Source organism: Rhinichthys klamathensis, unplaced genomic scaffold (genome assembly GCF_029890125.1).
Source record: "Rhinichthys klamathensis goyatoka isolate OS25496 unplaced genomic scaffold, OSU_Roscu_1.1 h1tg000191l_1, whole genome shotgun sequence".
Lineage (NCBI taxonomy): Eukaryota > Metazoa > Chordata > Actinopteri > Cypriniformes > Leuciscidae > Rhinichthys > Rhinichthys klamathensis.
In genome coordinates, this window is record NW_026606717.1 from 3,092,006 (window position 1) to 3,216,228 (window position 124,223).

Here is a 124,223-nt window from a genome sequence, read left to right on the forward strand (position 1 = left end):
TTTGGAATCGCTGGTGTTTCTGACGTCACAACCTACCTTGTAACCAATCACGTCAACGTGTGATCGTCAACGAGTGGATCTCTGAGCTGGTGTGAGTGAGTGGAGGCGGGGCTAATTTGCATATTTATAGAACCGCATTATACTAAATAAAGCAAGGGTTAAGAGTTACATTCAAGCTATTTTAAGGCATGAAGAATTTTTTTAAGGAAAAAACTTTTAAATATGTTATTTTTGTGATAAAATGATCGACAGGGGGACTTTAAATAAAATATCTCCCTTTGGAGTGGAATTTGAGCTTTGTAACCTTGCAGATCTTTTATACACTCAAACAGCAACATTACACACAAACTAAAGTGGAAAAAGTGGAAAAGCATAATAGGTACTGTTAAAGTACTGTTTTTTTAAAGTGCGAGGCTGAATTGTATATTTTACATACATTTTATTTAAAGATAAATATATATATATATATATATATTAACAATTATATTAACAATTAAGCTATTTTATAAACAATATTGTTTGTACATAAATGCATGTTTGAAAAAAAATCTATTTTGCCATTATGCTTGCAATTGCAAAGCATTTATTTATTTGAACTTGTATATGTGAAATGACTTCTTCAAATATTAAGTAAACAACCAATTAATTAGCATACATATTAACCTACTGTTAAATAAATCTGAAGAGCCTTTGTGCTCAGATTTCTTAATAAACATGACACAGAAGGGCATTTAGGTGTAACATGAACTGGAAAGGCTGGTTTATGAGCAACTGTGCAGATATATTTTAGCACGTGTTACCTGTTTATTACGTGCAGAATCGCGACCTGCTGTGAGATCCTTTGAGAAGATGACCTTTGTCATTCTCCCTCAGCATTGGCAGCATGTTTAACGAGAGCAGGGGTTACTAAAGATGTTTTGCTCTCAGGCGACACGGTACCTTTATCGACCTTCTGTTCGTGACTGCTGCATCATCTCCCTGTCTCTTTAATAAATGAAGCGTGCAGCATGTGATCTGGCATCAAAAGGCTTTGATCGAGCTGGCAAGCCAAACATAACTCAACCTCCTTTGATATTTTGCTAGTTATATTTGAAAAACATTTTTTTTTAACTGTTGAATGAGTAATTTTCTGTGTCTCCTGGCTATCTAGACAGCATTTTGGAACGTATATGGTGCACATAACATAATGTTTTGAGACATTATATTAGACAATCATTTTCATGTACAGGTGTCACCCGCCCTGGTTTTCTTAACACAGCTGAGAATGTAAATCTTCTCTGTAACCTAGTAGCCTATTATTTTTGTGGTACTACTCCAACTCCAAAGATCATAATAAAATATTCAAGATAAATAAAGTCCCCATGGAATCAAAATTGAAGTTTTTTGGCTTTTAGCATGAATATTTTAGCCTTACTGTTATCTATAAGATAGTTTGCTCCAAAACAATGACAAAATTTGCATTTAGAAGATAATAAGCATTCAAAACGTCAGAAACTGCATACTCTCTTGAGTAGGTACTTATTTTGAAGAAGTCATTTCTTCACGACCGCTAAAAAAAGTACTGTGAATTCGGACATACTTCTTTTGTCACATGTTTTCCATCTACTATATAGTAGGGAAGTATGCGATTTCGGATGCAACCACCATCTCTCACTTCCGCCAATGTGGATCAATGATTTTTTTTACATCACTCTGCACTTCAGCTTCAAATCAGATTTTGTGTCCAATCAAATGCTCTAGAATCTAAAGCGTCCCGCCGGCGCCCATTTCATTATAAATAGACGCTGAAGCTGCGGCTAAAATTGGTCACTTGTTCACACATTTACTATTTTGTGGTGAATGGCACTACATGGATGTAGGGAACGATTCATTAGACAGTGTAAATATGTTTTCCATGGGGGCGAATGAAGTCTGGTTTCGTTAGTGTTAGTTGTCTTTTTTACGAAACTTACCCGCATTCAAGTGCTGATATTAAAACTTTTTTTTCTTTCTTTGTTTGTTTAAAAACAGATGTTCTGTTTTCTTTCTTTTGCTATATTGCATGTTCAGATATTCATGTAACAAAATATTCTGGGGGCCATGAAATTTTTGTGCAAATTATCAAAAATGCTGGCGGTGGCTGGCAACTTAAAAAGAAAAGAAAAACCTGGCTGGACATAAGTTATTAATAATAATGTCATTTTGTCAAAGACAAAACGTTTTCAGAGTCGTAAATTGAAAAGGTTTTGTCTTTGTTTTTGGCCTCTAAACAAAGTTTTTTTGTATACGAAATATTCTACGATTATGTGTGCGAGCCGAGCTCCTCTCCTTGTTGAACTTTAAGTACATGATTTTTAACATTAAAATTAATTTGATTAGCACAAAAATGTGAATATAGTTCCACTATTTAGAATAAAAATGGAAATTTTGCAAAATAGGCAGTATGAAAGTGAGAATATTGCGGTTATTAAAGGATTAGTTCACTTAAGAATTAAAATTTCCTGATAATTTGTTCACCCCCACGTCATCCAAGATGTTCCTGTCTTTCTTTCTTCAGTCGAAAAGAAATTAAGGTTTTTGAGGAAAACATTCCAGGACTTTTCTGCATATAGTGGACTTCAACGGACGGTTATCAACGGTTCGAAGGTCCAAATTTTCAATGCAGGTTCAAAGGACTCTACACGATCTCAGCCGAAGAATAAGGCTCTTATCTATCGAAAGGACCAGTCATTAAAAAAAAAAAAAAAAATATATATATATATATATATATATATATATATTATATATACTTTTTAACAACAAATGCTAGCTTGTACTAGCTCTGCGATGCGCCACACATTACGTAATACACATAATGAACACGTAACATACTTTTTTTTTTGAAGAATGCAACTTTAATAATGAGTAATGAACAGAACTAATAATAATGCTCAGCTTTTACTTTCTTACTGACACTATTTAGACTGAAGGTAAAGAACAGGACCTGCAGTTGCATATCCCAGTGGTCATTTGTGTCCATTAACTCCATTGCTGACTCCAGAATGTCTCAGAGATGTTGGTGCCAGTTCATAATGGAGTCAAACCATCTTCTTAATGCAATACAAGAAAATGTGCCCCACTTTGTTGAACATTTGAAGGTTGGCACAGTTGATTTAATAATCTAATTTTAACCTACAAATATACAAAATATCGAATTCTTTGTGTTGCAAACCACTGATAACACGTCCTAAAAGAGATGTAAAGTGATTTGGTAATGGAATTTCAAAGCTAGCGTGATACTCAAGCTGTAAAATTACACAACGGCATGTTACTTCACATAACACCGAAAGCAATTTGCCCTAAAAAAACCTCCATTAGTTTGCCAGTTGTATTCAGGGATCGTTTTAAGTAACTCTTACACAATGCAGTTATATAAAACGCCACCAAGCAGAAGTGTGCGTTGGTTGAAGAGAGAGGCCTCAAGGTTCCAAAGGATTTTTTTATTCGCAACTCTGTTGAATTATTCAGGATTTTTTAAGACAAAGTCAACTTCACCAGAGCAGTGGAGTGACCATTAAAGTTTCAGTGCTGCTCTCTGTGGTATGAAATAAAGCCATGAAATATTGATTGGATGACATGAATGGATTTGTTTGTTGTAAATGTTCTGTACATACTGTATGGGAGAAGGAAGGACGACAGAACATTCCTGTTGATGTTCTATGCAGATAAGAAGGATACATACAAAATGATTTAGCAAGCTACAATTTAAAATTACATCAATAGCATGCTCTCTGCTGTTTTCATTATTCACAGTCATATTGACAACTGGTTATGATCCAAAAAGTTCAATTCAAAAAGAAACTGTAGTGATTTTAACCTCAAATTGTTTTTTTTAAACTATTAAAATGCCATTTAAATATATATGAAATATATATAGGCCTACTTATATGATACTTTATGATATTTTCGTATATTGCCAGAACTGGTTTTAAGCCAAATGTACACATATTTGTACATAAAACATGAATAAATACAAAAAAGTATGTTATCTGATACATTGATTGGTGTAAACACTGCAAGTTGTTCGCTCCTGATGGCGGTTTGTTTTGATTCGTTTCATTGTTAGTGTTCCGACATGTGTTTTTCCTGAAGTCAAAATGATCCCAAACAGAAACAAAGTTACTAGAATAGTCTATTTTGTGGTGAAACGGTGCTAAAACTTCAATAATATTGGTCCAATGGGTTTTGATAAGGTCGGAGGAACATTAAAAGAATTTGAGGGGAAAACAAGATGTTAATTTTGAATTTGCAATAAAAAAATTCTAAAGTATAATTGATGTAAACATCAAGCCAATCATTAATAGAAAACCTACAAGTTGTATGTGCTATGGCTTAAATAGAATATAAGTAGTCGGCTATCTCTGGCTGATAACAGAATACTTCCTGAATGTAACATTGAAATACGCATTTTCTGTGAAGCTATCTCGAAACAGTTTGATTAAAAAAAAACTTGAATTGAAATAGTACCATCTCCAGTCAAAAGGAAATAAATGTTAGTTTTTCCAGTTCAGTTTAGTTTTTGTTATGAGACCACAATTGTATGCACATAAGGTTTATTTTTGTCCTGTTTGTGTTTCCACCATAGATAAGTCATCTGATACAAAAGCCATGAGGAAGTTGACATATAAACATGTGCCACTGGGCAGCTAAAGTTTTTAAGATATTATGTCATGTTATTATGACTACTAAAAATACACTAAATTAGTCATAATTACAATGTTGGCTACATTATGATTATAAAATTAGACATATTCCAGTGTTTAACTGCCTAGCAGTTTTAAATGAAATTTTAGCTATTTTTGTGATAATTATAGTGTATGTTACATATTTTACATAATATTAATTATTAAAGCATGTTTCTAATGTATCATAATAAACTTAAATAGCCAGCAGCATTGAAACTTTGAGTAGCATAGTTGATTTTTTTTTTTTTTTGCAGCAATAGGCAAGCAAGCAAATTTTTGTCAGGTCTTCATTTAATTTGTCTAATAGTAATAACACAAGGTTGCTTCAATGTGAAAACATGCAACTGTGAGACCTTGACCGCCCAACAGTAGGAAAACAAAACGTAATAAAAGCACATTGCCACTAAACTGCCACCTGCTGTCTGTATACAATATAGCGACTGAGAGACTCAAAGTAAAAACTGTCGTTTTCCATCCTTAAATAAACTCTGTATGTGTGATTAGCAGTTTAAGTGTGTAGACAGAGACAAATAATTCCAGGAATGAGAAATTGAGAGACATAAAGAAGACTACTCACGTCAGTTCCAGGAAAACTGATAAAGATAGAAGCACTGCCATCTTGTGGCCATTAGTTGGTATCGCCTGCCTAAAGGGTTAGTTAACCCAAAAATGAAAATTCTGTCATTAAAATACTCACCCTCATGTCGTTCCAAACCCATAAAACTTTCGTTCATCTTTAGAACACAAATGAAGATATTTTTAATGAAATCTGAGACCTTTTGTTCCTTCATTGACAGCTATACGCAACGACCTCTTTCAAGCCCCAGAAAGGTAGCCTAGTAAAGGCAGAATTAAAAATCCACGAAAGTCTATAGTGGTTTAACCTAAATTTTATTAAGTGAAGCAAGTGCTTTGTTTGCGGGAAAAAAACCCCATTATTTACCGCTTTATTTAAATTAAAGCTACAATCTGTATTTTTTTTCGCCGCTAGAGGTCGCTAACCTCTTACAATAACAAAGGCGTAGATTGATGACGCAGTAAATGAGCGTGGAATCATGGAACTTGTCGTCATATTTTTTTTTACAGTCTATGGTCATAGACATAATAAATACATAGACGCCCTATTGGCCACTTTGGAACGTTGCTGCGATACGTCAACGGGTCCGCCATTTTGCGGAGGGCAAGACTGCACTGTAATCAAATGTAAGTAAACGGGTGAGCTGCGTTTTTTCTGAATAAAAACAAACTGTTTTTACATTTATCAACCGATTTCAGTGGTTTGTATGTGGTGTACAAAAAGTTCCATCTTATCTCTAGTTATTTAAAATCTCGATAGTTAGACTTCTAAAATATGTTTTTTTAATAAAGAATGGTCAAAGCTCAGGCTTGTCATGTATTTGGCTTTTTATTCTTGGATAAGAATGGTGAAGACCCCCATACTGAGATATAATTTAAGTTTTCTTATTGTGGAAAAAGCATTTTCTGTGATTGACCAGATTTTAGTAATAACAAAGATAACTGATGGATCCTGTATGATAATATGTTACTGTACAACTATAGTGCAATGCAAATAGTAAATATAACATAGTGAGAAGTAATAGTAAATAGTTTAGTCAATAAAATAAACAAATAGTATACAGCAAATAAAATAGTAATGAATAGTATAATTATATAATATCATAAGTACAATAATACAATCATAAAAATATTGATAATAGCATATAGTTTATTAATAATACTATAATAATAGCAATAGAATAAGAAAAATCAATTAAGAATATATACAATAAAAAATAAGTTAAATAGTGACTTTAATATTTAACTCTTTTTGTTAAATTTCAGTTTTATTTATCAGTAATAGCCATTATAACAGAAGTAGCTTCAGTCAAACATACAGCAGGATACAACGTTAAAATAGCCTAAATATAAAGTTATGAAACTTCACTTTGCCCTCAGCCAAAACGATTTACCAGGGAACCATTTATAGATTAATGAGACCAAAGATCGCCCGTTAGATATAGACAAGACGAATTATATCTCATGTTTAACCACTAGACTACAGACATCCAAAGCCAGCGGCAAAACTTCAGAAGCACTGACCGAGGTACGGCTGTTCCAGGCGGGGTAGACGAGCGCTGAGCCCCGGTGATAGCATCTTCAACTCCGAAAACGTCAGATCAAATTTTTAAACAGGCGCTATCTTTATAAACAAACCACATATTTGAGCTTTAAACAACTACATTGTTGACTGAAAAAATATTAAAACTACATTTCGTGACACAATAACAGTAGTATTTTTAAATGTAACCTCTGAACGTTACTATTACTAATTAAATCATGACCAAATACAGTCTTGCTTGTGAAAGGTAATTCCTCGAAAGCTGTTTTCAATTGTGTGGCGATGTGTACAGCCCCAAACAGCGCACAAAACAGGCATTTTTCTCAATTCCCGGTATGAGAGGTATGGGAAAGTTGCCATCCCCAATATGGCGGCGCCGTTGACATACGCTCCAGCGGCCAATAGGGCGTCTATGTCTATGGAACTACCCACAAGCTGAATTACTACTCAAACTGGTCAGTTTATTAGACGAATTTAACTTGTGAGGTAACGGAGCGCTGTTTCATTTGGTCTAACGTTATACTATCATACTAAAATGCATTTGAGTGAGTTGAAAGTTATAATGTTATTCTGTGTTAGTTTGTTGTTGGCTGTATGAGACTAGCAGTAAGCTAGATCAACATTAGAATAGCATACTGATCATATTCTAACATTTCATCATGTTGAGCTATAACATTAATTCGTTTAATGTACATTTGCTCACCAGTTTGTTGCGGACTCGGAGCTCTCGGCATCTCGAAAACGCCATGCCGATATTGATCCTCGTTTTATTTATCCTTTTGTCCCAAAGTCTGCTTGCCATGGTCCATAATGTTTGAACGAAACAACAACAGCGTGCCGCTAGACATTACCCAGTTGTCCACTTTTGTGGCCATATGGCAGTACAAGTGGAAAGCAGGGATAATGCGGATATTACGTCATTGACAGGTGACAAGGGACGGGCACTATTTAAAATTGTGAATTTCTCTGAATTTACAAATTCTTGGAAACATTTAGGATAATGTAAGTACACAATTGAAAGAAATTATATAACACTGTGCAAGTGGTTTTTGGATATTTTGATACAAAATTCGTACATATTGTACCTTTAATCTCCAATGCACGTTCACAAGAGCACCGTCCACGACACATGCACGTTGTGTTGACTAAAAAGCAGATGTTACGTGAACGCACGGAGATTAATATTTTGCCAATAAAGCGGTAAATTATCTTTAAAAAAACAAAAAACAAAGCACACGTCGCTTCATATAGAGTAGACGGTGTCATCGAACGCACTTGCGTTGCACGGTTACACGCCTGGCCTGAGTAACTTCCAGTCTGTGTTTGTTTATCGGTCTAGCTAGTGGCCAGTAATATGGTGTAGAAAACATTGTAATAGCTAACTCCTTCAAAGCTTGTAGCTAACTCCTTCAAAGCTTGTAGTTTAACTAATTTGAAACCGTAGCTTGACAAACTAAGCTTCCACGCTGATCATGTGTTTGACCTGACCACACAAAATTACACAACACAGAGACAGACGTCAAGGGTAAAAACTGACCACAATCCAGCTGATTCGGCAAAATTATTATTATTATTTTTTTAAATAGGCCTACTTTAAATTAAAATAACACACACACACACAGCACTCAGACTGGATATATGAAGATATATGATGTATAATTGGATCGGCAGTTGACATGGCGCGTTTACATTTGTTCATCAAGTGGTCTCTGTATCCCAGAAGGGGTAAAATCTCTGCGTGGCAGGGGGAGCTGCCACTCGCCCTGTCACTCAACCTGTCACCGCTAGGGCCAGCTGCCACTCGACCCGTCACCGTTATATGGGCCTGCCTCGGGACCCGTCAAGTATATATGCGCCTGCATTTGTGAGAAAATCTGCCTGGACACATTTGTGAGAAAATCGAGCCGAGAGATCTCATAAAAAGCCAAGTGTCTCACAATCATAACAGACAGATGTGCATTTGTATGCACTAGATTTGGTACTTGTTCAAAGGTTACATGCAATTTGTAGGCTGGTTTGTATTTATTTGTGAAATATTATCTAGGCTCATTTAATTATATTTGTAAAACACAATACATATTGTTACTCCACTGCATTTTCGCTCAAATTGACCTTTGTACTTGCAGATTGCTTTCTGTTTGTTTGCGAGTCGAGTTTTCCTTTGCAAAGCAGATCGAGTTTGTTTGCAAAATGCTGGATTTGTTTGTTTAATTATGGCACAAAATTAACTCCATACACATTACACAGTCCTCAAGGGCAGGGCTCGGCATTATGCCTTTTCATGTGCTTGTCCTTCGGACAAGTAAAACGTCATTCACTTGTCCGAGTAAAACATTTGCTTGTCCAGATTTTGTGTGTGTATGTATGTGTGTGTGTTGTAAAAATAATTTGTTCTGAAGCAATATTCTCATCAGTGTTCAGTCAGCTTGATATATTTAAATCAGCATATTTAGGATATTTTAACCTTTATAAAGGGCATTTTTCCCTAATCATTTTATGCTTCATATTTCTTTTTTTCTTTTTTCTTTGATCAATACATTAAATTAGAATAATACGACATATGGCTGTTACCAATCAAGTTAAATAATTTACACTGAAAAATTACATCTGCATTAAATAATGTTATGATATTGTTTTAAATATTATTTTGAATATACAAATAAAAAATGTTGAAAAGAGTGATACTTTTAAAACATGTTTTAAACACGAAACTAAACCACCAGTAGGTGGCGACAGGTGACCGTCATAATGAGTGAGTCACTAACCTCTTACAATATTGTACAATAGTGAGTCAAACTCTAAATCATTCGGGAATGAAAACACGGTTACGTGTTCAGGTGAGATGCGTTATGGTTCTGCTGTAATCTTTGTTTGGAACTATTTTTGCGGCTGAAATAGAACAAAAACAGTCAATATTGTGTCTAAAATTTAAGTGACTTAATATTAACTGAAATCAGTGTCACAATTTCAATTGTGATGGTATTCAGCAATCTTGGTTGTGTGATGTTGCTTAACGGTATCATATGTTATAAATATAAAAACTCAACATTCATTTTTTTTACGCAGTATACTGAGTTTCACTTGTCCCGGACAAGAGTTAATGCCAAGCCCTGCTTAACGGGGACGTTTTCCCCAACTCTACCCTATTGTAGACAGAAATGGGAGATTATAATACAATTTCTGAAACAATAAAAACAGAACATTAAAAATAAAATTCATAGTGTATTCCGATTATTCCTCTGGCAGTAGGCTAGGTCACTGAGCAGCGCACAGCTCTTCATTTAGATCTCTACAGATTTACACCGACATCAATGACCTCATTCATATAATGTTGCACAATTAAAATAAAAGATGATAACGCACAAGAAAGATAACGCACCCTTTATTGTTTTTGATTGCGGTCTATCGGAAGTTAATTTTGGGCTACAAAGATGAGCGTGCAACGTTTGTTTATGTTATGCCGTTGAAACCGTCTAAGTAAAATATTTCCCTTCATAAAATTGATATAGGGCCTATTGTGTTCCAAAGATGAACAATGTCTTACTGGTCTGGAATGAGGCAGGGTGAGTAATTAATGACAGAATTTTCATTTTTGGGTGAACTAACCCTTTAAAAAAAAAAAAACTCCCTGCACACACTGAATGAAATGTGTAGCTGGAATAAGAACAACGCTGTTAGTTCTTTTTGGTTGCTTTATTACATCAAGAATGTGATGAATCAAGAATGTTGACGTCCACTCATACCCTTGAATCAAGTAGACAGTAATAAATGAAGAATGCAGACTTGACGTCCTCTGCATTCTTAAAACACTGATTTCTCAATACAGTGCTCGGACAATGTGGAGGAGATATCATATTGGCTCTTGGATACGTGTAGGATTGTCACTCATGCCGCATGCACAAAAAAAGCTCAAAGTGGTCTGATAAACACAACAGCTCTGTGAAAAAGCACAGATACTTCAATAAATACAAAAATAAAATTCTAGTTCATATTTACAACATTTACGCAGGGATTCAGATCTGTGCATTTATTTAGAGAGAAGCTAGATGGACAAGTTTAGGCAAGAAACAGTCATGTGGTTACAGAATTAATGTTTTCACCCAAAATGTCATAAGATGATCAAGGTTAAAAAAAATCCTTAGCAACCTTTTAAGGGGCCATTCACACTTGTGTCCATCTGTGTTGTTTTCCCCATGTAAACGGTGTGACATATTTGACTACTGCAATGCTTCTCGCTGTTTATTTAGATTCTTGCTCAAGTTAGAAGTAGTTTACATTCCATTTTGCTTCATCTATCTGATTTACATTTAGGGCCTATTCATTTAGAAGGATATAAATATTTTTGAACACACAGGTGACACCAAAGGGCTATGATTTTTCAACATACGGGTCATTGAGGCACGGTCACATTTGTTCAGCAAATTTTCACAGGCAAAAATCATTTCAATTGGAATCAACAAGATCTGGAATGTTGAAAGATTTCCCCAAGCAGATTTTGTAACAGGGTCCAGCTGGTCATATGTATAATAGTCATCAGGATCTACTGTATACAATAATGACAATATATTCAAGAATAATGGAAAAATTACTCAACTGATTGGTTAAACCCCATAGAAGAAGGTCACGTGGATTTTCCACGCTGGACTTCTGAACAACACAAAAAGTTCATAAATGTGACCGCACTTTTGTTCTTGGACAGTTAACTCGTACTGCAATGCAATGGATATTTAAAGCAAGTTGACTTAAAGTTCTGACAAGAGGGACCAGATGTTGAAAAATTGTTCCACAGATAAAAGAAACATTAAACCAGCTTTTTGGCTGGTCTTTAAGCTGGTCTCCTAGCCTGGTCAATGGTGTTAAGCTAGCTAGTCTGCCTGCCTCACCAGCTGACCAAAACTCATCTAAAACCAGCAAATCAGCTCAAGCTGGTTTCATTTTGTTTTAAGCAGAGTCAATAAACCTTTAAAGGTAAGACAATGACTATCAACATGACTTTTCCACCACAGGTTAGAGAAATATGGCACAGTTTGTGAAAAATAAGATTTATGGATATCTTCATTTTAAAATAATGAAATGTGCAACCATTGTTCATTCGAGTACATTCAAACAGCAAAACATCGGAGAAATTTTGCTTTAAATCAGGTTCAAACTGTACGATTTTACCACCCAAGATACATTTTGAGATCATGTCTCTTTTTGTAGCGCAAAATCTGAGGTCTTTGTGTGACACGTGTATTCACTATTGGACAAATACATTTCTACACGATGACACAGCCTCCAATGAAATTGTGGTCACACAGTGTGACCGCTCGTGCAAGCTGTCAAGGGCACCATTGGGACCAAACACTTGGCTACGATGTGTATGTGACTGATGACGTCACAATGTTCCATGACTTTTACCCCGGATCTCATTGGGATCATGTACAAAAACCGTAAAGTACTGGAAAAATCGTACAGTATGTGCCCAGTTTAAATGAAGCTTAAACCACCAGATCTCCACAACAGAAAGCTTCTTACAACCCTGCATTCATCCCATGTGTTTTTAAAGTAGCTAAATGTGCTAAACCTCTGGGTCATCTTCAGAAAAAGCCTTGACTAGGGTCATTTTTCTTCCCGATCAGATGCCTTAAACAGACACAACATGAACGATTGAGATCTGAGGTTATTTCCTGTAAAAATATTGTATATGCCAAAAGAGAATGTAGAGGCCATAAAACCGCTTAAAAAATATACTCACAAAATACCACAGGGATAAAGGAAAGGAAATCTATCAGTCTCCTGGTCTTCGTTTCAGTCTTTGAAGCAGGAAGTCTTGTCGTCTTTTCTCTGCAAGGAGCTCTTGAATTCTTTTATTATGCGTTCTCTCACGGAACGGCACTCGCTTTTTGGGGACAAAGTGGTTGAGTGCGACCTCGTTCGGACTGACAATCCTGTAGGGCACGTCGATGGAGTTGTTCTCCTTCTTGTCTTCTGACCGATGGAGATTAACTATGGCAGGAGGGCTCGTTGTTGCAGTAATGTTTGGCGGTAGAGTTGTCATATCCGTTGTCTGGATGTGTTCATTCTCAGGTGTGCTTGTATACTGCGTAGTGGTTGACCAAGGCTCTGTAGACGATGAGATGAACTCGTGAGTTTCCGATTCCGAGAAGTGCTCAGCTGAGACGTCGGTCCAGGTTTCGTCCTCGTAGAAGGTGGCGCTGGTTTCCTCTTCGTAGTCGAGTGTGCTGGGACGCTTCGTGTCCACAGTGACAGAACCAGTGGTGAAAGTGATTGTGGTTCTTTGTTTTAGGGTCACTGGGTTCAGAGTGGTTGTGTGGCCGGTGCTGATGTTTCTCCATCTGCTGACTGATGGTGTGATTGTTGTGCTGGGCTTCTGTGAGGTCCTGTACAGCTGTGTCATGTGAACGGGAGATATTGCAGTGGGAGTTATGGGTGGGGCAACAGTGGTGTAGATCCAGGGTCTGGTCAGGTTGAATTCAGAGGTGTAGTTGCCTTCGCTGCAGGACTTGCAGCACATCTGCCTGTAGCCAAGGTTGGAGCAGTACTTACTGAGAACCTCCATTCGACAGATCACAGACTTGTCTCCTTTACAGCGGGGCCCTGATAAAATAAGCCAGCGGAAGACTGATGTCAGTACAATAATGAGGGGAAAAGAAAATGTATTAAATATAACGTAACAATATACACTACCAGGCAAAAGTTTTGGATCGGTAAGATTTGTAATGTTTTTAAAAGAAGCCTCTTCTGCTCACCAAGGCTGCATTTATTTGATTTGAAGAAACAGTAATATAGTGAAATATTATTAGAATTAAAACATCTGTTTTCTATGTGAATATATGGTAAAGTGTCATTTATTCCTGTGACCAAAGCTGAATTTTCAGGATTCTTTGATGAATAGAAAGTACGAAAGAACAGAATTGATCTGAAATAGAAAGTTTTTATAACATTAAACACTACCGTTCAAACGTTTGGGTCAGTAAGAACCAGTCAGTTTTTTTTTGGGGGGGGGGGGGGGGGGGGGGGGGGGTAAATAAAAAAATCAATACTTTTATACATCAAGGATGAATTAAATTGTTCAAAAGTAACAGTAAAGACCTTTATAATGTTACAAAAAATTATATTTCAAATAAATGCTGTTCTTATGAACTTTCTATTTATTAAACTGTTTTCAACATTGATAAAAAACATAATGAATGTTTTTTGAGCATCAAATCTGCATATTAGAATGATTTCTGAAGGATCATGTGACACTGAAGACTGGAGTAATGATGATGAAAATTCAGCTTTGATCACAGGAATAAATTACATTTTAAAATATATTAAAATAGAAAACAGTTTTTTAACAATATTACTTTTTTTCTGTATTTTTAATCAAATAAATGCAGCCTTGGTGAGCAGAATAGACTTATTTTAATAACATAAAAAATATTACCGATCCAAAACTTAGTAGTGTGTATATATATATATATATATATATATATAATATTGTCAATACAAGATAAAAAAAAAAAAAAAAAAAAAAATAGCATGAGAAAATCAAACAAATTCAAAATATGTAATATATTAAGAAAATATAATATAAGCATAAACATAATATAATAATAATGTAAACAAATGATGAAATAAGAAGATGAAAGATGCAGAACACCAGTAAATGAGGGGGGAAATTGCAATGCAAATACAGTTAGTCACACTAAGTAAAACAGCAACAAAAAATTATAGAGCAAGAGCACATATTCAGAGGGTTCAAGTATTCAATATATTAGTTGACCCTTTATTCCCATAAACACAGCCGACAAGAAACCACATAGTTACATAGAGACTTCCTGTCAAATATAGAGCGTATACAAGACGACACATACAACTTTTCTAAGTACAATGTAAACTGCTTTGAAATGTCACACCATTCACAGTTTAGTAAACATTTTGGTAAAACATCTCAACACCATCAAATCCATTGAAAAACTGACAATTTTGAGGATTATAGTTATATAAAAAAAAAGGAAAAATGGCACATCCTGAATTACATTTAAACAATCACAAAACGTAACCGCACGTACTGTAATGTTATTTAATGCTACACTGGAATGAAAGAGCCATGACAAATAAGACCTACAGAGGCCAGCATTCAGCAGAGATCTGACTACAGGCCACATGCTGCCTTCAACACACTATCTGATATCACTTTAAACAGTTTTAAATACTTAAAAAATGTGTCCAGATGTGAGGTTGTTTGAATATGTAATTCCAGAAACGTGCTGGAAGAACTGTTGAAAACAAATGCTACCGTTAATGCTTTTTACTGTAAAGCTTGTATCGAAGTCTCGTGTGTTTAAATAAAGGAGGATTTTCAGCCTAGACCCTGTTATATTTCTTCCAGTTTCTCAGAGTACAAGCATTCCCATAAAAAAAACAGGACCACGCACACACACTTTATAATCCTTTAAAATATCATTGTAACTTTAAATACTCTTTTCATTATGATATATACTATATGCATCTCAAATCATTACTTTCCAGGCAAGGAATCGTGGCCTGTAAGGTCAAAATACATAGATAAATACAATATATTACTTTTATTACTGGTGTAAGAGATAACAGTCATTGAATATGTAACGTTACTAAGTATGTTCAACATCATTTAATATATACACATAATCGCTGTTTAGTTTTAAAAAAGGCCTTTAGACATCGTCTGCATCGCTAAAGCTTTGTCTTTCCTCAGACTCATAATAATCATACAGCAGTGAGAGACTGTGATATAACCCAAGATCTGAGGAGCAGCAACACTCCCTTAGCTGTAAACATCCATATTCTTTTCTTTAGCTGCCTCTTTTCGAAATTCAGTGGGCATGCAAACGTAAACTCGTGTCCCTTCAACCTTAAATAAGGCAAAAATGTCTGATGTGAGTGGAAACTAATTACGCAGAAGCATGAGGTATTTTTTATCCTTCAATATGACGTCAATCGCCGGCACGCGACCGATTTATAAAATAAAATGCGAGTGTTAAAGCGTGCACCATCATCATATCGAAAAAATAAAATAAAATTGCTTTTAATGATTCCTTCTATATACTCAGATCTTAAACCATTCTTCAAGAAAATATATACAAAAATACATGACATTTAACAGTCAAAATAAAGGACAATTATGGCTCACAATGCCATTTTAGTGATATATTCTTTATGCTCATTTTGAATAAGTATTGAATTGAAAAATTGACTGAAATGCACCAGTTTCTTTCAGCACTGGACCAACTCCCTCACACAGGAGTTTGTTTCATAGTTCGTTGAATGATTCACCCTGGAAGTCGTCACAACAGTCATATTCATATTACCTGACGTAGCACAACCATCATGGCTTCTCAAAACAAGGCCCCTTCCGCACTTTTAGGCCGTGTTTTGCCCTAAGCCCTGCAGAAGACCACGTACAGAGCGAACAAGGGCAGAGGAAAGAAACAGCCCGCAGAATTCCCTCGAACGAAGGAAATGTTAAGACTCTGAGAGGGACAGAAAAGCGCTCAAGGCAGAGTGTAACAGAGCCATAGTGTAAGAGAGAGAGGCAGGGTCCAGGAAAGAGCGGCCATGCAGCACACAGCAGGCTGAGGACTGGAGACGGGACGTTTACTTGAGGAGATCTTGGGAGCTGGGAACTCGGGGTCAGCTCTGGAGAGCCACTGGATGAGGAAGTTCCCTCTTTCATCTGGGAGTTGGGAGAGAGGATTTAAGAACAGGGTTATTGTGGCTTTAAAGGAGTCTTAAGTGAATTCTGAGGAGCTGTATGGACACTCACTTGAACACGGTGTCAGAAGACATGGTCTGATGTTCTCAGGCTTGGTGTCCATGCAGATGCCGATGGCATTATCAGGGGTGCTGCACATGACCTGCCGCTCCTGACTCCCATTACCACAGGTCACTGAGCACTGTACATACATACACATATAAACATATAGTAGAATGTGACAATAATACTGATTAACTTATAAACAGACTGCATCAATTAAATAAAGGATTTTGAGAATAAAGTCTTGACATTACGAGAATGCTTGTTTTGAGAATAAGGTTGTTACAATACATTAGGATATAAAAGCAATCTATCATATTTTAATAGTAAAATCAAAATTACAAGGAAAAAAAAGTCACAGCATAAAAGTGAAAGTAACCTCAAAAGGGACACCCTTAAAAATATACCCAGAAATGGTCTTTCTTTCTTCTGTGGAACATAATAGACATTTTAAGGAATGTCTCAGTGTTTTTTGTTAACTGTTTCCCTGCCAAAACACAGAATTTTCCGTTATTTGTGAGAAAACGCTTCCCCCAGCAAACACTCAATTTTCAGTGTTTCTGTGTTTTCAGTGTTATATGGTAGGGGGCGCTTTGACATCTTCTGAAAGAGCACTGGATATCCTGATCAAAACACAGGCGAAGAAGATGCAGAAACAAGCGATGTCATATGTAATCATATGCATATGTAAAATAATGCGATCAAGAGTTATTGCAATGGAAGTCAATGGTGACCACTAAACACTAAAAATCTATTTTAAATGCTACAAGTGAATAACTTTGAGCATTAGATGGTGACAAAAAATATGGGAAAAGAGCATGTACAATTAAATATCCAATATGAATCCAGAGTTTTTTTCTATGATAAATGAAAAAACAATCTAACTCGCCTGAGACCAAGGTCCAGTTCTCCACTGTGCGGGGCATAGGTGACGATTGCAGGATCGTCGTCCTTCAGGCCGGTCGTCGTTGCAATATTTGGCGTTGATGGCTTTGTATAAACCGTCCAGTTCAGGTCTCACACAGCGCACAGGTCGAGTCTGAGAACCGGTCTTACCACATGATTTACTGCACTCCTCCCATTCTCCTGTCACCCAGCTGATATACACAATACACATTTAAAAAATGTCCACAAAACCCCATATCCTTACATCATCATCTGTCACGCATTGTGTGTTCAAGTACAATTGTATGATATTGGTTTGAAAACTACCACATGGTGAACCTCATTAGCTTACATTGGTTCTGAGCACTCCTTCTGGTTGCAAGCTCGACTGATGGCACGGGGTTTGGGTATGTTGGCGCAGAGTGTGCGGTGTACCATTTTGCCATCCGACTTCCTCCGGCATCCAAAACGTGTGTATTGTTTCCCTGCAAGCCAGACAAATAGACAAAACGCCACAATACAAGCTGTTGTCTTCTATGGTTGATCCAAGTTTCAATCATAGCTCGTGTCTGTCAGGGTTGTGCCCCGTTCAGAGGTGAACTGAGGATTCAATTATTTGATCAATTTTCCTCAATTTGAATTGAATTTGAAGTGAGGTAACAAACAGAATACAGAATTGTAATTCCAACCTTAATTTAAGGAAGTACAATTAAATAAACAATCAATACCTTTACTTTTCAGTATGAATTACACACAAATATGTTATCATATACGATAATATGTTTATATTGCTACAAAATATTAATGTTACAAATAAATTCTGTTAAAATACTTTATATTGAATCACGGTTTCCACAATAATATTAAGCAGCACATCTGTTTTCAACATTGCTAATAATATAAATGTTTTTTTTGAGCACCAAATCAGCATATTAGAGTGATTTCTGAAGGATCATGTGACACTGAAGACTGGAGAAATGATGCTGAAAATTCAGCTTTGCCATCACAGGAATAAATAAAAATTGTAATAACATAATTAAATAGATTTTTTTTTCAAATTGTAATTATTTTGTACAAATTTTTTTTAATGATTTTTTACATGAGATAATTATTTCAAAAACATAAAAAATCGTACCAACCCCAAACTTTTGAACGGTTTTGTACATAAAACTTTTTAATTTGTTTGAAATGCCACCAATTCAAAAATGTAGTTAATTGTCATTCCTAACTAAATTCTAATCCAAAATAATGTGGGACATTGTCAATTCAATTTAAATTCTAAGTCTATTGAATGTGAATTGAAAATGAGAAATATTCTTCTATATTGCTGTGTACCTCCGCCGCATGGCTTGGAACAGTGCGACCACTTCCTGAGAGCCCACTCAAAGTAAATTGTGTCGTCCTGAGGCAGGGTGTTCTCCATTGATGAGAGCGGGTCTTCAGGCAGGATGTATTTGTATGAAAGCGTGACTTTAGAAATGCTCTGAGACTGAACCTGGAGAAGATGTTTGATATCGGAGAAGTATGTTACTTTTATAAAATACATTCTATTGACAAGCCTTATTGCTATCATGTGATTTAACCTGAATTGTACTTACCAACTAGGGATAGTTAACCCAAATATTTTAATTAATTTCACTTCATTTACTCGCCCTCATGCCATCCTCAATGTAAATTACTTTCTTTCTTCAGATAAACACGAATGAAAATTTGTAGGAAAATAATCAATCTATGTCCATATAATTCCGTTGAATGGGTGCTGCACTGTTGATGCTTAAAAAACACACACACACACACACACACACAGCGATCGTGACGGTAATCCATAAATAACCCCACTGGATGAATTAATTCCAGGTCTTCGGTCATACCAGAGTTCTTGAGAGGGACGTTGTTATACGTGACGTACTGTAAGTGCATCACATATCAAAAAGCTTGTGCAAGAAGTGGTGGTCCTCTGTGCTTCCGTGTTACTTCTAGTGCAATCTGAATTTGTGAAAGGTTTATATATGGTTTATATATTTTTCTCACACACCTATCGTTTCGCTTCAGAAGAAATTGATTCATCCACTGGGGTCATATGGATTGCCGTGTGTGGTTTTTCAAGCATCACATGAGCGGCACCAATTCACTTGCATTATATGGACTCACAGAGTTTCCAAAAATTGTTTGTTTGTGCTTATCTGAACAAAGAAAGTCATATATATTGAGGATGGACATGAGGGTGAGTAAATGATGAATGTAATGTATAATTAAATGAAATTAATTATGAATGTAAATTAAATAAAAAACTGATTTTAATTTTGGGGTGAACTAACGTCCAACTAGTAGTATTTAGAAATGCACTAATAGATCTAGTGCCCTTATTATCCCGAACTGGATTTATAGTTGTCTACTTTGGTCATTTTGAATATAATGCTCATTCTCACCATTATGAGAACTCCATATTTGAGTGGACCGGTGGTCTGGACCGTTTCCATGTCATCATTGTTAGCATACTCCCACGCCACGCCTTTCTCGATTACTGTACGTGACTCAGGAAAATCGCCCTCGTCGTTCAGGAAGAGATGATCTGTGGCCTGGTTCTTCACCGCTAGCAGAGGACAATTTAACATTAGGACAATCTCATCTCCATGCAGTCCAATTTATGCACCCAGTGAGAAAAAACAAGGATCAGTCTTCATCAACATTCCTTGTACCTATAAATCACAATTTTGGAAGGCATTACTTCAAAGTAGTCAAGGTGCTTCACAGCCACTGAGCTGGAGCTCCTAATGTTATCAGTGCCAGGAGGAGTCCAAACCTCTCCATCAATAACAAACAGTGGGAGGCCAGACACTTGCACTATGAGGGCCAGTGTTGGAGTAATTAATCACGCTGCCATTTACTGAGAATGAGCTTCTACCTAGAATATGTGGAGTTCCTTTGAATTCACGGATCTGTATGTGGCGTGCTCCTCTAGGAATCTCCAGGATCTTCAGAAAACCTAAGAATGAAATTCACAAAAGCCAAAATGAGATTCGAAAATGGAAGGATTTCCTGATTATGATGACATTTTAGAATGAATCTGGGTTGAAAACATTGAGTCTGCTGTGAGGGCAGAAGCTCACCTGGTTTCCTTGTGCTGCGGGTGAAGTTTCCTTTGACAATCTTGCAGGTGGAGTTGTCTCCTCCACACACGCCACACTTATCGTCCTCTAGCTCTGAGGCTATAACATTGTCACAGCCCACTTTCTGTGCAGAGAGCAGGGTTTAAAAGAACCAAGAATATATAGAGAGATGTAGGTCCAACTTAGGTGCTGACCTTAGATAAGTTGAGCAGATTCACAGAAATGTTATTTCATAAAACATTTTTTGCAGGAACTTTTTGGAATTCATTCAAGGTGCATTTTTTTCGTTAAAGGCACAATATGTACGATTTTCGGATTAAAATATCCAAAAACCACTAGAACAATGTTATATATTTTGTTGACTTGTGTACTTACATTATCCCAAATGTTTCCAAGAAGGTTTGGTGATTTTATTTTTAGAAACCATGGAAACACCAAATACACTTTAATATATTATGTTTTATAGACCGGTGAGCAACTGTTTGGATACATTCATCAACAGAAAACTAATCAGTGTTATATAGTTTAAATCTAGTTTTCTTGATTTACCGTGAGTACTATGTTTTCCATGTCTAATATCGATCTAGCTCACTGCAGTGTGCAAGAAACGGTCTCATAGTTGCCGCCAAGTGAACGCACAGAGTAACATGATAACATAACTTTCAACACACTAAAATGTATCTAATATGATAAACCAGGGCTGCGTTACCCCACATACGCATGAACGGACGACTCGAAAGCGGTCGTCTGCAGAATAATAGAAGCTCCACTGCTCTCGAGCTGTGTGTCGTGCTTGTCTCTCATTAGCCATCGCTCCAGCGGCCTCGTTCCGCTCCAACGGCTTTCAGCCCCACCCCTCATGTAATGTTAATAAATCTTTAATAAATTAGCTCATTCGTGAATATGATTTCTGCTCGAGTCCCATCAGATTTTTCCACTGCCTGTAGAGGTGAAGACAACAACTCCCATGATTGCGCGAAATCACGGTGTCATCAAGCTATGCCTTTGTTTTGAATAAGCGACCTCTAGTGGCGAAAATTACATATTGTGCCTTTAAAAGGTTTCACTCATGAAGAAATGATCAGTAGTATTATTAAAAATAAAAATGAGTTAACATCACACATTTATTATGTATGGAGTGGGTCAGCCAAATACAAAATTCATCCGTAATAATCATGGGCTACTAATAGGCAAATAAGTACTGCAAAAATAAATTTTAATTAGTATTTTTTCTCAGTAAAAACATCCAAAAAATAAAATGTATATCAATACATAAAGATAATTGCAAAAGACTTGTCTTTAGAGCAATTCTATTTTTCTATATTATATATATATATATATATATATATATATATATATATATATATATATATATATATACCCCTTTCTTCTCCTCAGCACCAAAATCTCGTCCACCTAAAAATCAAGCCTATGTACATTCATTGCCGCATGTCAATAAATGCTGGTTAAATAATTCACTCCGAAAGTTGACATGATTGAAATACACACACACTCACACACAACTTTTCTCTTCTGAAGTATGTTTAAAATGTTTCAATATTTTTACTTGAAAAAAAAAAACTGATTAAGAAAACAATTTCTGCAAAATACTTCTCCAAAATATTTTAATTTGAATCTATAATTGAAACCCTTTGCTTTTGTGTGTGGTGCTGCAACCATTTCAGTAAATGTCCTTTTCAAGGCTAAGACAACATTATGTGTAGATGGTACATGAGCTCTAAACTCTAGCTCTAAATCCTAATTCAAACCAGTACTCCTATTTGCCAATAAAATCAATAAACGTGAATAAAGTTAAAGATGTTCATGTAGGAAACGATCTTGAGCACACAACTGAATGGAAACAATCACAGATCCTCTCTTTCCCTTACTGAGTGCCAGTGCCAGAACAAATTCAAACCCATCCTTTTCCAGACATTCACATCCCTCTCAGATTATAAAGCAATAAATATCGGAATGCACTTTATCTTTTAATTCAAGTAGCAAAACATTGAAATCTAAGCATGTACTTCATCAATCTGGCCTACCCACAAGACATCACAGTCATGTATTCCACCAATAACAGAACAAGCTAAAAACAAACCATTCAAGAAAGTTTTCTGTTCTAGCTCTCACTTTAACTGGCAATGAGAAGTGGAAAGGCCTCAGAAAGCTGATTATAAAAGACCTGATATTATTCATTCTATGGCATTTTGGAGGATGAACTTCAGTGATGGATGGTTTGTGTGTGTGTGTGTGTGTGTGTGTGTGTGTGTGTGTGTGTATGTGTGTGTGTGAATAAGCTTTACCTCACACTCCCCACGCACACACACGCTGTAAGGGTCTTTGTAGGAACAACGTGTGCCGTCATGCACCATTCTCTTCATGGGCACCACGTCTCCGGTCTCTTTTGACTGGCAGTATAGTTGACATCTCTCGTCAGCTGTCCAAAAAAAAAAAAAAAAAAAAAAGCAGACCACAGACAAATTCATACGATTCATTTTTGTAGCTATTTGTATGCGAGGTGCAGTTTTAGCACACATAATGTTTTTTATTTTTGACACTGAAATTAATAATAAGGTGCAGTAACCGATATCTGAGAAAGGCTGTTGATATTTGAAATCACCACAACACGCTCCCTACCCAAAAGGTCCACACCCCTATCTTGATAGCTCCACCCCCAAATCGTGCATACATTTTTGCTTTAAAACATCTGTATATGACAGTATAACTGGGACTGTACAATTTTAATAACAAAAAAATCCTGGTTTCCAAAGAAATATTAAGCTGTATTAAATGGTTTTGAACATTGATAATAATAAGAAATGTTTCTTGAGCAGCATATCAGCATATTAGAATGATTTCTGAAGGATCATGTGAGAATGAAGACTTGTATGATGCTGAAAATTCAGCTTTGCTATCACAGGAATAAATTACACAATTTAATAAGAATACCAGTGATATCGTTGTGGTGTATGTGTCCGAAATCAAGGTGTCTGCTACATGAATAATCATAAATAATGACAAAGTTTTGGCAACCACTGCAACATTGTTCATACTGTGTATAGAAAGCAAGACTGTTTATTCCTCTCAGCAGTAGAAGAGGACACTGGAGTGGTTATTAGCTGGATAGTACCCGCATTCCTTTTACTGTAGCAGTAATTCAGCCCCAGTGGATAACTGGAGATGCCATTGCTGCTTAATCACATTTCCATGAGCCTTTCTTCCAACTGCTGCTGTCCAATGCTTGGCTGATGCCCTTCTCAGTGACTGGGCCAAACCTTTGGCGAATGTATCCAAGCAGCTAAGAGTAACTCTCCAGTTGAGTAACAACCCTATTACTCGTTCTAAATTCTTAATGTTGACATTACCAAATAAATACATAAATAATGAGACCATAATCCTGAAGGAGAGAAAAATCCCAGCCAAAAAAGAAAAAGAAAAAGAGGATTGTTTCCCCAGAAAGGAGTTTTGGTTTCGTCCTTTCCATTAATTTAATTTCCATTCTCTTTGTTGCTGTTCTGCATTGAGGTTTTAATGGCACAGCATAAAAGAAGATATCTCTGTAACACTTTACAATTAGGTCTAATTTGTTAACATTAGTTAATGCATTGACTAACATGAACAAGCAATACATATTTTACAGCATTTAACCTTTGTTAATGTTAGTATACATCAGGGGTGCCCAACCCTGCTCCTGCCGATTGACTGTCCTGCACAGTTTATCTCCAACCCTAATCAAACACACATGAAGCAACCCATTAAGGTCTTCAGGATCGCTTGAAAATTAAAGGCAGGTGTGTTTGATTAGGGTTGGAGATGAAATGTGCAGGACAGTCGATCAGCAGGAGCAGGGTTGGGCACCCCTGGTATACATGTTTGTGCATTAACTAATGTTAACAGATCCAACTTTTGATCTTAAAAAAATGTACTAGTGTAACCAGTCCCACTGACCTGCCCTGAGCGGGAATCAAACCGTGATTTCCGGCGTGGGAGGCGGGCGCTCTAACGAGGAAGCTAAAGACAACAGCCTCCAGCATCAGTCGCTAGAGCGTTTCTTGAGATCAGGGGATTGAGGTTTACATGCACAGCTCTTACTGGCCTACGACAGTTACAGTAGTAAATGTTGATATTAACATTAACATTAACTAAGATCCATTGTTACTTCATGCTAACTAATGTAGTTAACTAATGTTAACACATAAAACCTTACTGTAAAGTGTTACAGATATCTCAAAATGCAGAAGCGTAAAGTTACTAGAATACAAAAAAAGTGGTTCTAAATGCCACATAATAACTTCCTTGAACACAGATTACAGGAGCGAGGGAAAGCATTTACAGAAAACGTAGCTTTGTGCATATTTAAAAAGCACATTCCTTTGAACGAAAGACACATGGCGAACATCAGGAAGCATTAAAATGAAAAGTATAACAGGTGAGTGTGCCAATGTCTTTTTCACCGCCAACGAAAGTGGAAAATGATTTGGGGGTTAATAACACTAAATAAATAGTTTTGACTCACGCTCCGGGTGCTCGTAGGGCAGCCAATGGTGTTTGGTGTCTTCATGCTCAAAGTGGGGGTTCCACATCTTGCACTGCTCCTCTCTGAAGTCAGCCAGGGCCTTTGCACACTCCTCCATGTTACAGAGCTGGAACTCATAGTTGTTTCCATAACAAGTGCGCCCCCCATTGGCCGGACTAAAACACAGAACAGGTTTGTTCAAGTCAACAGACGAGAAAGATGATGGGACGATCAATCTAAAGACACTCACATTGGGTTGTTACACTCTCGAGTGCGGAACCGCACTCCACCACCACAGGTCCGAGAACAGGAACCAAACTTGGTCCACTGACCCCAATGGCCATCCTGCCTAAGAATATCTGGTGTCAACTTGATACAGTGACCCTTAAAACAGTGCTAGAGAAATAGAGAGAAGAAATAGTAAAAGATAAAAGTGGTATCTGTTATTTTGGTTCTGTGTAACGTACAGTAGAATAGAGGGTCTACAAGTCCAACCTTTCCTGTTGCACACGTGGTCCCGTCGATAGGAGGGCCCTTCTTGGTCTTGCAGAAGAAAGGGTTCTCGGGGTGGCTGCACCACAACTGCTTGCAAGGATCGTAGGTGCTGTACTAAAAGAAACAGTCATGCTCTCATTCATACACGTAGCCTGTGAAAGCTAAAGCTCGTGAGAAGCTCAGATTACATGGCTGTATGGTGCAGGGAAATAGGAAAGTGACAGAGGACTTCTGTTTTTTAAATGTTTTTTTTTAATTTACTTGTTTACAGGTGAATTCCCTGCTTGCACCTGCTTTAACAACGTTACTTCTTAATATAAGATGATAAACATAAGTGGAGTCCAAGAGTCTAGAAATGTTTCTATTTTGAATAATTTTTTGTTACTTTATTACTTTTTGTTATCTTTTTTACTTGTCTCAACAGGAAACCATTAATGACAATGGGAAAAGTGTGCACAAGTCATAGACAGGTAAATGGAAAATACACCTACAAATGAGAAATACATCTACAGCAACCTTGTTAATAATAATAGAGTAGTAAACAGACTCTGATTTAAAGTAAAAAGAAAATGATTAAAAATAAATAAAATTAATGAAACCTTACCCTGTGTAATTTATTACTTTTTTTAATTATAAATTATATACCATATACTCTCAGAAAACAAATTGGAAATCTTGTGCCTTTAGGGGGTACAACAGTTTGTCACTGGGGAAGTAACCTTAAAGGGACAACTTTGTACCTTATTTACCCATAAAAGATCATAGTACTACCATACATATTAAAAAATGGTTAAAAATGGTGTCCCCTCAAGGTCAACTGTTGTACCCCTAAAGGTAAAATGTTTGAAGAAGAAAAAAAGACCCGAAACCTGTAAAATCTGATGATCATGTTCTCCTGCATGTTCTACTTGCATGTTCTGACGTTCAATGATCTGAGAATGATCCAAAGAGCATCGTGTGCTTCAATGGAAGCAAGAACATATAATCATCTGTACAAAGAGTTACATGAGCAATGTCATTTGATTATTCATATTAGAAATAATCTTAAAGGGTTCTGTCATCAATTACTCACCCTCATGTCATTCCAAACCCGTAAGACTTTCGTTCATCTGAAGAACACAAATGAAGTTCTGTTGATGAAATCTATGAGCTGTCTGTCCCTCCATTGACAGCTACGCAACTAACACTTTCAAGCCCCAGGAAGGTAGTTAAGAAATCATTCAATTAATCCATGTGACTCCAGTGGTTAAACCTCAATTTTATGAAGCGACACAAGTGCTGATAAACACAATGTACTACTTTATTTACAAAATATTTATCTACAACTCGCGTTTACGCAACGCCTGCTCTCGCGTCAACACAACACGCATGTGTCATGGTGCTCTCATGAGAGCGCGTTGAAGATTCATATTTTATAAATAAATTATGATGTTTTTTTTTTGCACAAACAAAGCACTTCATAAAATCACATAATCCCATGGATTACATTTATGATGCCTTTACTACCTGTAGCTGTCAATGGAGGAACAGAAATATCTTAGATTTGATCAAAAATATCTTCATTTGTGTTCCGAAGATGAACAAAAGTCTTACGGGTTTGCAACGACATGAGGGTGAGTAATTAATGACAGCATTTTCATTTTTGGGTGAACTAACCCTTTAAATATTCCTTCTTTATTTTATCTCATGGCTTTTCACAGTTTAAAAAAAAAAAGTATTTATTTGATAGTTTAAATGAAAACAAACATCGCACATTTTCACATATCTCTTATTATCTCTTATTAACTTTTTGGACTCCACTGTATACTGCACTGCCAGATTCACTAACTGTAAATCTTACTAGTTTATGTGGTTGGATGTGGAGTCAGATGGCATGTCAGGTTGGTTGGTGTGATAAAGTTTCTGTTTCACTCACCGCAGTGCACATCATGTAGCCCATGCCAAAGTCAAAGCGGCACTGTTCGTTCATAGAGTAATGCAGACCAGGCAGCTGGGGCAGAGTTGGCCACTCATGATCAAAAGGGTCGTCACGAAGACAGTCATATGCACTGCATGAGTAACAGCACTATTTTAGGATTTACAATCAATGAACCGGGTGAATATATTCATATACTACAAATCAGGAAGCTACAAAAACACAGTTACTCACTTGAGGTATCGCCTGAGCTCCTGTTGACTGCATAGGGACCAGTGAAAGCGGTGGAAGGCTGCTTGAACCAGAGGAGCCATGATACTGCCCATGGGAACCTCATCCCCGCACTCATTCGCCTGGCCGTCATGCTCCATCCCCAGTCTGAATACAACAAACGAATATTACTCTCTCAGTCATCTTTTGTACTTAAAGGAAACATGAGTGAGAGAATGTAAATATGTAATACATAATATATTATGTATATTATTATATAATATAATATCTAATTCATTAAAATATTAAGGATGCACCGATACTGTCATGTTTGGTTTAAGTTAAGTTTTATTTTCATGGACTGTTAGTTTGTTTCTCTTCAAGAACCTGTTTCCTGTGCTCCTTTGTTCCGTTTTCCCAGCCAGTCATTAGTTTCTATGGATACTTATTCAATCAGCACATCTGTTCGCCATTGAGCTTATTATCTTTGTATATTTAAGCTCCTCTTTGTTGTGCAGAAGGCTCCACGAAAGGACCATGAAGGTCGTGCCGCCATGGTCTCCTGAGGGGTCCTCTCTGCCGTGGCTGCCCGAGAGGTCTTCACATCCAGGGAAGCCTGAGGGGGCTCCACCCTGGCCACCAACTCTTCCTGCTCCGCCGTGGTCTTCGGCCTATCCTGCTCCGCCCTGGCCAACGACTCTTCCTGCTCCGCCGTGGTCTTCGGTCTATTCCGCTCTGCCTGGCCAACGACTCTTCCTGCTCCGCCGTGGTCTTCGGTCTATTCCGCTCTGCCTGGCCAACGACTCTTCCTGCTCCGCCGTGGTCTTCGGTCTATTCCGCTCTGCCTGGCCAACGACTCTTCTTGCTCCGCCGTGGCCTTCGGTCCATCCTGCTCCGCCCTGGCCACCTGCCCAGTCAGGTCCGCCCACGCTCTGCGGCCCAGGCCCGCCGTGGCTATGTCCTGGTCTCGTTGCCCTGCATGGGCCTGGCCCTCCGGCCCTCCGTCCCTCCCCCAGGATCGCCTTAGCTCTACCCCCCCAGCCCCCCCCCCCCCCCCCCCGCCCCCGCCTGGATCGTCTTTGGAGCGTCTGGAAGCCGCTCCTTAAAGGGGGGGTTACGTGACGGTGATCTGCTGGATTGCCCTCAAGTGCCACGAGAGGGCGCTCCACTTCTGAACGGCCTTTCCTTGGACTGTTTACGCACACACCCTGAACTGATTACGCACACACCTGTTTCCATTGATCACTCTCACACCTGCATCTAGTTCCACACGCAGCTCCACACACATTTATACCTCACTGTCTCTATCGCCCATTGCGTAGTCTTGAATGACTGAATGTCACTGTTGTGTTCAATTCCGAGCGTTTCCTAGTCTGATCTTGTTTCATTGTTATCTAGTCTGTTATCTTTATCCTAGTCTGTTATTCAAGTCTAGTCTGTTCCTGTCTGTGTCTTCGACCCTTGCTGAACCTGTTCCTCGATTGTCTGCTGCCTGCCTTTTGACCCCTTGTCTGTTTCCTGGATTCCGTCTCGTCTGCCGCCTGCCTCAGTTATCCCGCCTGGTTATCGGATCCTGATTATTTCCTTGTCTCCTATGCTGTGTCTGCTGTCTGTGACCATTGCCTATCTGACTTCCCTGTAAATAAACTCACGCTGCGTTTGGATCTACCTGTGTCTGATAATTCATGACAATACCTGTATTTTCAATGCATTTGTATTTTTTTAAAAAAATTTTTAAAAATATGGGTAAGAGAAACCAACAGAATATAAATTATATTAGTTTATTAAATTCGTTTAATAAATATATTTTCTCTTTAGTATTTTTTTTTCAGGCTTAATTATGTCTGTTAGAATGTGTTGTACAAGTTTCTGTTATTTTTACTGTTCATACCATTTATACATGATGTTTACCTGTAATAATGTAGGGAACCACCCATTATCCATAAATCAAGCTCTCACGTCTATACTACTGCGCGAAAATATTGAATTTATGTTTAATATTCTATTAATTAAATACATTTACTTCATAGACATCCATATCCTCTCTGATATCTCCATTCTGCTCCCTGTTTGTTCTGTTGGCTGTTTCTTTGTCAAGACACAAACACTGTATATATGCTGTGTCGTCTTGGTTTTTGGTATCGGAACATTTTAATGAGAACGAGTAAAAGTACTTGAGCGCAGAATCGGCCTGATACAAGTATCAGTAATTGTGGCATTTTCTAGTTTTATTGCTAATTTTTGTGCCATATTAATATTGCTCTGATTAAAAATAATATAGTCTGATATTCAAAGATATTGCCATCCCCCAATAGCTTCAATATAGCCAACTCTTATTTATGGCTTGAATTGTAACATACTACTTAGGGCCAGATTTACTAAACAGGGCAAATTTGCGTTAGAGTGCAATTCCAAAAAAGCGCCAATGGAAGTAGAAAGTTCAATGCGTGATCTAATGAAGACGCGCAAATTAAAGAACGCAAACGCAGCCGGATCATTTTCATAATTACCAATACAATCTACCAATAGCAGCGTAAATTAGCGTCTGTTTTTTTTTCTACTTTAAATTCGGAGTATCTTGAGGCTTAACACTTTCATATTAGCTACTCCAACATTGGTCGGTGGTGGCAAATTATGGTGGAAGTTCTGATCAAGTTTTTCTCACACATGTCCTGTCTCATGGGCCACAACAAAAGCAGAGGAGAAGCCATCCTCGTGGTTCAGAGTGCAGCTTCTCACAGGGTGACACATTCCTGTCACAGGAGCATAACCTGCAAAGAAAGGGAAGATAAAAGTCAGAGTAGAAAAGTATAGAAGTAACGTTATTTGCATAGTCACATAACTCAACAGTCGCATAAACAACAGTCTGTCAAATCGGCAAGTCTTGCTGAAAATAACTTTGTGTAACTCTCCTCGTTACATGAATTTTAGTTGAATTTTACATGCTAGAGTCGGTACTGAAATTTTAAAATGTAACGATTAAAAATGTGACTTCTAGCATTTTGAGCGCTGTTGAAGGGATTCTTAAACACCTCTGAATGGCCATTGTGTTGACGCGCTCAACGCGCTCTTCACCGAGCGCTTACATAGATACACACGGGAGGGTTTAGAAACAGGCATCTATCAGCAGGTATATTAGGGATCCGCTGAGATGCCTGTTTTTAAATGCTCCCGTGTGTATCTATGTAAGCATTCGGTGAAGAGCGTCAAAGATGTCATTGTTGATCACTGTAGCCAATCACAGACATCTATGTTGAGCGCGTCAACACAATGGCCAATAAGAGGTGTTTAAGAATCCCTTCAACAGCGCTCAAAATGCTAGAGGGAAATGCTGGTATCGTCACATTTTTTCAATTTCAGTACCAACTTGGTACCGAAGTCTGTACTTTTGACAACTCTAGTACATGCATCATGTTATGTTTTCATAAAAGTATTACCCTGCATGCCACTGGGCCCAAACTCCTGCCTGGTGAGGAAAATGGCATGATCGTGGTATTCTGCATCATTCTTGTCCTCTTTCTGCTGCAGGAAGGCCCAGCGACAGACGTTCTCCAGACTCTGAGAGGCGTTGCCCAGCTCAATCAAACCCATGGACTGGCAAAACCAACACAAATCACAGGTTCATACACTCCCACTTTGTCAACCAAGGATGTCGCTAGACCCTTTTTACTGGGGCATGAGGGATTTCAATTACCAGATTTCAATTTAGTTTAGAATTTACTTTCTATCTTAGAATACAGGAGACAATTAGAAACAAATCAATCAAAGTCTTTCATAGAGGTCAAAAGTATGCAGTGAACTTCAACACCACTTTGACAACCTAAAATAATTAAATTAAATTTTCACATGCTGATTTTTTTAAGTGTACACAATATTTCTCATTTTAAGCTTTAAAAGATTCTTAGGCATTCAGGCCATTGTTAATGTGTCCAGGCTCCAGACATAAATCCAAAAGTCTAACATTAAAACGATCTTCTTCAGCTACAGTGGTGAGACTTTGCTTTGGATTGCGATAACAGGATATACTTCAAAACAGTCTCTGTTGGACAGTCGAGTACACTAGATTATCATATTTTTCATAGTTAAGATATTTCCATACTTTGAAGTGCTGTTGATACAACCAAAGTCATCCAAAAAAGTTTCAGAAGGAAGCTGGCTGATGCCGTCTTACCTTGGAGGAGCAGAGCATCATGATTCTAACCAGGACAACATTAATATTGGCACCCAGGGAGCTGTCCTGATAAATCTCATTCACCTGTGGAACGATTCATAAGAAAAACATAAAGGATAAACAAGAAGAAAGGTAACACAAACACAGCCTTAATAGAGACAGCCTAGATGTGATGCATGGATGTGTAATTCGTCTGGGCAATAACACGGATACCAAAATTATGTATTATGTAAAAACTGTCACAGAGCCAGAGGCAATTTGAGAAGTTACAGAGTTTAACAAAAAGCAGAGTTTACTGCCTGTGAGCCGAAAAATGCACCGCACTTAGCCTTACAGTCACCTCGAGAAGGTTTTAAAGGCAAACCCTGAACCCTGAGTCATCATTTACTAGTGCCTTGACATGTGTTTAGGTATGTGTAAAGTATATTTATATCGGTAGCGTTATGTCTATTGTACATGTTCATTCAGATTATTCAGGCAGAGATTTTTAAATGAAAAAGATATTTCTAGGTAGAAATTTGTACGTAAAAAAGTATATATAAAAGTGACGTCCTGGGACCCTCAGGGTACCTCAGAGGGGGGGGAAAAGTGTTAAATTTTTTTATAAAAAAGTGAACAAGGAGGGGTACAAGTGTTATCTCAAAGCAAGAGAAAGAAAGACACCCCTGCATATCTGCATCCCTTCATAAAAGAACATATATTCAAGATCCCCAGTTGAATTTCAGCATTACATGGGCCTAAAGAAGAGAGACAGTTTCAGCATACTCACACCTGACTTCTCTCCACTCATTTACACAATGCCCTGGGGGAACCTGGGAAGAAATCTGTAAGGAGGCACTAAGCTCTGGCTAAATGACCAGGGTGTGTAAGAAAGAAACCGAATGAAGCACTAAACCACACACACACACACTCTCATACAAAAAAGACACTGACAGATGGATGACAGCTCGACAAGAGGCTGTTTAAAAATCTGAGCATGATTATGGAGAGCAGACACTCAGCTGGGTATAGTTTCCACTAGAACGCTTCAACCTTTCACCAGAATGCATACAGATACAATTAGATGCCTACTCCTTATAACACCACTTGTTTTTCAATGAAACTAAACTTTAGATGAGTGCGTATTCACATAATCACAGATGGCTGTATGTATATATATATATATATATATATATATACATATATATAATAATAATAATCTTTTGATATTTTAGTCACCATGAAATCAAAATTGACATTTCTTTTTTTTATGGAATATTGCAGTATTTATTATGAATGATTTATGTTCTCTTCTCTGATGACGTGTTTACTGGCGCAAGGACAGGACAACCTGTCACTCACATGACATCACAGCAATAGAAAACCACGACCATCCAATCAATTCCCCAACATTTTTTTCTCGTTTGAAAAGCCATTTCACCTAGCCTGATTAAAACCAGACCATTCTCAGTTGTAACTGAGTTATGGTCTGGCAAAGCGTCATAGACGAATCATTTCCAGAGGGGCGTCACCAACGGACGTCGCGGATAGACCTAAAACCAATCAGAGCGATGAAGGAGATGACGTATGCAGAGCGGCAGAAACATCTCCGAGTGTTGTTCTTTGATCGGTTTTTAACAAAAAGGAAACGTTCAAATCGCTTAAAGGGGTCATATAATGCCATTTTTGTACAAGCTAGTATGATTCTTTAGGGTCTAAATTAAAAGTTTGTAATATACTTTAATTAAAAATTCTCATTAGTATTGTAAGAAAACACTTATTTTACTTGGTCAAAAACAGCTCTGTTTTCAGCACCCCGTTTCAGTGCATATGACTTTAAATGATAATGAGCTTTGCTCACCCCGCCTCTCTGTTCTGTGTACACCGTTTGTAACACAATAACCATAACGCGTTGTTCAGTATAAACGTGGGATTATGAATTATATTGAGAACATCATACATAGAAAACATGCCGTAATGTACCCTGAGTGTAAACCTTAGATGCATTCATTGTGAAGTGTGCAGCTAGCGATTTGCAAAGATTAATATAAATATTAATATAAAGTTTAATAAAACGTTACACTCACTTCAGTTGTTCTAGAGGTTCAGCAGGAACACGAATAGTTGGTACCGATCCTTTTTTCATGAGCAGCTTCTTAGCAAAACCAGCTTTATACTGACCCTCGTTTATAAAGCAGTCTGGTGTGAAATGATTCGCGCAAACATGAAAGCATTGACGTTGCTCGTGGGGAATATTCCCTTCGAAAACAAACTCAGCCACTTCGTCTTCAGCGGTTCGGATTTAGGAACATTAAAATGACTGCTGTGTTCGTTATTACACCCAAGAACAGAACACCACAATCGCTTAGACGCCATTCTGCTCATAGACAGTGCTCCAGCATATCAACAATGACCGGTCCGCGCCGCGCAGACTATGATTGACAGCTCTCACGAGCGAGGGCGGGTCTGTGTTGAAACGATGCTGTCAATCAACAATCGTGGGAGGAGCTTCCGAGCGTGTGAAGTCACAAAATCGAACGGCTCAATTTGAGGCAGGGGAAAACATATAAGGAGATTAAAACAAAAACACTGGATGGATTTTTATCATTTTATGATGGTTGTGTACAAGCACTGCCAACACACATTTCAGTACAATCAACTTGTAAAAGTGCATGTACCATTATATGACCCCTTTAAAACAGACGCGATAGCGTGATTCGAACGAGTGATGTTCGACAGTGGCATCCATCTTTGTAATGTAGGCTACAAAATCTGCTTCAAAATCCCAGCGCTGTCGTCATCGTGTAAAGCCAATTTCGACGGATTGGAAATGAGCTTGAATGACCTCTTTCCAGACTAACTTTCAGAGAAAATCTAAATTTGCCGGAAGTTGTCTGGGTTTTCCCAGGCTACATTTCACCCGGATTTATGTCACAATAGGGAAGAAAAGAATACATCAATTTATTGATAAATTGAAAAACTCCTAGAATGTCACGAATGAATGATGAAAAATAAACGATACAAATACATTTTAGAGCAACCAAACTGTTTTAGGGTACATGTACACAACAACAATGTACTAAAAATGGAAAAGTTTTTCCTTCGCGTTTTTTTTATTTGCATACAAAAGACAATGTGGTGACTAAACAGTGACTAAAAGTGCTGTATTATGCATGCCAGGCCAGTAGTTGGCGATGTCACTTTGTAAAGAAAAACTATAGACTGCCTATAGACTGAACACGTAATACACGTGCTCAACGTCAGCGTTTTCACAAATTTGCGGTTTTGTATTTTACACGGAGTATCGTTTTCAAAAAATTGCACTTTGAAACCTGCTTTCAAAACTTTGCATTTTCAGGCCCCCAAAACACCATTGTCGTGTAAATGACGGTCAAACGGTCGTGTAAATGACGGTTTTTAGGTGAAAGGAAAAAGGAAACCATGGTAAACGACTAGCGCACATGGTAAACGGTTTTGGCTTGCTGTCCACTATAGAGGGGTTCGGAGAGGATATAGCTCCGATTTGCCCACCCCCCCCCCGGACGCGATATTTTTTTTCACAGGATGGTAGGGGAAGACTCATGAATATTCATTAGGGAAATCATCCCTGATTGGTCTGATGACCTACCCCTAACCCCGCCCCTAAACCTACCCGTCACTGGGGGTCTGATGACTTACCCCTAACCCCGCCCCTAAACCTACCCGTCACTGGGGTTAAGACCAATCAGGGATGAGTTCCCTAATGAATATTCATGAGTCTTCCCCTACCATCCTGTGAAAAAAAATATCGCCCCCCCGGACTACTACATATGGCGAAATACGTAAAGGAGGAGAAGGGGAGGAGGAGGGATGCCAAAAGAACTGAAGACAGGGTAAGAAGCTGCTTAATATCCTGCCATTAATTTGAAGATTAGGGCGTACTCCTCCCGAAATTACGTTTAATATCTTCACTTAATATTACATAAAATATAAAATTTTATATTATAAAAAAAATCATTATTATATATTTATAATGAGAGAAATAAGAGATTTTTCCCTGTTGTTAAAGTAACAATTCATTATCATTGTTGCTAAGCATATCAGTCTCTAAGAAACAGTGCCAAGTAACCCTGTTCCCACCGGAAACCATGTGTCTAGGCACTCAGTAATGACAGCTATGTAACCCGGCACATTAATGACTATTATCAGCACATACTCTCTTGTTTGTATTCTCTTCTCTCCCACACACACACCATACTAATCACCTTAGCAGCAAGTCTCTCATTAGTGCTGGCTGTCTCTGGCCCTCTCCAGGACCCTGTCAGGATTTTATTAGTCCAGATCTCAGCTTGTATTTAGCAGGTAGCTAATTGACGTGTAAGAGGCCAAAGTGCCAGAAAATCATTAGGACTTAATTAATAATGCAGCAAGGTATACCATCGGAACTTGTCTTCTGCTTAGCGACGGAACCGCCGTGCAAACAAAAATGAACTATGAACGAGAGAATTATGAGCGTGGAGGAACACTGAAATATAAGTTGCAAGACCTTTGGAACTGGTAGCTACTAGTCACTTTTATCCATAAAACATACTTTACACAAGCACAAAAACGAAAATGTTTATAGCTATGCAAATTCGATTTTGTGTGTTTTTGCGTTTCAAAATGTCAGACCGCAGTTCATAACGCAAAGCAAATATTCAATACATTTTGTACATTGCCACAAGGGGCACTATAACAGACTAGACTAAAGTAAAAAAAATTCTTCTATGGTTAGTTTTATTTAGTTAGCATGTTTATAGCTATCTAAACACTTCTGGTTTATTGTCACGGGCATTTGAAGGTAATTCTGAGGTTTGTTACCACCACAGCAATATAAAAGTTTGTGTTAAGTATCTTCAAATTGATTATGGGACACTGGATCTGGGGTTTTCTTTGCACACTACCATAAAGCCAAAACGAGACTAAAATGAAAAAGAAAAAGGAGGGAAAGACGGCAAGTTCATTGCAAGTCTGGTCTTGTCGAAGATCTAAAGTACATCAATCTTTCAGGTAGGAAACTCTGTCAGGGATGTGGATGTAATTTCTTGACTTAGAGCAGTTGTCAAGGAAAAAGATGGAGGTTTGGCTCAACCTCCGACATCCAAGCATTGTGTACAGTAATGCTAATTTCCCTCTTTAAGTTTGATATTATCATCGTTGGATATAACAATGATACTGTCTGCAAAGTGACATTGTGGGAGATTTTTGGATAAGTGTTGATCTGTTTACACAAGACTCAGAACCTAAAAGTTCCTAAGGTAAATTACTCGTCATTTAGCTGACAAATAATTAAGCAAAAGCCATTTAGCTCACGCCTTTTATACAAAGTAACTTGAAGTAAGAACTCTTTCCCTGAACTCTTAAAGGAATAGTTCACCCAAAACTGAAAATTGTCATCATTATCTCACCCTCAAGTTGTTGACGTTCTTTATTTTGTCACCCTCAATTTCTTTCCTTTGTTGAACATAAAAAGAAAATATTTTGAAGAATGTTGGTAACCGAGCAGTTGATGGACCCCATTGACTTCCATTGTATTTTTTTCCATACTATGGAAGTCAATGGGGCCCATATTCTTCAAAAATATATATTTTGTGTTCAGCAGAAGAAAGAAACTCATACAGATTTGGAAAAACTTAAGGGTGAGTAAATGATGACAGAATAATGTCTTTTGCCTGAACTATATCTTTAATAACAACAGTGAAATAGAAGAACCATTTCGGGATTACCAAAAAAACCTTACTATGAACAGTTCTTAAAAGATTTTTTTTTTCTTAGTGTAAAGAACTTTTTAATAATCTGAAGAACCTTTTTGCTCTGTAAAAAAAAACCTTTTGCGCAATGCAAAGATTCCACATTAAAGGTTCTCCATAGAAGCCAAAAAATAACCTTTATTTTTTTAAGAGTGTGTAGAAAACTGAGGTAATAGGGTAATCTCAGAACCTCTTCAAACTATGTACAAAAGGTGTACAAATGTACACATATTTACATGAAATCAGTGTAAATTCTTTCTAATGGAGTTTGGGAAACTTACGATGTTCATGAGGGTGAGGAGGTACTTCTGGATGTGCTCTCTGCCATGAAACATCACCACAGAACAGTCCACCCCCAACAGAACCTCGATGTTAAAGATCTCATCTTCATACGTCTCTCTACGAGCTCGGGTATTGCTCTTTATTTTCTTCTTAACATGGTGGGGTAAATACTCCATTCCAGCCAGACCACCCAAAGGGGAACCTGCAAAAAAATGCACACAAAATATTCAAGAATATAATTTAAAGAGGTCAAATCATGGGGAATCAAATTTCCCGTGATCTTTTGGGTACAATGACAACATACTGTAACTTTCAGAACCAGAAGTGGAGCACAGAGGGAATTTTTTTTAAATAATAATAATAATAAAGTATGATGACCCTTGGGAAAAAGAAGTACACTTTGGCATACTTTAAAAAAAGAGCAGGTCTACTTATTAAGGAAATAACACTTAGTATATATACAAGAAAATACTTAAGTGCGAAGTGAATGTAATGTTTTCGGATACTTAATTGCATACTTTTCCCAATTAAATGAAAATGTATAATAGTTTAAATTTATATTTAATGCAATTAGTTGAACATCTTTAATTAGTTGAATTAGTTGAAAGAGTGTTTTATTGATCCACATAACCAGGATTTAAGTACATCTTTAGCAGTTTTGTTCTCTGTGCTGCTGCGTTCCTCAATTCTCACCTGAGCTTACGCTACGTCATACGTCCTATGTCATACGTCGGGTCAGAGGTCACCCGCTGGAACTAGCCTCTCTCGTGAACGTTGTCTGATGCCAGTGATTATAGTTTATAAAGTTGTAAATATGAATATTTTTCTTACAAAAACACATCGCTTCGCTTCAGAAGGAAATGACTAAAGGCCTGTTCACACCGGGACGAATTTCGCGCGCGATATTCGCCGACGTTTAACACCTCGTGACTAAACAAAGGGCGCCAATGTGAGTGTGCACACTGACCAGTGTTGCCAGATCTCGCGAGACAAATAAGCAACCAGGCCCGTGAAAACAAGCCCAAAACAAGCGACTTTTTCTCATAGACAGTAAAAGAGCTTTTTCTACGGAGGTTTCTTCTTCTTTTTCTAGGTTCCGGGAAGAGAAAAATAAATAAACTGTGTGCACGGTTTTACAATCCGTGGGGACGGATAGTTTTAAACTGTGGGTACAGATTGTCAATTTACATCCATGGGGACAGATTGGTAAACTGTGCGCAGTTGTGTAAAACTGTGCACAAGGTACAGTTTATTTTTCTTCAGTAATGTAGCTTGGCTGTCCATCTAGTGAAAAATGTTGGTACTGCGCCCAAATAAAATCTCACTAAAAAGCTAATTTTTTGAGATATCAACCTAAAATTTGGAACACAACTTCTTCAGATTTTTGGCTTACATTTTCTTGCAGTTTTAGAGTAAAATATATTTTGTAATATATATATATATTATATAAAATATAAATAATTATATTTTTACATTGTTCATTTTCATAAACTCAAACTTGTATAACTTTTTTTCTGTTTCACTTTCATAATTTCATAATACTTCAACAATAATATGGCAAATGTCTTCTTTAAAATAAGACCAACCATAGGTCTATATTCCAAAGGATTCTTGAATTACAACCATTTAAGTTTGGATAGTGATTTTCATGTCTATCTATGCGAAAAAAGGGGGAGTGACAGTTAAAGGGTTAAACAAATATTAAACTATAATATCTATATCTATAATATCTAAAATATAATTAATCTATAAAAACTCTCCTACAGTCCAGTCACCATCAGTCGCGACGGTCGCGACTCGCATGTATTTTCATTTAAACGTCACTCACTGACGTTTTCCTAACCAGAAAAAAACCGATTGGCCTGCTCTGCCTCTGATTGGCTAGTACTCGTTTCCAGTTGGGTCAGAGCCAATTAGAAGCAGGATGTGGTTGGGAAAAACTCTACTGTCTCCTGTGTGTATGGGGAAAGGGGAGGGACAGAGGGAACAGGCAAGACAAACTCCTACGTTTAAATAACATATAGAAAAGATCTGCTTGACAACGAGCTGGGAACAAGCCCAAATAAGCAACTACACTTTAGAAACAAGCCCCAAAAAACCGCGACCCGCGACTACCAATATTTGTAAGCGACTTTACAGAAAAGCAAGCCCAAAGTCGCTTATAATAAGCGGACTTGGCAACACTGACACTGACACCACAAACGACACGCGCAAAAACGTCATTTTTTAAAAAACGTCTCGGGTTCGTTTTTTGGGTTTGACGCACCGCGTCAAAAACTATCCGACCAATGAGATTGGCGCTTTTACTCACGTGTCTGGAGCTTCTGAAGTTACAGTAAAACACAACTTGGGGGCGCTCAAACACAAAACGGTCTTGCCGAGCACACATACGCAACGGCGAAGAAGATATACGCCAAGTAGCGTCTACACTGCCGAGGAGAAATAAAACGAGGAAGATGCAAGGCAAGATGAATGTAGAGCTGCTGGTCTCGTTGGTGTCGGAACATAAATAACTATATGACAAACGCGACAGCGACTACAACATAGGACTATTTCTGTTTTACATTAAGCGCCATCTAATGTCAGGGAATGAATTGGCATGTTCACTCGGCTCATCTTCAGTGAAAATCGCTTGGGTGTGAACACAAAAAACGCGTTGAAAAATGCTGGCGAATAACGCGCGCCGATATTCGTCCCAGTGTGTACGAGCCTTAAACCACTGGAGCCGTATGGATTACTTTTATGATGGATGGATGCGCTTTTTGGAGCTTCAAAAACTCTATTCAATTCAATGCACTATTCAATGCCATTACAAAGCTGGGAAGAGTCAGGATATTTTTTAATATAACTCTGATTGGGTTCGACTGAAAAAGAAAGTCATATACAACTAGGATGGCTTGAGGGTAAGTAAATGGTGGGATAATTTTCATTTTTGGTTGAACTATTCCTTTAACTGAGCCATGGAAACCAAATTGCCTTTTGTATATTCTTCAGACTGTAGATTAAGATCATTATTCAGCCCATTTCTGAATAAGGAAATAGCTGTTTAATGATAAACAAAATTGTGGAAAACAGTGGCAGTATGTTTCTCATTTGATTCGGCACATTCTCTCTCCTGTCACCTAATACACGGCAAAAACACTCTCTTAACTCAAAGAGCTTTCATGTTCAGATTGGGTGCAACTGAGGCATGTCTCTCGGGCTCTGCCTGTGCCAAAACTGCTCGAGCGAGGGACAGTGTGAATCCAATGACAGGCAGAAAAAGATTACTGTACCAATTCAGTGATATGTTGCCTTTGACTTCCCTTACAAAATAATCACTGTGGTGTACCAATGATTATCATATTCATTTACCATGGTATTTACATGGTACTTTACAACACCATGGTATCATGTCCAAAAACATATTGCTTTTTTGTAAGTCGCTGCTATGTCCTTAGTGACTTCTTCTCAGTGTCTTAAGAGAAATATGATGTTTCTTCCCAAGGTGATAAACCTTATGACTACAGATTTTTATATGCCATTTGATGTTCTAATATAATTTCAGAATTTATTCAGAAGTAATGAGATAATCCTAAAGGAGTGATTCACCAATCAGAGAAGTCACTGTTACTATGGAAACGAGAATCCCAGCAAAATATCTCAGAAGTGACCGCCCACTCCCATCAAGCACAGTGGATGGCATAATCAGTTCTCCAGACACTGTCAAACAACTTGTATATGTTTGAATGTTTTGCAAAACAACTTCGAATGTATGGTATTTTATACTATATTCAATACTATATTTAAATGGCAGAACCCGATTTCTCCAAGTGCAACATGTTCATCTTGCATGTTCAACATCTTTGTTGATCCTGGAACAACATTCCAATCAACCAATCAGATTTGAGGGACAAGTTTACAGTTTATGTCAAGTTTAGGCTTACAACCAGGGTTAGGTGCTTCTATATCAGTGTTATTCACCTGTCATTTCCCTCTGTTTTTAGGGATAACTTATGGCTAGGTTTAGGTTTAGGTTTAGGGGTAGGGATAGGGTTAGGATTAGGACAACATTTTCATTTTCAAAACATGTTAACCCAGGAACGTGTCTAATTCAGCAATTTATCATTGGATGAGTTTTACATAGTTTCTCTTAAAATCAAATGTTTAAATGTTGTGATTCATCTTGGAGATGTTAGTTTTATTCGAGTATTTCTTAATGCCTAAAAATGAGAAAAGCAGCCTTGATTCTTAACCATTATGCTACCAGCCCTTAACTTCTACAGTGATCCAACATTTTTGTGTTTTGTTAAAGGCACAATATGTAAGATTTTTTCGCCACAAGAGGGCGCAGTTTCCAACAATAACAAAGGCGTAGGTTGATGACGCAGTGATGAGCTGAATGATGAGACTTGCTGTCAAGCTGATGAATCAAATAATGTTTATGGATGAGTGCAAACATTCATGTTTTTTAACATTACATTGGGATGAAGCAGGTCGCGATTGCTAAAGAGACAGATATCACACGCGAGTCCCGCGGATATAAAGGAATAAGGACATTTAATTCTACCGAACTACCCGCAAGTGCTGGATTACTCTCACAGGTCAGTTTATTAGACGAATTAAACTTGTAAGGTAACGCAGTGCTGCTTCACTTGGTCTAACGTTACACTATCACACTAAACGGCATTTAAATGTGTGTTGAAAGTTATAATGTTATACTACGTGTTAGTTCGTCTGCTATACGAAACTAGCAGTAAGCTAGATCAACATTAGAATAACATACTGACCATATTCTAACATTTCATCATGTTGAGCTAACGTTATACAACATTGATTTGTTTTATGTACATTTGCTCACCTGTCTAATAAAGCTGTCAAGCCGTGACTCGTGAAGCTCCAAGTTAGTCGCGGACGTGGAGCTCTCGGCATCTCAAAAACGCCACGCTGATATTGATCCACATTTTAGTTCTCCTTGTTTGTCCCAAAGTCTGCTTGCCATGGTCTATGTTTGAAAGAAACAAGAACTGCATGCCGCTAAATGTTACGGCACTAAGCAGTTGTCCACGTCTGTCGCCATGGTTATGTCATGGCTATGGCAGTATGAACGGAAACCGAGGATAGCGCGGATATTCCGTCATTGACAGGCGACATTTTTTTCCGGGACGGCCACTTATTTAAAATTGGAATTTCTCTGAAATAAAAAATCTTTGGAGACTTTTGGGATATTGTAAGTACACAACTGCAGGAAATATATCACACTGTGCAAGTGATTTTGGGATATTTTATTACAAAATTCTTACATATTGTACCTTTAACCCACAAAAAAAAGTCCAACCTTTTTGGGTGAAAACAAATTAAATCTGTGGATCAGCGATTCAGGATTTCAAGATCAATAACCATAGAATTGTAATTCAAACAAATGCTCTTCTTTAGTTCCTGTTAGATTTTATTTCCCCTAGTTTAGAACTTTTAGGGTAATATGTAATTATAAAACGGTTAGTTCCAATCCTTGATTCTGATTGGTCAATAGTTGTGCTTTATTCATGATAAAACACGGCTATGACTGCTTCGCCCAACAGTTCTATTTATCACTGCGCAAAACTGCAGTTCCTATGTTGTTTTTATTTCAGCTTTCATGCATATTACAAATTGGAACGTTGTTGCTGTTCAAGGTCAGGGACAATTTTTTTTCTAGCGGACGGAAGGCTTTTAGTGATTTTACTTCATGAAAGTTGCACTAATACATTTTTTTTTTACTTTAATATTTTTATTGTGTGGTAACTGTTTTATAAAAGCAATAAGGTACTCGAGGCAAGTGCTGTATCGTGAATAAGTTACGGCTGAAGGGGTTGCAGGCACTCCGCTTCGTCTCGTGCCTAACAACGCCCTTCAGCCGTTACTTATTCACGATACAGCATAGCCTCTCGTACCTTATTGCTTACATACAGTCTATGAATATAGATCAGAATGGAGGCAAATGTTTTGGAAGAGGCAAAGCAGTGTACATCGTCTGATAAACTTCTTGTTTATGTTTAATAATAAAATAGAATTTGATAAACTTCTGGCTTATTTTTAACAAGCAACACCCTGATATGTTAACCAAATGGGAAGTCAAACAAATGCACCACAAAAATCAGCAATGTTTACTGCCAAAATTAACATCCATTTATAAGCGCAAATACTGCCAAAAAGAAATTAGCAGAAAAAATAAATGTACAAATCCCCCCCCCCCAAAAAAAATCTAAATAAACTATCATTTAGGTCAATATATCTGCCATCAGACAATGCTATTTACCTTGTTTGACGTGACAAATTATCATAAAAATGGGTCATCAGCTTTGTTCATGCAATAGACATCTGCTTTACTACTTCCAAATAATCAAGCTGTGTATTTATATGCACATTACACAAGAAATAAACTTAAGAGGAAAACCAAAGCTGGTCCATGTCAGTCAAACTGAAGTTTTCTGCATGGAGTCAAATTAGACTTTGGAAAACAAGTACTAATATGTTAGGGTGACCTGTAAATGTGTGCCTTGTGCTGGAACAACACAATGGATAGAGGCAATTACCAGGACATCCACACAAAAGGCCAGTGTCATGGAAAAGGTTAAGTATTGGCTCAGAATAAAAATTATTTTCAAATGAAAATCAGCACAGACCATGGGTTGCTGCAACTAAAAGCAGTGCATAGACTAAAATTCCTGACTGTTTATTAGTTGTTTTTGTTGTATTAAGTATGAATTTACCTGTTCATGTTTTATACTGTCACCCTAACTGAGATTCAATTAAACTCCTTCTCCTTTACTGTGTTTGTACCAGAAATAAAAAACACTGATTAAATAATGAATTATTGGATAGTTGTATTTTATTTACAAAAACACATTGGCCCCTAAGTAACACTAATATAGTTAGCTTTTATAGATAATGTGAGTATTAAAGGACAGTTTACCCCAAAATGAAAATTCTTTCATCATTTCTGTCTCACAATCAAGTTGTTCCAAACCTGTATTCTGTAACCATATTCTTTAAAATATCGTATTTTGTGTTCAGCAGAAGAAGAAGAAATTAATACAGGTTTGGATCAACTTAAAGCTGCAGTCCGTAACTTTTTTGGGTTAAAAATTATCCAAAATAAATTTTTGAGCAAGTACATAACCAGTCAGTGTTGAAAACTATCTGCTTGCCTTAGCTCGATACAAAACGGTAAGCTTGTAATAATGTTTTTAATTCCAGTGGTACTGGTGGATTTCCACGGGAAATTCAAGCATGTCTTTGCGTCATTACGTCACATCTGTACACATAAAGAAGGAGTCTCGGCTAGTAGGCTATATTGCGTGTGAGGATGTTGGAGGTGGAGATTTATAGCCTTTTCTCACAGCACTTGATATAATTAAACATTAATTTGATGGCGGACCCAGAAAGGTTCAAACGACAATCACCAATGACAACTGGAGATTCACCCGCTGTAAAATGCAAGAGAGTTTGGAAAAAGACACTGCAACCGGGCCCATGCAAAATAAAGGATAAAAATCGGAAGGGCATTAAATGTAGTCACGCAATGCTGATGTTGTTAACATTAACAATTTGACAACAAAGTATAATTTAATTTGCATAGTTTGATGTGATATGATAAGCGATCGTTAGATTTAAGCAGTGCGATTTACTGCAATGCTTTTTTCCCCTTAGTTGGTCAGAACAAAAGTGGATGATACTACTTGTTCAGATGACATTTTCCGGTGAAAATTCTTATGTTGGTCATACTTCCAAAAAGTAGAATCTGTGATTCTGAATGCCAGTATCCACACTGCACTGCACACTGTATCCCACTGCACACTGTATCCAGAATGTGATGACTGATAGCCGCACATTCTCCTCAAAACATTGGATTCATCCACGCTGTGCCGTGCCGAGGCACAACCCACGTAAAGTTGATAATTCCGCAAATAACTGCAATTGCAGAGTTCGAACAGAGATGGCGACAAAGAGGAAAAACTGCGGTCTGCAGCTTAAAGGGTGAGTAAATGATGTCACGCTGTGGAAACGCCCCTGCGTGAGTGCGTCATGAAGCACGTATGGAATCAGTCCAATGGCGAGACGGAATGTCATAGGCGGGTGACGTCATCGACCAGGAAACTATAAAGCACCCCGAAATCACAACCACGACAGCTTCTGTGCCTTCAGCAAGTGCTCTGTGTGTGAATTTTGTCCAAGTGTTTTTTGTCTGTCATTTAGTGTCTGCTAGGCAGGAGTTTTCACTATAAAAAACTATATATATATATATTTAAATGGTGAGCAAGCAGCTGTATAGAAAGAGTGTTTGGGAGTGCAGCATGCCCAGTCAGCTCTCGAGGGAGCTGATTGCGAGCATTGCGAGCGTTTTCCGCTAAGAACACTCCGCTCCCGCCGATCACTTTTCAAGGAGAGTGGTTCGGTTCGCGCTCCCCCGGCTCAGGTCCCGCTTCTGACGAGGCAGAGCGGCGGCGCTTGTTGTGGGGAACGCAAATGAATCTGACAGCAGGGTTTGAGACGGGCCCAGCCCTATCTCAGCCTTCACCTGTCAGATCCAGTGCCTCTGTCAAGGGTTTGGAAGCACGCTCTGCGGTTTCTTCCGCCCAGGCTGAGGCACCAGTGCTACAACTATCCAGTTCTGAGGAGCTGGATGTTGTCAGTGTTGAGACAGGGGATACTGAGGACTCGTCACCTCATTCCCCTGAACATGAGGAGCTGATGGAGGTGCTCACTCGTGCTGTTGCTAAATTGAGCATTGAGTGGCCAGCTGTTAGGCAGGAGTCTTTTTCTAAAAGCAAACTGGATGAGAGATTTCTGCCCTCGCATGTTCAACCTCCACGCCGGTGCGTGCCTACCGTTTTTTCCCGACCTCCACACCGAGGTGTCGAAGTCGTGGAAAAAGCTGGCATCATATCGTATTTTTAGCCCCCAGACTTCCACTTACTCTAATAGTTCGGGGGCTAAGTTACATGGTTATGGGGCGATGCCTAAGACAGAGGAAGAGCTCGCTAATCATCTCTCTGCTGAGTCTGCATCGTCTCTTAAGGCACCAGATTTGCCCTCCAAGCCCCTTAGAAATACCTCGGCTTTGGTAGGCAAAGCATATTTGGCGGCAGGTCAGGCCACTGCATGCTTGCATACTATGTCCATCTTGCAGGCATATCAGGCTGATTTATTGAAGGATGTGAGTGAAAGTGAGGAGGTTAGTACTGACGTGGTTTGAGAACTACGTCAGGCTGCTGATTTGTCCCTGCGTGCCACCAAGGAGTCGGCCAAACAGAGAGACATCTTTGGTTGAATCTGTCTGGTATGAAGGAGAAGGCTTTTCTTCTGGACGCTCCGCTGTCTCCCTCTGGTCTGTTTAGTGTCGCTGTTAACACTGTCATAGACAAATTTCAAGAAGAAAAGAAACAAGCTGCAGCGTTTCAAAAGTACCTCCCGCTTAAAATTCACGTCCCAGGGACTGCTGGGCGTGGGCAGTCCCAGCCGTCAACAAGCTCCTCGCACAGGGCGCAACAAAAACAGAGCAGTCTCAGGCGAAGTCTTCTGGTGGTAAAACTGATCTGAGGACAGTTATTATGGCCAAGAAGGCTTCGTCCAAGAAGAAGTCCTGACGCCACTGGCGTCAGGATGCTGAGGGTAGTCCCCACCGTGAGAGAAAGGAGTTCACCGCATCAGACGGTGCCCATTCTCTCTCGGTGCCCTCAGGGGTTCGTTCTGCCAACCCTGCCTTTATGCCGGGGCGTAGACGGTCCCAGCGAGCTTTTTCCCGAGGGACGCTCGCCCCCTCCGAGGAGGGGTCCAGAGCAGTTGAATCAGTCGTTCCCTGCCGGTGCACCATTACAGGGCGCTGCGTTTGCTGCTCAAAATATTCCAGAGGCCACATATGGCGCTTTTCCACTACACAGTACCAGCTCGCCTTGGCTCGGCTCGACTCGACTCGACTCGCCTTTGTTTGGTTTTCCACTGTGTAAAAGTTGTACCTGTACCTGCTTTCGGGTACTTTTTTTCGTACCACCTCCGGCGAGGTTCTAAGCGAGCTAAGGCGATACTAAAATGTGACGTAATACAATGCCGACTGCTGATTGGTCAGAGAGAATCGTCACTATTCACTGCTCGACTCGACTCGCCTTTGTTTGGTTTTCCACTGTGTAAAAGTTGTACCTGTACCTGCTTTCGGGTACTTTTTTTCGTACCACCTCCGGCGAGGTTCTAAGCGAGCTAAGGCGATACTAAAATGTGACGTAATACAATGCCGACTGCTGATTGGTCAGAGAGAATCGTCACTATTCACTGCGTCATCATTGCACGCGGCAGACGGAGTATCCAGAATAACCAGAGAATAACCCCGCCATTTTTAAATAGTTTGCCCAGATATACTAAACTTACTATTATGGCAACTCGGAAGAATACGCCGTGGTCAAACGAGGAGGTGCAGACTTTCCTATGTTTGGTTGCCGAAGAAAGGATCCAGCGAGAGCTTGATGGGGCAACTAGGAACGAAAAAGTGTATCAAGAAATCTCCGAACTGCTGTCCACACATGGCTACAACAGGACTTTCCAGCAATGTAGGGAAAAGTTAAAAAAACTGAAAAGTGACTACAGAGCTGTAAAGGACCACAACGGCCGCAGTGGTTCAAACCGAAAAAGCTGGAAGTGGTACGAACAGATGGACGGTATCTACGGCCATAGACCGGCGAGCAACGGGAGGGAGGGTGGACTTGACTCGGCCACCAGTTTGTTGGAGTCGCTGATGGAGGATGGTAAGTGTTTTAAATTTACATTACATTAATCATGTAGGCGCACTCTGCTTGAGAGTTTTGTTTTCTGTAGGCTGGCTTTTGAAAAGCTGAAGCTCACTTATAACATCGAAGACTGTAAACTTGTGTCGCAGATAACAATTGCTGCTACCGCTAACTATCTGCCATTGCTATTTTCGTATTGTGTTGACTTTTGTATGATCCTTTTCTATCTAGATTCCTTCCCACTGATGCCACGTCGGCACCAGCACCAGCGGCACCATCGACACCAACAAGATCAGCAGCGTCGACACCGAGACCCGCAGCAGCGTCGACACCGGCAACCGGTTAGTATAATTGGAGAAAAAGTCAACTCTTCTAGCCTGTTGTCTGTGAATCTATACACACTTTTTAATATATCATTCATCGTATCAATAACTCATTAATATAACGTAAACGTACTTGCATAACAACAGGAAGCATTCCCAGTTATGGGAATGCAGGATTCATTAATAAACCTGTTCAGTATTTTTATAACTTTCCAGACGTACACCTATACTGTACACATGGTATTTTAAAGTTGACATTTACTAAAATAGTTGGGCTCAGATGTTAAGTCGTTATATACTATATAAGTAATAGTAAGTTGTGGGCTTGTCTTTTTTTATGTAGAAGCTGTAATGATAATACGTGTGAACAATTTACAACACACACAACCTTTGAATGAAACGTGACTTGTCCGTTTTTCTTTATAACTCATTCATTGTAATTATTTTTTGGCCAGGACGGAGTAAACGAAAGAGGGAACAGGAGCATCTGACTGTCCTGAGGGAGATGCAGACATCGGATGTCGAGCAGCTGGAATTGAACCGGGCACAGCGGGAGCGCCATTTACAGATGGCACTCGATGATGCAGCACATGCCCGAGAACTAGAAGCGGCTTTAAGGAGAGAGGAGATGGCTGCAATGTCGTCCTTCAACCAGGCCTTTCTGGGAACCCTGAGCCAGCTTGTCCAGGCACTGAACCGGCGGGATGCTGTTCCACCGCCCCTGGACTGAAACCCCTTTGTTTATTTTAATTTAATGTTTGCACTACATGTAACATATGTATATAGTTGGATGTGTGAATTTATATTAATATTATATTTTTTTCTATTTGTATGCGTGTTTAAATAAAACCTTTTTGAAACTTATTACAAACAGTGTCTTTTTTTGATGGTTTGCTTTTTTACAAGGGTTTAAACAAGTATTTTCAGATTTTATACTGTGATAACCTTTAATGAAAAACAGCAGAGACAACATATTTAATGATAATGTATTTATTTAGCAATTAAAATAACGCATCAGACCCTCCCGTACATCTCTGCCCTCCTCCTCAACACCCTGTGCCACTGGCACCACAGGCTCTGCTGCTGCAGGTGCATCCCAGTCATCGTCATAGTCCTCTCCATGACTCTCACAAAGGTTATGCAAAGCACAGCAAGTAAGAATCATAGATTTCACGATTGTAACGTCGCAGTCATTTCTTTTCATGAGGCAACGCCACCTTCCCTTCAGTCTACCAAAAGCGTTTTCAACCACTACCCGTGCTCGACATATTTTCTTGTTGTAGATCTGCTGTTCTACTGTCAGCCGTCCAGTGTCAGTGAATGGCTTTAGGAGCCAGTTCTGCAGGGGATAGGCAGAATCTCCCAGGATGTAGTAGGCAACATTCACCCCACCAATATTCCTGGTGTAAGCTGGAAAGTGGTTGCCACGGCTGGCCAACTCCCACAATGTGGACAGTCTTAAAACACGAGCATCATGCAAGCTGCCAGGCAGTCCTGCAAACACGTTCCAGAACAGTCCTTTTCCATCTACAACACCTTGAAGGACGATGGAGTGCCAACCTTTACGGTTGAAATAGTCACAGTGGTACTCCTGTGGTGCCAAAATGGGTATGTGTGACCCATCAATAGCACCAACACACTGCGGGAGCCCCCATCTGTTCTCAATGTAGGCAGCCATTTCTTCAAACTTCTCCTGGTCTGGGTAACGGATTTGTTCGGGAACCAACAACGTTTCTGCAGCAGCAGTGAACTCTTGAACACACCGGCAAACAGTTGTTATGCTAACTCCGAAAAGATGGCCGACAGTTCTGTACTCTGAACCGGTCGCAAGCTTCCATAGAGCGATGGCCACTCTCTTCTTTAGAGGAACACACTTGCGGAAGCTTGTGTCTTGTCTCTCCATCACTGGACGCAGTTTGTTGTACAAATATATGAATGTTTCTTCCGACATTCTGAAGTTCTGAACCCACTGCGCGTTTGTGAAACCAGGAACAATAACATCCCACCACTCGGTAGCTCGGTTGAAAGCCCAAACAGACGGTTTGCCGCGGCGACTTTGCAAAGCTAAACAGATCTGAAACACATAAACCATGCACATTTTAGTACGTAATACTGGTAGCTATAAAGTTGATTAAATACTTTGCATATAGTATAGTATTTACACATATGCAAACGTTAGCTATGTTAGCATAACTTACCCTCTTGCGTCGGCTTTGAACAACCGGATTCGTCTCGTAGTCTGAACTCTGTAGTAATTCCCAAACTCTCCTGTTTTTTTCAGCAGTGTTTCGTTTTGCTGCCCTCAGCCTCTCATGAAACAACGTTTGTCTTCTTGCTGTGAGAAACAGCCACATCCCGAGGATCAAAAACAGCATACACTCGATTTCCTCCATTGTCCTGTGTGTGTGTGGGTAGCGGATGTGTGTCGCGTATAAGATTACGTCACGGCAGTTTCCTGCGGCGTCGCTATGACGACCGGGTACTATTTGTGGCGGTACTATCTGCAATGGAAAACGGAGCGAAAAGCGAGCCGAGTCGAGGCGAGCCGAGGCGAGTCGAGCCGAGTCGAGCTGGTACTGGTAATGGAAAAGCGCCATTAGTTCCAGGTACCCTTAGTAGATTTTCTGGCGGAGTGGAAAAGTCTTCCAAGAGTATCTCAGTGGGTCCTGCAGTCGATAGAGAAAGGTTATGCTATCCAGTTCAGATCTCCTCCACCTCGATTCAGCGGGATCCTGCCCACCGTGGTGGGCCCCGAGCAGGCTCTGGTAATGGAACAGAAGGTGAAAATGCTCCTGCAAAAGGAGGCTATAGAACGGGTTCCTCCTCCAAGCAGAGAGTCAGGTTATTACAGCCGATATTTCATCGTTCCAAAGAAGGATGGGGGGTTGCGTCCAATCTTTGATCTGCGCCTCGTTCAGTAGGGAAGCTCAAGTTCAAGATGCTCACTCTCAAGCAGATCGTGTCACAAATCAGATCCGAGGACTGGTTTGTCACGATAGATCTAAAGGACGCGTATTTTCACATCTCCATTCTTCCGCAACACAGGAAGTTCCTGAGGTTCGCTTTCGGGGGCGAAGCATACCAATACCGTGTTCTTCCATTCGGTCTAGCTTTATCTCCCCGCACATTCACGAAGTGCATAGCAGTTAGTCCCGCTGCGACTCCAGGGCATTTGCATCCTAAACTATATCGACGATTGGTTGATCCTAGCTCAATCGGAGCAGCAAGCGGTTCGGCATCGAGATGTCGTCCTCGCTCACATCAAGAGATTGGGGTTGGGGCTGAATGCCAAGAAAAGTGTGCTATCTCCATCACAGAGGACCTCTTTTCTGGGGGTGTTGTGGGATTCGGTAACAATGCGGGCGCGTTTGTCTCCTGCCCGCATCACTTCGATTCTCTCAGCCGTAAAACAGGTGAAGCTAGGCCAGTTGCTCACTGTAAAGCAGTTCCAGAGACTGCTGGGTCTTATGGCGGCAGCGTCCAGTGTTATATCTTGCGGCCTGCTGCACATGAGACCGTTACAGTGGTGGCTCAGGACCAAGGGGTTCTCCCCGAGGGGAAACCTGCTTCGCACAATCAAAGTCACGCGGCGTGGCCTCCGTGCTCTGGTCATGTGGAGGGAGTCTTGGTTTCTGTCCCAAGGACCTGTGTTGGGAGCTCTTTGTCGTTGTGTAACGCTAACGACAGATGCTTCCCTCACAGGTTGGGGGGCGATCATGAGTGGTCGTCCAGCCCAGGGTCTGTGGCAGGATTATCATCTTTCGTGGCACATAAATTGCTTAGAAATTTTGGCGGTGTTTCAGGCTCTGAAACACTTCCTTCCAGACCTGAGAGGCCATCATGTTCTTGTCCGGTCCAACAACACATCGGTGGTCTCCTACATAAACCATCAGGGGGGTCTGCGTTCGCGCCCATTATACAAGCTGGCTCGCCAGATCCTTCTATGGTCCCACGGGAAGCTTCTTTCATTGAGGGCGATTTATCTCCCAGGGTATTTGAATCAGGGGGCGGACATCCTGTTGAGGCAGGGGCCGAGGCACGGGGAATGGAAACTTCACCCCGAGGTGGTAGAGCTCCTTTGGAAGCATTTCGGTCGTGCCGAGGTAGACCTGTTTGCGTCCAGGGAGACATCACACTGTCCACTGTGGTTCTCCCTGAGCCATCCAGCCCCTCTGGGGTTGGACGCTATGGTACAGGCGTGGCCGAGGTCGCGTCTGTATGCTTTTCCCCCGATCGCTCTGCTCCCAGGAGTTCTGGAGAGGGTTCGCCGGGACGGGGTCAGTCTACTGTTGGTAGCCTCGTACTGGCCGGCCCGAGTATGATTTGCGGACCTAGTGTCTCTCCTCGACGGCTCTCCTCTGGAGATTCCGATCAGGAGGGACCTTCTCTCTCAGGCGAGTGGGTTGATCCTTCACCCCCGCCCAAAACTATGGAAACTGTGGGCTTGGCCTCTGAGGGGGCCCAGCTCATAAGTTCAGGTCTGTTGAGACCATCCTTCACTCCAGAGCTCCTTCGACGAGGAAGTTATATGCCTTGAAGAATTGATTTTAACTAGGTGCCCTTTAAATTGTATGTCTGTATCTGCTTATGTAAGTAGGTAAAATGTTTTGTTAGTGTATGTATAGAGATTTGTGGTGTAATATGTAATTTTTGTCCTGTCTTTTATTTATTTTTAATTTTTTTTAAACTTGTTGGCCGCCTGTACTCCCTGTAAGAAGAGTTACTGTAACTCAATGGGACTTTTCCTGGTTAAATAAAGGTAATAAGTGGAAATTATTCACTTCTTGGTGTGGAGAACACCAGCTAGACCCAGTTAACTGCCCAGTGGGTGCAGTGCTGTAGTTCCTGCAGGAACGTTTCTCCACAGGGTTATCCCCCCACACTAAAGGTGTACGTAGCGGCACTAGCTGCTTACCACGTCCCTTTGAGTGGAGTCTCTTTGGGGAGACACCCACTTATAACACGCTTTCTTCGTGGTACTTTGAGGCTGAGGCCAGCACTTCGCACGAGGGCCTGGGATTTGGCCATTGTATTAGAAGGTCTCTCCCTGGCTCCTTCCTGAGAAGTTCATCACTCTTAAAACTATCTTTCTTCTCGCTATCTCGTCTCTTAAGAGAATTGGAGACATTCAAGCACTCTCGGTTGCTCCCTCGTGTCTGGAATTTCCGCCCGGTATGGTGAAGGCCTTCCTCCATCCTAGGCAAGGTTATGTTCCTAAGGTCCTGTAAGAAATTATAGTCTGCTCCGATCCAACTTCCACTCCAATATAGATATATTGAAATGTTCCTTCACTTAAAAGAGCTTATTTATCATAGAATTAATTCCTTACAATCTTAAAAGTATCACAGAGTCACGTTTATTACCTATAGCGTGGGAATGACAGCGGGTATTCAAGAACCATCTTGATTAGGGAGCTTTAAAGAGATGTTATCACCTTAAACATGTGGCCGTTCTTATTTGAAAGAATATCAAAGACATGGACACAGAGGTACCACTTTTAGTTCTCTTCAATTTACATTTAAGATAGAGTTTCAGCTCCACGCTGAGAGAGAAGACGAATTTGTTATTCTCAATTTACATTTAAGAGAGAGCTTCATTTACATGCTGAGGGGAAAGACAGATGTAAGACGGTATAAAATGTTTACGCTGGGATGAGTTCGGGGTTCATTCTGACGCCAGTGAACCCAAGGTGCTTCGTGTCCCTTGCCACTGCTATGCTGTAATAAACTTCATTTTTGAGATCTTCGACATCTACATCATTTTTTCTTACATTGGCGAGCCACCCTTCTAGGAGTTTCCAACAAAAAGTGGGGAAAGGTAAGAAAAAGCTGTTTTCTTTCATTTATGCTGTTTTTTTGTCAGGAAACCCCTCGTTTAAAAAAATCTAGAAAAGGAAAATTTAAGGACAGAAGAGAATTTGGTTTATTCAGTATTAGCAGGAGGAGTTGTTAAGCCTATTCTGTACGATTTTGTTTAAGATTCTAACGGAACTGAATCAGCCCGAAGCAGTGTGGCGGCAGAGTTATATTGGATTTGTTGTTTCTAAAGTAGTTGAAACAAAGTGCTTAAGTGTAAAGTTTCTAAAGTAACTGAAACTTTGTGTTGGTCTCTTATAAATTCTGTTAAAGGTGACCTATAATTCAAAATTGAATTCACCTTGGTATAGTCAAATAACAAGAGTTCAGTGCATGGACATGACATAGAGTGAACCTCAAACTGGACTGTTTTCGCGTTCTCATTTAATTCACGTTTATGAAAAACACCCCTGAAAAACGGTCGGTTCTCCACACAATACCGACTGTGACGCAATAGTCGGGATCATTAATATGTACGCCTCCAAATATTTGCATAATGCCAGCCCTCAATGCCAGGCGGAACTGCGCAGCCGAAGCATGGCAGTTGCTCAGTGTGGATGTACACATGAACACAAAAGTATTTTTTAGTTCCTTCATCTGAGCCTCTGAAGAAACAATGGGTTAATTTTATTTTCTCTGGAAATTTCCAAACATTTCACCGACTGTTTCCTCAACTTGGGCCAATACAGAGCTGGCCTCGGATCGAGCTACCAAGCAACACTTTCTGATGTGTAATTGTTCAAGTTCAGACAGGTAATCTTTCTCTCAAAATCGTTCAATACTGTTTATGCATCAGTAAGTCAAGCCAGTGACTAAAATATCAGCTTCACACCGTTTCTTTTAGTAGGATGAAAATAATCGTATTTAAATTGTGAACAAATTATATACAGAAAGCGATCAAAGAACAATCTTTCCACACAGCGCGAGTTTATCTGGACACTTGCCAAACTCGTTATGAAATCAATGACGCACGTTACTGCACAACGAAGCTCTTACTGTATTTACATCATCGTGTTTGCATTGGGGAAAGCATTAGAGAGTGCAGAAACTGCTTTGCAATGATAAGATCTTCATTCTCGCGATCAACACACTGTCATCTGCTCAATGCTCATCACGGCAACATTTTATGTGATGGGAATAGATCTAAATACTTTAAAAACATCTCACGATTCGTTAATCTCGATAGCTGTTATAGTAAAAACGTATAATAGCAGTAGTAAAAGTATTCGGGAGAGAGTTTCACATGTAATGCGTAGCTATTTCATATGCAAGCATGTCAGCCAATCACAGCAGTGGCCGCGGTTACACTGAATCCCACAGCAGACACGCCCCTTTAAACAGAGTGTTCAAATCAGAGGCTAAAAGCAGGCTAGGAAAAATGCCATTTATTTCTAAATTATGATTATTTTTTATCTAAAAAACATACTAACATTATAAGGGTAACCCAGGAAACATTATAAAAAAAAAAAAAAAAAACATTCTAGGGCACCTTTAAGATCCTAAAGCAGGGGTGCCCAACCCTGCTCCTGCCGATCGACTGTCCTGCACAGTTTATCTCCAACCCTAATTAAACACACCTGCCTTTAATTTTCAAGTGAGCCTGAAGACCTTAATTGGTTGCTTCAGGTGTGTTTGATTAGGGTTGGAGATGAACTGTGCAGGACAGTCGATCGGCAGGAGCAGGGTTGGGCACACCTGTCCTAAAGTAATTGAATCAACCCGAAGTAGTGAGGTGGCAGAATTATATTAGATCAGTTGTTTCTAAAGTAACCGAAACAAAAGTGTATGCAGCCTATTTGAAACCGATTGTGAAAGTTGTAATAATTCTGAGGAAATTCTAAAGTAATTGAATAGACCCGACGCAGTGTGGTCACAGAATTATTTCACAACGATTGTGTTTTATAGTGTAGTAGATTAGTAAATCTAACACTGTGGCTCTGTGAAATTTAAAACAAGAACCCGAAGCAGTGTGGTTTTGCCCGACGTACTATGGCAGTGTTTTAAATTTTATAAATATTGTTTAAGCCCGAAGTACTGTGGATAAGTAAACTGTTTTAAGAAAATAACATAAAACCCGACGTAGTGTGGTTTTGTCCGACGTACTGTGACGTGTTCTTTTTTTTTAAAAACTGTTTTGTGTAGTGAAATTTAAGGTCCAAAGGACTGCGGCCATGGTTAAGTTAAGCCTCGGGTAGTGTGGCTAACGGATATAAACTAACGGATATCTTAAAGGAACTAGATAACGTGTAGTTATTTAAAATCAGACTTTGTGAATAACAATTAGATCACGAGATACTCTAAAGCCCGATAAGACTTTTGAAAATGGAAGAAATTATTCTTAAATACATTGCCAAACATGGTTCTCAGGGAATGTTTGATGGAATAGAGAATATTGTTGATAAACCGTACAAGTGGGCTATCTCTAAGTTTGAAAATGATCCCAAAATGCCTAAGAACAAAAATGGGAAAATTGCTAATGCGCTTCAAGCACTTTTTGCTTCATACAAAGTAACGAGGAGGAGACTAGATGAGTTAGAGGCTGAAAATGAGCGACTCAGTGTTGGGGTAATTTCTACCAAAAATTACCTGGCTAGTGACATGATATGGAAAGAAGAAAAGGTCAAGATGCTGAATGAGATTGCACTTCTGAGAACTAACAATAGTTTGCTTAAATCATCTGTGGAAACATTGTCCAACAATTTGGAGGAAGCTAAGGCAGCTTATCAGTTTATGATAAAGAGTGGCACAACTGAGAAAAACTGTAGTAAGACATTATTAGGTGTCACATTGTGTAACCCAGTTCCAGAAATGCCAGATTTGCAGGAAGACAGAGCTGAGGGTTGGGAAAAAGATACTCAGTCATTTAGTAGCCAATACTCAGACTGTAGAGTCAGATTTCCCATGGCACCAGTCCATACTACTACCGCTATATGTGCTATTGAAGGAAGAGAAGAACCAATAACCTCTACCATAGTCCGAGGATTTAATCCAACTGAACTAGAAACTGTGATCAAGAATATTGGTAGATTTGATCCTGTCAAACAAGATCCACTAGATTTTCTGAAAAACTTGGAGGAATATGCTGAAGTGTACAATTTAACAGATGGTGATGTGTGCGTTTTGTTAAGAATGTGCTTGCCTGACACTTTGTCTGGAGCCTTAACTCAGAAAGTAAAGGACCGAAAGGCTAATAAGTCAGAGAGGAAAAAGGCACTGCTTGAAGTCTTAGGTGTGATGTCAGTTAATTGGGATAAAATATCTGAAATGCACATGAGGAAAGGGGAGCATCCAGCTGGATTTTCAGAACGATTATTGGAGATGTTTAAAACTTTCAGTGGGAATCCTGATATTACTAAGAATGATGTCAGTTTCAAGTCTGCCTTGATTAACAAATGTGACCCACTCACCCGGTCTGCTGTGACAATGCTTGTGACACCACTCTCTGAATATAATGACATTATTGGTAAAATGACACAGTTTTACAACAATAATGCTAATGCAAATAGTCAAATGAAAACTGTCAAATCTAGACATCCAGTTTCTGCCTTTGGCGGGAGAGAATGTTCTACTACATTGTCTAATGGTTTCCATCATAGACCAAGGAGATTTACAAGAATAAATTCAGAAGGTGTTATTCTTTGCTATGCATGTGGAAAAGCCGGTCACATTGCTAGACATTGTCAAGACAATGAGAGACCTCTTCAAAGCTTTGTCTGTCATGCATGTGGAAAGGATGGTCACATTGCAAGGCACTGTTTGGAGAAAAGAAAGGAAGATCAGGAAGTTGTTTGTTTTGCTTGTGGACTGATGGGGCACAAGGCAAGACAGTGTCACTTTTCACACAAAAGAAAGATGGGCTATCGTGGTTTGCTCAAGAAAATAGGCAATTTAGAAACCCAGTTGGAACTGTTGCAAGGAAATAAAGAAGCGATTCACACCTTGTCAAACATATCACCGCATGAGCAACAAGACTGTAGCTCAGTCACAAGCAGATGCTGATGCAAATTAGAATTAGTTTTATGATAGTAACACATTTTAGAAAAGGGTTTACTATCAAAAGGGGGGTGATTCTTTATGATTTATGGAACATGTTTTATTAGCATTGCTATGTAGGTGTAATTTATAACAAATGTTTTGATGGCATTATGTTTAGAAATAATTTTTAAAAAAACATTACAGATGTTTGATGTTTTGAGATTAAACTTCTGTGACTTTGATGTTTGAATGTGAAAAGATGATTGTGGGGGAAAGGGGGGCAACCTCTTCTTTTGATAATTGTTTCAGAAAAGCATCAAGATGTTTTGTCTGAAACGTGTAACCTCCTGGAGAAAGATGGCATGGTCGTTTGAAGGACGAGAAGGAAGTAGAATCAGTGGAGCCAGGGGATTTCCTCAAGAAAAAGAACACAATACAGAGATTTCCAGACCTGCAAGATCCAGAACTCCAGACCTAAAAGACTTAGAAACCCTGAGACCCACCATGGGATGGATGGAACTGATGAAGAGACACAGACTTGAACAACACCAGTGACTGCTTATTCTAGAAGGACTTACAGTATGGTCCATGTGAAAAAGAATGGACAGTGAGAAAAGAAACAAGAAGAGATCAAACCATTTCAGAGACTACGGACAGCAGTCTTGCACATAGATGGAAAACAAGTGGGCAGAAGACATACCCACTCTAAGAAATGCGCAAATACACAGACTTACTGCACATGAAGAGACAAATATATGCATACTCATTCACATTAGATATATTATTGTCTATTGGATGCATACATGTGGATAAAGGATGCCCACACTGAGAAAATGGACACAAAACACATGACAAAATGAAACACACAGTCTATTGATTGTTGATTGTTTGAATTGATCAAAACTAAAACAATATGCTAACATCACTGATACACATTGTGAGCCCAACAAGGCCTTGAAGAAAAAGACAAAGATTTTGGCAAAACAAATGCATGATGGAGATTTAGATATTGCCTTTGCTGGTTTAATTTGGAATGTAACCTTTAAAACAGCTGTATGTGTATGTATGCATTCTTATTATCGGTCAGTACATTATGTTATGCTGTATGTGTTCAATGTTGAAACGTCAGGTTGAAGATAATTCTATGATCAAAATTGGACGCTCCCGTTGGATGTGATGGTTCTTGATTACCTCTCTCAAACCCAAGAAATACTTTTCCAAATAAAAAAAATAAAAATTTCTTAACACCAACTATGATAATTCTGCTCAAGTGAAGTAGAGCTGTAACCAGTGTGCAAGATTCTCCGATGGCCATAGGGGGACAACCTAAGCCAGGATTCCACCGCCACTGGGCACCTGCCCACCAGGGAAGGGAGGTGTTATTTAGGAAAAGGGAGTGGATGTGATGCTACTTTTGGGCCAAGAGCATCAAAGGGGGGTCTGTAAGAAATTATAGTCTGCTCCGATCCAACTTCCACTCCAATATAGATATATTGAAATGTTCCTTCACTTAAAAGAGCTTATTGATCATAGAATTAATTCCTTACAATCTTAAAAGTATCACAGAGTCACGTTTATTACCTATAGCGTGGGAATGACAGCGGGTATTCAAGAACCATCTTGATTAGGGAGCTTTAAAGAGATGTTATCACCTTAAACATGTGGCCGTTCTTATTTGAAAGAATATCAAAGACATGGACACAGAGGTACCACTTTTAGTTCTCTTCAATTTACATTTAAGATAGAGTTTCAGCTCCACGCTGAGAGAGAAGACGAATTTGTTATTCTCAATTTACATTTAAGAGAGAGCTTCATTTACATGCTAAGGGGAAAGACAGATGTAAGACGGTATAAAATGTTTACACTGGGATGAGTTCGGGGTTCATTCTGACGCCAGTGAACCCAAGGTGCTTCGTGTCCCTTGCCACTGCTATGCTGTAATAAACTTCATTTTTGAGATCTTCGACATCTACATCATTTTTTCTTACAGTCCCTACTAACATTGCTAGACCTATAGTACTGCAGGCTTTCTGTCCTCCTCCATTTATGTCGTCAGACCAGGAGAAACTTAACTTACTCTGCCCAGTCAGGGCTTTAGATGCTTATGTCTACAGAGCTGCCCTGTGGAGGAAATCTGAACAGTTGTTCATTTGCTTTGGGTCACCCAGGAAGGGGTGTCCTGCATCTAAACAGAAGATGAGCAAGTGGGTGGTAGAGGCCATCTCACTTGCTTACGAGTCGGCTGGTCAGCCTTCACCTTTGGCTGTTCGAGCTCACTCTACTAGGAGTATGGCTGCTTACAAAGCTCGTTTGTCAGGAGTTTCCCTTCATGATGTTTGTGATGCGGCAGGCTGGTCCTCACCACATACATTCGTCAGGTTTTACGACCTAGACCTCAGCTCCACTCCTGGGGCGCGGGTGCTTTCGTCTGAATGTGCGCTTTGACTTCACACAGGCGGGCACTTGCTCTTATGGCGACGTGGGTATTAGCGTTCCCACAGTGTTTGACGCAGCTCGAGTTCCCTTGAAAGGGAACGTCTTGGTTACGTATGTAACCCTAGTTCCCTGAATAGGGAATGAGACGCTGCGCGTTTCTGCCATACTCCCGGCATGCCCGTGATCGACTTGCTTCAGGCCTATCAGAAGCTGTCGCGGTTGTGATTTCGGGGTGCTTTATAGTTTCCTGGTCGATGACGTCACCCGCCTATAACGTTCCGTCTCGCCATTGGACTGATTCCATACATGTTTCATGATGCACTCACGCAGGGCCGTTTCCACAGCGTTTGACGCAGCGTCTCGTTCCCTATTCAGGGAACTAGGGTTACATACGTAACCGAGACGTTTTGGGGTGAACTATCCCTTTAAGGTAAAACTATGAAGTGACTGTAAAGTCAGCATCATTATACTATACGCTCATTGTTACAGTCAAGCAAGTACCGTATATACCCGAATATAAGACGAGGTTTTTGTGCTAAGAATCGGCTGAAAAATGGGGGGTCGTCTTATATTCAGGGTCATCTTATAGTCGAGTGGAGGAATCGATTGATAGACTTTTTCTCGCGCTTGGAAAAAACGAGCGTGTCGCTTTCATTATGAGCGCGCCTAAATTTGAAATAACGAACTTGAGCGCGCAAAAGACGCGATTTGTGAACAGGGGGGGGGCGGGTCTCTGCTCGCTTGTCTCCGTCCGCTCTGGCATCCTCTGTGAACGGCGCTTTTTCTTGCACGGCTCGAGCAGAGGGAGGGAGAAAGGGAGGGAGAGAGAGCGGGAGCCGGATCGTCGTCGAAAAAGGCCAGACGACCCCGCAGGGTGCTTAAATCCATCCCGTCGCACTCAGGGCAGCCGCAGTCATGGCCAATCAGGAAGCGCATATGTGCCGGTCTCCGCCGACGAGCGGGCCTCTACACGAGGCACAGGTGATGCAAGGCTTTTGGAACAACGCCTCGGAAATTTGCTCTTAAAATTATTTTCTGTTGAAAACCAGATTTTTTCCACAAAAATCTATTTTCCCCCAAAAATAAGTCTGGAAAATGGGGGGGTCGTCTTATATTCAGGGTCGTCTTATATTCGGGTATATGCGGTATCACAATGTCAGATGACACCCAACCGAATCCCACAGTCATCGTATTTCAAGGGTAACAGCCTTGAATGTGCCACTGCGTTCTTTTGCTATTGGCTAAAAATAGAAAGCTACAAACTAGCATCTTATATTCGGGTTGCCATTCTGATAGACCACGTCTGCTCCCAGTTATCCCTTGGCCTGAAGTCATTGGCGTTTTCAACTGTAGCTGGGGTTTCCAACACCGGTCTGCAAGGGACGATGCTGATGTACAGAATATTGATGAAGGCCAGGCAGTTAGTAACTGTAGCCAATTATCATAATTCATTCGAATCAATGAGTGCTGGGCTTGTCAGTTCTGACATATCAGGGTTATTTGTATTCAGGAAACGGGAATCTGCAAGGATAAAATGAAAACTGAATCTTTTAGAAGCTTTCAAGTAGAACCTTTGCTTTGAAAATGAAATCAAAGTCATTCAGATCTGTTAACAACCGGAGAAATCCTCTTTGAATATGGCAGTGGAAGCTCTTTTGACATGCTTTTTTCTGTATAAACATACCTCTGAGACACTGTTTCGTGTTTACATTTCTGATGGTAAAGTTAATTTTGAATCAAATTAGACATGATTATTGCAAAACACATTGCAAAACAAAACAAATTTCCATGCAAAACAAGTATACAGCTTGGTTTTTAAATCAATGCTGACAGATGTAACTGGAAAAATAGTCTGAAAAAATGCGTGCTACGTCAAAGTAAATTAAACTGTAAGATACAGAACTTAAAATGTTCAACAAACAGGTGATGCAATGAAAGTTCATTAAACTCCAATCTGCACTGATTTCAACAAAGACAAGAACAATGACAAAATTGATTGGTTAACTCCCTTGGGTTATGAATGGACCAACTTTACAACAACACAGATTGAAAAATTATGTTGCCTGCAGAATGAATGAAGGTCCGTCTGCTTAGACAAGCAAGAATATCCTCAATGAAGGAGTGACTCAGCACAGAGGAATGTGAGCCTGCACACACACACACACACACACACACCCACGCACACACACACCTGATTTACTATCTTTGTGGGCACTCTCCATAGACGTAATGGTTTTTATACTGGAAAAATAGTAGATTTCAAAAATGGTTACACACAGTTTTTGAAACTATGGCTCCTTTTCTCTAAACTCTACACACAAAACCACAAAACATGCACACAAGATGCAAAACGTCACATATCTCTTGCAAAAGTAAACACTTCATTCAAAACTATTTTAACTCTTCTAAAAATGCTATTTGTGTGTAGTAACTCTACACAAACATAAAATGATTAGCTACATACACACCAAACTACACGCAGATGTGAAACATGTAAAACACTATTCTCTTGTGTATTTTGCTTGTTCAGTGTGCAGTGGAGTGCAGGAGTTACACTCCACTGAGTGTATAGATACACGTATACATGTATGTGAACAAATACACTGTATACAGTATGTGCACAACGGATTTATGAACAGTTATGGAACTGAACTGAATCAATACTAAACTGACTTGAGCTGAATAATAATGACACTTTTGACTTGTTAAAGCTGCTTTACAGCATAATTTTAATTTGTTTCTATTGTAAAGGTGCTTTGAAACAACCTATATTGTATAAAGCGCTTTAGCGCCTATATTGTATAAATTGTTACGTTCCCAATTAGTTTTCTAGGGGCAAAAGGGAAGTAACGTTTTAAAGCAAAAGTTAACAGCAACAAAGAGAAGTTAACTTATCTGAGTCCCAGTACAAAAGTAAGATGTATTATAAATGTATTTACAATAAATAAGTGATAACATTGATATAGTGGAAAAAGAAAACTAAACAAACAACTCCAGAAAAAGAAAAGGGAAATGAAGCATGCTCTTCAGGAGCGGGTAAAGCCAAAACAACAAACAAAAGACCACTACCTGTTTGAAGGAAATCTAATTAACCTACAACAACAAAGCAAACAGCTTTGAGGTGAAGTTAGAGCCCTGTTCAACGTTTGGTTTACCGAAGATCATTCAAACTGATCAGGGCTCTAACTTCACCTCAAAGCTGTTTGCTCAGGTTCTGAGAGAGTTAAAAGTTTCTCACCAAATGTCTAGCGCATATCACCCAGAGTCACAAGGGGCATTAGAACGATTCCACCAGACTCTTAAGTCTATGCTTCGTACATACTGTGTGAGTACTGGTAAAGACTGGGTGGAAGGTTTGCCTTTGCTGCTGTTTGCTGTTAGAGAAACTGTACAAGAGTCATTAGGTTTTAGTCCGTCCGAACTAGTGTTTGGTCACACAGTTCGTGGACCGCTAAAGCTTCTTCGTGAGGAACTCATGTCAAAAACTCCACAGGCTACCAACCTCTTGGATTACGTCAGTAGTTTCCGTGAACGACTGCATAGAGTGTGTGAAATTGCTAAAGCTCATCTCGCGAGTACCCAATCCAAAATGAAGACACGGTTTGATAAGAAGACTACCAAGCGTAGTTTCGAGCCTGGTGATCAAGTGCTTGTCTTACTTCCTGTTCCTTCCTCGGCACTACATGCTAGGTTTGCTGGGCCCTACAGTGTTGAGAAAAAGTTGAGTGAGACTATGTAATTACTACTCCAGATCGTAGGAAAAAGAGTAGAGTTTGCCACATCAACATGGTAAAGTCTTATGTAGGTAAGTGTGGGGCAGTAACTACATCTGACAGGGAAGATGTGCCTGTCAAGCCTGCTGTGGTGTTGCCGGTTGCGTTTTTGCTCTTCTGTTGATGATGCGGATGTGGGTGAATTACCTGTTGAACGTTTTCAAAATTCAACGGTGCTAAGCCAACTTGATGACTACCTTGCATACTTGCCTCAGGATCAAAAAGAAGCTATCAAGCAGTTGTTTAATAAGTACCCCATGCTCTTTTCAGATGTTCCTGGTAGAACCTCTATGGCCGAACATGACATAGATGTATGTAACAGCCCCCCCATAAAGCAGCACCCGTACCGTGTTAATCCAAAGAAACGTGAAGTGATGAGGAAGGAAGTGGAGTATCTTTTAAAACATGGTCTTGCCACACCTAGCCATAGTCCTTGGAGTTCTCCTTGTTTGTTAGTGCCTAAACAAGACTCGACTTTTCGTTTCTGTACCGATTATCGCAAGATAAATAGTGTGACAAAACCAGATTCCTTTCCTCTGCCTAGGATGGAGGACTGTGTTGACCGGATTGGTAGTGCACACTTTGTGACAAAGCTTGACCTACTGAAAGGTTATTGGCAAGTGCCATTAACTGCCCGTGCATCTGAGATCTCTGCCTTTGTGACCCCTGACAACCAGCTGCAATACTCTGTTATGGCCTTCGGGATGCGCAATGCTCCTGCAACATTCCAAAGGTTGATGCATCGAGTGTTGTCAGGAATTCCTGACTGCGAAGTATACTTAGATGATGTTGTAGTTTACTCCCACACTTGGGAAGAACATCTAAGTACCCTTGGTAAAGTTTTCAATGCATTAGCTAGTGCATCTCTGACCCTTAACCTGCTTAAATGTGAGTTTGCCAAAGCAGTTGTTACCTATTTAGGTAAAAAGGTAGGCCAGGGTCAAGTGAAACCAGTGGAAACTAAAGTAGCAGCTATTCTAGACTTTCCTCCTCCCCTCAATAAGAGGGAATTGCGGCGTTTTCTCGGAATGGTAGGATACTATCGGAGCTTCTGTAAGAATTTCGCTACAGTGGTGACTCCTTTGACTGATCTGCTTAGTACTGCCAAGAAGTTTTTTTGGTCCGCCGAATGTGAGTCTGCTTTTGATGCTGCTAAAGATCTTTTGAGTAGTGCTCCTGTACTTTCTGCTCCCTGTTTCACTCTCCCGTTTAAGCTGCAGGTAGATGCTAGTTACTCAGGTGCTGGGGCAGTGTTACTGCAGGAGGATACTTATGGCATTGAGCATCCTGTGAGTTACTTCTCTAAAAAGTTCACCAACACACAGCAACGGTATAGTACTATTGAGAAGGAGGCCCTAGCTTTGGTGTTAGCTTTACAGCACTTCGAAATTTATCTTGGTGGTAGTCCCGTTACTGTCTATACAGACCATAATCCTCTTGTGTTTCTAAATCGAATGCGGAATTCGAATCAACGCCTGATGAGATGGTCACTGGTTATTCAAGAATACAACTTGAATATCCAGTATTGTAAAGGTTCTGAAAATACTGTAGCTGATGCCCTTTCAAGAGTATATCCTCTAGAGTGAAAAAAAATATATATATTTGTGATTTATTTTCAAGACATGGGTTGATGTCTGAAAACTTATGGGTGGGGGTGTTACGTTCAGTGGTTGTGTTATGGCAGTGTTGGGGTTTTGTGTGTGTTTTCTCTTTTCCCCCTCTCTGCAACTCTGCAGCTCTACCAGGTGAGAGAGAGAGAGATGATTGAACGCACCTGCTGCTCGTTATACCGGAGACGCTACACATTGAAAAGAGGCTTCGGAGGACATTCAAACTGAAGCTTGCCTTCCAGAGTGTTGTGACTGTTTCTCACTTGTTGGTCTACTTGCTGTTGTATTGTGTTGTGTTGTACAATCTTAAGACTTCTTGTTGTTCACCAGGCTAAGGCTTATTGTAGCCTACTACCACTTCTTTTTGGTTTGTTGTTGCTGCTTTACTTTCGTATACCAAACGGTCTGGAAGCTGTAGGGAGGTGGGTGCCTATTTTTATTTTTGTAATATCTTTTCTCCTGTTTTTGGCTAGTTAGGGAGTTAGTGTAACTTTCTGTGGTTTATTTGTTTTCTTTTGGCAGACTAAAAAGTTTTATTCCCCAACTAGTCAGAGGGTACTTGTGTTTGTTATTTTGGCCCCCCCCCCCCCCCTCCTGAGGTAATTAGTTTTTTTTCCCTTTTTGTTTAATTTTGTCAATAATACCTATATATATTATGTTAATACATTTTGAGCTACAATTTGATGTGTCTGTCGTACGGGGCTGGGAACGGGCTCAGGCACATTTATTTTATTTTCACTGTCTACTCCCTTTAACCTAGACAAATTTTACATCTGGGACGTAACAAAATAAAATTGATTTCATTCATATATATATATATATATATATATATATTACAGGATTTCAGGTAAAATTGGTTGACCATTCACATCTGCTGGTTCACATCAACAAACCAGCATCCAACATATGCCATTTTCTACAACATTGTCAACTTAAAATGACTAGTTGTGCGTGCAACATTGTCAACTTAAAATGACTAGTTGTACAAGCACAACAAACAAATGAATGTGAATCGTAGATCGATTACCTCGATTTTCCCATCATCTCTCAGGAGTACTTCATCACATTTTTACCTTGGCTATCAATCTTAAACCTATAAACCCTGTAATCTGTAAGTTAATGTCTCATTCACATAAGCACCATCAGTTATCAGAGCATTGTTGAGTTAGCTCATCTCACAAGCCGGAATTTCGAGGCACAGAAAGATCATTCTTCATTAGGTCTCCTTTCTCCTTCTTAAGACATTGCACTGCTTCAAAGGTGGCCCAGCACAAATGGAGATATTTGCAGCACTTGAGGAAGTCGGTGCTCCTCCTTTCTGTAAGACCAAGCCAACATCTATTAGTCAATGGAACAACCGGAATGTTTTTGTTTCAGGGATCGGGAAAACGTTAAATGAAAAACACATGCTGTCACACATTTTCTAAAGCCGTGAACACACACACAACCACACGCACAGGCCTATATGATCTTCGATGGCTATCTGGAGGCATTATGGCATATTTGGTAAGCTGCAGCTTGATATGTGTGGGCTGAAATGTCACAAAAGTGCAGAAACGACACTCTTCTCAAATGCAGTGACAAGTGACAAGGCAAAAAGGCTCAGATTTTTCCACCTTTATATGTAAGGTCATCTTCAATTATATTTGTTATGAGACCTAATTGCTTTCAATAGATAGATTTGCATCCACATTTACCAAACATTTAGCAAACATGAATAAGAAATCAAGAAATGTATCAAATAAAATTTCCAAAATGTTTACACTTACACTTTACACATCTAGTGTACAATTTTTGTTTTTCTTCTGCATATAACAATGATAGAAAAATAAAAGTACTTTATTCTGTAATTTACAGAATAAACATTATGATGTAAAATACGTTATAATGTTGTGATGCCCAAATAAAAAATGTTTGTATTTAGAACAATTGATTCATATCTTAAGTGTTTTATTTTTAAATAGTATAGAATTTTAATATTAGCTTTGCATCCGTGAAAATGAAATCATGGAAATAGGCCTAATTATCGGCTTATTGGTATTAGACAGAATGCCTAATTAAACTTGCAACTTGGATTGAAACATGCTAAATAATTAGCATGTCCGCCATTTAGTTTGAAAAACAGCCGTCCTCAAATGTGAAACGTTCCACAGAGGGAAACTCTAGATTCACCTGTATTATTCTGATACCAAAAGCAATGTTTGTAGAGAAAGCACAAAGTATTGATGATTCAGTATTGTGAAGGCTATCCCTCTTTCTCAGGTTACAGTAACAGGAAGTCCTTTTATGATTGTGTAAGTGAACAGAATAAGAGCTTTCTAGAAAGAGTGCAGCCACAGCTTCTAAAGTCATATAAATGCTTGAGACTGGCAGACACTTCCAAAAAGTACAATAAAATTAGACATTCATACTATCTAGCCACAGCTTCTAAAGTCATATAAATGCTTGAGACTGGCAGACACTTCCAAAAAGTACAATAAAATAAGACATTCATACACTATCTAACCCCCTGTTTGCATGTTAGCATGAGATACATCATTATAGAGTCAATACTAGAAGGCCAAAGACTAAGTCAAGGTCAAATCTGGTCCATACAAGTTCATGGTAATTCACAAAACAAACCCTCTAAAGCAGTTATCTAAACCAAATAAACTATAAAGAAATTATATAAACAGAGCGGAGGAGTTTTTTCAGAATATCTGATTATGAAACTTAAGGAAAAAACCTCTCACCCTTCTCTCCTCCCACCATTTTTGCAGCAATTCTGAATTGTGCACGTCTGCCAAGCCGAACTTAAACTCTCATCAAGCTTTGCCACGTAGACACTGGCTGCCTGAGTCCAGCAAGTCTCTGCTGGAATTCAATGAGAGCAGCAGCTTCTCATACGCACACACGCGCTCCAGCTGATGTCGCCAAAGACCTCCTCGCTCAAGACACAGAGATTCACTTACAGATATATTGTCCTGTTATTTTTAGTACCGGCTTGGGCAAAACCGCACTTCCACAATGCAATTAAACATCAAGCCTACTGCCACACGTGTAACCTTTCCACTCAAGTTAAAGCTGAATAAAGCTGAATCTGATAAACGGACACACCCCTAAAGGTTATTATGACTTTAATTTGATGTGTTCGGAAAAAAAGAAGAAAAGAAAAAACAGAAGTATCAACTGCTGTGTAGAAACAATCGCCTGAAATGTGAGAGAAAACGCTTATAATAGTTGCTGACTTCAGTCTACTGACCATACACATTTCACTTTGAAATTATGTCTTAGAATCTTAATTTTAAACACAATTAAAAAGTAACAAGCTGTCAGTGTCAAGGCAACCAGCATATATCTTGTCAAAAAAACCTATGCAAACCTAGGCAAACTTGAGACTTTGGTCCGTTATGGGTTTATTCATTAATTTGTTCCTCACTATTTTCATTCTTGTATACATTCATTTATCCCGCATTCAAAGAATTTTGGAAACACCGATTGTTGTTATTGCTAGCAAAGTGCACTACCATGCACTTTTGTTTAGCAATGATGCATTAAATTGATCAAAAGTGACATCAGAGACATTAACATATCATTTTACAAATGATTTCTAGTTCAAATAAACGTTCTTTTGAACATTCAAATATTAAGCAGCAACAACTGTTTTAAACATTGATATTAATAAGAAATATTTAGTACTTGCTGCTGAAAATTAAAATTTATTTTAAAATGTATTCAAACAGAAAACAGATGTTTTAAATTGAAATAATTTTTCACAATAATATTTCCTGTACTGTATTTTTGATCACATAAATGCCTCCTAGGTTCAAAAACATTACAATATTGTAACAACCCCACATTTTTGAATAGTAGGGATGAATTCAGGGTGATTGGGACACTTTTTGCCATTGAGATGACTTGGAAAAGGTAAAAAAAAGAAAAAGAAAAGTAAATTGCTTTTTAAAAGTGTTACTTTTAAAAGTAACATACACTGGAAATGATTACAGTGCTAATCCTAAAGTCCTTTAAAAAGGATAAGAAAGAATTTCTGTCAAATGGTCGTTATGCAGCACTGCAGTTAAGCAATTCATGCAGCCCTCTGAAACAACAAGGCTGAGAAGAAAAATGAAAACGCGAAGGGACTGTGACACATGTCGAGCCTCTCCATATCCCCCGGCTGAACTCGACCGCTCAAACTCAAAGTGACATGTGAATCCTTTTTAGAGAAGTTTATGACTTTATCCAGTCACTCTACTGCTCCTCTCCTCACACGGGATGCTGAGCGAGACAAATAAGGGGGTGGAGGGACGTACGAACAGCCTGGGCAATGACTCAGCCCTGAGAACTTTCTTTACTTCATCCACGTACTGTATCCTGATTTAGTAAGGAATAGTTCAACCAAAACGTTACAATATTTACTCACCTGAATTGTCAGTTTTTGAAGAAACTATTTCTTTTACACTACAAGACTTGGCTTTTAGCTTTGATAGACAGTGAAGCTCTGATTGTAAACTAGTTCAAATGGATACAGCCTAAGCAGTATTGCTAAAAGGGTTACATTTAACACGCTTTAAAATGTAATGTGCTTCACAGCAATCATGCCAAATATTTTATCTTACCCCATTCATATATGGGTCAATGTGAGAGGGCCAGTGCAACCATACATACATGTTTATGCCTCAAACTTAAACATTTGTTTTTCTCAGAGATTTAATAGCAAATTCTTGTTTATCACCTTTTTTTTAACTGTTGGTTTATATAGAGGAGGTTTTGTCGAAATTGCAATAAGATTTGAGATTTGAGAATGATTTGAGTCTTGGTAGCATCAGTGAGAATGGATTGAAACTAACAAACCAATCAGTAATGTTTAGCCATGTATGCCATTATTTTAAAGCAAAAGTGTATATAAATGCATGGAATTTCCTAACTGTATAATGTCTATTTACAGTATATAGCCTAGATGTTGTAGATTTGTTTTGTTTTCCAGTGCCTATTCTGGCAGGAATTTGGTTTATTTAAACTAAAACCTCTCAGCAATTGCGGAGGAAGGAGGGGGTCAGTGAGCTGTTAAAGTTGATTAAAATGAATGTACATTAAAATGAATGTATTTCTAATCCTTTTATGGGCACAGAGAAACTGTTGGTAAAGCAAGTAAAAATTTGAACTACTGGGTTGACCAGGCAAGAAGAAAATGCCTTACTGCTGAACCCTGTTAACTTTACTATCAATCCTCCCTTGGCCAACCAGTTTCATCAAAAAGACAAAGCCAAACCGACACCAAACCGCCATAAACCAGCATTGAAATTGAACCTCAGCATCTCTCCCTAGTCATCAGCATGCATGTGAAGGACTCGCTGCAGCGCTCCATGAAGAGCTGGTGTCATAAAGGTGATCTGACCTCTGGGGTGAAAGTCAGCGAGTTGATTGACGGGCGGCTTCTTGATGTCAGAGGAGCGGTAGACGATGTGATGACGCCCGGGTCCTCCTTCCTCCTCTCCTGTCATGTCGCCTCCTCTCTCCAGTGGCTCGATAAAAAACTCCTCTTGACCTGCACGGATCATCCCCGCCTGACAGGTTTGAAAGAGAGAAAGAGAGGTAGAGATTAGGAATTTCAAAGGCAGGTACAGCACAAAGATTGCACAACAAGTCCATTAAGCGAATCAGCTATAAAGGCTATTTCTGTAAGCCTGCTATATCATGTTTTCATCAGCTTTGGAAGAAACCCTCGAGCAACCCGATCTCTGAATCGATCCATCCCTTTTCTGCATCTAACTCGTGTGTTCGGGCCCCGACCATCTCTAAAACTCTGTGACATTGCCTGTCATTAGCAAAAACAAACTCTCGCTAATGTTTCAGAACAATTCGCTGCTTTAAGGGAGCAAACATGAGATCGTCTTGTTTGTGCAGTTAAAGATGACGGTGAGAATAGTCTATGAGGGCAAAGGGGGAAATCCAAACCGCGAGCAAAGATCAATATGAATCTCTCTGCCAGAGTGAACAAACTCACTGACAGATACACTTGACAGCTCATGTTCCGATCTCGCTGTGTCTAGTTGAGATTCGTTGGCTTTGAGCGACGAGCCGCATCCACTGCTAGGGGTGCTGAGAACGTAATGAGAGAGAGAGAGAGAGAGAGAGAGAGAGAGAGAGAGAGAGAGAGAGAGAGAGAGAGAGAGAGAGAGAGAGAGAGAGAGAGAGAGAGAGAGAGAGAGAGAGAGAGAGAGAGAGAGAGAGAGAGAGAGAGAGAGAGAGAGAGAGAGAGAGAGAGAGAGAGAGAGAGAGAGAGTCTACAAGGCTTTAGACACACAGAGCTAATCAATTGTAGGACATGTCGCAGTCCCTACGACTTATTGGCTTTTCCCTGCCAGAGCACAGGGTCTTTTCCCTTTGCTTTGCTTCCATAGCAAATTAGACAGCCCCAATGAGAGCACGAATTGAATAGCAATGTTAGACCTCTTCTCTGATGTGGTGGAATATCAAATGTGAACTTCAAACAGGGCTGTTAAAGTCACGCCGGAGCCCCCTCAAGTCATCACAATACTGAAGCCCGGCAGAGTGCAGGCCGCTGAGCTAGTCGTTTAGCTTGGTCTCCCAGGAAATATTACACAGCGAGTGGTCCCGCCACCTCCCTCACTCCCTCCTGCTTCCCCCGAGGGTTCATTACGAAGGAAATGCCCGTGCGCTGCATAAATCGACACCACTACATGAAGGGCTGCCGTTGCCGTTGGTCTACATTGACTGAAAGTGCTGATGTAAAAACAAAATAGACTCGCATAGACTTTAGTCCTCTCCTAAAATCCACTCAAAACAGTGTGTGTCGTCTCTATTGCAAATGGAAATGACAGTGTCACCGGAGGTTAAAGAAGCAATTAATAGTATAATGCGTGATCTGCATAACATGTCATACACTCTGCAAAGTAAGTATTTTTTCCTTATTTACCAATAAAAATATCAAAACATATGAGATTAGTAATATCAATATCATATCAATATCAATATCAAAATACAATAGCAATTTACTTGAGCAATAATGCACAAGATAGTTTAAGATTGAAGTAAAAAAAATACACACACACACACGCTATCGTTCAAATGTCTGAGGTCGGAAGTTGTCAATGTTTTGAAAGAAGAAAAACTGCAGTTTATTTCTTAAATGTCTATATATATATTTCAAGGGTTTCACCTTTTGGTAAAAAGTAGTAAAATATAAGTTTTATTGTTCATCAAACAGTAGTTTACTAAAATGGTGTTTTTTTCTCTCCAAAATGCTCTTCTCTGCACACAAGTGTTTCAAGTGTTTCCAAAATCATTTTTGTTATCTTTACAGGAATGTAATATGAAGTTTTCAAATGTATCCTCTTGGTAGAGTGTCTTCAAAAAGCTCCATTTTCACAGGATAAAAATGTTTGTGGACGGATAGCCAAAACATAGAAAAAAAGATGCAACAAAGAGAAACAATTTTGTTGGGATCCCTTTCAGAGCATTTTGTTTTAGTCGATGAACAAATGTATCCAAGTTAGTGTAGATGTATCCATAAATTACCCTTACGTCAATCATTCAAGTCAGTCAGATGGACCCTTTCTGTTTAAGTGGGCAGATGTAAAAGAAAAATCTGAGCACCTTTGAAAAATTCTTGTTCAGAGTCTGGGCAAAATGCATTGTTTCCAATAACATTTTACCGAAAACCACATTTTCATAGTTTGTGCAAAAAACTGAGGCTGACCGACTACTTGGAAAAACTAGTCACTATACAATTTTAGAGGACAATCGAACATGTCTGCGTTTCAACCGACTAATTCTTTCCATTTGGACTCCTTTGGGACATCTCCAGATCCTGTAATCTGAAATGGAACCCGTCATCAAAACCAAAGCCCCTCTTTCCTCATGGAGAATCTATGGCTAATGCCTATCTTTTGGCCCTCTCGAGCACACACAGTTAGCCTCTAATGGTTTCAAATGAACAATCTATAGTAAAATGTTATGGTTTGTTACAGTCTAAGCGAAAAAAATACAACACAAAACCTCCAACAGAACAAGCCAGGCCAGCTGCACCATCCAACTTCATCTAAGACCTCCATACCAGCGAAACTGTGGTTGGGTGGACATCAGCCGGTCTGAAGTGTCACTATCTGCCAACATATCCAAGAGAGTTCATGAGAAGATTCAGAAGCATTATCTGTGTTTGTATGTGCATGAATGTGTGGGAACTGGCCACCCTCCCAGTCCAATAAGAAATCCATAACCCTCTGTATGTGTGATTGCTCATAAAGCTGATATTTGTTTGACTCTGACAGCTACAAAACAAAGAGCACTGTAGCTATTCTATTGCCATTACGGCTTCTAGTTTCCTTGGCTCCACCAGGCAATTTTGGCTCTAACATAACTTTTCTTGTTGTCAAATTTAACAGGAATTGATAGCCAAAATATTTCCGCAAGGTATCTCTCAATACCCCACCGCCTAGCAAATTACTGTCTTCACTTCAAAGAGTGAGAAATATTTTTCATTTACACCCAATCTACAGCCAGGAAAAAAATACAATGAGTGTCAATTTAGTTTCCAATTTGAACTGAGGTATCATAGAGGGGAAACAGTTCATCATTCAATCATGACATTTAAGACAAAAGCTCTACTCTAAACTTAGCAAGCTGCCTTGCTCCGCAGTCCATACAACTTGTAAAAAAAGTACACTTTAGCATACTTCTAAAAAAAAAGTACTTACAGAAATATACTTAATTAAATGTATTATAATATGTTATCTATAGTTAAATTTTTTATTAAATTAATGTTTTTGACCCACAACAAAACACCATCGGGTCACTTGATGGAGTTTTTCGGTTCCTTGCCACTGTTGCCTTTGGCTTGCTCAGTTGGGGATATTCAAATTAAATGACCCATCATACCACCGATCAGCTCTACCAAACTTGGATGTCTTTTCCAGTAATAAACAAACACTGTTAAGTTGTTTTGATTGATACTGTGAAGCAGCTTTGATACAATCTGTATTGTGAAAAGCGCTATATAAATATATTTGACTTGACTTGACAAAACACACTGCCCTTCTCATCTGGAAAACAAAGACAGTTATGTTAGAATGCTGTTCATTGATTATAGTTCATCATTCAATACAATGATACCATCAAAGGTCATCAATACCTTGATACCCTTGGTGTGCCATACACCCTCTGTAACTGGGTTCTGAACTTTCTAATGAGCAGACCCCAGACTGTCAGAATTGGGAATTACACATTCAGGACAATAACCATAAACACAGGAATTCCACAGGGCTGTGTCCTGAGAAACCCTTTTCTATAAACACTCTTCACCCATGACTGTGTGGCCTCATGACACGACAGTCATTGGACTGATAACAGGAGGTGATCTTGTATTGACAATGCAAGAGTCAAACCCTCTGTAAAGTCTACTCCAACACATCCCAAAAACTTGAGAACATTTTTGGGATGTGCTGGAGTAGACTTTACAGAGTGTTTGACTCTTGCATTGTCAATACAAGACAGCATACAGGAGGGAAGTGGCAGACCTAGCAAAGTGGTGCCAGGATAACAATCTCTACCTAAACATTAACAAAACAAAGGAGATGATTGTCGATCTACGGAAAAAGAGGGAACAGCACTCAACGTTGTACATTGGTGGAGAGAGTGAGCAGCTTCAGATTCCTGGGAGTTCATGTAACTGAGGATCTCAGCTGGTCTCACAACACCACACTTGCACTTTTTGAGAGGGTTGAGGAAATTTGGCATGTTGAGCCGGATTCTCAGATGCTTCTATAGGCTGGGACACACCGAGCTGACGGTGGGTCGTCGAGGGCTCACGTCGGCAGCAGTTTGCCCGATTCAGCAAGCTGAATCAGTGTCGAGGACTCTGATTGAATGTTCAGTTAAGTGAACGAGTCAGTGCTCGAAAATAAAAGCGAAAGTGATGAGAGCCAGTAAGTCAACACGAATATATTCATAACAACATGAGCTGCTTACAATTAAGATGAACATAACTTATATTCAAAATGGTAAGCAAGCGCTGCTTTGATTACATTTCGTATATCTGTGTATATACAGGCGCAGAACGCACATGGTAGTTTGCAATTGGCTGTAGTCTGTGCTGTGTCGCATCTTTTTGGTCCAGACCATAATTAATGTTTGTGGTTGCAGGAGGATTTGCAGAATAATAATTTTATTTTATGGTGTAATGACTGTTTCCCCGTATATGACAATAAATTATTGAATCGTGAAGTGCACTTTCAATGCAACTATGCACACTTCTTTTTCACAAAGGAACCTACACAGGCAGCCGCCTTTTAAGACAGCATTCACACTCTCTACATTGGCAGACATTAGCATTTTGCTAAGCTAATAGTGCAATAATCTTTTAAGCAATATACATAACACTTTCAAATATTGGGTAAAGACATCACTTTTTTAATTACATAACATTTTGATTTTGATGCTTTTTAGTTCAATATTGAATTAAAGTTTATTTACATTTGACATTTCTCTCACCTCGTCGCCATCTTTATGTTTTCACTTCGTCGCAACTAATTCTTGGATTGATTTCTAAGGATTCATATAACGCTGCCTTAGCAGCATTAGGTGAAAATAGGTATTTTAGGACACAAAGAAATCACGGAACAGTCTTCACATTTCAAAAATGCTGCCTCCGTAGGTTTTGTAACAGAACAAAAGTCTCAATGCTTTAAATTTAAGATGAGAACTAAGAGAGATATAATTAAGACAAAGTGCTTGTGTGTAAGAGAGAAAATAGATGTTCAGGGAAAGAGAGAGAGAGAGAGACAAAGACAAAGTATTACAGTTAGAGCTGAGTCCATGAGACAGTGAGGAAGTGCAGTGCAGTCCTTCTCCGGTATGAGGCCCATAAGAAGCCAGACTCTGACATAACACAGGAGGCTATTAGAAAGCTGTTTATATAGTGTAAAAAAAAGAATTTTACAAATGATGAAAGAGAGGCGTGTGGGTGGTTGGGTGTAATGACACTAATGACGATGGAGAGACAACACTTAACGTATTACTGTCCAATCCATCAATGGGATAATGTCAGAGTGTGGACCATGACAAATGAACAAGATATTAATGGAATAGCTCATTCTAAGGCATAGTCATAATTTAATCACCCTCTGTAATGTTGAATGTCTATCATTCCTGTTCCTGTATTCTCATAAATTGAGCGTCAGCGTCAGTTCTGGCAGGCCAGGTAGTCAAGCAGCTGCTTATGCTATTTGCTATCAACACTGTCCCGTCAGCTGATCTGCTCCAGCTGAGCCGCATTAGCTGGTTAACTCCCCTCGCTGTTCAATGGCCAAAGCTCAAACAAGGCGCCCTATTTAAAGCTCATTCACCCTGCTCATACATGCTTGCTGTTCGCTCTGCTGGCTCGCTGCTCGCTTCTGCTGGCTCGCTGCTCGCTTCTGCTGGCTCGCTGCTCGCTTCTGCTGCAAATATTGACACAGGACTCGACGTGATTCATTCTCCATTCATCTCTGAAAATCTTCACGAAGCTAAGTTCCTTTTTTCATTGCTAAAAGCTATCAGTGTGTTGGCAACATGCTTCTTGTTAATGCTGTCAGTGTGTTGGCAACATGCTTCTTGTTAATGCTATCCGTGTGTGGCATTTGGGCTTATCTAACTAGTCGTTTTCATAAAAATGCTTATGCGATCATATTGGCTACGTGCGTTATCTGTTGTCATTGGCAACTGATCGCGTTGCTCACGCTAGCTTTGAACACTATGCAGCGCAGATTCAAACAGCTTGCTGTGATAGGAATTCACTTCTGCGGACTGCCTCCGGACCGTATACAGCTACGCATTGTGCAACAACTACGGCGGCGACACTCGCTCCGGTTTAACCCTTTAAGCTATGGGGCGGTGGTTTCTGCTGCTTACAAACGATACCTCCGTCCCGATGTTCGGGATATTCTTGACGACCAGAAGCATGAGCTCAAGTCTCTGATTTGTTTCGTTAATAAAACGGCTTGCTGCTCGCTCTGCTGGCTCGCTGCTCGCTTCTGCTGCAAATATTGTCACAGGACTCGACGTGATTCATTCTCCATTCATCTCTGAAAATCTTCACGAAGCTAAGTTCCTTTTTTCATTGCTAAAAGCTATCAGTGTGTTGGCAACATGCTTCTTGTTAATGCTATCAGTGTGTTGGCAACATGCTTCTTGTTAATGCTATCCGTGTGTGGCATTTGGGCTTATCTAACTAGTCGCTTTCATAAAAATGCTTATGCGATCATATTGGCTACGTGCGTTATCTGTTGTCATTGGCAACTGATCACGTTGCTCACGCTAGCTTTGAACACTATGCAGCGCAGATTCAAACAGCTTGCTGTGATAGGAATCAACTTCTGCGGACTGCCTCCGGACCGTATACAGCTCATTCTTACGCATTGTGCAACAACTACGGCGGCGACACTCGCTCCGGTTTAACCCTTTAAGCTATGGGGCGGTGGTTTCTGCTGCTTACGAACGATACCTCCGTCCCGATGTTCGGGATATTCTTGACGCCCAGAAAGCCATGAGCTCAAGTCTCTGATTTGTTTCGTTAATAAAACACATTTGATCATTATTTTGCTCGCGCTCTGCTCAGTTAACGCCCCTGAATGCCCTATCAGCTGTTAATTTATTCATCTAGCTCGTTCTCAGAGGTGGATTAATCATCTATCCTTAGAGCTTACACTGTAGACTGTCAAACAGTAAATACAGATAATCTAGGTAACAGCATGTTTTAGCTATTGCGGTCTTGATTAGTCATTTCAGTAATTAATTAATATTTTTACTATTATAAATCGCTAAATTAGGGCGGCTCAGTCGACACCGTTCGAGACACTCAATTTTGTTTTGGGGGGAATAGCTCATGTGGTCAAATAAATCATCCTCTGTATCACAGAGGATTGCCAGGTGTGGTTTTGTTTGGGGGGATATTCTAGCTCTCACAGTCTAAAACTGTGTGAGCGTTCCCTAATGCTGCTGCTGCTGTCCTCTGACTCTCTGCTATTTCATGGTGCTCATGAAAGGTCAGAGGACTCCCTGAACAGAGCCATACCGCCAAATTTCAATTCAGGAACATCAACCTGTTTGCAATCTATTCAAATAATTCTTAATTATTTTGTCTGTGTGTTCTTGACTTTATGGACCTGACAGAAATTGAGCGTCAGCGTCAGTTCTGGCAGGCCAGGTAGTCAAGCAGCTGCTTATGCTATTTGCTATCAACACTGTCCCGTCAGCTGATCTGCTCCAGCTGAGCCGCATTAGCTGGTTAACTCCCCTCGCTGTTCAATGGCCAAAGCTCAAACAAGGCGCCCTATTTAAAGCTCATTCACCCTGCTCATACATGCTTGCTGTTCGCTCTGCTGGCTCGCTGCTCGCTTCTGCTGGCTCGCTGCTCGCTTCTGCTGCCCGCCACCTCCCCAGCTCCTCCTTATGCATAACGTGGCATTTGCTATGTCATGTTGCTGCTCTGTTCACAGGGGGATATTCTAGCTCTCACAGTCTAAAACTGTGTGAGCGTTCCCTAATGCTGCTGCTGCTGTCCTCTGACTCTCTGCTATTTCATGGTGCTCATGAAAGGTCAGAGGACTCCCTGAACAGAGCCATACCGCCAAATTTCAATTCAGGAACATCAACCTGTTTGCAATCTATTCAAATAATTCTTAATTATTTTGTCTGTGTGTTCTTGACTTTATGGACCTGACAGAAGTATCAGTTAATTAAAGTCTATATAGTGAGTACTCTATCGTTGTGTTAAAAGACCAGCAATTTGTGATCAGAAAAGATTATTCTGGACTTACCAGGTGTCCAACTGCTCTCTAGAGCGGGAGCAACAAAGCCTTTAGGACCACACCAAAAGGCTTTTCATACTTGAAATAGTTAACCTTGGATCATTATAAACCTGGGGTAAACGGAATCCTTGGTTATCTTGCTTCACATTTCACACTGCTCATAATTTACCCGGGGTTAACAATTAATTCTGCATATTTGCGGTGTCAGTGTAATTCATTGGATGAACGCAGCATGCGACCTGTTTATAAAGTGCATAAAATTGCATTGCGCATCCTCATATTACCGACTGTACTAACAAGTTTATACACTCCTGAACAAAATCTTAAGACCGGGGGAAACATTACCAGTATTCGCATTTCGCGCTGGTGGATTGTAACCGGGTTGTAAGTGCTGCTTCAAAATGGCAAAAGAAGAAACAGGAGCAAGAGACAAAAAATAGAGAGTAGGCAATTTATTGAAAACTGCATTTAAACCTAAACAGGCTGTTCATCAGCTGATCAAAAGTTTAAGACCATAGCCTTAAAAAGGTAGCCTGGGAAAACTCAGACAATTTCCGGCAAATTTAGATTTGCTCTGCAACTTAGTCTGGCAAAGAGCTCATTCAAGCCCATTTCTAATCCGTCGAAATCGCGGCAACAATCGGAAAAGTTGGCGCGGACTTTACACGATGACGACAGCACAGCGACAGTGAAGCAGATTTTACATTTACAAAGATGGATGCCGCCGTGGAACTAGGGGTGTGACGGTTATAGTTGAACACCGTCATTAGAACTCTATAACCGCCAAAACCATGTTATTAAAGGGTAACTAAACCCTAAACCAATTTTTTTTAGTTAATGATCTGTAAGAATGGGGCTTTATTAGTGCTGATCATTGATTCGAGTAATTTTTTGACATTTGGGTATAAAGTGTTGGTGTAAAAACGTCTGAGTGCTGCCCTCTTCAGGTTGAACGGTGGCTACTGCAGTTTAATTTTCCTATTGGATGTTTGCGGTGCTTCGTGACGTAAGCGGTGAGAGCTGACGTAAGCAGGTTCCAGCTCACCACGCCCTTGGTACGAGCTACCACACCCTTGGCAGTATAAACCATCTTGTTTCGTCAAAACCGCTGCGAGTCAAGAGTTGGAATTACGAGTATTGAAAGCGATCAGGATAGAGTATTTTAGCATCTATTTAGCATAGCATTTATATAGTTATTTAGATTATTTTATGTAGCCTAGTTAGTTAGTTAGTAGCATAGTACTGCATCAGTTAGGATAGCTTCAGATTTATCTGTATTTAGTACAGTGGTCAGGATGGTAACGCAATAGAGGTGGACATGGGCTTCTCCACACAGCTCGCGCTGAAAAGCGACGCAGTGCCAAACACTGCTCCTCCTGCATGGACTCCACCACCGCAGCGGTGTCTTGATGTGAGTGATCATATATATTTTAATCACAATTTATGGTTACGCTAAAGTTAATCCTCTGGGGTCGACAAACGCGCCGGCGCATTTTGCTGGATTTTTTCACATAGCGGCAAAATATCAATATGAATATATGCCTACAGAGAGCGCGCGCTATTGACATCAACTCAACAAAACTCATCCGATGCCGATCGCGATGCGGGAGTTAAGACCGCAGTTTGAGCCAGCGGCTCGAATTGATATGGCCCTGTGTCCACAGACAATTCACCCTCCTCCACTTCAGGTGAAGGTGGGGGAGAAAAGTCCTCGCCTTCAAATGACCGCTCTGTTGCAAAGCTACTTGCGTCACTCCAGTCACTCTCCATTTTAGAGTCTGACAGCAGCTGTCACTGCAGGTCTCAGGTGCACGCCCCTCAACCCAACCCCCCCGCGCTCAGCCCAGCCCTCGGTTCGTCCCCTCTATCTCTGCTGGGGTCTGCCCATTTTTTCAGCATTTTTCAAATATTGCCAGTGGGTGGAGTCAGGCTCTGACCAGGGGTTTAGTTACCCTTTAAAATATTTTTTTCACAAACATTTTTTTTCATAGAGAATGTTTAAATACTAATATCAGCTTACGAGGGAAACGGAGGCGGAGTTAGTGGTGCTTCGGAGACTGCTACTGCTGGAGATGATTCGGGAGAGGTCTGTGCACCCCCTCACAAGAAGAGAAATCTTAGAGATCTCCTTAATAAACGGAGGTCTGAAATCTCTGCCCCTTTACCGATCAGAGTGCGCACTGACACGGAGTGTTGTTTATACTCGACGCGTCCGCACGAGTGCAAAGGTGCGCGAGGCAAAAATGATGCGTTCGGTGCGCAAGACCGGCAAGACCCCATTTCGCTTGGGTGTGTGCACGACTTTTTTTGTAACAGCGCGCGTGGCGCCGCGTCCGAGGATGACCGACTTCAAGCCGAATCTGCCCGAGCATGTACGTCTCACCGCACCGGCACCCAGTTTGCGCGTCTAAATTGCAAAGTTCATTGCAAAGATTTTTTTGTTAAGGTTTTGTTTACTGTGTGTGATTTATTTAATGGAAAGCACATTCACTTCTAGTTGTCTTGCTGTTAATTTTAAATAAACGTAGAGCAAGTAGCTAATCAGTGTCTGCTCGTTTATTCTATTCAAACTAAGTTGTACTATAACACGAACATCGCTCTGCATACGTCATCTCCTTCATCGCTCTGATTGGTTTTAGGTCTATCCAATTGCGCCCAGAGGCATTTGAGCTACGTCCGTTGGTGACGCCCCTTTGGATATGATTTGTCTATGAAGCTTTGCCAGACCATAACTCAGTTACAACTGAGAATGGTCTGGTTTTAACCAGGCTATTAAAAAGGTCAAATCTGCGCAAAAATGTGGCTTTCATGTCATTGTCCTTCAGGTAGTCACACTGTCATGATCTCCTGTTGGCAAACGTAAAAAGGCTTTCTCTCTTTGAACGTGGCAAGATTGTTGAGCTGCACAAGCAAGGCCTTTTGCAACGCGCCATCGCTGCCGAGGTTGGAAGCAGTAAGACATTTACATTTCTTAAAAGATCCTGAGAGTTATGGGACAAAGAAGTCAAGTGCTAGACCCAAAAAAATGTCACCTGCACTGAGCCGGAGGATCAACCCAAATTAAGGCTCTTATTGATGCTGACTGCAGCCCAATAACCATAAGACGTCATCTGTGAGAGAAGGGCTTGATGAACAAAAAATTTCTTCAAAGGCCATGTCTCCTCCCACGCCACAAACTTGCCTATTTGGAATTTCCAAGGGAGCACCAAATATGGGACATTGAAAGGTGGTAGAAAGTTTTAATCTCTGACTGAGGGCCCTCATCTGTGCACTAATGACTGGGTCTTTCAACAGGAAAACGCTGCAATTCACAACGCCTGCCTGACGAAGGACTTCTTCCAGGAGAATAATGTCACATCCTGCGTGTTCCCCAGATTTAAATCCTATTGAGGACGTTTGGGGATGGATGGCAAGAGAAATTTACAAAAACGGACGTCAGTTCCAGACCGTGGATGGCCTTCGTGAAGCCATCTTCACCACATGGGGCAATATTCCCACCAACCTCCTGGAAACAGTCGCATCAAGCATGCTGAAACGAGTGTTTGAGGTGATCAACAAGAACGGTGGGGCTACTCACTACTAAGTCCTTTTTTGACACTTTTAGTTTAGACACTGTTGGGGGTTTATTTTTGGGCTATGGTCTTAAACTTTTGATCAGCTGATGAACAGCCTTTTTGAGTTTAAATACAGTTTTCAATAAATTGCTTACTCTCTATTTTTTGTCTCTTGCTCCTGTTTCTTCTTTTGGCATTTTAAAGCAGTACTTACTACCCGTTAACGATCCACCAGCGCAAAATGCGAATACTGGTAACGTTTCCCCCAGTCTTAAGATTTCGTTCAGGAGTGTACTGAATGGACATTTCGGACTATAAAAGTAAGAATGAAATGGTCTCTTCTTTACTCAAAATGCAGCGTTCTCTGTCAGCATTTGACATTTTAACTCTCAGACGCTGAATATACTGTTAATATACAATGCACAGTGTTTCCGTGACGCACGCAAATATGTACGTGTTTGGTCTGTTGCTAAACGTCTAGCTGTAACATTCTAACACCGCATCATTTCACACTGTACAAATTTGGCACCACAATGTGAGGTTAACACTGTAAAAGCGGTGCTAACCCTGCTCCGGTGCAAGGTTTCATAACCCAGGGTAAAAAGCAGTGCTAACCCCGCTTCTAAATTACAAGTGTGGGTTACCCGGGGTTAAGTGCAGTATGAAAAGCCCTCAAGGCCTCACGAACTTTCCCGACCGCTCGCTGTGCGTGTTTTTCAGGACCAGCCTGAATGAGCGCATAAAGGCATGCCTGCTTAGTGATGGTCCTCAGGGGGATTTTGCCCCCATCTGCTTTCACCATCTGTCACGGGGAGGACGACGCCAGCCCTACTCCAGACCCAGAGCCCAGCCAGCGACCTCCCCCACTCTGCAAGGAATGAACGTCTGAGCCCACCGCAGACAGAGAGCCTGAGCCTACCGCAATGTAAGCCAGATAGAAGGACTGAGCCAGCCATCTCCCCGGAGCCCGAGCCCCACATTGAGTCTTACCAGGTGTGTGAGTCGGCACCACTGTGCATCCCAGTGGCCGTGCTCGTGGATTACGAGGGCATGAAATGGAGACCCGGCCACACTCCTGATGCTGAGGCTGAGCTGGGAATTATAATGAGGAAATAGAAGAGGTACTTTTCTTGAGCTCCATCTCGGACGCTTGTCGCTGCGGCTTCACCTAGGCCTCCAGAGCCATCGGTGTCGCCTGGTCCCATCGGCTCTTCTGCTCAGCCTGGGTCTCCACCTCCATTGGCTCCATCTCCGTCTGTCGTCCTCCTGGTTAAACCTGCCAAGCTACCACGGTGGCTCCTTTCTTTGTCAACTCCACCGTGGGCCTTTGTACTTGCTGCAGTCTGGGTCCCCGCCTGGCTCCTCCTGCTCCTGGCTCCTCCCACCATCATCGCCGCCTTGGTTTCTCCCTCCATCTCATCCTGTTTGTCGCACATCATCAGAGCCCCCATCCCTCCTTGGTTGTACTTATTATGATGCGCCTTCCGGAAGGGGGTACTATTGTAATGTTGCATGTTAGGTTAGTGTCTATCAATCCTGTTCCTGTATTCTCCTGAGTGTCAGTTAATTTGAGTCTACATATTGATTTCTCTATTGCTGTGTTTACTGACCAGCAATTCGTGACACCCTCATGTAGTTGAACTTTTCCTTGAAAATGTTGCCCTGCAACTTAAAAAATCATGTAATCTTTGCCTGGTTAGCTTCCAGTTTTCCCCTGGTGATAGAACTGCAACAGTAACAGCAGATGTAACAGCAACAATATGCAGACAAAAAGAAGGTTTCTCCAATTGACAGCCATTCAAAAATGTGCACCATTTTTTAATTAAGAAAACTATGTTGTTTTTTCTTTTTTACATAGCAGCATGCCATGAGCAAGTACATGCTAATGAGATGAATGGAAATGCTAAGAGATAGCTTTCTCCAGCTGTATCAGAAATCTTAAAGAAAGTCATAAAGGTTTGGAATGACACGAGGATTAGTAAACGATGACAGAAATTTATTTTGAGGTAAATTATTTATTTTTTCAAAATTAAATAAATGCTATAACAGCATCCAAATACTTGTAGAGAAGCAAATGCTTCTGAGATGAATGGAAATGCTAAGCAATAGCTCTCTCCAGGTATATTAAAACTCTTTTAAAAGAGCGGCATATGATGAACTAGACTGTCAGTTAGGGAATATAGTCAGTGGTGTAGTGCAGGGTATACGCAGGTGTACGGCGTATACCCACTTCTTTTTCAGTCGGCATTGCGTATACCCACTTCTAAATCCCCTCTGATGCGCATCATTTAGTTGCTAATCCAATCTCGTGAATAAAAAAAACAGTCAGGGTCGTACCCCTAATATTAGTCTCGCGTAGCCAGACCTTCAGACTGACGGCTAAAGGGCTGGAATTCATAGCAGCTTTCTTTGGCCAAGGCCCGCCCATAAGGCCGTTTGACCGACATGTCAAACAACCAATTACAGTTCGTTTCGTTCAGCGTCACGTTTCGGGGCGTGGAAATGTCCCCACAACAACAGACCGGCGTGCAACAAGTCAGTCAGCATAGAAAATCAAAGAAGGAGAAGAAAACCGAACACAATACTGAATCGGCCAGCTGCGATGTCAGCGTCTGTTGTTTCATGTTTGCCCGCAAACGCGGCTGATATCCCCTTCGCAGTTAGGTACTTCACTTGATCTTCCATAATAGATAGGAGGGGACACACAACTAGTAAAATTGGATCTGCTGGGAATCCTTCTAAATGCTGACAAGGGGTCGACCAGGCTTGGAAAATAATACTCTTCCCAAATCCCGTCGGCAAACAGGCTAAAATATCTCTTTTTGTCTCCACTAAGTGCCTCAAACAAAACTCCTGGACATCTCTTAAAGAGTCTATGTCGTGAACCTCGCATACTTTTGAGAATCCTACGTTTAGCTGATCTTGATAAATGCTCATTGTCACTCATGTAAACACAACTTTTTCTTCCGCAATCACACGTCTGTGCTTTGTTTCCCGGCGGACCGAAAATAAACGTGACACTCGCGCCCCCCCGGAAATCTGATAAAATTCAACCAATCAGATGACGACTTCGACATTCCTGAAGTGTTTCCAGTTAAGTGTACCATATGCATCAGACGTTTAGCCAACGTTCCGTGGGCGTGACGTCTGAGGCTGAGACTACCCTAATATTAACTCTAATTTGTTGCTGCAATGATTCTCCCATCGCGACGATGACCTTTCTCATCTGATCTGCTTCAGCACTCAAACACCCGCTCGTCAATGTCAAAATGTTTGAGACCAAAGCATGCAGGATTTTTAGTTCACAGAAGCGCGAGCCGAGCGCAAATCCCAACGCAACGCTTCACTTCAGTTAACGATCATACAGTGCGAGTCTGAGAGATAAGATGCAAGTAGCTAAAATATACGGCTGTTTTTCGATAGAAGTTTTAAATGACCGACATGAATAATCAGTTTGATCAGACAGTGGAAATTATAAGCTCAATTTAACAACACAAGCACCCTATTAAATATATTGCCATTATTATTGTATAAATATATTTGTATAACGTTTCCTCGAATGTTTTCGACTTTTCACTGTTTGTATCACTCCGCTTGTCTTTGTTTGCGCAACTTGCATCATTAAGCCAGAAGGCGGTGACAAGTGACTGTCTTTATGAGTGAGCAATTGAACCATTAATTAAATGAACAGATTAGTCCAAAAACATTGATTAATTTAGGAAAGAAAAAGTAGCTGAAACTGGAACTGATTCTCATGTTTAAGAATCTGATCAAATACTTCATGCTTTTAAAGCTACTGTTGTCCATTTTTTGGCCATCAAAACACCTTAAAATGCTCATGTCAAGATCAGGAAAATCTAAATTTTATCGGGGGGCATGCCCCCCAACCCCCCTAGCAATATAATTTATGGGACCTGGGTATTTAGAAAACCCTACGTACGGCCCTGGTATACAAGAATACTAGTGATTCTATATGTTCTATTGTATTCATTATATTCTATATTCTATAGTCTTGCATATTCAATACTAATGTAAGACTAGTCTTACATGTCACTGTTTATAACACAGAGCGTTCATCCTTTGCTGGGATGCTTAAAAAAAATATTGGGGGCATAAATTAAGACTATACCCACTTCTCCAGGCACCACTACATCACTGAATATAGTACATAGAAGACCAGCTTCGTATGCTTTGGATCCTAGATGAGAGCAGTTTTTCCATAGTTCCTGATGACTGTTATTCAATACTAGCCTTGGGAGAAAGAAGAGCAGCTAAGGTTTAGGTTTCAATCAAGATCGGATTTGGACTGTTTCCAAACATGTGTTATAAGAAAATGGGATATTAACCTTGTTTTTAAACATGATTTACTTCATTCAGAACTGTAAGGATATCTGCTGTACAAAAGCAGTGACTTGTGTTTTCATTCACACAGAACATTTGCAGTGTTTTTCATTCATTTCGTTTTAAGCAAAGCCAAGGCACATTTGAGGTCTTTGATCAGTCAGACTTATGATGATGGGCTTCCTCATGTGTGTTTTTGTTGGGACAACAGAGCTGATTGTGCTTGCCTGTGATTTATCTTAAATCGGTCTCCTCTATTCATATCATATACTGTATGTATTCAAATGTTTAATGTTTCAAATGAGTCACTTTATGTTATGTCTAGATGACATGATTATCTAAATGTAAAAATAGAGGAAATGAGCACGTACAAATACTTGAAAAATACAAAGTTACTAGGGATGCACAACATTAAAATTCTGGCCAATACAAATAAGCTGAAAGCTATTTTTTTATGCTATGTATGATAACCAATAAATGGTTGATATTAAAATTCTATAGTACTTTTAAAGTGCCCCTATTATGCTATTTTAAAGTCTTCTAGTTTTGTTTTGGAGGTCTCCTACAATCGGTTTACATGCATCAAGGGTCAAAAACACTTTCAATTTCTCATAATATACATTGCACATCACCACATTTTTTAATGATTCTCAAAAGACTCAACGGATGAATCACTCCCTCCTTTCCGAGAGCCTACACTGCTCTGACTGGCTAGACGGCCCAGTCTGTTGTGATTGGTCTACCGCTTACATGACATGTCGGAAGCTAAATGTCCATTACCACAACTGAACTTCAGCTCCGGAGGCTTAAAACTCAGTGATTGTACACACTGCAAGACAGTAAACGATGGCGTTGATTTTACCATATCAATCCGAGATCGAGTCCGATAATGAAACATTGGAAGATCTAGTTATTCAAACCGAACCTCCATCGCAAGGACGACTTGAAGTCGACAGAATGTTTCTCAGTGATACGCTACTCATTTTGAGGTACATTATGAGATGTTACAGCTGTAATTGCTCACCAAGTGTATGTCCATCAACAAACTGATGTGTATATTTCTAATTTATTGCGGTGCAATTGCGAGAACTGTATCAATAACAGCGCATATGTTAGTCGAGCACTAACATAAATGACTGATGTAACATTAAAGTTTGCAAAACAAATCTTGCTCCAAAACCATAATGGGGCACTATAAAAAAAACAAATACTAAAAACTAATCAAAGTAATCAAGTGAATTTATGCATCACTATCATCACTGTAATTATGATGGCAAATAATGTACAGTACCGGTATGAAAATGCATATATGCATATATTCATTTTGAGCTTTATCAAAGAATTACATTCAAGTGTTATTTAATTAGTAGTTTTTTTTTGTACTTTGAGTGAGTGTTAGATGATAGCAAAGACAATCTAAATGTAAAAATAGAGGAAATAAGCATGTACAAATAAATATCCAATATCGGTCAATATATATCAAATAACGACCGATAAAAAAAATCATTAACATCATCTGATTACTGATATGGTACTGAAATATAATATTCCAAAAGGCTACAAATGCTACAACATGGCCTCTCTAAAGGGATAGTTCTCCCAAAAAAAATGTAAATACTATCATCATTTACTCTCCTTCCTTTTATGTTTCCCTGAAAAAAGTCATACTGGTTTGGAACCAGACATGGCAGAAGAACAAAAACAAGTCAATGATTACAGAATTTTGATTTTGAGGTGAGCCATGCCTTTATTTCAAAATTATATAAACTCTATCACACTTCATCTTTTGTGAAAGTGAATTTTAGTATTTGTTACCCATGTGGTATATTGTGCCAGGCCAATGATTCATGTCAGATTACTCAAGGATTATTGAATCGTGATTTAAAGCAGAACCCTGAGTGTGCGTGATCAGACACACAGTGAAGTGGAATAGCAATTCCACAGAGAGAGGCACAGCCTTACATGTTCCTTCTGATCATTTATCTCCTGAGTCGGGCAAAGACAACAACGTTCCCTGAGCCAAACCTGCTTTTTATTTCCACAGCCAGTCCAATGGCTGGCCTGTATTTCATACAGACATCTCTTCTCCTTTCTAAACAACTGACAGGGAATATGAGCAGCTCTCAGAGAGGAGGAAGAGCTCTGGAGTTCTTTGCAGATTTTTTGGTTTTGGTGCCATCAAAGGATGATAGATGAAGGAGGGGAAAAGAGCCAGAATTCCCCAATTATGGCAAAGAGTTTAACAGGAATGTTGATGTGATGAAGCAATGACAGTGGGTTCTAAGTACTGGAAAGTATTTACACACATGTGCACACACACGCTGTATATGAATCAGGTCAGACCTCACACACACGCACAGTTATTCCTGTCAGGGGTCTTGAAAAACCAAAATTCAGCACTTTCAGTTCCAGCGTTGTTTCCTAAGAGCATTAGGAAGTCCAGCCAAACAGCTAATAACATATTTAAACCTAGAAATGGACCTTTTTTCAAAACTTTTCAGTGTCAGCTTTCACTGGAAATCTTTTCTATCAATGGGCCTCGGTAACTGAAACCATGATCTCATGTTACAGGCTCTTCGCCACATCATCAGCTGAAAGGAATTCATTGACTTTTTCCTTTCTCTTTCCTAAACACAAGGAAAAACTGACACTCGCATCTCACACTTGCACTTCCACGGTTAAAACAAGGTTAATCCTTGGCGTTTCCTTTGAGAAGAGATCAAATCAAACCCAAGCAAAAATCAAAATCAAATACTGCTAAAGCTTATGTCATATTTCAAGGTATTAAGAAGGAAATTGGTCTCCACCGCTTTCATCGAAGTCCCGCTGGCTTTGTAGTCTACGTTTTGTTGCTTTTTTGGCTTTTAGTTCAAAAACGCTCCATGACTTGAAAAAAAAGTATTTTTGTCCAGTAGAAACATTTGAAAATGTTTCTTCTGCAATGCACCGCAATGCAATAAGAACATGAAAATGGGGTGATGGACCACAATGAACCACAAAACAGCCAATTAGATCAGTTCTCTCTCTCTTGGCACACTCTCTCGCACATGCGATGCGCTATGAACACACTGTACCTTTGCTTCACCAGACAGTTTTCTTTTTATGATTTTCCTTGTGGACCTTGTGGGATTTGTCATTTATTATTTGTTTCTAAATTTCCACACTCCCTCTCAATCATGATAGAAATCAGAAATCAGGGCAATCAGAAATCAGAATGACTGACAAAATCACTTGCCATTTATATTGTTTAATGCTGTACAATATTTACAATTGTTTTCTGTTAATGTATATTGAGTTGAGTTGATTTGTTTATAGTTTTAAGAAAAATACAACAACATTTTATGCTATTTTACGCAAAAAATTAAACTTCATTTATCCTTTATTCACCCTATTTTCCAAATGTGTATGATCCTTATCCTGTGTTTCAGAGCAGTATGTGACAATACTATAAATAATTTACTATATTATACTTATATTATTTGGCAATGGGGTAAGAAAAAATAAACCTAATTCAGATATTCACAGATATTCAAAAGTTTGGAGTCAGTAAGATTTTCTTTTGAAAGAAATTAATAATATAACAGTTTTATTCAGCATGAATGCATTACATTGATCCAAAGTGATGGTAAAGACATTCAGTGTTACAAAAGATTTCTATTTCAAATCAAAGCTGTTCTTTTGAACTTTCTATTCATCAAAGAAACCTGTAGAAAATGCATCACAGTTTCTACAAAAATATTGATAACCGTTTTCAACATTGATAAAAATAGTATAAAAAATAGAAATATTAGACAATAGTATTCTGTTTTTACTGTATTTTGGATCAAGTAAATGGTGAACATAAGACGCTTATGTTAAATCACCGACCCCAAACTTTTGAACAGTAATGTAAAGAAGAAAAAAGAAAAAAAGTCTCATTAACTTAAACAATTTGCTTCTCAAGTAAATTTAACTGGAAAACAAAGCACAAATACTGATTGAGAAAATGCTTTTTTTGCAGTGTTGTGCAAAGAATGTTTACTCGTCTGGAATCTTTGCCAAGAAATATCACTTTAAAACAGTGCTGTAGCACACATTCAGCACAACTGGGCCAGAGGGAGAACGAGAAACAGAGCAATAAGGGAAACACCTCTTTCTCTCTATGAACCAACAAACCCAAACCTTCATGTCCTCCAATAATTTGAGGAATTCAGATATGAGCTTCTCACTGTGAGTTCAAGTAAGTACAGCCTTAGGGAGGGACTCCTTATCTGGCTTATGACTCTCTTCCCAGTCCTCTCTGAACACATGTGAGTCAGTCCAGTCTCTCTTATTCCCTCCACAGGAAGGAGAAACGTGTGTTTAAGGTATCAGGAGACTTCTCTGAAGCAGGCCAGACCACTCTCCCGCTCTCTCTTTCACAGCTGCCACATCACAAGACTCTTAAGTCGAGGTTCACAATTAAAGCGCAGAGGTTATTCCAGAAATGAGAGCTGTCATACATCTGGAAGGCAACTCCCTGTCAATCCCATGCCCAACGCTCTTGCTTGATTTCATTTGTACCTCTAAACCGTTCTGTTACTTCAGCACACTGAGCAGTGCGCTCTGGAATTTGCAAACTGTTTATTTCTTTCTTTCCCCGCCACTTTATGTTTTGGAGAGTGTTGCTGCTGGAATGTTAATGACATCCTCAAAGCACTCCGAAAGATTTCCAGGCGACAGGTGCCAGGAGATTTCTGTAGCAACCCCACCTGACTAGTGCTCCCCTTTCATCCTCCGCCACAGTGAAATGACACACACACAAATGCTGCAAAGTGCCACCAAGTCCTGCTTAAGTATAACAGATGCCCCCCCCCAAAAAAAGAAAAAAACACAGCCCGGTTTCTCATTCTGAGCTTTTTTCAATTCATTTGAGACAGCTCAGAGGTCACTTGAGACTTTCAGCTCTAAGCTTGTGCACCGCTCTCATGGCGGTGTCTAAACCCAGACTGAACAAACCTGACATCAAAAAGAGAGTGTTCAGAAGATTAAAGGCTTTCGGTTGGATCTTGAATCAGAGTAATGTACACTCAGTTTCATCAAAGGTGGAGAGAAAGGATTGTATAGGCACAGAGGATGACTGCTGGAGTCCACTTCAAGAAATTTTCAAGTCAGTGTTAATAAGGCCACATGCAATAGAAAGCAATAATAAACTATGCAGGCCACGAATAACGTAAAAAAAAAAAACACAGGAATGTAAAAAACAATAGTAATATAAAAACATTGACTTACAGACATTAATTACGAGTATACAATTCAATAAATTTGAGGTTCAATGAAAAAAATCTAATAATTACAAATTGAGGGTGCTTATTGGGAATGTGAGTTCTCTAATGAGCTTTTTTATGGGTGTTCATTTTAATGGGAAAAGCATCTTCTCTGATTAGAGGATTTAAGGCACTGTTCTTTATCAGAAATTCAGCTATTATACAGTTTGCAATATATCATTACTTAATCTCAGAGCTCATGGTAGGTTAGTTTTAAAAGAGTTCCATGTTACTTTTTTAAGGAACAATTTCTCTATGGAGAAAGTCGATGGGATTTTTACTTCCTCAACCCGATTGTTGCGCTGTCTTAGGCTGGTTTCTTAGGAAGCGTTTCTATTATACAAGTTTTTGTGTTCAACATCACTAGACAGAGCACAAGTGGAATGGAAAGACAACACAATGGCCAAAGACTTCAGTGTGATTGTGAACTGTATCGCTGTAGCAGCAGTGTTTTAACAGAAATTAATTTAAAGATACCACTTCCCAAAGAGAGTTTCCCATGCAAACACACTGTAAAAATGTTTGTTACATTCTATGTTATTTGGTTTTGTTATTTGAATGTTTATTGCATTATTTTAGTGTCATGTTTGTTACCCTAATAATGGTATTTTGTCTTTGAGCCCCATACTCTTTATGTTTTATGGACAGGCTATGATGAACTCGGATTCATCATGTAAAGCCTTTTATTTTACCACCTCTATTATTATGGTGGTTTTCAGTACTGTAAGGTAAAAAGCAGATTTTGGTAGTTCAAGTAGCTTATTAGCTATACGTTATAAACAGGCACCAATATGTCATTTAATATTACCTGAAACATTGTCATTTCTACAGTGAATTCATGTAACCACAGCAGTCAGTCTTTTTACAGTGCAGGACAAAATCCAATTCAAACTCCATGGCTAAAAATAATAAAACTAATACAAATATTATAAGAAATCTAGATTACCTAGTTGACCTCATTAGTCAGTTGTTGGATGACTAGTCAACTATCGAGGGCTATTGCTAACAAAGAGTAACACAAACATTGGCCCCTGAGTCAAGAAGCCAAACAAGCAGCAATTGGACTAATGAGAAAATGGATGCTTGTTTACATAAATGTGGCTTTTCATTTCCATTCAGTATTCCAGATGTTTCTGTATTCCCTGATGTGCTGGACTAATGATGTCAAAATTACAAAAGAATGAAACAAAACGTCTCATATCTCAGCAGTGGAATACATTTGTAAGATGACACTTCATGAGGCTTCCCCTCACTGTGACTGCGAACTCTAAAAGGTGCAGAGTGTAATTTCAGAGCCAAATGCATCACCGAACGAAATTACACAAATAATTATTGTTACCAACAGGTTTCCCAGAACACTCTCCGAACTTCATTGGTCAACCACACAGATAGTCCCACCCCCAAACTCACACTATTGGTTGAGTAGATGTTGCTATGTCCGCCTGGGGAGATCAAACAAACAAGACTCAAACAAAAAATGTTTTGAAAGTAACAGTCACAGTGTTTACACTTTTCAGGGAAAATCAATTCTCGAATGCCTTACGTGTAACACTCTAATACAGGATAAGAGAATGAAAATGACACGCTCCACCTTTAAAGACACACCTTACTTATCCACAAGCCTAAATAATCCCCTTGTATATTGTGCTAAGCCTCATTGAGTAGGAGTATCCTGCTAATTCCAGGCTTCCTGTTACAAACTAGCTTTAGTTGCAGCAACAGCTTGTGCCCCTGCTGGAGAACTAAGGCACAAGCTCACGGTGCACCTCCCACTCACTTCACACTTAGCAGGGGTTCAGACCTCACAGCGCGCAACTGCCCCAGTGATCTCCACGACAGGCTCTGCACCAATGAGCTCTGAGCTCCATTCTCTGCTCTAGAAAGAACATGAGCGTGTCAGTGAGGACACAATGAGACTTACTCGATGCTCTCCTTGTTTAGATTAGTTACAAACAGGAAGTGAGTTTAAAGGGATAGTTCAAAAATAAAAAATTCTGTCATCATTTACTCTATCTCATGTTGTTCCTAACCCATAAGACTTTGGTTAATCTTCGAAACACAAATTGAAAGTTTCCATTGAAAGTCAAGGTATAACCAAAACTCAGAAGATCCAAAAAGGTCATACAAGTGTAGTGAAATAAATCCTTAGTTATGAATCAAGCACACACATACACAGAGCGCTTCACATATAAAAAAAAACACGGAAGCTAGTATGTGCGTCACACGCTAGAACAAACCTCATTTGTTCTCGCACATCAATGCATGCACGTTTGAAATTCCATGTTTTTCTATACATGACGCGCTCTATGTAGTCTATATTTGATCATTGTTTATGAACTGAATTTGTTCATCATATAAAGTGATTGCGTCGCCTACAAGACTTGGATTAAACCATGGTTAGCCTTTACTAACGTTATCTACTGGGACCTTATTGTAAAGTGTTACTGTGATTCCAACGATATTGTGACATTATTGTTATAGATGTGGTGTGGACCTCTCTATTCTCTATAGAATTAGAATGATTATAAAAACTTTATATAGTTACAGATATCGTTATAGTTCTTGGTGTGAGTGCATGATGCAGTAGTGGTTAAACACGTCAGCGTTCAGCTATTCAGATACCCTGGTTCTAATTGCAACACATAAAAAACAAACCCACATGGTCATTATATTTATGGATCTGGTTGACAAGGAGTTGAAACGTGTCAGAAACCTAAAAAAAAAGGGCATCAAGCCACATCCTGATCAGATGTTTGTGTAGCATCTGACTGGAAGACATTTTCGAAGAAAGCATAGATGTATCATGTCTATAATATCCCACAATGCATTTGGATACAGCAAATTCCTTGCTGTCATGAAGCGCAAATGAAAACTGTTGAAATGAGTCACTGACACCAATGCCATTACCAATGTTTGGTACCAATTATAGACTGTTACAACAGGTTTGTGGAATTACACATTGAGCAAATAAAAAATACAATCACAACAGCCTCCTTATAAGGATATTTTGTTCTAGGAAGAATGTTATTGAAGAGCCTAGAGGAATGTTGTCTTGTCATGTCAACTGCATTTGACCCTCCACCCTCAGCAGACAGAGGTTAAAGGTAGGGTAGACAGTTTTGGGAGCAGCTAGCAATAGCAAGTTAGCTTTGAAAGCATGAGATCCCACCCTCCCTTCAGAGTACCTCTAAAACCGTGGCTCGTCCAAAACACATAAACGCCAAACAAAAGCGTCACGAGAGATGGCGTTAAACTACCTCATATCTCAAAGCACATAACATTACAATAATAATGAACATTAACTATTTAAAGAGAACTGACCAGTACCACCTGACTGCTGCAGGTTCATTTCGGCGTTGATAGAGTTGCCATTGAAACACATAAATTTGAGTCACGAACTGCTCTGAGTATAATGGCACAGGTTTCCATCTCATCCAAATTACAGTATTTATGGCGTAAGTACATCATAAGCTTGTTGTTTTGGTTCAGGAGGAACTGTAAAAGTTTCTGCTGTTTTGGTTGCGGTGCTCTGTGACTGACATCTGTCTAACTCTGAATAGCATGAAACGAGCCGGTGACTTGTGATGTCTGCGCGAGCAAGGTGCGTAGAGGTAAGGAAATACATTCGTTGACAGACAGGTAGGACATTGAATCATTGCATTCAGACCGAATGCAATGATTGGACGAACATTTTATGGGCCTCCGCCTTCCACAGATGATATGCATATAAATACATTTAGACCACTTACCTTAGTGATTACTATCATGATGTGAAGAGACTTTCGACCAGCATAACAAAAAATGTTTTTGGAACAAATTGCCTACCCTGCATTTAAAGTGGAAATGAAGCAGTCAGTCAAGTTTAAATTATTTAGTAAACTGATTTCCACTTTAATAAAAAAAATATATAACAAACATGATTAATGAAACCATTTTAAAGAAAAAGGGATGTTTTGTTATAGCTTTTGGAGCAAGGACGGCGCCATTTTGCAATACCACAGCGTGTGACGTCAAGGGGTTGGTTGTCTTAGCTGAGGTAAATAGATATAGTAAAAAAAAAAAAATCGCACCATGTACGTACGCCCAGCTTAATATAAGCATTTCTTTACTTTTTGAACACACTATTGTTCTCAAATTGAGGAAGACAAACTTGAAAGGACTGTTGAGCCCATAATAAGTCATTGCTTACGCATTTGAGCCGATACGGCGAGGTGACCGTCAATTTGCACTTCTATAATTCAAAGTGACATCAAAAACCACAAATCCCTTTACTGTAAGCCTATAAACTGCTGCAGGGTCAATATTTAGTAGAACGAAATAATCTCTTTCATTCACTCTGATAAACAGTTTCAGTGCATTGACTGAGTGCTGTTTTCCTCTGCACTGTAAAAAATATATTTGTAATGATTTAAAACAACTTTTCACAAATCGTTTGCCAAATCGCATATATAAATAACTTCATGTTCTGTTTTCGCTGGAGGAAAACAATAGTGTGATAAGGGGTGATTTGTGTACGCAGCGAAAACTTGATTGGTAGCCTAACGGTAAGTGCTGTAGAGCAAGTATAGCCGGAGAAATTAAAAACACACGGAGAAACTTCAAGCTTAAGTTTGTTGGTGCGGCGAATCACTAAATTGCCCGAATCAAAGGTCTTCTCTTCAATGTAATCTTCCTAAAAAAAATTCACTGCATACTCTAACATCAGCGCCCATTCCTTTTCAGTGCCGCTATAGCCAATGAAACTACGTTTTCTGTTTTAGTGACAGTTTATGGAAATTAACTCTTTTGTCCTTTGCTTTAACGCTTTAAAAATCATTTCTACAATCAGGGGTAATACAGTATAGTGCCCCTCCTTTTGACTTATGGTTTCAGTTTCCATCTTTAAATGTCTCTGTCTTTAAAGTGTAAATTGCAGGTTACATTTTTCACGAAGATAATGCAATGTACTTACTAAACATAAATATAAGAACCGCCCACAATTGTTTTTTATGCTTTTTTTTATACCAAAATGCTGCATATAATATGAAAAGTTGGTACGTTTTACAGTGGTTTTAAGCACGCCCCCTCCCTTCCACTAGGCTGTGCGTGACGTCATAAAAGGGACTCCAAGCTTTTACTGTCTATGCCTGGTGCTCCGAGCTTAGAGTTACCGTAGTCTAAACGGCAAGTAGGCTAGCAGTTATATTAACTATTGTGTTTGTGCGGGATGTACGAATACATCAAAAACGGGGGAGAGGCTCCACAAGTTCCCCAAGGACAAACGACTGATTCGTGCCTGTAAGTGTTAGCATACCCGAGGTCGATCTCTACCCGAGCACGTTGTGTCTGAGCCCAGCCCGGCCCGACACATTAACTGTAGTTATGAGCCCGAGCCCGATTTAAACCCGACCATTTTTTAATACGTGACGGTGGGTCATTATTATAACTGACGTTCTCAACTACTTTCTATGTTACTTTCTCCCGCCCGCAACATTTATGTTTTGACCCGCTCGGCTCACGCCGCAAAAATAATTTTTTTCTGTACCTCCAAATACTTTCAAGTTAGCCTACGTGTCGCCACCATACACATCAGCATAAATGCTCCTGATAAATTATTTGTTATTAAAGCATTAACACACAAACCACACTGTTATAACATAAAAACAAGCAGGCTAACTTACAGTCATGCATGGTTTGGCATGACTGCGCGCAAAGTGCACTCCCATAATAATTCCTAAAAAGCTGACATCAGTTCATCGAGATCTCACACATCTCTGTTATTATCAATGAAGCTTTCATAATATCTACACTTTGTTTGTTATAATTCGAGGATTTGCCAGCATACAGAATTCATCACTGAACAAAAAGTCCGTTTTGAGCGGTGAGGGGAGTCCATCGTAAATGCTTCTGATTGGCCATTGCGTTCAAATCAACACATATGACTGTGATTGGCTACATCGCTCAACGCTGCAAACATGTTATAAATAGAAACTCTGGTCTGTAAATCGTTTCTATTTTGTTTTAGTTGTTCTTGTTGCTTTTCTGCAACAGATGAATAAAAATGTATTCGTTTTTATGTTTTATTCATAGATATTTCTAGTTTGCGGGAGTACCGCAAATCGTTTTATTCTCCCGCAACCCGCACACACAGAGTGAGTGCATTACCGCCCGCGCTCCCTCTTATGACGTCATCACCCAGTTACTGTAAAAAACATGCTACCTTTGAAGAAACCCCAATACATGTTATTTTAACGCATTTAAGACAGAAATTTTTAAATATATACATATTGAGCACTTTAATTTACACATTAATTGGTTGTGGTGGTTAACCTGCAATTTACACTTTAACTTTCCCTGTCAGTCCTCTACTATATCATTTACCTCAGCGTGAAGACATCCAACCCTGTGACGTCACGCGTTGCTACAAAAGCTATAACAAAACATCCCTTTTTCTTTAAAATTGTTAAATTAATCGTGTTTGTTATATATTTTTTTATTAAAGTGAAAATCAGTTTACTAAATAATGTAAACTTGACTGACTGCTTCATTTCCACTTTAAGTGTTTTGCTCAGTGGCAGAAGGGGCGTGGCCAGAGGAAGAGATCACTCCTGGGCTGCGTTCAGCCCCGACAAAACGTTGCACAACGTTTTTTAAACAGAAACGGTGATGCGTTGAACGCACTGTTCTGATGACGCAAGAGTTGCAACTATGGCAGCTGAGAAGGCCATTCTTTGTGTTCTTTGTGAAGAATTTTCAGAGCCTGATGAAGTCGGTATAAATATGTGTTTAATACTACAAAATATGCCCAATGTTACAGTTACTGCACTTGCCGCCCAGAACACAAGAGAACATCCCAATCAAGTGAAGGGATTTGTGAAGGGAAATTGAAATGGAAGCACACATCTTACCTAATTCAGACTAAAACACATCTATTTAGCCTCACATACTGACTTTATTTGTAGTTCATACTGTTTTAATACCCTGTATTTTCTTTCTCATTTTTAGGAAAAGCACTTAATTACCATTGTTTATTTCTAATGTCATACACTTGCAATGAAGCTAAAAATATACACTACATCATTATGTTGATATATTCTTACAATAAAACTTACGACAAACATGTCTTCTAATATCCTCAGTTGTTGCGTATACCGAGCTGCATCGAACACATTTGTAAATTACTTTCCTTGAACCCATTGTGCGAGTTCACTTTAATACCTCGTGCTTTATATACATGTTGCTGCTGATTGGACTGCAGTTCTGACACACCCACCAAACAAGAGAAAACGTATCTCAAACCCCGTTGCACACCGGTGCACGCCGTTTCCAGGAAACATGACGTTCAACCCGGAAACTGTAGCAAAACGTTGCGCACCGTTTTGAACTTGAACATGCCCCTGATCCTAGAAATCTAACTTCCTGCAGTTTAGTTCCAACTCTAAACAAACACACCTGTCAGTCTCGCTTGAAAATTGCAGGCAGGTGTTACAGTGGTTAAGACTAAACTCAGCAGGAATGTAGATTTCCAAGAGAAAGATGGAGCTCTCCTGACAATAGGAATAGTTTAGGTTGCTAGGGCCAATTGCTTTTTAAATTGCAAAGATGTGAAAAATGTATCACATGTTTCTCTATTAATGTTAGCATTCTTAATAGTGATGTTGAGAGTGACATGCACTTTTTCCACAAATATTGTAATATTATTCCAGTTTTAATAGAAAAGTATGCAAAACAGTTTCATGGCACTTGGCAGGTAAGAAAATATTTGTTAAAAATTATCCAATTTTAAGTTACTTTTGCACACTTCAGAAACCCCCTCAACCAAATTTTTGTACCCGAGCACAAAAGTAAGGTCACCCTTTGCTTTTCTACCACAATTATAAAAGAAAGGAGAATTTGGACATGTACAATACGAATATCCATATAATTGATTATCTGTGGGTTAAGAAATGTCAGTGTTCCTTAATCTCCATAAAATCCATTCTAGCCCCAGGAATTACATAATTCTGTTCTTCCACAAACTCCTATTATGTAAGAATTAGGCGTGTGTGTTTGTACGTGCGCATGTGGGGGGTTCAGACATTAAATATGCATGGAACTATGCAGTCTGCATCAAAAACAGTTAGGTTGTGAGGTCACATCCTTTGAATGTGTCATTGAGTGTGATATTGTACAACAAAGATTTTGCTGTTCAATCTGAGGACTAGAATTCACTAAAATAGATTGGAACCTACTGATAGCGTCATTTAGTTGCACGTATTTGCTGTCTGAATGGATTAAACACTTGATTTAATCAAATCAATTTTACAAAAAAGTCCAATTTACTGCGAAACACAATTTGCACAATGCATGTTCCCCATCCTGCAGCTCGGTTGTGGAGGATACAACACACTTCCGCAATCTGACATAGTTTACTGGGACTGTGCATCCTTTACCACTGCGATCCAGATACCACTGACTCTTTTAACTGATAAAAATGTGCTTGACCACAACACCAGTTTATATTGGTCTTCTCCATTATTTGACCGTCATTTGATGAATTACTGATGCCATGATCGATTGAAAATGAATATAAACAAAGCTTATTTAAGTAAAATTCTGTTTAGCGCCTACATTTCTCTAACAATAACAGCACAACGTTAACAGCACCCAGCAAATAGTGCTTAGTTTAGTGTATAGACAGTTTTTGTGCTGAAATACTGCAAAACTTTTTAGTCAATTCGCCCCTGAATGTGCAAAGAAAAGTGTCTAAGAATAACACAATTACCGGTTAAAAAGCGGATCTGCTGAATTAGACTGCATTTAGCTAAAGGGTAGGGAAGTTCTCCCCAAATGCAACATTAAATTCCTTTTACTCTTTTATGAGGAATCTAAAAAGGTGAATGTTTCCCCTTCAGATTCCGTCTCCGGAGTAACAACCCAGTGGGTCAAATGGAATAATCCAGAAATCCACTCTACATCGACTAAAAGCCAGGCCCTGCTCTCCTGTGGTGCTGTACGTGTCTGCGAGTTCACTGCAGGGCTACTGTTCCCCCGCCTCTCAGCCTGAATTGATGGAGGAGCAGGGGCTTGTACTTGTGAGGTCACTCCAGAGTGTTTTCCGATGCTGCCCAAACATGCACTAAACTCCACGTGCTCCAGGCGCAGAAATCTAACACCCTCCGCGTGAGGAACGCCACAAAGTTACAAGTACAGACAGTGGAGGGCATGTGTATCAATCACTGAAAGCAATAGAAAGTAAACCAGTTTCCATTCAATCTAACATCTTTTTGGTAATTTCAGGATTTCCAAAATTCAAAATTCACCAACTTTTCACCCAAAAATGAGGAAGAGCAAATGATAACTCTCATGTTGTTCCAAACCAGTAAGTAACCTTCTTCTGTGGAACACAATACAAACTCTAACCCTAATGGCCCAACACTTCACTTAGCCTTGAGGTAGTAGCCCATTGTGAAGTCCAATGTGGTGCTTGTCAGCACACTTCCAAATCATAAAATGGCCAATGGGACACACTCATCACCAATGTGGATGTAAATCCATTTAGGACAGTCATTTTGTGTCTTTAAAAGCGAGGCACGCATGTTAGCCTTTAAGAACCCAAGCTGAACTGCGCTTGAATAAAGAATCACTTCTTCTTTACCACATTCAAACCACCAAAGCGTATGGTAATTCCTTCCAATTTCATCCAAGATATAAACACATGAATAATATCTACGTCGATCTCTAATTCATGGACAACAGCCAAGGCCGAATGGCTTTTCAAGGGCGATTTGTGAGGTGGAAAATGGTAGCAAATACTTGATGTCGTCCCTCTGTAAAGAGATGTATATAAAAACAATGTACAGCACACTCTTGTGATGTCAATAAGCTGCGACTGGCAGCCTTTTTTTCAGTAGAATTAACCATGCCAGTCAGCGCTCAAGCACGCACAGAAACCCGGCAGGAAGGACCTCTGGCGGACATCCAATAGCAAGTCGCTAAATAGCCTCCTCAACAGATAACAGCGGTTAAGACAGTATACAACTGATCTGAATCATTACCTTTGCAGCCCTCTCTGTATTCCTACATGAGCAAATGCCATTCAATTTATTGTTAAAGAAAATAAAATATAATTACTCTAAAAATGTCATGTCGTGCAATCAAGTAAAAAAAGAAAAAAAAATCCTTAATTGTTATTTTAAGATGATCTCAATGAAATATATTCATAACACAATTCACAATATGTCCCTTATGCACACCAAGGCTGGATTTATTTGATTAAAAATAATAGCCATTACTCCAGTCTTCTTTGTCACTGATTTGGTGCTCTAAAACATTTCTCTTTGCTGCTGTTTTTTCTGCTTAATATTTTTGTGAAAACTGTGATAAACTAGCATTGAAATGTTTGGGGTAAGTAAGATAAAACAAAATAAAAACTTGTATTCACCAAGGATGCATTAATTTGTTTAAAAAAGACAGGAAAGACAAAAGATTTCTATTTTTAAATTCATCAAAGAATCCTGGGGGGGAAAAATTACGGTTTCTACAAAAATATTAAGCAGCACAACTGTTTTTAACCCCTTAAGTTAGCCATTACATATTTAAAACAGTAATATCCTATACTAAACCTAAACTAATACTGACAAACTATATATCATTTGAAAGCTTACAATCAGTAGTTTTCATATTTGGTGATTGATTTTCAAAATAAATTACAGAAGAGCCGTAATCTATCAATTTGCAACAAGAATATTTTCATACTTCTAAGGCGTATTAAGACCTTTATTTTGAAATAGTGATGAACATTAAAATCATGAAAGAATGGTAGAAACCTAAGTTTGTTTTCATGCCAATAGTTCAAAAGATAACATCCATTACATTTTTTTGTTTAGAAAAAAAGGTCTGAAAATGTTTTAAATATAAAGAAAAAAATGATAGATTCACCATTTGTGATGTGGCAGCGAGCTATAACGCATATGCATGTTATTTTTATGTGATTATTGAGGTTGAATTCATATCAAAATATGCCAAACTTCCCTTACTACTTCTGAATAGGATGCCTACTTCATAAATTGTATGCAAATTGTGGAAATAATGGTTCAGATCACTCAAAACACATATGGAAATGGAGGTGCCCTATGGGCAGTAATGGAGTCTGGTTGTGACCTAGTGAAAAAGTTTGGAACTGCGCCCAAACAAAATCTTACTGAAAGCTCATTTTTTGAGATATCAACCTAAAATTAGAAACACAACTTGTTCAGAGTTTTGGCTTTGATTTTCTTTCAGTTTTAAAGTCCACCAGGTTTTGAAAAAATATATTTTATATAAAATATGAATAATAAAATTTTTACATTTTACATTTTCATAAACTCTAACTTTTTTTGTTTCACTTTCTGAATTTATTTAACTTCTACAAAAATCTGCCAAATGTCTTCTTTAAAACAAGACCAATCTTACATCTATATTCCAAAGCATTCTTGAATTACAACCATTTAAGTTCAGATTGTGCATTTTCATGTTTATTCAAAAAAGGGGGTTAAACCCTTAAGAGGGTTTTTAAAAATAATGAGAAATGTTTCTTGAGCAGCAAATCAGCATATTAGAATGATTTCTGAAGGATCATGTGACACTGAAGTCTGGAGTAATGATGCTGATAAATTCAGCTTAGCCATCATAGGAATAAATTACATTTTATAATATATCAAAATAAAAAAAGTAAAAAAAAAAAATATATATATATATATATATATATTACAATGTTACTGTTTTTACTGTATTTTTTGTATATATATTTTTTTTTTTACTTTTGACAGGTAGCCCCCCAATTTTAAAATGTGTTTAAATGTATGAATTGTATTTTTTATATATTTTAAAAAGTGGGCATCATGTCATTACCCTACTAGATGAACATCATGCAGTAAATGCTTTATACGATAGAGCAAAGAACTTACCAGGCCATCGCAGTTGCTGATAGCCACTGATGTATCCTGCACATTTGTCACATAACCCACATATAAACAGTCACTGGGCAACAAGGGCTCAGAGTGCGTTTGGTTATCGTCCTCAAGCCACTCCACCTTTGCTCCTGGGGCCACGAGCCTGGAATTTAGCCTGAGGCGAAGGTGAAACTCCTGTCCGAAAACAGTGACGTTATAAAAGAGTGTCTCCTTGTGCCTCAGGTGGTCCTGCTCCTCGTCGGTCTCTCCATGCTGGTTGGCCTGCCTCCTCTTGCGCCGGTGGGACCCCTGCCCACTCAACCGGCTGGCAGAGATGGCGTGGGAGAGGAAGCGCCCGTCTGCATCCACACTCACCGGCCTCACTAGCCCGTACTCCCTCAAGACATGCTGCAGTGAATCTGTCAGGGGCACGCACACAGGTACAAACATTCAAATGTGCACACAAACACAAAGTCAATAGATTTCACAGCAGAAGCTTAACAACAGTTAAAACTCAAACAATCTCAAAATCAGCTGCAATACTTACACAGCTATCCAAACACATGGCAATTGTGTATCTTATTTATAATAACATCTTAAAGTTTCAGGTGTAAATATTTTCTGGTTAAAAGTAATGTAGCCTACTATATTTTAGTTTGATAATGTTTTTTATTTAACATTTTGTATTTTTAGGGGATTTTCTGGTACTAAATTATATATACGCCGTATTTATAATCCATCTATTCACTTTTTGAGCATAGACCTGAAAATTTCATTTCCAATTTTAAAACTGTCGTAAATCTTGAATGCTTTAGAGCACAGACTTAATTTTGACCTATTTTCAAAGATGTTTTTAAGTGTACTTAAAAAAAGTTACAGAATTTTACATTTATTGTTATGAAAATGTGCAAAAATACTATTTGCAATTTTTATATGAAATATATATATTCAAAAACATGTTTTACTCTAAAACTGTGAGAAAAACAAAACCATATATCTAAACAATGTGTTCAAAATTTGAGCCTGATATCTCAAAAAATGAGCTTTCAGCAAGATTTTATTTGGCCGCAGTACCAAATGTTTTCACTAGGTGAAATCCGTCTCCCATTCATTTCCAATCCGGCCATTTTTGACCGGGAGGAGCACAAGTGTGACTATTTCTTTCAGGACCATTTAACCTGTTCGAATCATGTCCATGATTTTTTTGTGTGTTCACATAGCAAGTGCCAAAAACTTTACCAAGTTTCGTACCATTCCGATGAAGAAAAAAATTCTAAAAATAAAACATGTCAAATTTTTCAGTCAAAGCAGAGGGTAACAATGAAAAATCTATGGAAACATATTGCATTGAAGAGAGTTGGTAAGTTGCGTCACCTTTTGCTCAACTTGTGCTCTAGGCAAGGAGAAATGAGAAATGCCATCACCTATCGCAGAACCTGCCAAGTGCAACATGTTTCAGGATCAACATCTTTGTTGATCCTGGAACAACATTCCAATCAACCAATCAGATTTGGGGGACAAGTTTACAGTTTATGTCAAGTTTAAGCTAACAACCAGAGTTAGGTGCTTCTACATCAGTGTTATCCACATTTAATTTCCATCTGATTTAGGGATAACTTATGCGGGTTTAGATTTAGGGGTGGGGATATATTTAGGATAAAATTTTCGGACAGTAATGTTGTTCCAGGATCAACAAAATATGTTGCCCCTTGTTAGCGGTAAGCTGTCATATCAACAGGCAGGTTGTGTAAATGCCTGATCAATTCGGATTTGAATTAAAAGTATTAACATTAGTTATTTGAACAAGGATAATAATGATAACAACAACACATTACTTGGATTGCAGAGTGGACATTATTCTAATACAACCATAAATCAGCCATGAGAAGATTTAAAAACCTTAAAACACCTCTTTTTTTTTGATGGACTCACTCAGATTATTTAATGTAATTTAGTCCTCACTTTAGGAATTTCAAAGAGAAATATTAGTGTTCCTAAATTCAGATCTGTCGGTGGCACAGCTTATACCCGAAAGCATCTGACACACCCCACAGGGGAAAAAAGGTAAATTTTGCAATTCTCCGAAATGCATATTTTTTTTAGAGCTGCATAGATTTTCTTTGACAGTACAGCTGTCATGAAATTAATTAAGACATGCACACAAAAAAAACCTGCTTTTTAGCATAAAAAATGGGCTAGGCTACTCATCACTTTTCTAATGTTCAGCTGAAAACTAATAGGCCTATTTGACAAAAACTGTGTAGTTTTTTAGAATAAGGGTTAGCCTAAATCTTACCCCATTGTCCCTTACAATGTGTCATGCATTCCTTTCAGTTGATGAGAGAGGCAGCAACACATTTGGCTGCTCTGTTTATGCATCCTATGCATAAGTGTCCTTCACTTCACTAGGAAAGAGCAGCTTAAGGCAAAGTAAACAGTATAATATGATTTGGCTGATCTTATTTGACAGTAAAGTAATGTGCATGGTTCTTATGTCTAATTTACTCTTCTGTATAGTCATCTTGACAGTAATGTCGGCATTTTGCGACAGTTAGCCTATTTCAAGCAGAAGACACCTTATCCATCAGCTGTTTTACATTATTGACAGGTCGCATGGATTTTTGCACTTCCTTTGAGTTTCACGGTCAACGCGTTAATCGTAATAAGATGCACGTTGTATTATAACGTTCTTTTTACTCAAACAAAAGTTAGATCTTTCCATTTAGAAGCCATGAAAAGTTCCAGATCTACTCAAATTCAAGGAAACCGTCGCTGACAGTAAAATTATTCTTAAAACTCGTGCATCTCTATAAAAGTACAAGTTGCTGAAACATGAGTTGCTGCTTCATACAGCTGGACACCGGTCCCGAACGGATCCGTATCTCCTGCATAAAGTAACCGTGATCAGTACTGACAAATGAAAACCTTTCCACGTACCTATACTGTTGGCGATGTAAAGAGTATCTGCGTGCTGAAAGTGAAGGAAAATAATGAAGAATGCACATCCAGGAGTAACATCCATGGCAGGTCCGCGGAGAGGGGAGAGCGCACGGGCGAAAGGCGGACTTTGAGATCTCAGATAAGCGATCCAGCAGCGAAAGCTACCCCCACCTTCCCCCCTCCCCTTTCAGACTGACTGCAAAGTGCACCGGGGAAGATAGGCTCTCATTCTCACCCTCCCTTTCCAGCCCCCTCTCCTCCTCCACAGTCCACGGTGAGCGTGAATGCAGATCCTCTCATGACTACAGAAGACCACCAGCCTGATCGTTCTTCTCATCAACATTGACGGGGAACTCCCGTTTTATCGTTCCTGTGATGCACTCGGGTGATAAACATGACAAAATTGTTAGCCTCACACTTCAGAGTCAGAAGTTTATTTGTTTAAAAAGTTGAATAAACTCAATAGACGGGGTTCAATAATCAGGAAGACGAGTGGACAGTAGGCCTAGATATACACTCACCGGCCACTTTATTAGGTACACCTGTCCAACTGCTCGTTAACACTTAATTTCTAAGCAGCCAATCACATGGCGGCAACTCAGTGCATTTAGGCATGTAGACATGGTCAAGACAATCTCCTGCAGTTCAAACCGAGCATCAGTATGGGGAAGAAAGTTGATTTGAGTGACTTTGAACGTGGCATGATTGTTGGTGCCAGAAGGGCTGGTCTGAGTATTTCAGAAACTGCTAATCTACTGGGATTTTCACGCACAACCATCTCTAGGGTTTACAGAGAATGGGCCTGAAAAAGAAAAAACATCCAGTGAGCGGCAGTTCTGTGGGCGGAAATGCCTTGTTGATGCCAGAGGTCAGAGGAGAATGGCCAGACTGGTTCGAGCTGATAGAAGGGCAACAGTGACTGAAATAACCACTCGTTACAACCGAGGTATGCAGTAAAGCATTTGTGAAGCCACAACACGCACAACCTTGAGGCGGATGGGCTACAACAGCAGAAGACTCCACCGGGTACCACTCATCTCCACTACAAATAGGAAAAAGAGGCTACAATTTGCAAGAGCTCACCAAAATTGAACAGTTGAAGACTGGAAAAATGTTGCCTGGTCTGATGAGTCTCGATTTCTGTTGAGACATTCAGATGTTAGAGTCAGAATTTGGCGTAAACAGAATGAGAACATGGAACCATCATGCCTTGTTACCACTGTGCAGGCTGGTGGTGGTGGTGTAATGGTGTGGGGGATGTTTTCCTGGCACACTTTAGGCCCCTTAGTGCCAATTGGGCATCGTTTAAATGCCACGGCCTACCTGAGCATTGTTTCTGACCATGTCCATCCCTTTATGGCCACCATGTACCCATCCTCTGATGGCTACTTCCACCATGTCACAAAGCTCTAATCATTTCAAATTGGTTTCTTGAACATGACAATGAGTTCACTGTACTAAAATGGCCTCCACAGTCACCAGATCTCAACCCAATAGAGCATCTTTGGGATGTGGTGGAACGGGAGATTCGCATCATGGATGTGCAGCCGACAAATCTGCGGCAACTGTGTGATGCCATCATGTCAATATGGACCAAACTCCCTGAGGAATGCTTCCAGCACCTTGTTGAATCTATGCCACGAAGAATTGAGGCAGTTCTGAAGGCAAAAGGGGGTCCAACCCGTTACTAGCATGGGGTACCTAATAAAGTGGCCGGTGAGTGTAATGTGAAGAATATGGGGGTTTGCCTTTAGGCTATATAAAGGAAATAAAATGAAATAGGCCTATTGTATTATTTGAGTAGTGTGTACATTTTTTTTTTCAAAATTTGCTAAAGTTTTACTCAAAAAAGAAATCAACTTCACTCTCATGAGAAGCCAATCAAAAAGCTGTTTTATAGCGGGTCCCCCCTCATGGGCACCGCCATGCTGCCATCACATGACCAGCCATGTAACTGACAGAAATACTAAACTTCTACTACTACTAGTAGTATTTTATAATTGTATTAGTATTATTATTGTTACTATTATTTATATATTGTTTACCATATGCATAAAGGTAGAATAGCCTACATCTAAACAAACCAAGAAAATCCATCTCCATCAACGCTGACTATTCTGAGCTGTAACAAGAAAGTCATCTCAAATTGATTTGTATAGCACTTTTCACAATACACATTGTTTCAAAGCAGCGTTACTGAAAATCATATCCCAATATCTTCATGCCTTATAGTCGTATTTAGCAGATTAGAGCTGGGCAATGATATAGTTTACATTTTGTGACGATAAGCAATCAAGCCGTTGAGATATGCTATACACAGCAGACAGCACACAGTATAATCACCCTACGCAAGTAGGCTATGTATGCAAATGAAGTTGGACACATTTTTGGACTTATATATCCAATTTTACATAAAGAGCAGGGTGATCATTTAGCTACATTTTGCAACAAATTAAAAGTCAAGCAGTTGAGATTGTCTAGGCTATATCAATATAATATCAAACTTTATAGAGATGTCCGATACAGTAAAGACAGCAGACAGGGGAAAAACTAAAAAATATAAAGTTTGTTAAATATCTTTAGGAGAATCAGACACTAGTAAGAAATCATCAATATAAGTTTCTCTGCTCATCTATACGGCATATACCGGCAGGACAACTGTGGAAACTAACCAGCCAAACCCCTTTACTTGTTTAGCATATTAGATGGAAAAAGAAATGATTAAGATGCCCATTTCCAATTAAGACATTTCAGAATGAGAAGGTGAGTACTTTCGATTGGCATTTGTAAAGTAAACAGGATTACATCCATGGAAAAGATAAATGCTCTTTTTGTGGTTGAGTTTTGGGATGGTGTCTTGTATAAATCATTCCCCATTTTCCCATTCATATTTCTTTTAACTAAAAATGAGTATGTCTGTCCTCGTATTTTTAATATCATACGTTATGCAGGACCAGAGCAGTTGGAGAAGAAGCATCCTGCTCTGTTATGAAGTTAGTGGATTATTGAAATAAATCACCTGGTGAGATTGGATGCTGGGTTCTTGGAAAAAGAATATCTAATGCATCTCTGTGGCGCATCAGGAAATGGATCATGTGCCACCTATCTGTCAGCAGCTTTACTTCTCCAGCCTCCTCTGTGGGGCAAAGGCTCTAAAAGTGTTATTTACCTTCATTATTTTAAAACACTGATGATGAGAAATAACATGCAAGAACCCACCACCACCACAGGTTGCTTTTCATTTGCACTATATGGAGTAAAAGAAATCCGACATTAATATCAGTAACCATTTTAAATGTGATTGTATAAATAGCTTTTTCCAATAATTTTTCCTTTGATCATATATTGATCAAATATCAAGACTGTCATTACCTACACCCTGACTTTGTTTTTTTATTTTTTGTAGAAAATGTTGCCCTACACAACAGCTGTTAAATCTCATCATGCCCACATATATGGTTGTTTTGTGATCAGCGAATTATTATTAGGGGCCAAGCACAGAAGTCGCAATGTTCTTCTTCTTCTTCCTCTACCCATCTATGGAATCCCATGCAACTGCTTGCGGTAAAGTTATAGAATTTGGCACACAGATAGAGGACAGTCGGAACTGTCACCATAGCGAATTTGGAGTCTCTAACTCAATCCCTCCAGCGCCACCAACAGTCCAAATTTGCACTCATTGCACCATATGACATAATTTTCCTTTGGAAATTTTTCTGCCATTTTGAATTAAAAAAAAAACCTCCTACTAAGCTTGTTAGTTGTTGCTCAGATTTCACGAAAATTTAACCAGATCATCTTCATACCATGCCAACAAAAAGTTATGTGATTCAAGTTGTTTCGTCAAACCGTTCTCAAATAACTTGCGAACGAATTTGAGGAAGTGCACACCAAAATGGACATGAGGCTATATCCATAGACAGTAAAAGGCTATATCTCTGCAACGTTTTAAGCATATTCTGAAAAAAAACTTGGTTTGTGTTATGACAACCATAACCTGAGGGTATGTGCTCAGTTTCGGCACAGGGCCACCTAGTGGTCAGGAGATATGAAAAATAGCTCTTTTTGCTTATAACTTCTTAACAGTTTGGTCTAAAAGTATTAAACTGGTTTAGATTCTTTAGATTCGGTGCAGCATGGCGAGTTGAATGAAACCCAAATTTCCTTGGCAATTTTGGAAGCTGACCATTTTGAATTTTGACTTAAAATGCAATATTTTACGAGTGCATTGGGGTATCGTTACAGAACTTGGTATGTGTCTTCAGCAGTGTTGGGGGTAACTCATTACAAGTAACTTTAGTTACGTAATCAGATTACTTTTTCAAGTAACTAGTAAAGTAACACATTACTTTTTCAATTTACAACAAAATATCTGTTACTTTTTTAAATAAGTAATGCTAGTTTCTTTTTCACATTTATTGACTGACAGCTCTTCTGTCCCCATGTTGAGAGAAATAAAGTGAGGAGGTAACTTTTATAATTAAGTATATTAAATAACACAAATATACTTTATGTATTTAATCTCACTTTATTAACCAATGTCTTTGCTGCTGACCTTCAATGATCTAATTCAACCATACCATTAAGCAAAAATTACTTTAGATTAGATTTAGAAATAAGAGTGTTGAACTTCCATCTCTTGTATCCTATTGTTCCCTAATGTAGAATAACAGCAGCTGAAAGGTTTGTTTGAGCGGCGCCCTCTACTGTACAGGCGTAAATATGCATTTCCTTCAGCCTGAGGCTTATTCACTTCACTTTTGGTGGGAAAGGGCCTTAACATTAGTCAAAAATAGAACTTTTGTTGTTGTTATTAAAAAACAAACAAGCAAACCCCGCCCAGGTGAGAAAAAGTAACGCAAAAGTAATGTAACGCATTACTTTTCATAAAAAGTAATTAAGTAACGCAATTAGTTACTTTTTGGGGGGAGTAACGCAATTTTGTAATGCATTACTTTTAAAAGTAACTTTCCCCAACACTGGTCTTCAGCACAATGCCCTGAAGATACTCAAAAAGTTTAGGGGCAGCGCCACCTTGCCATAGTCGGCCGAACTTCTTGGTTCATGCTGAGAACATAGATAATTTAGCCATAGTAGACCAAAGTTCTGTCCACCATTTTGATTATCTTTAAAAAACTTTTTCAAACTCCTCTAGCGTTTGTCTGATTTTCACCAAATGAGACAGCACCACCTTTTGGTCAAAATTGATAAACCATTAAATCATTTCACTAGTGATTGTATTTTTTACATTTTTCAGCCATTTTGCCAAAAATCATCTTACCGGTAATATGCCTTCAATTGCTCATTGTTGCAGTTGGTCTGATATCCAGCCATGCTTGCATGACTTATTGTGCCTTCTTTGTGCTTGGCCCCTTAATGGCTGCTTGCAGCTATATTTATTATTATTTTCATTTTGGCAATCACTGCTGAAATTATTCTTTATTATCAAGGGATCAATAACAGATCAACTTGTGTATACCATCTCCAAAAGCCATCATGTGAAAATATAAATTCATACACTTTATACCTTACACATACACTTTTTAGATTACACATTTAGGCTATATCATATTGAGTAATTCACTTTTATTTGCATTGCATTCATGAGAGAAATTTATAAAAACAAACAATTTACTTACAGAAATATTTGTTTATAGGAAACAGTTTTGGGAAGCATTTTGAATCAGATACGACTGTAAAAAAAACAGCACACTATTAAACTATAAGCTCAGTTATCAAAAGTCAGCTGTGGTTAACTTTATGACATAATTGCAGAGACCTCAGATTGTGGGATTTTAAGTGCAGAGCAGAAGAGAGGGTTTCTGAAGGGGACCGCATCTATTTTTCTCATGCTTCTCTGACTGAGGTAAAAGATTGAGGTTGTCACTGTGGTTAGGGGAGACGATGGTTTAATTGAACCTCTACATTCCATCTTCATTGTTTAGTCAGATGGTCAAGCTATCATGCTTGCAACTTTCTTGTAGCTGGGCATCCAGAATGTAAACTAGGTGCATTGAGTACATGCTAAGGATAACTGCATTTAAAATTTGAGTAGTACACCATATAAAGGCCAAATAAGATGTTAAACCTGTAAAAGTATAATTTATACTTATGGGGAAGATCATATCCTCGGAATAGTTGAGAGTTTTGTCATTTGAACTTGCATGATGAGGTCAGATGAGGAGAGGCTACATGAGTTTTGGTTCACTGAACTGAAAGAAGTTGCAAAAGAGTAAATGTGGAAGCAGATGGTCATGTATATTAATTCTTGACTAAACACCATTGGAGGCAATCTGTGAAAGGAATATTTTCTCTAAGCATTTTAAGAATTGTAATACCTCTGTGAAAAAACTAAGATATTGGATAACTAGCACTATAGATAAATAAAAGATTGCACACCAAATCAGCATATTAGAATGACTTCTGAAGGATTATGAGACACTGGAATAACGATGCTGAAAATTCAGCTTTGCCATCACAGGAATAAATTACATTTTAAAATATATTAAAATAGAAATCAGTTATTTTAAATTGAAATCATTTTTCACAATATTACAGTTTTTATTGAATTTTTTGATCAATTAAATGCAGCCTTGTTGAGCATAAGTGACTCCATTCAAAAACATTAAAAAAACTAAAATATTCTAAACTTTTGACAAATTTAGAGATCCAAACAGCATAATCAAATTATAATTTTTTATTAAATAATTATATTTATATAATTTTTTTCTATAAATGAATTTTTAAGTTCAAATTTAAATGTAAGCAATACAAACAGCAAATGCAACACATAACACTTTTTTTATTTAATTTACAAACACAAGCTTGTCAGGCAACAATAGACTATTGCTATACCTATTTACTGCCCACTGTGGACAAAAAGACGAGTCAGCAAATTTCATGTAATAGAGCCTGAAGGGAAAAACCAATAGATGCATACTGCAGCTAAACACAACCTTTAGATACATAAACAAACAGATACATACTGCAGCTGGCTTTAGACACAACCTAAAGTCTTAACACAACCAGCCATGAAAGTCCCTGAGAGCTGAGACGAATGAGCAACTTAATTTACATTATGACCAACGATATTATCACACACCACATGTGCAACAACATGTCGTAATGCATGTTTTACACTGTTTGAAATTCCTCTCTTGTTCCGGTGCATCCGGCCAATTCCACCATATGTGTCATATGATTCACTCATGTGGATCCGGGAAATGTAGGACAGATATGCCGTGTTACTTAGCCTTTGGTTTTAATCTGAGACTGCGTGGATAGGGTCCAGAGTTGGCATAGTTTAGCAGTAGAGGGACTTGTTACTGTTTAGTGTCTGTAGAAGAGAGTTGGATCTATGTTGACGTCACAGCTGGCTCTCAAACGAACCACGGACGAGCCAGTGTGTCCCGCCAGCCGCCAGGACGTGTGTTTCACATTTGTTCCTCCGCTCCCTCTCAACCCTCTCCTCCTGAAACTCCTTCCGCACAAACTCACATGTCACGTGACCTGCTGGGCTAAACGGCTGCTGCTGAACAGACACATGGATTACACGAACATACACTTAAAGGCATACAAGCCCTCAAATACAAGTACTGACAAGACACAAGGCAAAGTTCACCCAAAAACGAAAATTCTGTCATCTTGTCTTCACCCTCAGGTCATGCTACAGCATTTCTTCTGTAGAAAACAAAAGAAGATGTTATGAAGAATGTTCATCCTGCTCTCTTAGAATAAAAATAGATGAGGCTCTTAAGCTCAAACTTTTCGAGGGCATAAAGTCAAATATTTCACGGTGATACAACTGTCCTGATATTATAAAAAAAAAAAAAAAAAAAAAGACAAACTTAAAAAGTAGTTTGGCATGATTAATTATTATTATCATTTCCTTGGGCAAAAAAAACATTAAAAAAAACTGCTTCACTGTTATTAATAATGTTTGAAAAATCTATGTTCATCAAAATCACTCTGTCATCACACTGTTATTTTATTTTTAAATAATGAATTTATAATGTAGAATGTATATTCTTAATCTTATTTATATTGTAATGGTGTTTATCTACTTGAAATGAATTAAATTAATAATTCATGGTATTTGTAAAAAGATTTTTTTTTTTAAATTTTAATCGTGTTGGGATGTGTACACTCGCATGTATTCAAGGTGTAAGGAAAACATGTTATTATTTGATGGTTACACCACATGACGTTTTTAGAGTCAATTCATTTAATTCAAAATAAACTTAAATCTTAAATAAATTAAACTAAATCAAAAGCATATGAAACCAACGAGAACACAAAGACTAAGGACTTGGCACGTGTTTTCATTTTTTTTAAAGGCTTTTCCTTTTTTATCATACGCACTGCACACTGAACAGTGATGACAGTAATTTAACTTTTAGATGAACTATTCCTTCAAGGAAACAATAAATCTGTTGAGTCCATTGATGAGCAACCTCTGAAAATGTCTACACTGCACATCCTGTTTATGCCGAGTTAGACGTGTTCCTGGGACAACACATTTTATTGATCTTGGAACAACATTCCTGTCTGAAAATTGAATATCCTAAACCCCTAAATCTAACCCTACCCATAAGTCATCCCTAAAATCAGAGGGAAATAATAAGCGAAAAACACTGATAGAAGCACCTAACCTGGTTGTGAGTCTAAACTTGACAAATCTGATTGGTTAATTGGAATGTTGTTCCAGGATCAACAAAGGCGTTGATCCAGAAACGTTGCACTTAATAAAAATCAGGCTCTGCGTCATACACCCCAGTAACATATGTTACCTTAAAACCAGTGTGATTAACTGCAATGCCTTTCAGCTGACACACAAATCCCTGTTTTGGTGGACAGATATTTGCATATGAAGCAAAAAAATTGCATCACCACACATTTTTAAAACTCTCATGAGGGTTTATACCTCAACAATGTATTTTCCATGGCAAACCTGTTTTGCTTTAACTTTGTTGAAGGAATTATGATTTTATGCAGTGGCTCACCCCACAAGAAAAATGACTTTATAGGAAGGTTTTGGCTGGAGTCCTTCAAGAGTCAAGAACAGCATCTCTGGGCAGCATGATTTACAAATGACATTTACAGGACCAGAAAGAAAACAAAGTGGACTAGTAAAGAGAGCAGTCTGGCACAGTTATGAAAGCTGTTGTTCAGCTTTCTGAAAACTCTTAACTTTATAAAAACTCTATAAAACCCAGTCTTGTACATGCATACGAACCTTTAAACCCGTTTTGACAAAAATCAGCTTTTTCTTAAAGGTGTTCTCAGTATTTTTAGTTGTAATGAAAGTTTTCTTGGACACATATATCACCTAGTGGTGTGGATGCAGCATCAAGCAAACACAAGCGTTAGCAAATGAACAGCCACTCACTTTTCGCTGAGGAACATGATTAACTCTTTTTTCCGCCATTGACAGATTTTTCCGTCATTTATGAGACAACGCTTCCCAAGTGTGGGTATCTGCAGGTTGGAGTAATGGGCATGGAGAAAGGTCTTCATCATTGGTCGCGATAGGTGTCTGTCAGGGTGTGTGGGGTAGGGTTAGTGTTGGGGGTTAGTTTCTGTTGTAGCAATTCACCTTTCGGCACGCCCGTATACTTCGACCTGCAGTATCCCTGTCTTATGCTTCCCCGCCATTGATGGAATTTTCCGGCTTTCCGTGTTTTCACTGTTATATGGTAGGTGGGTGCTATTACACAAATTCTGAAAGAGTAGATCATCTCTGAATCACAACACAGGCAAAAAAGGAGCAGAAACAAGTGATAAAAATGATGTTGTAGACTTTGAAAAATGTTGTTTTTTTCATTCAAGTTTTGATAAAAAATAATGCTTGAAACTAGAATAAAACGAGTTCCCTATCCGTCAGTCACATTCAACGGTATGTCGAAAAGACTGACAAATGTGGTCTCACTTGGGAGCCCCAATCACCTCGAAGTTCACCTCGAAGTTTCAGAAAAATGGGCATGAAGGTCTAACATTCCGGGGCTAACGTGGGGCGCTAGGTAGGTTACGACTTAAGGAGAGCAGTTGCCAAAAAGGCACGCTACAGCTTGCCAGCATCTGCATTTCCATCCCCCGTAACACAGTTCAGTGGTTGTGGCGCTTTCCATGGGACACCATGTGTCAGTCTTTTCGACATAACGTCGAACTTGACTGACAGATAGGGAATGTCTTGGTTACAGATGTAACCCTCACTCCCTGATGGAGGGAACAGAGAAGTTATGTCCCTCCTGCCACAACCCTGAACCACCACTGAAAGGCCGAGGCCCTCGTCTCGGCTCCTCAGTATAAACCTGAATAAGTGGATGTGTACCGCCATCGTTTGTAGGGGAGTGGCTCGGCATACAAATTCCACTCACCAATTCCATTGACAGTTTTTCTAAAACTGGGGTTTGGGGTGATTGGGGCTCCCAAGTGAGACCCCATTTGTCAGCCTTTTCGACATAACATCTCAGTTCCCTCCATTTTTTGTTTAAAAGCAGAGGCTCTGTTCTTTCTTTTGATATAGCCTATTGCATGTTCAGATTTCCATACAGCAAAATATTCTGCGCCATGACAGTTTTTTGAAAATGATCAAAAATGCTGGTGGCGGTCAACTTTTTAAATAAAATGCTGACGGGGAAAGAGTTATATTATTCGGCGAGCAAAAATGACTAAGGGAATTTACAGAGATAAAATAAAAAAAAGCAGTATTCGGCTGGTCATGTGATCTCAAATTGTCTGCCCTCAAGAGGTGACCCTCTCCAATGTAAAAAAAAAAACCCAGCTTTTTTTCAGCTACTGATATGTGCAAAACGTTTTTAATGACAAAAAATGCAGAGCATACATCTTAAAAGCAGAAACGGATGTGTGTGGATAAAATCTTACGCAGGCTCTGTTGTCTGTGTCATCAGTTTATGAGATCACGCAGCTGAGATGACTATGAATAATGGTAAGGGATTTTCGAGGAATGCATTAGCAGGTACATCATTCTCTCAAGCAATGGAGACGAAGATCCGACTGCACCTTGATATTGATATCCCGAGTGGGTTCAGGTGAAGGTTATCCCTTTCTGCTGTTTAATGGAGGACGATTGACGATTGGGAGAGCTCCCTGCTGTAGCACACAATAAACCCACTGAGCTGCCATATGCCAGATCAGCAGTGCACATTATGGTCCGGGAGGATCTCAAGGTCTTCTGGATCTTCTCTTGTATTGACTTTGCACCGAAAGAAAAGTCACCAATTCAGGACTGTGGGGCTAAAGCATGAGGGGGCTGTATGAGACATGTCTGTGACAGCAGCCAGTGGAATCTGTCTCGAAAAGGGACCAGGAAGACTGTCACCGTGGTTACACACACAGCGACACCAGCGCTCCTCATTAGAGGGTGTTTCATAGACAAGTCGTCCCTGCAGGAAACACGTCCAAATCGACTGTTTCAATGTTCACTGACAGCACAGAGGAAATAGGAAAATGATTCAGATTAGAAGACAACAGATTCGCTTTTGTAAAAATAAAGGGTACTTTTCATGTATACGGTGGAAATTTATTCAATTAAGTCATCTTAGTAAAAAAAAAAATTCATAATACTTTGCTGTGTCCCACATTCTGCAAAGTCTGCAGACTTTAAGTTTGTTTATCTTCAATCACGTTTCCCTTTGTTTAGTTTTCCGACATCCATCTGTTTCCATGGACACTAACTCAATCAACACAGCTGTTCGTCATTTAGTTCATCACCATTGTGTATTTAAGTTCTTCCTTGTGCACTCTTCATTTGTCCAGTATTGTTCGTGTTTTAGTTGCACGCTGTCTCAAGTGTTAGCTTGTTGTTTAAAGCTTGCAGTCCGTAGTTTTTCCTCTTTGTCACCATCTCTGTTTGAAATCGGCAATTGCAGTTATTTGCTGAATTATCAACTTTACGTGGGTTGTGCCCCGGCACGGCACAGCGCGGATGAATCCAATGTTTTGAGGAGAATGTGCGGCTGTCAGTCTCCGCGCCTGTGTGGATACTGGCATTCGGAATCACAGATTCTACTTTTTGGAAGTATGACCAACATAAGAAATTTCACCGGAAAATGTCATCTGATCAAGTAAGTAACATCCACTTTTGTTCTGACCAACTAAGGGGAAAAAAGCATTGCAGTAAATCGCGCTGATTAAATCTAACGATCGCTTATCATATCACGTCAAACCGTGCAAATTATACTTTGTTCTCAAATTGTTAATATTAACAACATCAGCATTGCGTGACTACCTTTAATGCCCTTCCGATATTTATCCTTGTTTTCTCATGGGTCCGGTTGCAGTGTCTTTTTTTCTGAACACTCCGAAGTCCGAAGTCTTTTGCATTTTACAACGGGTGAATCTCCAGTTGTCATTGGTGATTGTCGTTTGAACCTTTCTGGATCCGCCATCAAATTGATAAGTTTAATTATATCAAGTGCTGTGAGAAAAGGCTATAAATCTCCACCTCCAGCATCCTCACACGCAATATAGCCTACTAGCCGAGACTCTTCTTTATGTGTTCAGATGTGATGTAATGACTCAATATAGCCTACTAGCCGAGACTCTTCTTTATGTGTTCAGATGTGACGTAATGACGCAAAGACATGCTTGAATCTCCCGCGGAAATCCACCAGTACCACTGGAATTAAAAACATTATTACAAGCTTACCGCTTTGAATCGAGCTAAGGCAAGCAGAGAGTTTTGAACACTGGCTGATTATGTACTTGCTCAAAAAATAATTTCGGATAATTTTTAACCCCAAAACAAAAAATGTTTTAAATAAACCTTGTCATTAACCTGCCTTCATCTTCATCTTTGGACTATTTGTGATATGTCTATTTATAAAAAATAACTTTTATTTTATGGCCCACTCTAGACATTCTACTAACTATAAGTGGTGACACTTTAGTTTAGGGTCCAGTACTCACTATTAACTAGTTTCTTATTAAAATGCATATTACTATGTTATTGACTGTTTATTAGTACTAATAAAAAGCACATATTAATGCCTTGTTCTGCATGACCATATTCTACATCCCTTAATCCTACCCAATACCTAAACTTAACCACCTTACTAACTATTAATAAGCAGTAATGCTAAAAAGTAGTTTATTGAGGCAAAAGTCATAGTTAGTTAATGGTGAGAATTGGACCCTAATTTAAAGTGTGACCCAATAAGTAACTTTGCAACTACATGTTAACTAACTCTTATTAGTGAATTAGTAGACTGTCTACTTAAAATCTGCTAACACTTTATTCTGATGCTCCCTCAACAGACCTTCTACTGACTATAAATAACTATTGCAACTATGTGTCAACTTATTCTACTAACCCCAACCCTAACACTCTAAGAGTCTACTAGTCTACTAATGCTCTAATGAGAGTTAGTTGACATGTAGTTACTTATAGACAAGTTACTTATAGTTAGTAGAGTGTCTAAAATGGACTATCGGAATAAAGTGCATCCAAAAAGACCAATATTGTAATAGTGACATTATATTAATGTTAATCTACTGTTTATAGCCTACTGCTTGAAAATAACAAAACCAGAAAACTTTGGTTTAAAGTGTTTTAGACGTCTCACATTTCAGTAATAGGGCTTTATAAAAGAAAATCAGAAAATAAACAGAAAATAAAAAGCTCATATAATACTTTCTTTGACCTCTTGAGGTGGAAGAATGGCATTTTATGAAGGTTAGGCACCTCTTCTCACTGATTTGTAAAATACTTTCTAGTTTCTAAGAGTTTCAAGCCCTATTTCACGGAAAGTGCCGATTACGTGGCTCTGAAACGTGGTGAGAGCGATAGACTATCATCCTCAAATGCGAATACGAACTGAATAACAGACTGTGTGCACCAAACAAGATTGCGAGGTTTAATCCCTCTGTTTAACCAGAAGCAGCCTCCATTGCTGGCTCTCTCGACAATGTGCTCCACATCTTCTGCTTCCAATTCCATGATCAAAGACATTGAAATGTTGGACAGGAAAAGAAATGGAATGGATGAGAGGGAAATCTTCCAAAAAGTGACTTAAAGAATTGAAATCCCCTGGTGTTTCAGGAACAGTTTGTTTTTCACTGCTCGTCTTGTCTGTAAATCTGGTGAGTGTCTCCACAATGCTCATCGCCACAACATAACTTACTGTCTCAGTTTTTGTCCAGTAAAAGAAATCAAAAGATGCATTACATCACAGGACAACTTGCTGACAGGCCTTTCAAATGCACATAAAAGAAATCCTCATTTTACTTTATTTTGATCATTTGTGGTTTCATCTACAGACATTCTATTACAGCTTCTTGGTTTCATTAAACTATCTTTCAATTTGATGAGACCAAGTTCTTGTTCTTAAAATTGGACTTTAGTTTTCCACATGGACAACATCATGTTCCCTGTAAACTTAAAACGCCCACTCAAAACACGTTTTCTTTCTTATTACCATAATTACCACCAAGAGATTCTCTTTTTATGGTGGAATCGTGACCTAGTTCACTGCACCCTGACGCGTGGACAAAATAGGGCCAAACTTTGCAAGCCAAATATGAGAAGTGAAGCAAAACACCCCAATTTTATTTCTCCTGATGGTAAAAAAGCAAGTTGCTTGAGGATGTGTGGCATGGTCATCCAATCTTATATAAAGACTCTGGACAAATATTTAGCTAGATTTAGAATATTACAAAGGTCGCAACATGCAAGTAGTACGAACACAGCTGCTCTGCTTTTGCTTTCAAGAGAATGTAATAAACAGAGTATATGCACTGATTTTTCCATATTTAAAATTTTGAGCTCAAGCAACAACAACAACAAAAAAAAGCTCTTTCGAAACCAAAGCACGTTCCCTTTTGAGCAGCTTCTGGTAAACAATAAGAAATTCCCATCTGCTCAGTCATGTTTGCTGTGCCTTCTCACCTCACACTTCTCCCTGCACTTTTGCAAGCTGCCTGTTCTGTTAACTTCACTTCAGACTGCTGAGCTCAGCATTCCCCCACGGATTCACGGATTCAGCTACCTGGAACTGCTGTCACCCTGCATCTTCTCATCCTACCTGTACCTGCACCTCCAGCTGAGCCTCGCTCCCCCGCTAACAAACATCAGTGTCCTTGATGTCCCGCCGACACTATGGCAGAGACAAACGCCTCTCCCCGGCTCTAGATGCTACAGTTTAGCTTTGGTCCTCTAAATCTCTCAACTCGGAGTGTGGCTTCATCAACAACTCAATTTGAGGGAGTTCACTTAAATAACTCTTTGATGTAACGCGGGTCCTTGTGAGCCTCAGATGGATGACGCCGAAAATTTGAAGTGACAAAAGTAAGGAAGTAACTCGCAGGGTGACAAGTAATCAATCGGGTTTGTTAGGTAAAGAGCGAAGAGGGTTCTCTGCGAAATGAACTTTTCTGCTATAGCAAAATGGAAAAAAGCAGGTGACATTGTGAGTGGAGCACAACTCAGTGAAGTGTGGAGGATGCATTTGGGAGCTGTCTGCAGAGATTTATGTCAAATCCACCTCACTGAGGTGACTGCAGTAAGGACCCATCTCTCTGTGTGTGTGTGGCAGCACTTCTCTCGGAGCACTGATATTTGCACTACCACTGAAAATGTAATCCGCAACTGGGATGCGAGATGGCGACTTTCTCTATATTGAGTTAAACACTCCATTTAATCAAAGTAGGAATTGTGTAGCTTTTAATCCTTCTCTGTGAGCTTTAAGACTATCTACTGTATGAATACCCAAAAATTTTGATTACTCATTCTGCATTTCTTAATTTTGTCCAATC

The 124,223-nt window shown here is 39.3% G+C and overlaps 2 protein-coding genes across 2 annotated transcripts; both read right to left on the reverse strand.

Annotated features, from left to right (window-relative positions):
- Positions 1-12,293: 12,293 nt before the first annotated feature.
- adamts2a (ADAM metallopeptidase with thrombospondin type 1 motif, 2a) lies at positions 12,294-108,660 on the reverse strand. The gene is made up of 22 exons (XM_056262114.1): positions 108,447-108,660; positions 105,525-105,928; positions 72,029-72,197; positions 37,940-38,142; positions 31,912-31,995; positions 31,178-31,334; positions 30,406-30,511; positions 27,765-27,908; positions 27,531-27,663; positions 25,616-25,729; positions 25,371-25,516; positions 25,121-25,296; positions 22,908-23,041; positions 20,602-20,725; positions 20,397-20,477; positions 19,921-20,084; positions 18,827-18,986; positions 17,844-17,976; positions 17,496-17,703; positions 16,616-16,745; positions 16,451-16,525; positions 12,294-13,422 (listed from the first exon to the last, which is right to left on the reverse strand). Exons 1-22 carry the CDS (start codon positions 108,529-108,531, stop codon positions 12,593-12,595), a joined length of 3,960 nt encoding a protein of 1,319 aa, XP_056118089.1. The 5' UTR covers positions 108,532-108,660; the 3' UTR covers positions 12,294-12,592.
- Positions 49,977-51,566, reverse strand: LOC130095381 (uncharacterized). The gene is made up of 2 exons (XM_056262115.1): positions 51,201-51,566; positions 49,977-51,076 (listed from the first exon to the last, which is right to left on the reverse strand). Exons 1-2 carry the CDS (start codon positions 51,393-51,395, stop codon positions 49,997-49,999), a joined length of 1,275 nt encoding a protein of 424 aa, XP_056118090.1. The 5' UTR covers positions 51,396-51,566; the 3' UTR covers positions 49,977-49,996.
- Positions 108,661-124,223: the final 15,563 nt, after the last annotated feature.

Excerpts from the sequence above, each read along its gene's own strand:
- LOC130095381 (XM_056262115.1), bottom strand. The coding sequence starts at position 51,395 with ATGGAGGAAATCGAGTGTATGCTGTTTTTGATCCTCGGGATGTGGCTG. Across the intron at positions 51,077-51,200 it reads TTCAAAGCCGACGCAAGAGG|ATCTGTTTAGCTTTGCAAAG; the intron begins GTAAGTTATGCT and ends TATGTGTTTCAG.
- adamts2a (XM_056262114.1), bottom strand. The coding sequence starts at position 108,531 with ATGGATGTTACTCCTGGATGTGCATTCTTCATTATTTTCCTTCACTTT. Across the intron at positions 17,977-18,826 it reads TTCCAAGCCATGCGGCGGAG|GGAAACAATACACACGTTTT; the intron begins GTACACAGCAAT and ends TCTGGCTTGCAG. Across the intron at positions 17,704-17,843 it reads AAGGAGTGCTCAGAACCAAT|CTGGGTGACAGGAGAATGGG; the intron begins GTAAGCTAATGA and ends TGTGTATATCAG.